General features: G+C 56.1%; 7 protein-coding genes and 1 long non-coding RNA gene across 11 annotated transcripts; 4 read left to right on the forward strand and 4 right to left on the reverse strand.

Annotated features, from left to right (window-relative positions):
- The first annotated feature begins 2,128 nt into the window (after positions 1-2,128).
- Draxin (dorsal inhibitory axon guidance protein) lies at positions 2,129-10,753 on the forward strand. Of its 2 annotated transcripts, XM_048349823.1 has the most exons (7): positions 2,129-2,537; positions 4,068-4,258; positions 4,424-4,426; positions 5,670-5,781; positions 6,306-6,395; positions 8,411-8,500; positions 10,641-10,753. In XM_048349823.1, exons 1-7 carry the CDS (start codon positions 2,129-2,131, stop codon positions 10,751-10,753), a joined length of 1,008 nt encoding a protein of 335 aa, XP_048205780.1. The 2 variants fall into 2 exon arrangements, with proteins under 2 accessions (XP_048205780.1, XP_048205779.1); XM_048349822.1 differs by lacking the exon at positions 4,424-4,426.
- An 11,343-nt stretch (positions 10,754-22,096) lies between these two features.
- Positions 22,097-29,369, forward strand: LOC125354579 (angiotensin II receptor associated protein). Its single transcript, XM_048350243.1, has 5 exons — positions 22,097-22,234; positions 26,206-26,240; positions 27,219-27,324; positions 27,854-28,049; positions 28,751-29,369. Exons 1-5 carry the CDS (start codon positions 22,208-22,210, stop codon positions 28,867-28,869), a joined length of 483 nt encoding a protein of 160 aa, XP_048206200.1. The 5' UTR covers positions 22,097-22,207; the 3' UTR covers positions 28,870-29,369.
- A 3,743-nt stretch (positions 29,370-33,112) lies between these two features.
- Positions 33,113-50,837, forward strand: C7H1orf167 (chromosome 7 C1orf167 homolog). The gene is given in 18 exon segments (XM_048352071.1): positions 33,113-34,240; positions 34,347-34,390; positions 34,703-34,910; positions 35,807-35,940; positions 38,064-38,090; positions 38,093-38,157; positions 38,477-38,636; positions 39,492-39,667; positions 40,368-40,542; positions 41,167-41,329; positions 41,453-41,517; positions 42,351-42,547; positions 44,533-44,632; positions 46,796-46,940; positions 49,254-49,642; positions 49,732-49,867; positions 49,995-50,105; positions 50,561-50,837. Coding segments are annotated over 18 exon segments (3,549 nt in total). The 3' UTR covers positions 50,687-50,837.
- Mthfr (methylenetetrahydrofolate reductase) lies at positions 50,834-64,214 on the reverse strand. Of its 3 annotated transcripts, none has more exons than XM_048350241.1 (12): positions 64,137-64,214; positions 60,946-61,191; positions 59,475-59,713; positions 58,614-58,724; positions 56,903-57,096; positions 55,339-55,589; positions 55,021-55,155; positions 54,732-54,912; positions 54,332-54,514; positions 53,623-53,724; positions 52,309-52,428; positions 50,834-52,035 (listed from the first exon to the last, which is right to left on the reverse strand). In XM_048350241.1, exons 2-12 carry the CDS (start codon positions 61,176-61,178, stop codon positions 51,817-51,819), a joined length of 1,968 nt encoding a protein of 655 aa, XP_048206198.1. In that variant the 5' UTR covers positions 61,179-61,191; positions 64,137-64,214; the 3' UTR covers positions 50,834-51,816. The 3 variants fall into 3 exon arrangements, with proteins under 3 accessions (XP_048206198.1, XP_048206199.1, XP_048206197.1); XM_048350242.1 differs by lacking the exon at positions 64,137-64,214 and adding an exon at positions 63,731-64,049; XM_048350240.1 differs by lacking the exon at positions 64,137-64,214 and adding an exon at positions 61,480-62,010.
- A 171-nt stretch (positions 64,215-64,385) lies between these two features.
- On the forward strand, positions 64,386-96,220 carry Clcn6 (chloride voltage-gated channel 6). Its single transcript, XM_048350239.1, has 23 exons — positions 64,386-64,611; positions 65,341-65,400; positions 72,640-72,705; positions 72,998-73,063; positions 76,528-76,594; positions 80,033-80,139; positions 80,958-81,084; positions 82,817-82,884; positions 83,853-83,911; positions 84,752-84,884; positions 85,362-85,475; positions 85,767-85,933; positions 86,484-86,610; positions 89,816-89,942; positions 90,165-90,318; positions 90,815-90,974; positions 91,057-91,163; positions 91,923-92,109; positions 93,696-93,853; positions 93,937-94,093; positions 94,970-95,077; positions 95,167-95,292; positions 95,561-96,220. The coding sequence occupies exons 1-23, from the start codon at positions 64,525-64,527 to the stop codon at positions 95,639-95,641; spliced, it is 2,613 nt and encodes an 870-aa protein (XP_048206196.1). The 5' UTR covers positions 64,386-64,524; the 3' UTR covers positions 95,642-96,220.
- Positions 78,437-93,538, reverse strand: LOC125354580. The gene is made up of 4 exons (XR_007211507.1): positions 93,527-93,538; positions 91,451-91,455; positions 85,993-85,998; positions 78,437-78,565 (listed from the first exon to the last, which is right to left on the reverse strand). It is a non-coding gene; the product is annotated as an uncharacterized LOC125354580 (long non-coding RNA).
- Positions 96,221-99,731: 3,511 nt separating the features above from the next.
- Positions 99,732-101,976, reverse strand: Nppa (natriuretic peptide A). Its single transcript, XM_048352072.1, has 3 exons — positions 101,857-101,976; positions 101,399-101,725; positions 99,732-99,812 (listed from the first exon to the last, which is right to left on the reverse strand). Exons 1-3 carry the CDS (start codon positions 101,974-101,976, stop codon positions 99,732-99,734), a joined length of 528 nt encoding a protein of 175 aa, XP_048208029.1.
- A 7,111-nt stretch (positions 101,977-109,087) lies between these two features.
- Nppb (natriuretic peptide B) lies at positions 109,088-110,139 on the reverse strand. Its single transcript, XM_048352073.1, has 3 exons — positions 110,026-110,139; positions 109,653-109,896; positions 109,088-109,104 (listed from the first exon to the last, which is right to left on the reverse strand). The coding sequence occupies exons 1-3, from the start codon at positions 110,137-110,139 to the stop codon at positions 109,088-109,090; spliced, it is 375 nt and encodes a 124-aa protein (XP_048208030.1).
- Between the last annotated feature and the right edge of the window lie 18,450 nt (positions 110,140-128,589).

Consider the following 128,589-nt stretch of genomic DNA (forward strand, 5'->3'; position numbering starts at 1 on the left):
CGCCGGTCCCGCTGCAGTCAGGCTGAATGCCAGCCTGGACGGCAGCCCTGCTCAGAGCGGAACAAAGCCTGACTGACAGGCATTCAGTGGCCCCTGCACCCCGCCGCACTGCCTCAGGAACAGGGAGCACCAGCCTCAGGCCCTGGGCGGGGGGGGGGGGGGGAGGAGGGAGCACTGCCGTTTATAACCTCTGGGCGGGATGGACACCTTCAGGCGGTCCCCCGAGAGGGGAACAAAATGGAAAAGGATGGAGGATGTGTTCACTTGTGGCCCCAGGAGGAGCAGAGCTGTGCACAGTGCAGGCCGGACGTACACGGAGGCCCCCTCCCCGCCCCGCCTCCTGCCCGCCCTCCCCTCCTGCCCTTCCCTCCTGGTCCTCTGAATTGGGTACCTCGAGCCTTCAGACGGGGCAGTGAGGGCTTAGGAGCAGAGAAGGCTGGGGCGGGGGGAGGGGCGAAGGGAATGCCAGGAATTGGGGAACCTTCCCAGGCCCGCCAATCTTTCTTCAGCCCTGGGCAATTTTCTGGCCACAAATCACAAAGAAACCACGGCGTAAGCACCTCGGGGAGCCTAATGGAGTTCTGGGAAGGCCATAAAAATTCAATCAGCCGGCCTGGGGCCATCTGAAGATGGAGCGGGGCTGGCATGGGGGCGGGGCCCTAAGGTCAGACAGACACCCACCAACCAGCCACCGCCTTCTGAGCCTCGCGCCCCAGAGGTCAGCATGGGGGTGGGGGCAGACACCCACCCACCCCCCATCCCGAAACCCCAGCACTCCTCAGCGTGACGGGGACAGTGTCAGAAGTTCCGGGGACATCAAAGCTCATGGTGGAAGGAGAAGACCTGGGCTGGGCATTGGCTCACCCCCCCCCCCCACTCCCTGTAATCCGAGCTACTCAGGCTGAGATCTGAGAATGAAGGTTCAAAGCCAGCCCAAGCAGGAAAGGTCCATGAGACTCTTCAAGTAGCCACTAAAAAAGCCAGAAGTGAAGCTGTGGCTCAAGTGACAAGAGCACTAGCCTTGAGCAAAAAAGCAAAGAGACAGCGCCCCAGGCCCTTAGTTCAAGCCCTAGGACCAGCATGTGCACACACACACACACACACACACACACACACACACACACAATGAGCTCACGAAGTGTGACTTACCCACTCAGCCTTAATTGCCACTTCAGAAAAGCAGAGAAATCACAGGAGCCTTTTCAGAGAGCTGCTGAAAGACTCAGTGACACAGACCTGCACGGGGCCCTTAGCTGGGGTGTGCCATTATTCTGTTTGTTTGCATTCACACTCTCACTCAAGCCTCAGGGGCTCGAAGGGCATTCTGGAGCTCTGCGGGGCTCCGCTTGGCTCCTGAGGTCGGTGCAGATAAAGGAACCGCTGACTGGGCTGGAGCTTGGCTGCTGCAGGACAGGATGTAGGCCAGGGCTGCTCAGTCTGGGAGCCACCAATTTCCTGGGCCGGATGAGTGGTTCTTGGGGGACTCTTCTGTGCATTGCAGGGGTACAAACCCCTTCACTTCCTAGACACCATTAGCCTGGAGAGTCCTGACAACCCCAAATGTCTTCTGCCCTGGTCAACTGTTCCTAGGGGGCATGGTCCCCCAACATCCCTCTTAAGAACCCAGTTAAGCCAGGCGCTAGTGGTTCCTGCCACTCAGGAGGCTGAGATCTAAGGAAATGTAGCTGTGGCTCAAATGGCAAGAATGGTAGCCCTGAGCACAAAAGGGACAGAGCCCTGTGTTCGAGCCCCAGGACCAGAACAACAAAAAGAACCAAGTGTAACTGAGCACGGGTGGCTCCCACCTGTAATCCTAGCTGATTGGGAAGCTGAGATCTGAGCATCCAGGTTCCAAGGCGGCCTGGACACACCAATTGGAGAGACTCCGATCCGTAATTAAACAGCAAAAAGCCATACGTTGGAGGTGTGGCTCAGGTGGCAGAGCACCAGCCTTGAGTGAAAAAGCCCAGCAAGAATGTGAGGCTTTGAGTTCAAGCCACAGTGTAGTTACAGAACAGAAAAAGCAGAGGGGAGCGAGGGGAGCCATCACAGCAGGTGAGGGGGTTGGGAGCTGAAGGAGGGGCGGGGGTCCACCCTAGAGAACTGCTTTCCTTGCAGGGCACAGCCAATGGCGGGGCCCTCCCTCGGCAGGACCCCCACGCTGCTCCTGGGCCTCCTGGTGCTGCTGGAGGTAGGCCTGGCGGGCTCCCTCACCCCTGCCCGGAACCTGCCTGAGGCTCACAGGGACTCGAGCGCTGCCCTATGGACACAGGCCGGCCATCACCGCCGGCGGGGCTCGGGCAAGAAGGAGCGGGGCCCCAGCGTGCCCGGCCGGGCCCAGGATGGAGTTGTGGTCACCACAGGGCAGGCCTCCAGGCTCCCTGGGGGGCAGCTGCCTGGACAGACTCCTGCTAGCCTGCTGCTGGGACTGGCATTGCCCTACCCCGAGAAGGAGCCCCAGCCTGCAGGATGGGAGAGGATGAAGAAACGTGGCAGGGAGCACAAGAGACGCAGAGACAGGCTGAAACCGCACCGAGGTAGCTGGGGACCTGGGAGGGTTGGGAGAGGCCGTGGTCCAGGGCAGGAGGGGAAGGCCAACCGTGACCCCAGGTCTCCGGGGTAGCACCAGACAATGAGCACCCTGAAGAGTGGAGGGATCTCACCGCAGTGGGAGGGGTGCAGTAGGTAGTAGAGGAGGCAGGAGAGCACATCGTCCTCGGTGTCAGGAAGTTCTACCTTGTATCTGACCTAAATCTATCCTACTCTAAGTGCTGGGTTTGGACAGAACAGCTCGTCATTGTCCCAGCCTCTCCTTCAATCAACACTAGAAGAGAGTAGAGGCTCTGAAGCCAGGTCCACCAAGATCAGCCCCCACCCCCACCCCAAAGCCTGAGAGAGAAATGAATTAAAGAAGGAAACACTGTCCTCTGGCAGGTGGTTTCAGAGGTCTCAGCCCATGGTCCTGGGCCCCGCGGCTTTGGGCCTGGATTGAGGTCATGGTGGGAGTTCAAGCTGCTCGCCTCCTGGCGGCCAGAAAGCAGAGAGCAGAAGGGAAGAGCGGGGATCCTGAGAGCCCTTTGGAGGCCACGCCCCCAAGGACCTCACCTCCTGCCAGGCCCCGCCCCTAAAGACAGGAGGGGTTGGGGGGGTCACAGGCTGGGCCTTTGGGATGCATTTCAGACCTACACCCTAGCACCCTGGGGCAGACGTGACACCCCCCCTTTCCCCTGTGTTGCCCCATGTGTGTCAGAAGGGCTTATCCACCCCGGGCCTTCCTTCCCTCCTTGGGCCCTGTTCAGTCTCTGGGAAAAACAAAAACAAAAACAAAAACAAAAACCAACCCTGGGCAGCTAGCTCCAGGCAGTACTTCCCGGTCTCCCAAGCCCCAGCAGGCCGCCTGGAGCTTCTGTCTCTTCATGGGACAAGACTGCCCCTAGGGGCCAGGAAGTGAAGTGCTATGGACATGCTGAGGTATCCGCCTCCCTCCTCTGGGTTGGGGTGGGGGGAGAGTTGCTCCTGCAGCCAGGCCTGGTGAGACCCCAACCACCCAAGAAGTGGGCAAACCTAGACCGGGTCCCAGCCTGGGATGCTGGCACCTTGAGGAGGATGAGCGGGAGGGCACCTGCAGGGCCCCAGAATGCACCTGCTCCCACTTGCTTTCCGGCTTCCATTGAGTTGTCACCGGCAAGGGGTAGGGGAACCTGTAGGCTCAGCCCAGCCCTGTGAAGCCGCTAAGCCGCCGGCTGTTTCCTTATTGGGGCAGGGTGGGGGAGGGGAAGGATGGTTCCCAAGTCTCCCTCTGGGATTCATGCCAGGTGCCATGGCCGCCACAGACCCACCAACAGCGCCTCCTGCAGGAAGCCTTCCCTTGTGACACCCGCTCCCCTGCCAGCGCTGGGTGGACTAGCCAGAACGCTGGGAGGAAGGCTTCCCCTGCCCCGGTGCCTGGGGAGGGCAGGTGGCTGGGATGGGGCCTTGCCACCCTGTGGACAGCAGCAGAAGGTGGGCTGGGTCAGGGTGGCAGCAGGTGGCCAGCAGATCAACCTGTGCTTGCTGCCGTGTCTCAGGCCGAGCGCTGGTCCGAGGCCCCAGCTCCCTGATGAAGAAGGCGGCGCCGTCTGAAGACCAGATCCTGGAGGCGGCCATGGAGGAGTCCTCCACTAGCCTGGCCCCCACCATGCTCTTCCTAAGCACGCTGGAGGCCACGCCTGCCACGGAAGAGTCCCCGATCCTGCCGGTCACCTCCCTGCGGCCCCAGGTAAGGGCCCCCCAGCAGCCTCAGGGCCAGGAGGACCCTTGAGACAGTAGTGCAGGGCCATGGGGAGGCCTCCGATCTCAGGGCAGTTGAGCTCCTGCCCCGCTGGGCAACAGTCTATCCTGAGGAAAGGGACCCCTGAGCCCACTCTGGGCACGGCCCAGAAAGCAGGTGCCAGCCTAGCATTCAGGTCTCTACACAGAGAGGGCGGTGACACTTGGGAAAGCACTTCACATTGAAAAGAGGTCTCAGAACAGTCACAGTCATTTCTGAAACCATGTCCCAGCCTAGAGCCGTGGCTTACACCTGTAATCCCAATGACTCAAGAGGCTGAGATCAGGAGGATCGGAATTCGAGGCCAACACGAGCAAAACATTTGTGAGACTCCCTGTCTCGATGCATTAAAACAGAAGGAAAGGGCTGGACACCTTGGTGCACACCTGTCACTCCGGTTACACGAGAAGTGTTCATGGGGGAGGGGGCGGTCATGGTCTAGGCTGGCCCGGGGAAGAAAGCAAACTCCTGTTAGAGGAAAATGACAAAAAAAAAAAACTGGGGGCGTGGCTCAAGTAGCAGAGCACCTACCTAGCAGAAATAAGGCTTTGATTTCAGACCCAGTATCACTCAAAATCCCCATACACTCATGACCTCGGCTTAACTGGTGTGAGTCCACACTTGCCCTACCCTCACGCAAATGCCACTGCTGGTGATTGTAGAAGGTTGTGTAGGAGTTCACCAGATCACTCCTGACTCTTCTGTGGCTCTGGGACCTCTCAAAATAAATCCATTTAAAGGCATCAGTAATGGAATAGACCCTACAACTCAGTAGAGAGAGGTACTACAGTTGTACTTTCTGTCATTTCAATCACCCCCGGTTGAAAGACATTTGCTTTCCCAAATAACCCTTACTTCACTCGATGACCCCAAACACAAGAATGAGAAAAAGTATTTTCTTTGGGAATTATTTATGTGGTTCCAAGAATACAAAGAACAAGTATAATAAAACAACTAGAGAGAGGCCATAGCCATATAGTTTGTATTATTGTGCCAGCCCTGGGGCTTGAACTCAGGTCCTAGGCACTGTCCCTTAGCTTTTTTGCTCTAGATTGGTGCTCTCTACCCCTTGAGCCACAGCTCCACTTCTGGCTTTTTGGTGGTTCATGGGAGATAAGAGTCTCACGGGCTTTCCTGCCTGGGCTGGCTTCGAACCACAGTCCTCAGATCTCGGCCTCCTGAGTAGCGAGGATTTCAGGCGTGCGCCACCAGCTGCGGGCTTCACTTGGCTGCCGCTCTGAGAGGCTCAGGGATGCACAGGTGGAGGAGCAGCCTCTCCTCTGCGGCCTGAGGACCCCGGGCCCCGCCCCGTTCCTGCTCTCAGGGGAACGATTCAGGCCCCCTCCGTCTTCCGCTGCAGGCCCAGCCCAGGCCCGATGGGGAGGTGATGCCCACCCTGGACATGGCCTTGTTCGACTGGACCGATTACGAAGACTTAAAACCCGAGGTCTGGCCCTCTGCCAAGAAGAAAGGTAGGCCCATCCCACCACACCCCACACACACACCTGGGACCCAGTTGGCCTCCCCCTCCCCCTCCTGGGTCTGGGTCCCATTGAGGGTGATGTGACCTGCAGATAGCCCAAAGTGGGCCGGGACATATCAGCCTAAGCTGCAGCCAGCACTGAGGAAGAAAATGCTACCGAGTGCCTACCCCATGCCAAACCCTCGGGGAGGCATTCCACAGGGCCTGGGGCGGTCCCCGAGCTTTCACGCTCAAGGCTAGCGCTCTACCGCTTGAGCCTCAGCTCCACTTCCAGCTTTTTTGGTGGTTCACTGGAGATCAGCGTCTCCTAAGACTTTCTTGTCCAGGTTGGCTTCAAACCGTGATCCTCAGATCTCAGCCTCCTGAATGAGCCGCTGGCACCCAGCTGGCCCCATTTTAGAGAAGCGAGGCAGAGAGCGGTGGTGTCTTGTCTGAGCCACACCAGAGTTGTGCACTTAGTCCCTCTGCTCTCCTTGCTGCACCTCAACTTCTGATGACCCATCTTGTCCCCAGACAAACAGTGGGGCCACCTCTCCAGTGACGGCAACGAGACATCGCCAGCCGAAGGGGACCCGTGTGACCACCACCAGGACTGCCTGCCAGGTAGCCAGCCCCCTCCTCACTCAGGGTACCAGATGGGGTCGGGCGGAGTGGGGCAGGGATTCCCAGGCTGGAGAGCAGGGCCTGAGCGTCCCTGAATCTTTATAGACAATACACCTGGAGGTGGCCGTTGTACATCATTAGTTCATCTAATACCTTACAGCAACCCGAGGGGTGGAGAGAGACAGAAACACAGACACAGAGACAGAGAGAGACAGAGAGAGAGACAAATATACAGAGAGACCCTGTCATCCTGTTTTCTACTAAGGCCACTGGGCCCTAGAAAGACAGGGACTAAGTATCTTACTCAAGGCCTCCCAACTTGGTTTGGTTGCTGTTGATTTTTTTGTCAGTCATGCAGCTTGTACTCAGGGCCTGGATGCTGTCCCTGAGTTCGTCCTTCTTTCCTTCCTTCCTTCCTTCCTTCCTTCCTTCCTTCCTTCCTTCCTTCCTTCCTTTCTTCTTCTTTTCTCTTTCCTTCTCTTTTCATCTTCTTCCTTCCTTCCTTCCTCTTCCTCCTCCTTCTCCTCCTCCTCCTCCTTCTTCTTTTTTAAAAATCAGTCTTGGGGTTTGAACTCAGGGCCTGGACACTGTCTTAAGCTCTTTTGCTCAAGGCTAGCACTCCATCACTTTGAGCCACAGAGCCACTGCCAGTTTTCTGGTGTTTAATTGGAGCTAAGAGTCTCAGGGAAGTTCCTTGCCCAGCCTGGCATTGAACCTTGGTCTTAGCTTCCTGAGTAGCTAGGATTGCAGGCGTGAGCCACAGGCGCTTGGCTAAGGCCACCCAACTTGGAAGTGGCTCAGACCTGGGTCCGCCTGGCCCTCAAGCCCCTTAATCACAGCCCACATTGCCTTGAGAGGACATGGGCCTCTCTTGACCTCTTCCTCCAGACACCCTGCAATGGTCAGGGCTGTCATTGTCCTGTCAAGTCACTGCCTGGCTTTCCGGAAATGCTTTCCATGACGTCCTCACTTATTCACCTGTCTCCATCCGGACTGTCAGTCTCTGTGGGAGCAGACAGGCCCTCCAGAAGTTGACACTAAGGCAGAGTTGGGAAGGGCCCGGCTTGGCAGTACATTCCTGTAATCCCATACCGAGACCCTGTCTGAACTCCTCCCCTCTAAAGAGAAGTGCAGGAGGTTTATTTGAAGGTGTGTGTGTGTGTGTGTGTGTGTGTGTGTGTGAAGGAATAACACCTGTGAAAGACAGTAGAAGAGGAAGTAGATGGGTTTTTTTGGTGTGTGTGTGTGTGTGTGCCAGTACTAGGGCTCACTTGAACTCATGACTTAGGATTCTCACTTAGCATTTTCGCTCAAGGCTGGTGCTCTACCACTTGAGCCACAGTTCCAATTCTGGCTTTTTGCTGGTTAAATGGAGATAAAAAACAATCTCAAGGAGTTTTCTGCCCTGGCTGACTTTGAACTGCAGTGCTCAGATCTCAGCCTCCTGTGTAGCCAGGGTGACAGGGGTGAGCCACTGGGGCCCGGCCTGCAGAGAGCAAGCGGGGTGAGCGGAGTAACCTGCCGTCTCAGCCCAGGAAACGGGAGCCCTGGAGCGAGGCGTGGCCCGGAAGATGAGGCCGGCCCTGGCCCTCGCTGCTGCGTCCTCTGCGTCCGTCCTCGGCTGGGGCTGGCCGTGGGGGGAGGCGGCTTCTGACGCAGCCAGCGCTGGAGGCCATCGGCCATTTGTCCTTATTGTCACTGGGGAAAAAAAACGAACACAGAGGACTGGCGTCCATGAGCCCTGAGGGCCCCCACGTCCACGCCGACTCCACACCTGGCCCCCCCCAGCTCCCTGGGAGGTGACCCCACCTTCACTCCGCCCATGGCTGCTCAGTAGCTGGGGGTCTCTGCCAGTGGCCCCCGGGGGGTGTCAGCCATGACACGCAGTGGCCCAGCCTGCTGGGGCAGGGCCCACCTCCGAGGTGACGGGCACTCCTGTCCAATGGGGCCGTGCGCAGGGCGGGGCGGGAGGGGGGAGCCCCAGGGCTGACCGTGCGTACGGGGTGTGTCACCAGGGGCCTGCTGCGACCTGCGGGGACACCTGTGCACGCCCCACAACCGGGGCCTCAACAACAAGTGCTTCGACGACTGCATGTGCATGGAAGGTGAGAGACCCGGGGGTGCGGGGGGGGGGGCAGTGGGGGCGGGGGGAGCATCCCCTGGGAACGGAACCTGGGAACTTAGATCAGCTTTGCTTGGAGCCCCCCCAACCCCCACCCCACCCCCGGGGCTGGGCTCCCGCTGTCGCCACTGCTGGCGCTGTTTCTCAGATTTGTTTTTCTCACCCCTTGAAATACAAGCTGGCGCGATGGCCGGAGCCGTTTCCATCCGATCCTGAGAGGCCTTGGCTGGCACAGAGGCGCTCTGTTCTGGGGGGGGGGGACCGGGGGGGGGGATGCGCCCCGGGGCCTCTCGGGCCCTTGAACTCCCTGAGCTCCACCTCGAGCTGTCCATGTGTCTGCCTGCACACGCGTGCCCTGTGTGCCCCGCGTGCCAGGCTTTGGGGGGGTCCTCACAGCCAGCCCCATTTTACCCTGATCCACTCAAACCTGCCGTGGAGGACTGGGGCTGGGGCTGAGGCCCCGCGGGAGAGGATGGACTGGGTGTTGATGCCCTGAAAGGGGAGGAGGGAGGGAGGGAGGGAGGGACGGAGGGACGGAGGAAGGAAGGAAGGAAGGAAGGAAGGAAGGAAGGAAGGAAGGAAGGAAGGAAGGAAGGAAGGAAGGAAGGAAGGAAGGAAGGGGGGGGGGGCAAAAACTAAAGTAGTATAGGAGTATTCCTGAAATTTTCCAAGCATGCACGAGCCTGCATAGGATACGGAGCCCCGTTCTCCAGTCAGCTTCAGTGAAGGCAGCCTGAGCTGAGCTGAACCCGAGCTGTCTCTCGCTGCCCAGTCCCTCCTTCCACCATGGTCTTAGAGCAACTCCTGAGAATTGACAGATGTCTCCTCTGGAATGATTTCCGCACACTCTGTGTGCATGCGCACATGCACGCGGGCCCCATACTAAGGCTTAAAAAAAACCTCAGGGCTTTGTGCTTTCTCTTGGCTTTTTTGTTTTTGTTTTTGTTTTTGTTTTTTTGGCCAGTCCTGGGCCTTGGACTCAGGGCCTGAGCACTGTCCCTGGCTTCTTCCCGCTCAAGGCTAGCACTCTGCCACGTGAGCCACAGCGCCGCTTCTGGCCGTTTTTTTCTGTATATGTGGTGCTGGGGAATCGAACCTAGGGCCTCGTGTATCCAAGGCAGGCACTCTTGCCACTAGGCTATATCCCCAGCCCCTCTCTTGGCTTTTTTGCTTGAGGCGCTCTATGACTTAAGCCACCTCTGGCTTTTTGGTGGTGCTTTATTGGAGATAATTGGAGATAGAAGTCTCATGTCATGGACTTTGCTGCCTGGGCTGGCTTTGAACTATGATTCTAGGAGTACAGGTGTGGGCCACCAGCACCTAGCTGCAGTTTACACACACACACACACACACACGTGACATATATATATATATATATATATATATATATATATATATATATAGTCAGCCATGGGGTTTGAACTCAAGGTCTGGGCACTCTCCCTGAGCTCTTTTGCTCATGGCTAGTGCTCTACCACAGTTCCACTTCTGCTTTTCTGGTGATTAATTGGAGATAAGACCCTTAGATCTCGGCCTCCAGAGTACCTAGGATGACAGGTGTGAACCACCAGCACCCAGCTGCAGTTTCCCTATTTTTATTGTCTTGTTTTATGTTCATTACTGTGGGGCAAAATTGATACAGGTACATTATTATTATTATTATTATTATTATTATTATTATTATTATTATTGCCAGTCCTGGGGCTTGGACTCAGGGCCTGAGCACTATTCCCTGGCTTCTTTTTGCTCAAGGCTAGCACTCTGCCACTTGAGCCACAGCGCCACTTCTGGCCGTTTTCTGTATATGTGGTGCTGGGGAATCGAACCCAGGGCTTCACGTATACAAGGCAAGCACTCTTGCCACTAGGCCATCTTCCCAGCCCACGGGTACATTATTAACTGTAGGCTATTATCCTCACTGCTCTAAATATCCCCCGTCCACCCCTCACCCCATATCCCTCACCCCACCCTGTCCCCCAGTCTTCCTTTCAAACCCATCCAGGCTCTGCTGTGCCCAGGGGCCTTAGGGCAGAGTAGAGAAGGACCCCGGGTGGAGGGGGGACGGGGTGGAGGGAGGAAGGAAAGCAGGCCCCAGGCCTGATCCCCAGCTCCTCTCTGCACAGGGCTGCGCTGCTATGCCAGATTCCACCGAAACCGCAGGGTCACGAGGAGGAAGGGGCGCTGCGTGGAGCCCGAGTCGGCCGATGGTGACCAGGGGTCCTTCATCAATGTCTAGCGCCGCAGAGCCACCTCCCCACTGGCCTGTGCCTGAGCCCCGGAGGTCTGGAGAAGCCAGGCCTGGGGTTTGTAGCTAGCAGCGGGAGATCAAGTAGGGGACAGGCGGTGGAGGAGGCCGCAGGCTGGGCCCCAGGCCCGGGGCTGCAGGGTGGCTCTCCTGCCCCGTCCTCTGGACCACGGGGCCCACACCCCCCTCGATAGCCGCATCCACAGCGCCCTCTGCTGCCCAGCGGCAGCACTGCCACAGGTTCAAGATGAGAAGCTGGAGGCGATTTGGAGGCCCTGGCCAGGCGGGTGGGCAGTTGATCTGGAACTTGGTCTGTCCAGTGCCTCGTGCCTCGCATGCATCGTCTCACCCAATGGCCCAGTGGCCTTTTCAAGTTGGCATGGTGGCCGTGCTGCAGGGCAGGACCCAGAGGCACACTGGAGCCCCCTGATTGTCCGGCGTCCCCTGGATGAAGTTGTGACACAGTAGAGGAGTCGCTTGAGACCTGAAGAGCAGAAATGCCCTTGGCCGAATGCGGTTGGGGGGGGATATCTGAACCTGGGGGAGGGGAAGCTATGGACCACCGGGGCCCCCCTTGTTCTGCCTCTCCACAGCTTTCAACAACAGAGGCATACTCCTTGGCAATTCCTTTCACTGTGGCTAGAATACTGTGGCTGCCTCAGTCTTCCGTGGACATAAGTGTATTTGTGTGTGTGTGTGTGTGTGTGTGTGTGTGTGTGTGTGAGATGAGCCCTGAACTCAGGGCCCTGGGTGTTTTCCCTGCGCTCTTGTGTTCAAGGCTAGCACTCTGCCACTTGTGCCATAGCTTCACTCTAGCTTTTTGGGGGTGATTCATTGGAGGTAAGAGTCTCATAGACTTTCCTGCCCAGTCTGGCTTTGAACTACGATCCTCAGATCGCAGCCTCTGGAGTGACTAGGATTACAGGCGTGAGCCATGGGCAGCCGGTACATATGGCATCTTTAAACACATTGCAAGCACTTGTGTGACACACGCGAGACCCAGGGTTCCACCGCAGGACGTTTCTTCTCAAATTCACTCAATTAAGCACGACTTACACCCCTTAAGGGGTGATGTGGGGGCTGAGGGGTCCCCGTCCCCCGGAAGTTAATATTCAGAGTCACAAAGTGATTGGGAAATAGTGGTGTTCATTATGATCCCATGGTCCTACTCCTCCAGCTCTGGGGTCCGCACTCCCCACCTGTCCTGTCCCCAGGCCTTTGACCCCAACAGTCTGACACCAGCGTGGAGATGCATGTGCACACACACACACACACACACTTTGCACACCATGTTAGTGATTCTCAGCACCCTCAGAGACCTTCCTAGATTCCATTCCATGTTTCAGTGGGGTCACCTAGGCCAGACTCAGGATGCCCACCCAGAATATCTGTCTCCATCCCAGCAGATCTGGCTCCAAGGGTCACTTCAGGAGAGCTGTATACCACCCCCACCATCTCCCTCATGGTCAGCTGTCTGGACCAGAAAACCTGGTTCATCTAAGTCCCTTGTCCCCCCCCCACCCCCACCCCGTTCCCGTTGCCATGCCCGCGGGGTGCCAAGGCTGCTTACTACTTTAGATCAGCCAGGGCCAGGGGTCAGACACCAAGGAGAACAGGCAGATCTAGAAGAAATCAAATATGCTTGTTCTTGCCTCCCTCCTCAAGTGTGCCAGGCGGGCGTGGGAGTCTGAGGGCAGAGCTGGGGCAGGGGCACTGGGGGTTCGGAGCCGGCTTCTGGAAGGGGAGCGGGACCTTGGCTTTTGTGTGTGAGACAGAGGAGCCACAAGCCGCGGGTGACCGGGGCTCATGGTGGGAAGCGCATGCACAGGCAGTGGTAGCCGTGGTCCGGGGACATCAACCATGGGAAACAGTCCAAACAAAGCCGAAGGCACAAAGAACTCCGGGGATTCCAGACCCAGCTCTTTGCCCTTGCTTGCTGCCTCCATTTTAATGTGTGTATGTGTGTGTGTGTGGGGGGGGAAATCCTTTTAACTCCAGAGTTGAGGATTCACTTCCCCTCCAAATATTCTCTCCATTGCTCTGCCAGGAAGTTCTTTCTTAGGTCTATCTTAAATTTCTTTTGCTGATAAACCAGCATCATCTATGCCAGGTTCTGTAAACTTTTCCCATGAAAGGTCAAATAAAGGTCCTAGGCTTTACAGACCATACAGTGTCACATGATTCCAGTCTCGTGGCACTTGAGGCGCCCGTGGACACCAGCAGAAATGAAGTTTACGGGCACCTGTGTGTGCCCATAAAACTGCTTGTGGGTTGAGTGCAGTGCCTCATGCCTGTCTCCTAGTTACTCAGGAGGCTGAGATTTGAGGATTGTGATTTGAAGGCAGCCCAGACAGAAAAGTCTGCGAGGTCCATACCTCCAACTAACTACTCAAGAGCCGGAAGCAGAATCTGGGAATGTGGCTTAGTGGTAGAGTGCTTGCCTAGCATGTAGGAAGCCCTGGGTTTGATTCCTCAGTACCATATAAGCAGAAAAGGCTGGACATGGTACTGTGGCTCAAGTGGTATCGTGTGAGCCTTGAGAAAAATGCCAAGTGATAATGCCCAGGCCATAGCAAGACTATAAAGCAATCAAATGGCCTATTTATTCCACCTCTCACTCCTTGCTGACCTTAGGAAAATTATTGAAAGTTGTGGTGTGGTGTAGTGTGTGTGTGTGTGTGTGTGTGTGTGTGTGTGTGTGTGTGTGTGTGGTGATGGTTCTGGGCCTGAACTAAGGGCCTCACATGCTTGCTTGGCTTTTCACCTCAAGACTGGTATTCTACCACTTGAACCATAGCTCTACTTCTGGCTTTGTTTCTGGGGCTTTTCTGCCCAGGCTGGCTTTGAATCTGGATCCTCAGATCTCAGCTTCCTGAGTAGCAAAGACTACAGTACAGGCGTGAGCCACAGGTGGCCAGCCAACAACTCCTCCATCTTACAGATGTCAGGACCAGTAAGTACACGATCCTTATAAGATGCCGGGCACACAGTGCACTGGGACCCAGTATTGATTATTTAGACTTTTTTATTTTTAGCAGCTCTTCTGTTCTTCTCCAAAGTTCCATCACATGCTCAAAGGTACTGGTTGTCACCATGCAGGCTGGGAAGGACGCTCTGTCGAGCCCTGGGCTGGGAGTCGCTCCCTTAGGACAGACGACCAGGGCTCCTGTGCTCAGTGAGACGGGAGAGCCTCCTGGACGCTGCCCTGGGGAGCACGTTCAGATTCCGGGTGCTGAAGCAGAGATGGAGGAGGCGGCGGCTTTGTCATCATCGGGTCATGAGTGTCCAGATGTCCCCCAGGGGAAGGGGTGCTGGGCAGGGGGCCAGGAGGAAGCCCGGGGCTGCTGAGCCCCGGAAGCGGATCGCCATGGCCATGGGGCTGCCTTTCTGTGCTCCGGCGATGCCCGACGCCGCTGCTGGGAACCGGCCAGGGACCTGACGACAAGAGGATCATCCGAGAAAGCACGGAGAGGCCGCACGTGGGTCTCGACCACGCCACGCTCCACCCAGCCCGTCCTGAGGTGAAGGCCCACGCTCCGCTCCCAGCAACGCGGTGACTCCGCAGCTGGAAAGGATGGGGAACAGCAGCCTGGTGGCCTGGGTGCTGGGGGAGGCCGAGAGAGGCCCCTCAGTGGGGCTGGATTAGGGGCTGTCTCTGCACAGTGACATCCGCACCCCCAGATGCGCCAGGGAGCGGTGGGCAGGGGCGGCAGTGCGCACCTCACGGGGTTATGCCATAGGAAGTGCCTTTGGGGTGCTAAAGCAGAGGAGGTACCCCACCCCAGGGTCCTCTCGCCGTCTCCGGGACCTGGAGCACTATCTGGGAGCCCCGTGGAACGATAGAATCCTGGGGCGCACTCCACACTGTTAACCCACAAATTCTGGGAGTGGACCCAGCCACCTGGCCACCACTCCCTGTTCTCCAGATCTTTCTCAGGGTGAGAAAGCCTGAGGGTCATGGGTCAAGGGTCAGGGGTCAGAGGGGGAGATGGAAATGCCGACCACTGGAGGACATTGGCATGGTTTGGGGGAGTGGAGTCCACGCACGTGCTGGGCGATGCGAGGTTGTTTCTGGGCCGCCTGTGGGCGGTGATGCATTGGCAGGGCCGGAGGCACTGCGTGGTGAGCTGGCATCCGTTGGCAGGTTTGCAATGGGGCGCCAGGCCTCCGGCACTCCGCCATAGGGTGCTCTGATTTTTAGGAAGTTTCCCTGGGGGGGGGGTGTCTTTAAAATGTGGGCACACAGCAATGCTATGCCTTGTAGCCCCACATTGCACGTGTTCTCCTGAGCTGTAAAGAAAGAGCTGGTCGGTAACCCTGCTTCGCTCTCTGCTCCCCCATGGGACGGTCTGTCTGCACAGTCAGGGTCTCCCCACCCCACTTCCGGTTCATTCTTTCCATACATTTGATTGACATGGGCTCTGAGCTGGGCTGCAGGCCAGGCAGACGGGGCTCCTCCCCACCTTGCCTGGACCCCCATGGTCTAGCCTCCCTGTGAGATCGGTGGGGAGCGGGGTGAGGGCTTCATCTCACGCTCCACTTGGGGGTTGGGGGTCACTGGCAGATCATGAAGCTGGTCACCGCTGGATGTCATCCAGAAGCTTCACACCTCAGGAGTAGCCAAGCATTGAGACAATCAGATGTCCCCAGGAGTGAGAGGCTCAGGACTGTAATCCTAGCTACTCAAGAGCCTTAGATCTGAGTGAGGATCAGGGTTCAAAGCCAGAAAGGCTCTGATCTCCAATGAACCATAAAAACTGAAAGAGGAGCTGTCGGCTCCAGTGGCAGAGAGCCAGCTTTGAGTGGAAAAAGCTAAGACCCAGGCCTAGAGTTTATGCCCCAGTACTTCCATGTGCGTGCACACACACACACACACACACACACACACACACACACACAACTTATTTATTTATTTATTTAGGGCCAGTTCTGGGGCTTGGATTCAGGGCCTGAGCACTGTCCCTGGCTTCTTTTTTTTTTTTTTTTTTTGCCAGTCCTGGGGCTTGGACTTGGACTCAGGGCCTGAGCACTGTCCCTGGCTTCTTTTTTTTTTTGCTCAAGGCTAGCACTCTGCCACTTGAGCCACAGCGCCACTTCTGGCCATTTTCTGTATATGTGGTGCTGGGGAATCAAACCCAGGGCCTCATGTATATGAGGCAGGCACTCTTGCCACTAGGCCATATCCCCAGCCCTGTCCCTGGCTTCTTTTTTGCTCAAGGCTAGCACTCTGCCACTTGAGCCACAGCGCCACTTCCGGCCATTTTCTATGTGGTGCTGAGGAATCAAACCCAGGGCTTCATGTACAGGAGGCAAGCACTCTTGCCACTAGGCCATATTCCCAGCCCACACATACACTTTAGATGCCAGTTTCCATGGGGAGGAGGAGGAGATAGCTCAGTGCTGAGGCCAAGTCTGGGCAGGCTCAGATGCCATCTTGGGGCAGCGTGTGAACTGCCGGGCAGTGCAGAGCTTGTCACAGGAGGGCCGTCTCTTACTTCAGTGGCTGCACTGCCCCCACGCTGCTGCCCGGGCCCTTGGAGACCCTGGTGTCAGAGTGGGCTGTGTTCTGGCCCCCTGGTGGCATTGCATCCTGGTACCCTGGTGGGAGCCCGTGACTGGGAGGCAAAGGGCAGAGCTGCCCCTTTTCTCTGTGTACAGTGGTTGCCGGGGAGACCAGAGGCAGGAAATCTGGGTTTCCTCCACCCTGGGGACTGGTGGATGCCGTTCTGCACTGTGTGGTCCTGAACTGTCTGCGTGTCCTCGACCTTGACCTTGGATCAGAGCCTGGCACGGAGTACAGTGTAGAGAAGAGATGCATTGGTGCACACCCATCTTCAGCCACAACTTATTGCAGGAGGCACCCATTCTTGTGTGTAACGGGAAGCTGAGAGACTCTTTTGGTTTTGGGGGTTTTTTTGGTTGGGTTTTTTTTTAACTGTATTTTTTTTTGTCTTTTCTTTTTTGGTACTGGGGATCGAACCCAGGACATTGCACTTGCTAGGCAAGCGCTTTGCCACTGAGCTCCATCCCAGCCCTCATTTTTATTTACTTATTTTTTTGTGAGTGTTTTTGCGCTGGCACTAGAGCTCGAACTCAGGGCCTCATGCTCCCATTTGGCTTTTTCACCCAAGGCTGGTGCTCTACCACTTGAGCCACACCTCTACTGGCTTTTTGGTGGTTAGTTGGAGATTAGCAGCTCATGGCCGTTTCTTCCTGGGCTGGGTTTAAATCACGATCCTCAGATCTTAGCCTCCTAGAATTAAAGACAGCAAGACCCTTTTGTGATAAGGAAGAAAACCAAAGCATGGAGTAACAAAGGCCACAGGCCAGTTGGTAGCAGTGCCAAAGACTATCTATCTATCTGACACCCAATCCTGAGATTATATGTCCATGACCCTAAGGCAGAAGGTTAAGGTAAAGTGACAGAGAAATTCGAAAATGGGCCAGGCACTAGTGGCTTATGCCCGGAATCCTAGCTACTCAGGAAGCTGAGATCTGAAGATCATGGTTTAAAGCCAGCCCGGGCAGAAAAGTCCATGAGACTCTTATCTCCAGTTAATTATCAGAAAACCCAAAGTAGCGCTGTGGCTGAAGTGGTTGAGCACTAGCCTTGAGCTGAAGAGCCCAGGGACAGTGCACAGGTCCAGAGTTCAAGCCCCACAACCGAAAGAAAGAAAGAAGAGAGAGAGAGAGAGAGAGAGAGAGAGAGAGAGAAATTAAGAAAGAGGGAGGGAGGGAGGGAGGGAAGGAGGGAGGGAGGGAAGGAAGGAAGGAAGGAAGGAAGGAAGGAAGGAAGGAAGGAAGGAAGGAAGGAAGGAAGGAAGGAAGGAAGGAGAAAATAGATCAGAATAATAGTAAAAATGTCATGGGTCCAGAAGCTAAGGCTAAACAATCACTGGACCAGTAAGGAATCTAATCAACTGGCTCAAGAATGTCCATTGCTGCATTCCGTCCTCCCTCTCCCCCTCCCTCTTAGATGCTAAATGAGATATAGTGCCCTAGATAAGTAATGGAGTTCCAGGGTACAAAATGCCTGGCTTGTTTTATATGTCTGTGATCACAAAGAATACAAAAATAAAAAGCCACCAAGAAAAGACACCATGTTCCCATACCCTTTGATTGTAAGGCCAACTCACAACCCATTGTCCTCAGGCTTGGATAAATGACCAAACTGGGATCATTCGCAAGTTGGGTCACATGTCCAGGCTGTTGGGGACCAATGATCTCCTAAGCAGGGCTGTAGGCACCCTTGTCTATGTGCAACAGGCACCGTGCCAGGGATGCCTACGTGGCAAGACTCACAAGGAGAATGCAGAGGCAGGCCCAAGAAAACAGTGCTCTGCCCCTGTCCCTGCCCTTTCGCCCGAACCAAGATAAGAACGTAGCTAGTTTACTCAGGATGTCAGCTTACAAGCTTATGTTCAGCTCGGAGTTACTTTTCAACCAAAACCATGTCTGCTTTGTGTGGGAAAACTTATTTACTTATTGCTAGTTATGTACAAAGTTACCTGCCTTTCCTACTACATCACACTGATAAAATAACAACTGCCTAGCCTGGCGCTGGTGGCTCAAACCTATAATCCTAGCTACTTAGGAGGCTGAGACCTGAGGATTGAGGTTCGAAGCCAGCCTGGGCAGGGAAGCCTATAAGACTCTTATCACCTATTTACCACCAGAAGAATCAGAAGTGTTGCTATGGCTCAAAGTGGTAGAGTGATAGCCTTGAGCAAAAGAGCTCAGGGATAGGGGCTGGGAATATGGCCTAGTGGCAAGAGTGCTTGCCTCGTATACATGAAGCCCTGGGTTCGAATCCTCAGTACCACATATATGGAAAAAGGCCAGAAGTGGCTCAAGTGGCAGAGTGCAAGCCTTGAGCAAAAAGAAGCCAGGGACAGTGCTCAGGCCCTGAGTTCAAGTCCCATGACCAACAACAAAGAGAACACTGTCTGGGAGATGAACTAGGGGCCTTTGTCTTCCAGGATAGAGTGGGCCCTGGTTCCCTGCTTTGGTCCTGAGATTGCCTTTGTGTTTTTCTTCCTTTCTCATGGGGCACAGTCTCTTTCTAGTTACCTAGTCACTCTGCAACACTGGATTTAACACCTGATGACCAATTTCAAACCAGAAACCCCTCAGCCCACTAAGGGACACGTATACCCTTTACTGAAGGTTTCCCACTGAGCTTTTATCCCCCATTCCTGAGGGCCTGGCACAAGCTGCCAAGCTATTCCCTCCTTCCTTTCTCCCCGCTTGGTGACCTGTGTTAACCCTGCTAGCTTCAGAATTCATTGTATCAGGGGCTGCAAATATGGCCTAGTGGCAAGAATGCTTGTCTCATATACATGAAGCCCTGGGTTCGATTCCTTAGCACCACATATATAGAAAAAGCTGAAAGTGATGCTATGGCACAAGTGGCAGTGTGCTAGCCTTGAGCAAAAAGAAGCCAAGGACAGTGCTCAGGCCCTGAGTTCAAGCCCCAGAACTGGCCAAAAAAAAACAAAAACAAAAACAGAATTCATTGTCTCATTAGTCCAAGATCCTGGGGTCTTGGTGAATAATTGGAAATCTGAGTAGAAAGTTGGGCTGGGAAGATAGCTTAGTGGTAGAGTGCTTGCCTAGCATGCACGAGGCCCTGGGTTCAATTCCTTGGTACCACATAAATAAATAAAATAAATAAGTTAATAAAATCAATAATTTTTTTTTTTTTTTGGCCAGTCCTGGGCTTGGACTCAGGGCCTGAGCACTGTCCCTGGCTTCTTTTTGCTCAAGGCTAGCACTCTGCCACTTGAGCCACAGCGCCACTTCTGGCCATTTTCTGTATATGTGGTGCTGGGGAATTGAACCAGGGCCTCATGTATACGAGGCAAGCACTCTTGCCACTAGGCCATATCCCCAGCCCCAAAATCAATAAAATTTAAAAGTAAGTTCCCCTCTTCTAGCTGGGCACTGTCATCCTACTTACTCAGGAGGCTGAGATCTGAGGGTGATGGTTCAAAGCCAGCAGAAAAGCCTGAGAGATTCATATCTTCAACTAACCAGCAAAAAGCTGGGAGTGGAGATATGGCTCAAGTGGTAGAGCACCAGCCTGGAGCAAGAAAGCTAAGGGAGGGCTGGGGATATGGCCTAGTGGCGAGAGAACTTGCCTCGTATACATGAGGCCCTGGGTTCGATTCCCCAGCACCACATATACAGAAAATGGCCAGAAGTGGCGCTGTGGCTCAAGTGGCAGAGTGCTAGCCTTGAGCAAAAAGAAGCTGGGGACAGTGCTCAGGCCCTGAGTCCAAGGCCCAGGACTGGCAAAAAAGAAAAAAAAAAAGAAAAAAAGAAAAGAAAGCTAAGGGAAGGGAAAGAATAGGGAAAGAACCCCTCTTCTAAGGGGAAGTCTGATTTCTGATATGGTCCTCGTGACAACCCTTGTGACCACCCAAATGTCACAGTGTCCCTGAGCATCTACTAGGAGCTGTTAGTGGTCCCCTCCCCCTCAGTGTCCTCCCGCTGTGTGACTCATCCGGGACCCTCCAGCCCCCCCAGGCTGGCAGTCAATCAGGGAGGCAGGACTTTCTGTTGGGCCACAGAGACGCTGCCCCTCCCCTTCCTCATTCTTCTCTTATCTAGGCTGCTTGGGGACCTGAGGCTCAGTTATGCCCCTGCAAGCCAGGGAAGCAGCCCAGAGCGGGCCCCAGTCAGACATGAAAGCCATGGGAATGAAAGCAGACACCCAGATAAGCCCAGGGCAGACTGTGGACACCTTGGGGGCTACAGGACCAGGTTGTGCGTACACCCGAGCTTCTGTAGGGTCAGATAGAGCCTTCAGATGCCTCCTTTGAAATTCTAGTCCCATCCACGTGGAAAGATGGGAGGCCTGACAAAGGCAAGATGGCACTCCTTGCAGTGGGCAAATCAGACCAGGCCTCAGCAGGAGCCACAAGTCTGCTGGGAGCCTGGCCTGACCCAGAGACTGGAGAACACAGCCTAAACAAGGGGCTTGGAGTCAGGAGAGTGTGTGAGCACACCCACACACGCACATACATGAGGATGTACACATATGAACAGATACTCACACACATATGATCAAACACACAGATACACATATGGGTGTAACACGCAGGTACTCACAGGCACAGGCATTCACACAGGTGTATGTCTATACACATGCACACGCATGAACTCACGCGCACAGGCATTCAAACACACATTCACCCACATTTCAATGCACATGTGTTCAATGCACCAGCACACACATGTGCTCTGGAAGACATGTTCACACGCACACAGGAGCACACAGGCACACACATGGACAGTCCTACGTGCACGGAATGGAATAAAGGGTTGCTGCTGTGAGGATGTTTGAAGGGAATGCCACAGAATGAAACCTGGGGAGGTCCTTCCTCTTAGGTAACATTAAGCTTTCCGCCTGGTTTCCTGCAATCCATCACAGCACAGCACAGGCAATGTCCTTTTCTGCCTTTTCCTCCATCACCAAGGTTCCGTGGACTTCTGGCTGGCTGCTCCGATAACTTTCTTGGGTACTCGGGTCTCTGCAGGGACAGAGCCATGTTCCTGGCTTGGCCAGGGTGTGGTGAAGTGACAAAGCGCCTTTTGAGACAAGGTCTTACTGTGTTGCTCAGACTGTCTTGGAACTCCTATTGCAGCGTCTGGAATGGCTGGGATTACAAGCACTGAGGAGTCCTCTTCTGAGCTATGGCCTTGGCCTTCCGACTCCCCGTCCTTGCTCAGCCTACATAACCAAGTTTAGCAAGAAGTCTGCTAAATTTGGCAGGAATCCCCATTGCCTGGGTGTCTTCTTTTGGCTATAAATCCTCCCATTGCCTTGATTGGAATTGAACTCTAGCTCTGTCCCTTCCTTCAATTCTATCTGGAATAGTTTCCTTACTGCATTAACAAATGCCAGCTTGTTAATTTATTTAACCAACTCTGGCAGGCCTCCAATTCACAATCCTCCTGGCCCAGCCTCCCCTGCTCCCACCACAGTGCTGGGATGACAGGCGTGGGCCACCAAGGCGAGGCTTCATTTCTCTCTTGCTCAGGCGGATCCTCGGGGCTCTGGGCTTGCGGGCAGTCCCAGGGCGGTCCCGCCAGGCAGGACACTGCCCGCGTCCAGGGAGACGGAAATCCTGAGCTCCGTGAGGGCCGGGACGAGGTCGGGAGTCTGGGGTCTGGGGTTCGGGGCCGGGGCGGCGAAGCCAGGGGCCGGGCACCCAGGCGCGGGGCAGGGAGCCTCCCGGAAGGCGCGAGCCGCAGGACGCCGTCTCCTAGCAACCGGCGGCGACGGTCACGCGCGCGCGCGCGGCGCCTCACGTGGCCCGGGGCCGAGCTGGGATTGGAGGAGACGCCACGGGAGGGGCGGGGCCTGGCAAGTTTGTGCCCCGAGTTGGGAGCCCAGGAGCCCCCGCGGCCGTGGCGCAGGTGCCCTCCGCCGGGGTCGGGATGGAGCTGCCGGCTGTGAACCTGAAGGTGGCCGCGGCGGGCGGGCGGGCGGGCGGCCGGTGGGGCGGCTGGCGGGCGGCCGGTGGGGCGGGGCGGGGCGGGGCTCCTCGGCCGGCGGGGCGGGCGGGGAGCGGGGAGCGGGGCGGGGAGGAGGCCCCGGGGGTTCCGCGCCGGTCTGGCAGCGGGGCCGCCGGAGCCTCCGCCCGGACACGCGGGTCTCGCGTGCGCAGGTCCGCGTCCTGCGCGCCCAGAGTCTCCCGGGCGCAGGGCGGGGCGCGCGCGGGGGTGGCGGGGACCAGGGCCGGACCCTCCGGGTGGGGAGGACCCCGGGGGTCCCCGCGGCCCCCCGCACGTGCCTGCTCCCACGGAGGAAGTCAGACGCCCCTGGCTCGTGGTTTCCAGAGTTTCCCAACGCGGCGCCCGCCTGTCGCAACCGGGGCGCGCGAGCGGCCGAAGTTGCCTAAAAGTGAGCCAGCAGCGGGGCGCCTTCGCTCCCCGAGCTCGGTCGGCCCGGGGCGCCGTCCTCCCCTCCCTCCCCGCCCGCCCCGTGCGCGGCCCGGGGGCGTGAACCTTGGACGACACCGGCCATTTTGGGCCTCGGTGCAGTTTCCTTTAGGACCCCAGGAGTGGGAGGACGGCGCGCCCGAGGGTGCCACTCACCCACTGCAGCCCGCGGCAGGATGGTCATCACGCGTGCTCCGGGCTGTGCTGGCCCCCGGTCAGCCACCGAGGGAGACAGACTGCAGTTAAAGGATGATGGACTTGCGGGTAGCCTCGGGCCGGGGAGACGTTGCCCCGCGGGCAGCAGAGGTTTCCTGAGAGCAGTCCTCCCTCCCCGTTGCAGGCAACACGAGCCTAGTGCTTTTTTCTGCCGCTAGAAACGTGCCCAAAGTAGTTGCTAAGAAGGGCCCAGGTGAGGGGCCGAAGGAAGAGGGAGAGGGCACGTGGGATCAGTGGGAGATGAGTGTTGTTTGTTAATCACAGCTGCCATCTGGGCAAACTGACACTGTCGTTTTTCCCACCAGAGAGGCACCTTTATAGTTTTTTATTGTGCCAGTCCTGGGGCTTGAACTGAGGGCCCCAGGTTCTCGTTTGGCTTTTTGCTCAAGGCTGGCACTCTTAGCATTTGAGTCACACCTCCACCTCTGGCATTTTGCTAGTTAATTAGAGATAAGAGTCTGATGGACCTTCCTGCTGGGGCAGGCTTTGAACCACAATCCCCAGCTATCAGCCTCCTGAGTAGGGTGAAAGATGTGAGCCACCAGCACTTGTCTTAAGAGTCAACTTTCGCTTAGATCAGTAAGTTGCCAAGGTCCTCAGGGGACAAGCAGCAGGGTCAGGATGGTATTTCCTGGTGCCAGGTTAGTGAAGAATGACCTCACCTTGAGGATTTCTCATTTATTTGTGATCTGCAGTGCAGAGTGAACACGGCTTTGTGTAGTGAGCTCCTGTTGTCAAGCCTGCAGACTGAAGGCCAGCTTTTAACACTGCTCTGGGGCTGGGGAGACCACCTGAAGCCCGTGCTCCCTCCCCGAGCCCTCCCCTCCATCCCATCAGTATTGGCTGAGGGCCTGCTGTGCCGTGGGCCCCCAGAAACGTCTGCCCCAGGCCCTTTGCACCAAGGGTCCCACCCATGCTTGTCTTGAAGCAGGCCCTGAGCTGGAAGAGGGGCTTGGTGACTAGCTCAGAAAGGGCTGGTCTTGGGGTCCTAGGGTGCTGGGGCGGAACAGCATCTGGGAAGCCTGTTTCCTGGCCGGGGCCAAAAGGCCTGCGGGGTCTGAGGGCCGGCCTGGCAGGCTCTATGCTGAGTGCTCCGTGGGCCTCTCCACTGCCCTGCCCCCACCCCCACCCCCAGGGCAGACAGCAGCTCTGAGAGGTCAGGTGACTTACTGGAGGTCACACAGCCGGGATCAGATCTACAAATTCTGTGTGTCCTGCTCCAGTTAGACATTGCCAGCCCTGCCAGCTCTCCAGGGGAGCCCTGCCTGCTCTTACCTTCACCTCAGTATTCTGGGCATCTCACAGTCTCATGTAACTGGTCACCAGATGTTGGCACCGGACCATGTATGCAGGGTGCTGACATGCCAAGTCACCTGAGATCTCTGCTACACCCACTTGCTCCCCGCCTGGGTCCTCTAGGGGCAAGCAAAGGGTTTAAGTCTTGGAGGAATGGCCTCCTGGATTCTCCTGGGCACTCCCTTCTCCAGGGTAAACCTCCTGTTTCCATCTGCCTGTCCCTTGCTCTTCCAGAGAGCACAGTGGCCACAGAGACCCACATCCAAGGCCAGGCTTTGCTTCTTGAGCTGTGTGACCTTGAATGGGCATCTCCACCTCTGAGTATCTGCGTCTGCAGTAATAATAGGGTAAAAACAGCCTACTTCTTAGTGTGATAAGAGGAGGAACTGATGACTCAGGAAGTGGCCTAGCAATAGGGTGAAAAGCTCAGGCCAAATAGATATGGAGCAGGCAGGGCCTTGGCATTGGTCTGCAAAACCTGGTCTTACCTGGAAATTTGTGGTTACTGCATGAATAGGTGCAGAGACTGGCCAGGTACCTGTTGCCCTGGTGATCAAGGCCCCCTTGGGACAGATAGGTCCTGCTGACAGGAACAGAGGGGGCCAGCATCTGGGCCTTCCCATCCGCCCTGTGACCTCTGCTGCTTTGACCTTTGACCTCACCTGGTGAAGATCAGGACCACCTGGCCTGGGTGGTCTAATGAGAGTCAGGGTCTGGGGCCTTGTCCTGCTGCCCCTCAGGACCACCCAGGCTCTTTGCTTCCCTTTCTGAGAACTTGCTAGATCTACCCAGAGTAACACTTTTTTTTAGTGGCCATCTTGGGGCTTGACCTTGGGGCCTGCATGCTGTCCCTGAGCTGTTTAGCTCAAGGCAAGCACTCTCCCACTTGAGCCACAGCTCCACATCCAGTTGGTTTTTTTTTTTTTTTGGTGGTTCACTGGAAATAAGTCTCTCGGACTTTGCTGCTAGTGTAGACTTTGAACTTCGATCCTTAGATCTCAGCCTCCTGAGTAGCTAGGCTGACCACAGCCAGTCACCGGCCTCTCCTGTAGGCATCAGAAAGGACAGGGCAAGATAGTTCTACTTCCTCCTGGAGCTCTCTTAGACTTAGAGCTCTCCAGGAAAACAGGCAGGAGAGCCAACCCTGGGTGCACTTTCTGGGGAAGGCACTCCAGCTTCTTAAATATTTATGAAGCAGCAGGGACAGTGACAGGTGTCTGCAGGGTGTCACATGTCTGGTGTGGATGGATCTGCAGAATTTCCAGGGTGATTTTCCTCCCTTCCAGCTTGGCCTTGGGGGTCACGGGCCCTTCCAGATGGAGGTAGGAGTCTCCCACAGTTAATTCCGGGACCTGCCAAAGGTGGATGATGGTCAGCTGCCTGCTGAACCTCAGCTTTGTTCCACCCATCCTCCTGCCCCCATAATAAGCAGGACCTGCAGGCCTGTGTGAGGCCCCGAGTTCCATCTCCAGCACCAAACAATAATAAGTAAATAAATATCCGCCAGGACTCTCAGGGCCACCTGTCCTAGAACCAGCATGTGTGCAGTTGAGGTGTGGGAGGTCAGAGCCTTCGGAACTGGAAGTGGCTTGTTTGTAAAACAGCCCCAAATGGGAAGGGTCTGAGTGCTCACACCTGCAATCCTACCTGGGAGAATGGAGGTTCAAAGCCAACCCCCAGCAGAAAAGTTCCTGAGACTCCATCTCCTCTATGGCCAGCCAAAAGCGGGACTTGGCCCACGGCCCCCCAGCCCCAGGGTCCCCAGAAGTACCCATCATCTGAGCCTTGCTCCATCCTCTTACTCCAGTGCCCCCTGGAGGAGCCTCCTGCTGGCAGGTGGAGGCGCCAGGCTCCGGCTCCCTGGCAGCCTCCGGGCCCCTGGCCGTAGCCTGCATTTGCTTGAGAGACTCATGAAGCCCTTGTAGGCTCTGTTTCTGGCCGCCATGTCACACTCATTCACATCTCCCTGCTCTGCACCACAGGTGATTCTCCTGGTTCACTGGCTGCTGACCACCTGGTGAGTGACAGCAACTCAGGGGCTCCGTGAGTCTCTCCCTCCCCTCCCCTCCTTCCCCCCCCCCCCATGCCCTGGTCCTGCCCCAAGGTGGGCCCCAGCAGACATCTTGTCCTTCGCTCTTGCTTTCTGCTGCGTCTCCAGAGTTTCTGGGGAGGATTTCTTTGCTAACCATCGAGCCTGTGCGTTTTGCCAACTTGAAAGCGCTGCGCACAGCTGCGCACGCATACAGCTGAGTGAGAGCAGGTGGAATGCAGGTTGGGCGTGAGTGACCCTGCTTGCTTTCTAAGCCAGCTCTTTGGGGTGTCTCCTGAGGCTGTGCGAGCCCCACGTGTGCTCTGAAGACACCTGCTTTACTCACATTTTCTGCCTGTTATGCTTTGTAAATATTATTTAAACTTAGGAAATAGCCGGGCATCTGTGGCTCACGCCTGTAATCCTAGCTATTGGGGAATCCTAGCTACTTGAGGATTCTGGGTGGAAGGCCAGCCCAAGAAGACAAATCCAAAAGATATTTTTATTCCCCCCCCCCCTTTTTTATTGGAAACTCGGGGCCTTGCACTCTTGCTTAAGTTTTTCTGCTCTAGGCTGGTGCTCTACCACTATAGCTACAGCCCTACTTCCAGCTTCTTGGTAATTAATTGGAGATGAGTCTTATGGACTTTCCTGAGTAGCGTATTACCTTGGTCCTCAATTCTTAGCCTCCTGACCAGCTAGGATGACAGGTATGAGCCCCTGGCACCCAAGAGATTATCTTCAATTAACCTGTAAAAAGCCTGAAGCGGTGTAGCACCAGCCTTGAGCAGAAAAATCTAAGTAAGACTACAAGGCCCTGCACTTAAGCCCTAGTAGAGGGCGCTAGTTAGGTGGATGGATGGACAGATGGGTGATTAATGTGATTTATCGGCCTGAGCCCATGGAGAGGGAGACCTGTGGTCAGCTAGATGGCCTCCTGTCTGATGGAGTCGCATCTCCCTGCAGGGGCTGCATCGTGTTCTCCGGCCCGTATGCCTGGGCCAACTTCACCATCCTAGCCCTGGGGGTGTGGGCTGTGGCCCAGCGGGATTCCATCGATGCCATAGGCATGGTGAGTGAGGAGCTGGCTCTGGGCAGGGGCGGCAGGGGCCGCTGTGGTCCCCGCCTGCCCTCCCAAACCTTGCTTCTAAAGCCTGGCCCACACGTAAGCCTCTGCAACTTCCCAAGCTGAGCCTGTTGCCCGGCTCGCCTGGCTCCCGGTCCAAATCGCCTTCCCTAAGCCGGGCATGGGGTGAGGGCCCGACACTGCCCCCAGGATTGCCCATTCCCCAGGGCAGCCCGATCCGCCTCAGGGCCTGCCTCTGGAGGGATGCAGCTGGGAGAAGGGACCGAGACAGGGCTCTTCTCGCCCAGGGGCCCTTCCTTTCTTGGAGGTTCCGGAGCCAAGTCTTGGGCCCTGTGTTGCCCTTGGCGGGAGGGGGCTCCGGTGGAATGCAGGCCCGGCTGAGCCCTCCGGCGCCCATCAGGAGGCCCATCCACCATCTTGCTGCTTGCTGGGAATGCTAAGGCCTCAGGAGGGGAAGAGCCCTGGACGGGACGAGGCGTCCATGCGCATGAGCTGCTGCTGGTGTTTCTTGCAGTTTCTGGGAGGTTTGCTGACTACCATTTTCCTGGACATCATCCACATCAGCATCTTCTACCCGCAGACCGTCCTCTCGGACACTGGCCGCTTCAGCGCGGGCATGGCCATCCTCAGCCTGCTGCTCAAGCCCTTCTCGTGCTGCCTGGTCTACCACATGCACCGTGAGCGCGGGGGCGTGCTCCCCTTCCAGAGCGGTGAGCTCCCCCCCGCCCAGCCGGCTGCGGCACACTGTGGCGCATCACAGAGCACAGACGTGGACAGGGTGGGGTCCCCCAGCCCACGCCCTGCAGGCAGCTGTGGGGGCAGCTCCTCCCGCCTTGCACCTGCCCAGCTCTCCTGCCGCCCCCGCCACCGCTGCCAGTTGTCCTGACGTTGGCCGCCCACTGGGGCAGTACTGGGCAAGGAGTGGCCTGTGGCCACCCCCCCCCACCCCCCGACTGACCTCAGTACCCCTTGACCTGTCTGTCCTGTGTTGAGGAGAACCAGGGACAGTCTGATCATAAGACAACTAGGAAACTGAGGCCTACCGCCCTTGAGACTGGCTCAGATACGCAGAGGGGATGCAAAGTGGGGTGTGGGGTTCTCGGAGCCTTTTGCTCTGCCCTGCACCCCAAGCCTTACTCTCTGGGAACAGTAACTGTGCTGGGCTGTGGGGCTTCTTGGTACAGAGCCCTCATTCTGGGAGGGGAGCAGAAGAGAAGTCTGTGGCACTGGGCTGTGTGTCTGGGCATCAGGAGGCCCAGACAGGCCTGGGGTGGGAGTGGGCCTGGGGTGGGGGTGGGTCTGGGGTGGGGGTGGGTCTGGGGTGGGGGTGGGTCTGGGGTGGGGGTGGGACTTGGGTGGTCCTCAGCAGTCTTCACTCTCCCTTTTCCCTCCCTACCTCCTTGCCCACCAGATGGCCTTGGGCCTTCTCTGGAGCGTAGTGCCTACCAGACGATTGACTCCACCGAAGTGCCAGCAGATCCCTTTGCAGGCCTAGAGGGCAGAGGCCAAGCCGCCCCCCGAGGGTACTGAAGCCTCCCTGGGCCCGGCCTGGCCCCAGCTGTGTCACCTTTGGAGGCTCCTCACCTCCTCTTCTTGCACCTGAGGTGGACTGCCCACCCCCCCTCTCCAACTGCCTGGATCATGTGCTGCAAGAGGCCCGGAGTCCCCCCACCCCTCTTCCCTTCGTGGGACCCCACTGTCACCAGAGTAGAACTACAGCCTCTCTCTCCACCTCCCACTCCCTAGCTGCACTGTGTCGGCCCTGGCCAAGTCGTGCCTGAGCAAGGTCGGGTCAGGCCTCGAAGGGTCAGGGATGACCCCACCCCCACATCGCCCCACCGCAGACCTCCCCCAGGCTACGGGACCCCTCTGCTGGAGCCCACCCAGCATGGGGACGAGGCCCCTCTGCCCGGTTGCTTGGTGCCTGGGGACCGAGGCCTGGAGGGAGGAGGTGTCTGCCATCTCCAAGGCCCCCCACAGCCCGCAGCTGCCCCCTCTCAGAGCCCTGGATTAAACTCAGGCGATCTGTGGCTGAGCCACGTCTCCTCTCCCAGCGGGGCCCACCTGGCCATTCCTGCATGGTTTCTCTGAACCCTGAGTGGAGCCTGGACTGTCACCAGAGAAAGGGGGGGCCCTCGCTGGGCCTGCTGGGGGACACTGTGCTCTGGTCAACGTGGCTCCAGGCCAGATGACCTGGGCGTTGCACTGAAACCTGCTCTGCCACTTAGCTGTATGCCTTCACAGTCTTCTAGAAAGGGCAGCGGCCCCTCAGAGCCGGTTGTGAAGTTCAGTGCCAAGCGTCAGGGGCCCTGAGTGGCGCAGCTGTTGCTGGAGTCCTCGGGAGCTGGAATGTGGAGGCCGCCTCTCTTGCAACGTCCATGTTCAGGCCACAGAGCTCCTGGGACCCCAGGGTCCAGGTCTTTAACTGGACTGTGCTGGCTTTTCTGTCCTCTCACCCCAGAGGCCCAGCCGTGTGTGTGTGTGTGTGTGTGTGTGTGTGTGTGTGTGAGAGAGAGAGAGAGAGAGAGAGAGAGAGAGAGAGAGAGAGATCTGAAGCTTACTCACAAGGTACACAGGCCACTCTGGATGGGTCAGGGAGACCCAGGGAGGTCAAGTGGCCAAAGTTGAGAAAAACAGAACATCCTGGCTGTCAGGAAGTTACATGGCCCCACCCATTTGTGATGTGAACCCTGGAGCAGCTACAGTAATAAGCAGACCTGTGGATGTGAATGCAGCTGCCTACTCCCAAGTGGACAAAGAAGGTTCTGGAGAAGATTCACGATCTAGAACCTCAGCCATGCCCAGGAGCCCGGGTGGGGGTGGGGGTGAGGGTGGTGCACCAATGCATTAAAGCAGGAGCCAGAGAGACAGGGTGGAGTTCATGATTTCAGTGGCCTTGGGGGATATGGGGGGCATGGGCACAAGCTGAGGTCCCTTCGGTTTTGATGGCTCCTGGTCTGTTGGATACGACCAGTGCTGTTGCGAATAGATCAGACTTGAAGAGGAAACATAGGAGTGCAGAGGGCAGGTCCCTGAGCCCATGCCAGGCAGTGGACTGTGGAGACAGCCCCTTGAGGCTTGGTCCCCCACTCTGGCTCTGCGGCCCGAGCATAGAAGGGCTCTGTCTCTGGAAGATTCCCCCAGAAGCCGACCCAGGAGAGAGGCAGAAGCTCGGCCTGTCAGTCAGTGGCCAAGGGCTGCCCTGGGTGGCTTAAACTACAGAAACGGTGTCGGGAGAGGGCTGCCCTCCCTGCATCAGCCCCCCACAAAGCGACCCCGATGAAATGCTGGGGTGGCAGCGGAGGTGGAACGCCGCTAACTCTAGGAGGTTTCCTGTGGCCAGAGAGGCCTGGCCAGGCCAGGGGCGGCGCTGGGGAGCTGGGGGCCTGCGCGGGGCGGGGCCTGCGCGGGGGCGGGGGCGGGGCCGAGGGCCGAACGTCGTTAGCCGTCTGCGGCCTGGAAGTCGGGACAGGAAAGTAGCCTCCTGATCCTTGGGAGGGAAGAGGAGGGCGGCTTCTTCCCTAGGTGGGCAGGGAGGGGATGACCTGCAGCGGGCCAGGTAGAGGAAGGGGCGGTCAGGGAGAAGTGGAGAGAGGAGCCCCGGCCAGGGCTGAGCCCTGCAGTCAGCCCGGCGGGCGGTCAGCCTGGTTGTGGACCTGCTAAGCTCCGGCATGCTCTTCATTGGTGCCAATCAATACTCAGGCTTGAGGCTCAGGGCCCGGGCACCGCCCTTTGTCCCGTTCCTCCACCACGCTGGTGCTCTACCACTTGAGCCACGACTCCACTTCTGATACTATTGCTGGTTAATTAGAAGTGAGTCTAGCCAGGTGCCGGTGGCTACTCAGGAGGCTGAGAGCTGAGGATCCTGGCTCAAAGCCAGAAAGTCTGTGAAACTCTTATCTCCCAGAAACTATTCAGAAAAGGCCGGAAGTGGCACTGTGGCTCAACCCAGGCCCTGAGTTCAAATTCCAGGACAGGCAAAAGAAAACAAAAGTGAGTCTCATGGACTTTCCTGTGCTGGCTGGCTGGCTTCAATCCATGATCCTCAGATCTCAGCCTCCTGAGCAGCCAGGATTACAGGTGTGAGTCATAGTGCCCAGCTAACATTCTCATTTCTAAAACAGGGAACCTACCTCTTAGTCCTGTGGTGTGGGTTGAGTGGCAGGACACCCGCTGAGGCCTTGGCTGGTGCCTAGTATGGGTCATTCATTTAACACTGGTTTATGAAACTATGATACACTCAGGGCTATTCTACATACTCCAAAGACAGCAGGGAAATGGGACAAAAAAGCCTGTGTTTGTGTGGGTCTTCTCACTAGAGGGGAAGAAAAGCAGTCATTCAGGACATTGGAGGAAAATAATAGGATAGGGAGCAGGAAGTGGATACAATATTACATATGGAGGGGGGTGGTAGGGGAAGGGCTCTTTGGGATATTCAAGGCAAGTTATAAAGGCATGAAGGAGGAGACAGTTCCAGGCAAGAGGAACAAGTGCAAAGGCCCTGGGGCGGAGAAACAGCTGGGCAGCTGGTGGGTTTGGAGTATGTGCCAGGAGGAAAGGTGAGGTTAGTGAAGGAAGCACATGAAGAGCATTACTGTCTCCTCCCTCAGGGCTTGGCCTTCTTAGGAACCTCATGTAGCCAGGAACTTTTGGGGTGAGGTCGAGGCAGGGAAGATCTACTTATGTGTTCATGAGCTCGCTCTGGCCACCATTGGGGAGTGCCCTGGTGGCTCACGCCTGCAATCCTAGCTACTCAGAGGCTAAGATCTGAGGATGGTGGTTTGGAGCCAGCCTGGACAGAAATGTCCATGAAAAGGGAAGGAGGGAAGAAGGAAGGAAGGAAAGAAAGAAAGGGGGCCTGAGATCTGAGGATCTCAGTTTGAAGACACCACAGGCAGAAAACGTATGAGAGACTTCAACTAAGCAGCAAAAGGCTGCTCTGGATGCATGGCTCAAGTGGTGGAGCTTCTGCTAAGCCAGTGTGTTGTCCTAAGTTCAAACCCCAGCACATCCAAAAAAGGAAGGGATGAAAAAGGAAAGGAAAATACTAGGGAAAGGGCAAAATATGTGCAACAGGAAGAAGAGACTGAGGGCCTGGAGTAGTGAGGGGCAGACCCAGGGCCGCCAGGGTGCTCTAAGGGGTGAGGACCAGGACCAGAAGAATGTGACCAGGTCACCCTGGCTTCTCCCTGCAGAGCCTGTCTTGTCCTCCCGTCTCAGTGGGCATGGAGCTGAAGGCCAGCGCTGTGTCCCTGAGCCGCCCCCCAGGCCAGCCCAGCTGGTCACAAAGGCAGGCACACTCGTGCTATGAACCAAGAGCGGTCCCCAGCCAGAAGGAGAATGCGCCCCCAAGGCCTGCGGCCACTCCAAAGCCAGGCAAGAGGCTTAGCAAGGCCCGCGCAGCCCCTTGTCAGTCTGCCAGGGTCGCAAGCGCATGTCCCAGGCGACCAGGCATGGGACTAGTTGTTGTCCGTGGCTGAGCCAGGCCCCCCTCTCCAGGCCGGGCTGGGGGAGGGGCAGGGACCCCTTGCTCAAGCCCCCTGAGATGCTAAGAAGCCATGAAGCAGGTCCACCTCGGGACAGAAGCAGCCCAAGGACCCCAATTCAACTGTGATTCATCCTACCTCTTCCTGTTCTGGCTGTGTGGCGCTGAGCGCCTTGCTTCCCTCTCTGAGCTTTAGTTGCTATCCATAAAGACAGCCACTTTTATGGCCCATGGTATTGGCCAGCCCTGGGCCTAGAGCCCCTCAGACCCCCTCAGCCCTCTGCATACATGGGGGGGGGCCTCAGGGACTGGGAGGTGGGCATCCGCTTCCTCTCCAGACTGCCTCTACTGTCCATAGACCAGAGGCCTGTCCGGAGGAGCCTGGGCTGTGGACTCAGCTGGGGGCCGCCCGCGAGCCGCGTTAAGAACAGAGGGTGCCCGGAGCCCCGGCAGGTCCAGACCAACATGCCCAGCCCGCGCCCCCACCCGGGCCTGGCTCTGGAGGACGCCACCGGCCTGTGGGCCGACTCAGGCTTCCCGCAGCAGAGCAACGTGGGGCCCCCGGGGGCCAGGAGGCCCCGGCAGAAGGCCCGGGTGCCCACCGAGCAGCAGAGCAACCTGGGCCTCGGGGGCACCGCCAGCCCCCGCCTCCAGGATGGCCTTGGGCAGCGGGCTCCCCCGTCCCTCCGCGCAGGGCGGGCGCCCCCCGGCCCAGCTCCCTCCGTGTCTGTCCTCAGGCCCAGCATGGGTTCTGTGCGTCCTGGTGGGCACACAGGGCTGGACGATGGGACCTGGCACGGGCCGGAGAGCCGGGTCCCCGCGCTCCTGGGGGAGCCCCTCACTTTGGAGGATCTGGCTGTCCCGGCCCACAGCCAGGCGGGGACCCCGCCCCCCACCGCCCTCCGCCAGCTGCTGGCCACGGTGCAGCAGCTGGAGCACAGGGCGGTCAGTCTGAGGTGCCAGGCGGCCTGGAAGCTTCCAGATCCTGCACAGCAGGGCCCTGACTCCCGCCGGTCCCTCCCCACCTGTCCCCAGCCCTGCCAGCCCGGCCTCACCTCCCTGCATGAGAAGAAATGGGCCCGGGGCCCCAGGGGCACTGCACGGGTCTCAGAGATGCCAGCCGCCCAGGCTCGACTCCCGGGCTGTCCAGTGCACACGCCAGGGTCCCCCAAGACCGCCTTGGGCATGGCGCCCCATGGTTTCCTTGGCTCTGAGCAGGGGCCGGGATGGAAGTGCCCCCAGTGGCCTGCCAGTAGCGGGAGGCACAGGGCACCCCCCAGCCTCCCTGCTCCTACTGGGGGAGTCCTGTGTGAGTGGGAAGGAGAGAAGGCCCAGGGGCTGCTGACCGGCAGGAAGGAGGAGAGGCCGGCTTCCAGCCCACCCAACCCAGCCCTGGCCCGCAGGCGTACCCAGCAGGTAGAGGCCCCAGGAGGCCAGGGTGGGTTCGGTCTCTGTGGGGAAGGCTGGGAGGAGAGGCCCCCTCTGTCTCTTTGGCCTGAGCGTTGTCCCATGGCTTCCCCAGAGCCAGGCGCAAAGCATTGTGGTCCAGAAGCTCCAGGCAGCCAGGTGAGGTCATGGTGTGGGGGAAGGGAAAGCGGGGGTGGGGGGGAGGGGGCTGTGGGGACAAGGGTCTGCTGGAGAGATGCCCTCCACACTGCCCCCTGCTGGACAGGGCTAGGAATGTGGGGGCTGCACCTGGGGGGGGGTCCTTGGGGTGGTCAGCTGAGCCACCCAGCACTGTGGTCGTCCATCCTGCCTCGGGCGGCGTCCTGGAGAAGGCTCCCCTGGCCAATACCGGGCACTCAGCCTCATTGCTGGGATGCCGTGTGCCCACCGGAGGACTGGGCCAGGCCTCTGATCAGCCCGGTGTGTCCCCAGCCGGCAGCCGCTGGCCGCGCATTTCAGAGCCTGGAGGTGCTGGGCCCGGAGGCGGCAGGCCCTGGCCAGGGCCGTGGCCCTGAGTCGCCGGCGGCTGCTTCGAAGGGGCCTCCAGGCCCTGCGATGGACGCTGTGGATCCGGGAGGCCCAGCTGGAGGTGGCGTGGGGGCGGCACACCAGGGCCTTGCTGGCCCGCAGCTTCCAAGAGGTCAGTCGGCTGGCTTCCTGTTGGGCCCAGGGGGAGGGAGGAGAAACGGAGCCCAGGGGAGTCTGGGAAGTGTGGTCCACCAAGGAGGACCCGCTGACCTCAGGCTGCCCCTCTCCTGACTGACCAGCCATAGAGCACCGTCAAGTTCCGTCTCCCCACATCCCAGCTCTGGGAGCTTGGGCAAATGACTTCACCTCTCCCTGCCTCAAGTCTCCCTTTAAAATGGGGTGGGAGGCGCTGGGGATGTGGCCTAGTGGTAGAGGGCTTGCCCAGCATGCCTGAAGCCCTGGGTTCACATACACAGAAAAAGCAGGAGGTGGCGCTGTGGCTCAAGTGGTAGAGTGAGGGCCTTGAGCAAAAAGAAGGCCAGGGACAGTGCTCAGGCCCTGAGTTCAAGCCCCAGGACTGGCAAAAAAAAAGGGGATAATAATAGTTGTAGATGAAATGAGTGAATATGGAGGAACACTACTCCAGAAGTAGGTGCTAAACCAGGTCCTTGTAGCTCATGCCTGTAATCCTAGCTACTCCAAAGGCTGAGATCTGAGGATCATGGTTCAAAGCCAGCCTGGGCAGGAAAGTCCATCAGACTTATCTCCAATTAACCACCAGAAAACTGGAAGTGGCGTTCGTTGTGGCTCAAAGCGGTGGAGTGCTAACCTTGAGCAAGAAAGCTCAGGGACAGCACCCAGGCCCTGAACCACATCCCCCCCCCAAAAAAACAAAAAAAAAACAACAAAAAAAAAAACAAGGTGCTGCGGTCATGCTGCTTGTCCTCCCTGTCCCTCCCTCTCCCCCTTAATCATTCATGGCAGGGAAGTGGATGGGTTAAGACTAGAGCAGCAGGCCCTGTGGCTCACGCCTGTAATCCCAGACCCGGTACCCCTGTTTTGACCCAGTGGAGGCGACTGGCTCTACGGCAGTCCCCCAGCCAGGCTGCATCGGGACCTCCTACATCCAGGAGAAGCTGGAGCCAGGGCCCAGGCCCCGCCTTGGGAGGAAAGGCAATGGAGGACCCTGCCTGGAGGAACAGGTTGGTCAATGGGACCGGCACCGCCCCCCACCCAGCTCACTGCCCCCCACCCCAGCCCCAGCAGAGAATGAGTAGGATGCAGGCAGATGTGAGCAAAGATCTGGGCAAAGGCCTATGGCAGTGTCCTTTATAACTCGGGGGAGGGAGGGGAGAAGAGTAGGAATTACTCAAGGGTTGAACCACACAGTACACAGCTGTCAGTATGATGTATGAAGATTTAAAATTCTCCTTTAATTTTTCTTTTTAATATTATTAGTTTCCTTCCTCCATTCCTCCCTCCCTTTTCCTCCCTCCCTCCCTACCCCCTTCTTCCCTCTCCCTCCCTTCCCCCCTCCCTCCCTTCCTCCTTCCCCCATCCTTGTGCCAGTCCTAGGGCTTGAATTCAAGCCCTAGGTTCAAGCCCTTGTTTCCTGGTCCCTGAGCTTTTTGACTCCAGCTACTGTTCTACCTCTTGAACCACAGATCCACTTCCAGCTTTTTTTTTTTTTTTTTTTTTGCCAGTCCTGGGGTTTGGACTCAGGGCCTGAGCACTATCCCTGGTTTCTTTTTGCTCAAGGCTAGCACTCTACCACTTGAGCCACTTCTGGCCTTTTCTATATATGTGGTGCTGAGGAATCGAACCCAGGGCTTCATGTATATGAGGCAAGCACTCTTGCCACTATTCCCAGCCCCCAACTTCCAGCTTTTTGCTGGTTAATTGGAGATAAAGAGTTTCACAGACTTTCCTACCCCCAGCTGGTTTCAACTCTTGATTGTTAAGTCTCAGTCTCCTGAATAGCTAGGATAACAGGTGTGAGCCTTAGCGCCAAGCTTTGTTTTGTTGTTTTTTTTCCCCATATCCCCCATTTCCATTACATCTGTATGTTCTTGGTCTTTTTTTTTTTTTTTTGTCGGTTGTGGGGCTTGAACTCAGAGCCTGGGCACTGTCCCTGGGCTCTTCTTTTTTTTTTTTTCTTGGTGCTAACATTCTACCGCTTTGAACCACAGCTCCATTTCTGGTTTTCTGGTGGTTCATTGGAGATCAGAGCTTTATGGACTTTCCTGCCTGGGCTGGCTTTGAACTGTGATCCTCAGATCTCAGCTTCTTGAGTAGCTAGAATTACAGGCATGAGCCGTTGGCACCCTGCATGTTCTTGGTCTTATTTGTAAATTTTATTTAAATGATACTTATTTACATATACCTTTATTTTTTTTTAATTTAATTGAACACAAAATTTTTTGACAAGGTGTTGTGCAAAAAGGGTACAGTTACATAGTAGGGCGGTGTGTACATTTCTTGTGATATCTTACGCCCTGTTTTTCTATCCCTTCTCTAGGTCAGGTAGACATATATACAATATACAATGTATCAAGAACATATACAAGTAGCCACGTGGCCACGCCCAAGAAAGTTCGCCTAGGGCTTTAAATGCAATGTCGATATTAGACAATATGTCGACAGTAGTCTTATCTGAATGTACATACATAGCTTTTGAGCTATTGTATTCCCCTGAGAGGTCAATTTTTGACCTTTATATGTTGAGTAATTGTTTGGTTTTAGTTACATACTGTTGGGTCGCTGCCCCAATCCTGTGGGGAATACTATTTGACAAGCAGTTTTTGGTTTCACAGACTTATATACCTTTATTTTTAAAAAAAAATCGGGGCTGGGAATATGGCCTAGTGGTAGAATACTCATCTTGTATACATGAAGCCCTGGGTTCGATTCCTCAGCACCACATATATGTAGAAAAAGCCGGAAGTGGCGCTGTGGCTCAAGTGGCAGAGTGCTAGCCTTGAGCAAAAAGAAGCCAGGGACAGTGCTCCGGCCCTGAGTTCAAGCCCCAGGACTGGCAAAAAAAAAGGAAAAAGAAAATCTTCAGTAGGAGCTGGCGGTGGTGGAGTGCATGCCTGGCCCACGCGGGGCCCTGGGTTCCATCAACACCACAAGAAATTAAAACATCTGAATAATACTGGAGGAAATAAAGCAAAAGCAGATGTTTCTGCCCCCCCCTCCCGCAGTGCCTCTGAGAATCAGGAACATAATGAGTTGTCTGGAACAGAGCAGGAGCTCCAGATGCTGGGGGGGGGGAGGGCGTGGGGGGAGCAGCCCTCAGTGGGGAGACCGGCACCTTCCCCCTCAGTCCCGGGGAGCGGCAGCCAGCGGAGGGGCCTGGCCAGAGACCAGATGGCGGAGACCGAAACGTCCAGGTCTTGCGGGCCTGCATCATCTGGCAGGTGAGATGGCGGGGCTCTGAGGGAAGGGGTGTTGGGGGCAGAGCCCCACAGGCCGGGCCGGGTGGGGTGGGGTGGGGGGAGCAGGTCCCCAGCTCCTGCTTTGGAAATACAAGTCGGAGCATCTTGATGGTCTTCCTGCAGTCAACTGAGGCCCGGAGAAGTTAAATGGTGAGCCTGAGGACGCACAGCATGAGAGTGGCCGGAGGCCTGAGGGTGGGACACTCGGGCTCGGGGGTCCAGAGCCGAGGGCGCCCAGAGAGGGGGCTGTGGCCGGCCGGGAGGACCCGGCGCTCCCTCCCTCTCCTCCCTCCCTCCACAGCTTTCCTCCTGTGGTGCTATCAGCAGGACCGGGCCAGGCGGGAGAAGGGGACCCTGGGGGAGGCCCCCGGGGCCACGCCACGGACTCAGAGGACAGGGGGCTCCCCCCGGGCCTCCGAAGTCCCAGCGGCCCCTGCCCCCCAGACAGCCTGGCTGCGCAGGTAGGAGGACGTGGAGGGCTCCGCTCCTGGGACAAGGGTGCCCGTCAGTGCCAAGCTCAGAGCAGGCCTGAGACGAAGCCTCCCCCCCCCCCCCGGGGCCCACGTCCTGGGGGGCAGCCGGCGCTGAGGGAACCGACGGGGCGAGAGTGGATGTCACCGAGTGCGAGCCGGGCAGGGAGGGCACGGGTCTACGAGTTCCTTTGTTGTTTTGTCGGTTGTGGGGCTTGAACTCAGGCCCTGGGCGCTGTCCCTGACCCCTTCGGCTCAAGGCTAGCGAGCTACCACATTGAGCCACAGCGCCACTTCTGGTGTTCTGGTGGTGAACTGGAGATAAGAGTCTCACAGACTTTCCTGCCAGGGATGGCGAGCCTCAGATCTCAGCCCCCTGCGTAGCCAGGAAGGATCACAGGCGTGAGCCATGGGGCGCTGGGTTCCAGCTTAAGCTGTAAGTTTTCCTAGATAAGCGGTGAGCCTGTCTCTCAAGACAGAGGGGACAGGGAAACTCCGCAAGCAGCACAGTCCTGCGGGACTTTTGCTGGTCCAGGGAGGGGGCCAGGTGTTTTGAGATCGGGGGTGGGGGGGGCAGTTCCCCAGGGCCATTGTTATCACAAGAGCCAGGAGGCTGGGGCATAGAGGAGCGAGCGATGATTGATTTGAGGTTACCAATGCAGCCCTGTGGTCTCTGGTCACCGGGTGGGAACTGACCAGAGCGGTCCAGGGGGCTGTGGAAGGCCGGGCGGCCATCTGCGGGGCCCTCTGGGCACCCGAAGGCCATGGCGTCGTGGGCTGGGCAGGTAGCATTCTCAGGACGGCTCTGGCTCCGCCGTTTCACAGCTGGGGACGCTTCCTCTCCAGGTGCTTCGGGGCCTGGCGTCAGGTCCCGTGGAGAAGGGCTCGGTGCCAGGAGCACCTGGCCAGCCGCAGGCTGAGGACGTTGGGGCTGTGTCTGAAGCAGTGGGTCCGCATGCAGCAGCTCCGGGCCTCCGATGGGGCCAAGGTGACGCAGCTGGCTCTGCGCTGGCGGAGGGCAGGTGAGCGGGTCGGGCCAGGGCGTCCCCTTCCCTCCCAGGTGCCACCCAGCAAATGCTGCCACTTAAACTCCTCCTAGGGGGTTGCAGTGCAGTGAGTGGGCATGTGTGTGTGTGTGTGTGTGTGTGTGTGTGTGTGTGTGTGTGTGTGTGTGTGTGGTGGGGTACTGGGGCTTGAACTCGGGCCCTGGGCGCTGCTCCGGAGCTCTTCAGTTGGCCACAGCGCCACTTCTAGTTTTCTGGTGGTGAATTGGAGGTAAGAGTCTCACGGACTTCCCAGTGCCTGCTGGCTTTGAACTGTGCTCTTCAGATCTGCGCCCCCTGAGTCGCTGGGATGACAGGTGTGAGCCACAGGTGCCCGGCTTGTGCGTGGATTCTTGTGGCGGCCTCCATGGGAGTCCCCGTTGTGTCCCCTCTCATGGCGGCTGCCCGGTGCGAGAGAGGCTGTCCCCCCTGGTCCCCAGCTCGCTCAGTGCCCGGTTACCTCGCTCCCACTCAGCGATCGGAGCTCCTGGCGTGATGGGGGACACACAGCGCCCCACTGCTGGGCAAGCTGGCTGTTAGAGGTGCCCCGGAGGGGAGGGTTTGAAGATGGCTGGAAGGGGCCGCGTCCGCCAGGGGAAAGGCCTGTGAGGGGCAGAGGCCCTGGTGTGGGGTAGCGGGAGGCCCTGGCGATGGCTCACTGTCTGGTGACCGCTTTCAGGGAGCATGGCGGGCGGTGACTCAGCCTCAGGACCCTCCAGCGCCCTCGGCCTGGGGCCGGTGGCCCAGGCCCAGCCTTGGAAGCAGGGATCCCTGCGGGAAGCCTGCCGGAGCCTGGCCCTGCGGCGGACGCTGCTGCTCTGGAGGACGCGGCTCTGCCAGCACCGGCAAGCCACGTGGGTATCGGGAGCTCGGGCTGGCCTGCGCCACAGGGTGGGCACCGGGAAGATGGCACCTTGGAGGAGCCACGCCAGTGCGTGCAGGGCTAAGAGGCCCGTCCCGAGGCTGGGTGTCCCCGGCCCTTGGCTCAGGCCTGTGATCCTAGCGACTCAGGAGGCTGAGATCCAAAGATCATGGTTGGCAGGAAGCAGGGTGGGCAGGAAAGTCTTATGTCCAAGGAACCACCGAAAGCTGGAAGTGGAGTCAAGAAGCTGAGCACAAGCCTTGTGTAAACATCTTAAGGGACAGTGACCAGGCCCTGAGTTCAAGCTCTAGGACCCGCACATGTGCATATGCACACACACACACACACACACACACACACACGCACGCACGCACGTCTGAATCTCTGGGGCTGAGACTAGACTGGACATCCATATTTCCTTCTGTTTTTTTTTCTGGGCGGATGGTGCTGGGGTTGGAAGCTGGGGTTCCCCCCCCCCCCCGCCAAGTGAGGCAAGTACGCACCCTCTGAGCTAGCCCATGTACATGGGTTGGGGTGTAGGACCCCAGCCTGTGGCTGGGCTGAGGCAAGGAGGGCTGAGACTCACCCGTCCCTTCCTCCCTTCCTCCCTCCCCAGCTGTTTCTCGCAGGGCGTTCAGCATCGCCTGCTGCGGGGCGTCCTGAGCTGGTGGCGCTGGAGGGCGAGGGGCCGGGACACTGGCTGGGTTCCGGAGCCATGGGGCCGCCCAGGCGAAGGGGCTTGGCTGGGCTGCAGCCCACCCCAAGGCGCTCTGGACGAGGTGAGGGGCTGGGGGGGATGGGGACCCAGGGGGGATGGAGACCCAGGACTCCCCCCCGCCCCCGCCCTCCCTACCCTGTGGGCCCTGACTGGCGCTCGTGAGGTGGGTGTCTTCTGCTGGCAGGTGCAGGCCCAGCGTTCTCGTTCTCGGGGTGCAGTGATACGGTGCCAGCCGGCCCTCCACAGGCGGTAGGGACCCCCAGCAGGGACAGCCACACTGCCCACTGTGAGGGGGCATTTGCTCCTTCCCAGAGCTTTTCCCATCAGCCCTTGCGTTCCAGCAATGCTCCCTGGGAGTTTGCATTCCTTGGGCTCCCCTGCCCCTCTCCAGGGAGCCTTGGCCCCAGGCTCAGGGCTCAGGTTCCCCCCATCCTTCTCCCTGTGAGGGGCCGGATGGGGGGCTGCTCTGAAGGGGCCTCTCACCTAATCATTCCTCTTTTAGTGTACGTGTGTGTGTGCGTGCGCTCCAGTCCTGGGGCTTGAACTCAGGGCTGGGTCCTGTCCCTGAGCTTTTGTGCTCAAGGCTAGTGCTCTACCACTTCAGGCACAGCTCCACTTTTGACTTTTTTGGTGGTTCATTGGAGATATCACGGACTTCCCTGCCCAGGCTGGCTTTGAACTGTGATCCTCACATCTCAGCCTCCTGAATCGCTAGGATGACAGGCATGAGCCACCAGTACCGGGCTTCTCACTTCCTCCCTCTTAGCACGGTGTTGACAGTGTTGACGGTGTTCTGCCTGGGTTCTCAGCGCCTCACTGGCTGTGTGATGTTGGACAAGGTGCTTGGCTTCTCTGGGCCTCCTCTTTGCTGTCTGTAAAAGGGAGGCCATACGACTGGGCTAGCAACAGGGTAGCACGCAAGCATCCCCTGCCACAGGACATGGCTCACACCGAGGACGACAGCTGGGCCCAGGGCGGCATGGTCCCCTCCTGTCCCCACCCAGCCCCTCCCTGCCACCCAGGGGAGGCCGGGGGAGGCTGAGAGGACATGGCCGTCCTCAGGGTGGACACTCCCCTTCCAGCGTCTCCCGCGGCTGGAGCCACTGGATGGCAGCACAGGGCGCCTGGAGAGAGCTGGCCGCCCGCCAGGCCTGGGATTGCGGCTGCCGGGCTGCCCTGGGCCCGTGGCGGCCGTGGCTGGCACCGTGGCAGGAAGCAGAGCGACGGAACCAGGGACGGGCCTGGGCGGCCCTGCACCACTGCCGCTCCTGCTGGCAGAGTGAGCCGGGGACTGGGTGAAGGGCACGGGAGGGGGGTCACGGTGACAGCGTGGCTGGGGCGTGGCCCCGTGGATCTGGGGGCCCCAGCTCTCCTACCCCCTGGCTGCCCGCCCTCTCTGAATCTCAGCCTGTGCATCTGAGCTGAGATGGCGTTGCTCCCAGGGTGGCGGGGAGGCCCTGAGCCTCGTTCTTGGGGGGGGGGGCCTCTGCACGGCCCCCTCGCCTGCATCCTCACCCTGGCCTGGTCACTGAGTCCTGGGGTGGGTGGCAGAATCATGGTTCTCTGAGGGCCCAGCTGAATTAGTTCCAGAGCAGAGGAGAGGAGGCAGAGGAGGTAGGGTGTGTGTGTGTGTGTGTGTGTGTGTGTGTGGTGTGTGTGTGTGTGTGTGTGTGTCCAAGGTGGGGAGGTGGCACTCAGTTTGACCCCAGCTGTTAAAGACAGGGCTCCAGGGGCCTGGGTGGTACTGCTCAGCTGCTGCCCCCGCCCCCCGCGCCCCCAGCCCCTATGGGGCTCCTTCGGTTTGAACCACAGTCTTTGGGTGTGTCACAGGGGTGCTCCTGGCTGGGGTGGAAGGTTGGCCAGGGCTGCAGCTGTGTGTGATTTCTGTTGTTTAGAAGCAATGCAGTGAATACAGCCCACAACCTTTGCCCAGTGGGGGCAAGGGACACGAGACACGGGTACCACAAGAGGGTACCACAAGGGGTCAGTACTGGGGTTTGAACTCTGGGCCTCACACTGGATGTGCTTGTTTACTGGCTGGCACCCTACCCCCCCCCCCCCGAGCCATGCCTCCAGCCCTGCTTTTTGCCGGTTGTTTTGGAAGTGGCATCTTGTGAACTTTTCTGCCCAGGTTGACTTTGAACTTCAATCTGGTGGACCACTGAAGAGGCTGTCCACCGCATAGATATATTGTGTTTATTAGTAGGCAGAACTTGACTGTTCTGGAAAGCTCATGGCCTGTCCCTGGGGAACAGCTGCTTCTCCTGCTCTGTTATTGCCCGTCAGGTTGTTGGCTGGGGTTTTCAGACACTGCTGGTGTTTATGGGAATCCTGATTTTATTTATTTTTTGGTGGGTTGTAGGCTTGAACTCAGGGCCTGGGTGCCGTCCCTGAGTTTTTTCACTCAAGGCTAGCGCTCTACCACTTTGAGCCACAGCTCCACTTCTGGTTTTCTGGTGGTAAATTTTTTTTTTCTGGTGGTAAATTTTTGTTTGTTTGGTTTTGTTTTTGTTGCCAGTCCTGGGCCTTGAACTCAGGGCCTGAGCACTGTCCCTGGCTTCTTTTTGCTCAAGGCTAGCACTCTACCACTTGAGCCACAGCACCACTTCTGGCTTTTTCTATATATGTGGTGCTGAGGAATCGAACCCAGGGCTTCATGTATACAAGGCGAGTACGTTACCACTAGGCCATATTCCCAGCCCAGCCTGGTGGTAAGTTTTGTGGTGCTAAGTCTCGTTGACTTTCCTGCCCGGGCTGGCTTTGAAGCGCAGCCCTCAGGTCTCAGCCTCCTGAGTAGCGAGGGTTACAGGTGCGAGCCCCGCACGCCTGGCGGAAATCTTGACTTTTTTTTTTTTTTTTGGCCAGTCCTGGGCCTTGGACTCAGGGCCTGAGCACTGTCCCTGGCTTCTTCCCGCTCAAGGCTAGCACTCTGCCACTTGAGCCACAGCGCCGCTTCTGGCCGTTTTCTGTATATGTGGTGCTGGGGAATCGAACCTAGGGCCTCGTGTATCCGAGGCAGGCACTCTTGCCACTAGGCTATATCCCCAGCCCGAAATCTTGACTTTTTAAGATCGTAATTCTCCTGATGTCTGGACATAAAGCAAAGCCAATGACTCCATGAGCTGGGCGGCAGATTTCTACCCAGCCAGGCGGGGAGCAGCCCGTGTCCCCACGTGGGTGGGGGACGGATGCTGCGCTGGGCAGGGCCTGAGGGGGGGGGTCCCCCGAAGCGCTGAGGGACCCTCTGCCGCTCCCGGGCCCCAGGGCGGCGCTTCCTGCAGGAACGGCGGCAGCGGTGGGGACGAGTCCACGCCCAGATCCCACGGAGGCCGCAGGCTGCAGCCGGGGGAAGACACCTGAAGAGGTGGGTGAGGCCCGTGAGCCCCACTGTGGGAAAGACAGGGAGGGCGGCCAGGGAGTGGGGAGCTCAGGGGCCTGCCCAGGATGGAGGCCTGGAGGTTCAGAAAAGGAGGCTGACAGGATGAGAGACCCCAGTGGGAGACAGGACCATGGCTGCCGCGGGGGCCTTGGGGGGAGGGTGGCAGCCTGGTGCCCTCGTCCGTGCCCCTGATGGGGTCAGTGGGAGCAAGATGGCAGAAATGAACCCTCGGACAGGCGCAGCAGTGGCCAGAAGAGAAGAGAATTATCATTTAGAAATTTGGAGAGGGGGTTGGAGACTCACACCTGGAAGCCTAGCTGCTCAGGAGGCTGAGATCTGAGGATCGCAGCTCGAAGCCTTTATCTCCAGTGAACCCCCATGAAAGCTGGAAGTGGGGGCTGGGAATATGGCCTAGTGGTAGAGCGCTCGCCTCGTATACATGAAGCCCTGGGTTCGACTCCCCAGCACCACATATATAGAAAACGGCCAGAAGTGGCGTTGTGGCTCAAGTGGCAGAGTGCTAGCCTTGAGCAAAAAGAAGCCAGGGACAGTGCTCAGGCCTGCAAGAGCACAAGGCCCTGAGTTCAAGCCCCAGGACTGGCATGGAAAGAAAAAAAGTGTGTGCGTGTGTGTGTGTGTGTGTGTGTGTATGAGAGAGAGGAGGGGAGGGGAGGGGAGGGGAGGGAGGGGAGGGAGGGGAGGGAGGGAGAGAGGGAGGGAAGGGAGGGAAGGGATGGAGCGAAGGGAGGGAGGGAAGGGAGGGAGGGAGGGAGGGAAGAGAGGGAGGGAGGGAGCGAAGGGAGGGAGGGAGGGAGGAGGGAAGGGAGGGAGGGAGGAAGGGATGCTGACCAAACACAGGGCCTCCTACAGCACTGAATTTGAAAGCTGTGGTTCATTAAAGAATGTCGTAAAACTATGCGGTGCGGACATAGGGGCTCGTCCCAGATCACAAACGTGGAGAGCCACAGGGCGGCTCACCCCTTTGGCACCCAAGGGGTCTGGATGCTTTCTTGGCCCCTTGGAGAGGTGAACTTCCTTTCCCTTGCCAAAGGGCGGGCCGGCAGGCAGGGGTGAGCGGCCCATGGGGGTGAACCCACAGCACAGGTCCCCCACCCCCCCCCCCCCACCCGAGCAGCGTCTGCTTCTTGAGCTTCAGGTTTGAGGTTCAGGTTCATATTCCAAGCACTTTCCTATAGCTCCTTGTAGCTCCTTGTTAGAAATATAATTTTATTATTAAGATGATATACAGAGGGGCTATCATTCCATAAGTCAGGTAATGAATACAGATCTTTTTGGACACTGTCACCCCTTCCTTTGCTCCTCTCCCCCCACCCCATTTCCCCTGCGGTTCCTGCCCATAAGTTGCATAGATCATTTTCCACACAGCGTCTACCGAATAACGTGATTGTATTTCTTCACCCTTCCTGGTCCCTTTCTGTGTCCCTCCTTTGCACCCCTAAAAAGAAGAAAAACCCAGAAGCTAAAATAAATACCACCACCACCACCAAAAATCCATGTGTCCATATCCTGGTGTAACACACATTTAAGTCCCAAGGCTGCTTGTGCAAACCACATGCAAACTGAGCTCCGTTGTGGGGGAACGGAAGGTGTCATTTTGAATAAGTGTGACTTTTCTTTTGTGATAGTCCTGGGGCTGGAACTCAGGGTTCTGGGTGAGCCAAGCCCACACCGTCCAGCAGCCGAGGGCCTGCTACGCATTGTCCATGCTGGGCTCCAGCTCACGCCTCGAGCTCGTGTTAAGCAGGAGTAGAGCGTCCTGGGTGGGCTGGGTGGCAGAAAGAAGCCATCGTGGCCCCCACCACGGGTCCTAGGGCCGGGCCCTTGCCCTCCCCCTTTCTAGCCTCACTCCTCCTGGTCAGTGTGGCAGGTGTGAGCAGGCACTGGGCTCAGGGCCAGCCCCACAGCAGGGGGGCAGGGCACCCGTGTTCCTGCTAGGCAAGGGGAGGGAAAAGATAGCTGGCAGAACTGTCCAGTCTGCCCCCGAAGCAGGATGCTGGTGCCATTCACTGTGGACATTCAGCCCTGCCATGCCCACTTAAGAGTTCCAGAAGAGGAGCCCCCAGACTGGCAAAAATAAGAACGCGCCTGGTGCCGGTAGCCTAAGCGTGATGTTTCCTTCCTCACCAGGGCTCCAGAGGCCTCCGCCCAGGACCATGTCCAGCCCCCAGCCATTGTCTGGCGCCAGGGCCCCGGAGCTGGCCCCATGCACTGGCCCAGGCTGGCCAGCAGAGGGCGCCTTCTGCCGCTGGACACCCCTGGCCCCTGGAAGCAGGTGAGGTGGTGTGTGGTGGGTGATTTCGGCCCAGGGGAGCCACGTGGCTAGGCGCGCCTCCAGGACCCTTTCTGGGACGCCCTTCTGGCTGTGGACAACACAGGAACCATCAACAAACATGACCGGGCCTCTCCTGGCTGCCAGCTCCGTGCGGACCTGTCCTCCCCACGGCCCCAGTCTGTTAGAGACAGAGGTGACACTGGGCGTTTGAACTCTGGGTGCTTTGTTCCTATCTGGCTGGCCCTCTACTGCTTGAGCCACACCTCCAGCCCTGCTTTGTGTGCCGGGCCTGGGGCTGAACATGGGGCCTGGCTGCTATCGCTGAACTTCTTTGCTCAAAGCTAGCCCTCTATCATTTGTGCCACAGCACCGCCTCTGGCTTTTTGGGTGACTAATTAGACATGAGAGTCTGGTGGACTTTTCCTGCCTGGGCTGGCTTCAAACTGCAATTCTTAGATCTCAGCTTCCTGAGTAGCAGGGACTATAGGCGTGAGCCTCCGGCAGCCAGCCTTCAGCCATGCTTTATCATGGGGCAGTTTAGGGACAAGAGGGGTACATGAAGACACTTTAAAAAAATCTTTATTGGAAAAATTACAAAATACAGAGTAGAAACAACTGTTTTTTCATAATTTTCTCGACTCCAAGGTAAACTGGTCAGTCTCTCCCCAGATGAGAATTCATTAGTTCTGACGGGGCAAGTAGTGACAACAGGCTGAGGCCTAGGAGGAGGGAAAGGCACAAGAAATGACACTGCACAGAAGTCTGGGGACATTGTGCTGAGGGGAACCAGGTCCCCAGAGACCCTGACTGGCAAGGTAGTGTTCCTAAAGATCACCTGGCACCATCAGGAACTGGGTTTCAGAATGCCAGGAAGAATCCAATAGCTACAGACAGATAAACGTGAGCGGCTCTTGCTTCCTTTAAATAGAATGGAGACAATTCTGGTGGTTTGCAAAGTTCACATGTATAGCAGCACAGTAGTGGCTGACTCTGCAGGCTCACGGTGTTTCATTTCTAGGTATTTTACAGGGCAAGCTTTTTGCTGTTGTTGTTGATTGTGGGGCTTGAACTCAGGACCTAGACACTTTCCCTGGGCTCTTTCTGCTCAAGGCTAGTGCTCTACCACTTTGAGCTATAGCTCCACTTCTGGTTTTCTGGAGATCAACGTCTCATGGACTTTCCACCCCAGGCTGGCTTTGAACTTCATTCTTCAGATCTCAGCCTGAATATCTAGGATTACAGCTGTGAGCCACCAGTGCCCAGCTTCAAGGCAATCTCTGTGAGTGTGTGTGCACACGCGCGTGTACATGTGCATGCTGGTATGGGGCTTGACCTCAAGGCCTTGCGTTCTCACTGGGCATATTCACTTCTATCACCTGAACCATGCCTGCATGCCTGGCTTTTTGCTGGCTAACTGGAGATGGAGTCATGTAAACGTTCCTCGTTGCTAGGATTATAGGTATGAACCACCAGGGCCCAGCTTTTTTTTTTTTTTTAAGAATGACTGTGTAGGGGCTGGGGATATAGCCTAGTGGCAAGAGTGCCTGCCTCGGATACACGAGGCCCTAGGTTCGATTCCCCAGCACCACATATACAGAAAACGGCCAGAAGCGGCGCTGTGGCTCAAGTGGCAGAGTGCTAGCCTTGAGCGGGAAGAAGCCAGGGACAGTGCTCAGGCCCTGAGTCCAAGGCCCAGGACTGGCCAAAAAAAAAATATATTAAAAAAAAAAAAAAGAATGACTGTGTAGCCCAAGTTGGCCTCAATACTCACAAACTTTCTGTTTCAGCCTTGTCAGTGCCAGGATTACAGCTCTATATTGCTATGCCTGGAAATATATTTATCTATGTATATATATGCACACATATACATATATACACATACTTAATACACACATACATGACATAATATCTGTTAGATTGCATAATTTTTGTTTCCCTTCTGTCGCTGAAGACAAGACTCCCATACATAGATGGACAGATTGAGGCTACCTAGGTGCTTAATTCTAGCTCCTGCCCTCCCGTAGGCACCACGCGTGCCCAGGCCCTCGGCCGGTGCTTGGTGTCTCAGAGCCCCCTGGAGCCCCTGGCCTGCGTACTGTAGGCGCCCGGGGCTGGTTTAGCTCTCTGGGTGTCACCAGCCAGGAAGGAGGAGGAGGAAGCACTGGTGTCCCGCCGGCCAGAGGCCTTGGTGCCCACAGGAGGGGCGAGGCAGGGCGAAGCCGGGCACGCGTGCTCTGAGTGGGGTCTGCAGGACCCCGGAGGTCCAGGCCTACCACATCCAGATTCCCCCCCCCCCCCCGGCTCTCCCCTCAGACCCACGGAGACGGGGCGCGGGCCACAGGGCCTGCGCGGGCCTGGCCAACACGGCAGCCTGGCTGCGCTGGACAGCGGCCACCGAGGGACAGGTCCTGGGCTGAGCGCGAGGACACCGTGAGCCCCGCCCACTTCCTCTCACATCTGCCTGCCGCTTTCCAGCACTTCCCCGATCCTTTACTATCTCTCTGGGCAGCGGCAGCCTGGAGCCTGGAGCGACAGGAGGGACAGGCAGGCGAGGCTGAGCGCCTGCACCGGTGGGTCTCCTTTCCAGGAGACGGCGAGCTACCCCTCGGCCCCGCCTCCCCTGGGCACGGCAGGACGGCCCCTGAGCAGCCCCCTTCAGGCCCAGGCAGGCTCAGTGACTCAGAGACCAGGGCAGGGCTGGGGTAAGAACCGGGTGTGGGGGAGGGGGCGGCCCCCCTGGCCGGTGGCTCCTCACCCCCCGGGTTCTGGAGCAGGCTCCCCTCGCCCCCAGGAGGAAGGCCCTCCGGCGCTGGCGTCTGGTGACTCTGCTGCACAGGTTCCAGGCTTCCCGGCGGGCCAGGTGCCTGGCGCGCACCTGGCAGTGCTGGGCAGATGCTACAGGCGTGGAGCAGCTGTCCCGGGCCCTGGTGAGCGGGCTTGGAGAGGCCCTGGGCACATCACCCCTCTGATCCCAACCTTGCGGACAGTGCCCCCCCCTCCAAGGGCGGGGACAGGCTGCAGGAGAGTGAGGCCTTCTGTCACCTGTGCCCATAGCTCAGGCAGTGGCACCTGGGGCAGGCCTGGAGGACGTGGCGGAGGAGCGCCGTGCGCCTGCGCATGGCTCAGCGGCTGCGGCGGGAGGAGGAGCGCCGGGTCCTTTCCCAGGTACCCGTGAGGCAGCCCCACCTTGTCCTGGGTCTCCTGGGGTCTGTGCGGTGGCCACGCCAGGGTCTCAGGGAGGGGTCGGGTGGACTACAGCGCACACAGCCAGGCGTGGAGCCCTGGCTGTGACAGGTGGCAGGAGTCCCGCCCCGCACCACTGCTGCTCCACCCAGGAGCAAAGAGGCTGGGCCCGCACCTGTGGCCACTCACCCCAGCCCCGGGGGCCCTGGGCCCCCAGGACCCGCTCTCTTGTTGGTGGCTCTGCAAGCACAGCTGCCGGTTCACGTCAAGGCTATTCTGGGACTGTGTGTTTACCCTCGGGGAGGGCGGGCGGGCTGCCCGGGCAGCGGAGGGGCCTCTGGGGAGGACACGAGCGGGCACAGGTGGCGCCCTGGCAGGCCACAGCACATGCCTTGAAGGGAGCCAAAGAGCTTGTTTCTGTCCCTCCCCGGTCCCAGGCCTTTCAAAAGTGGCACCAGCGTGTGACAGCCAGGAGCCCCAGAGAGGAGCCAGCCGCAAGCCCCCCCTCCCCGGGGGGCCGCCGGGAACTGCCCAGGCCCCCAGCTGTGGTGCACGCGCGCTAGCTCTCGTGGGGCAGGACAAGGGGCCGGCTGCAGCTGTGAGTGGGCCCCGGGGGGCAGTGCGCAGAGCTGAGGCCCGGCTCCCTCGGCGGCCCCCGCCCCCACCCTGCGAGCGCAGCTCCAGAGGGACGCTCGGGGGACAATAAAAGGCCTGCTCCGCCCTGGTTGCGTCTGGGGTCTCGTCTGAAGGCCGCCCTCGGCTATTCTTCCCACACCTACATCCAGGTGCACGCTTCCTTCCTGCCCGGCCAGCCCCGCCCCGCAGGCCAGGAGCCAGGAAAGCGCAGCCAGCTGCACCTGCTGGCCCCTGCCCCGGGCCAGAGCTGTGGGCTGACTCCTGGGAGGGGTGCCAGGCTGAGCAGAGGGCCGTGGCTGGCACGAGGAACGCCAGCCAGGGCACGGCTGTGCCCAGCCATCGGCAGACGTGGGCCCCTGCTCGGGTGGGCCCTGACTTGGCCTCTGACCGTCAGTGGGCAGAAGGAAGGAGAGCCCACCGCGCACAAGGGCTAGGAGTGCCTTTAGCCACGGGGGTGCTTTTCCTTCCGGCCATCCGGGCGGAGACAGCCACGTAAAGGCGCAGGCCTGGGGCCGGGGGAGAACCCAGTTGAGGTTGGAGGTGGCAAGAAACGTGTGTGTTATTGGGCCTGTCCCCGGGCACGGCGCCTGGCCAGCCAAGCATGGAGGCGGGTAGCAGCATGCCCCTTCCATCGCAGTGGCATCTACAAAGTGGACGAGGCGGTACCTTCACTCTGCCATGTCCTCGTTGGCGCCGCGAGTGCCTGCTGAGTTCACTTGAGTTCACAGCCCGTCCCACGCAGGCTCCGCGTGCAAGTCCACTGGGTGCTCTGTTAGTTCCAGAGGCCGCCCTGGTGTGAGGCAAGCACCCACCCCCCCACCTCTCAGGAAGGGGGGTGTGCTGACCCCCGCAGTGCCCCCTACCCGGAGCATGCACTCCCAGCGAGTGTGCCAGGCCCCACGTGGTGCTGACTCTGTTCCAGCCAGAGCCTAGCTGCCTCCTGCAGGCCTCGCTGCCATAAGTCCGTGAGTAGTGGAGGCTGGGGCCTCCCAAGAGGAGCAGTTCTGAAGGTCATGGGGACGTAAGTGGGCCCAGCGAAGGATGCCAGGCCCTGGGCTCAGGGGGCCTCCACCTCCCGGCTGCGCTCGGGGGGCCTGGTGAGCAGCTCGAATGTGTCTTCCACCACCTGCCACAGGCAGTTGTCCAGTGGGAACTCATTGTCCACCAGGTTGACCAGGAAGTAGTTGTCATGGATGTACTGGATGATGGCACGGGACGGGGACTCCTCGTCATACAACTTGCCCCACTGCTCAATCCACAAGGCAAAGGCCTCATCCTGCAGACACACACACACAAGTGTGTGTGTGTGTGTGTATGCACACACATGCAGGCCAAGGCACCAGGGCTGCCTCTGGTCAGGCTTCTACTGTGCCCTCCAGGAACAGCACGGGTCCCAAGGCCACTGCCATCCTGCCCAGACCTGGAGGAACCACAGGACCATGTGGCTCTGCAGGCCAAGTCTGTGGCTCACAGCGCAGGGGGGGACGGCAGCTGCACTTTTCCTGCAGTCCTGAAGGTGGCAGGGCAGGCTCCTTCCCGGCTCCCTTACCTTCCAGAACATGAAGCTCACGGGGTCCACCACGGTGGGCTGGATGATCTCCCGGCCAGGGAAGATGCCCCACGTGACGGCATTGGGTTGCAGTTCAGGGGCATTGGTTATGTTCTCACCCTGAGGTGGGAGAGGGGCATGGGTGGGATTAAACCAGAGATACCCACAGTCTTTCAGTCACCTCCAGCTAACTCACCGCTTCCTGCCCCTGACAATGGCATTGTGTGTGAAAACCCCAGACCTAAACTGGGTGTCAGTGACTCACACCTGTCATCCTAGCTACTCAGGAGGCTGAGATCTGAGGGTCACAGTTCAAAGCCAACCTGGACAGAAAAATCTAAAAATCTTAGTTCCAATTATCCACCAGAAAACTAGAAGTGGCGCTGTGGCTCCAAGTGGAAGAGCACTAGCCTTGAGAGAAAAAGCTTAAGGACAGTGCTTAGGGCCTGAGTTCAGGCCCCATGACGGCCACCCAAAACCCGAAACCCAGACTTACCTAGTCTGGTCAGCCCCTCATCTAGCCCACAGCAGGCCTGGTTTTTGCCTGGATCATAAGGGCCTCCCTCCACTGGCCTCCCTGGCTCTGGCCCTCTCCTGCCTTTACCTATGGCTACCCGTAGGTGATCTGCCTAAAATGAAACAAAGCCAAGCTACTCCACCAGAGCTAAGCTACTCTACCGCTAGAACCGCAAACTTTAGGCAGGGCAATTAGGTCCCCTGGCACCCACTGGAGGTTAACATCTCCTGTTCCCAGTGTCCCCAGAGACACTGCGGTGCCTCGGCATGTCCTGTGCCCTTGCCCCAATGCCTTTCTCCCCTTCCCTTAGAAGGTCCTGTCTACACAGGACCCTTCGGGAAAGCCTCCCCAACCTCTTAGGTAGATGTCGTTCCTCTGGATTCCACAGCGAGCACCCTTTACTGAATTCAACTTTCCCACTCACACTGACCGGTCTCTCTCACTAGGCTGGGAGCTCCTGGAGAGCAGGGGCCTGGTTTTGTTTTTGTCATACGGCTTGATCTCCAGGCCCGAGCTCTACCACTTTGAGCCACACTGCCACTTCCAGTTGTCTGGCTAAATGGAGGTAAGAGTCTTCACTGACTTTGCTGCCAAGGGTGGCTTTGAACCGCAATCCTCAGATCTAAGCCTCTTGTGTAGCTAGGATTATAGGCATGAGCCACAAGTGCCTGGCCTCAGGCCTGGCTTTATCTGTACGTCTGGCTGTTCTACCTGGCCGAGGAAGGTTTGGTGGCCTGAAGGAATGAATGTGGGTGTGCTCCCACTGAGTCCTGCCGGAATGGTGGGAGCCCGCTCACCTTCACATCCACGATGTGGTAATTGACCCGGAGCTCATACTTCTTCAGCACCTGCAGAAGCGCCTCCACAGTCTCGGGGGAAGTGAAGAACTCTAGGTAGGCCTGGGGGAGACAGGCACTTGTCACATCCACCCAGCTTCTTCCCCAGGGCACCGCCCCCCCCCAAGAGACCCCACAGGTAGAGGACCCCGAGGGCAGCAGGATAGGGAGCAGCCTGAGCTGGTGAATGTACAAGGGGCGGTTTATGTCTGGGGGAGAGGGCATGTGGGGAGCTGAACACAGCCACATGGGGCTGACAGGCTGAGCGAGGCCTGGGGCAACTCAGCATCCCAGCCACTGGGCGACAGCAACCCAGACGTTGCCTCTAGCACCGTGGCCATCAGGACGGAGCTGGGTTTATATACATTTGGCTGCTAGAATGTTCACAGCATGGCAGGGCAGGCGCTCAATACACAGAGGAGGCGACTGGGCTGGGAGCCAGCTAGGAAACACAGATCTTTCTATAGCCAGGACCCAGAGGCTTCGGTTCTGAAAACAGTCCACCGCTGGCAGCTCTGCGGAGCCCATCCAGACACTGCTTCCTACATCCTTCATGCTTCCCCCCCATTTTACAGAAGACAAAACTGAGGCTCAGGCCAAGTCTATGTCACTTAAAGTGCCAGCCCCCGTTCATTCTACTCTCGTGTCACTCCCACGAGTCCCCCCACACCTTCTGGAAGACGTAGCCGCCGCTGGGGCCCCAGCCCACGATGGGGTCAGAGGATGGCTTTCCATTGACATTGGGCTGGGAGTTGATGGTGAGGACGCCATGCTGGTTCACGCGCAGCAGCTCCTCCTTCATCAGGCCAGTCTCAGCAGCCAGGGGCTCGTCATTCCAGGGCAGACATGTCACCTTGGGGGATGGGGGGAGCGGGGAAGGCAGTGGGCCACGGGAGCCATGGGTTCAGACTGGGGTCCCAGCCTGGCTGCCTCCATGGGCTCCTTTGCAGAGAAGCCCAGGCAGCTCAGGGGAGGGGGGAATGGGAACAGGCACACACCCCCCCCCCCCTGCAAGACCCACAGCTAGACACCGGGTAGGGGGCCCAGAGAACACGGCCAGCCGCCCTCACCCTGTAGCCCTGCTGGTTGGGCTCTCCTGACAGGTAGTGTGCGAAGACCTGGAAGACGCTCTCCTCGCTGGTGAGCTCCTGGCCCCACATCTTCAGCAGCTCCTCGGCGGGCGACTTGCTTTTCAGGTAGAAGAGGTAGTAGTCCTTCAGCTCCCCGAAGGCTGGCGAGGAGGAGTTGCCCCTGGCAAGGAGCGTGGAAGGGGGGGGGAGTTGTCGGGGCACACTCCGGAGCCCGGGCTCCCGCGGGAGTCGTTCCTGCACCCCCTTCCCCAGACGCCGGGTTCCTCACCAGCGGCCATTGGGAAACTCGTCCCAGTCCTGGGTGCGGTAGATGTAGCTCTTGGGTCTGGAGGCCCAGAAGATGGGGCGCACATCCTCCTCCCGGCGCTTAGGGTGGGCACTGACGGCCCAGGGCAGGGGGCGCCTGGAGACAGCCGGGAGACAGGACCACGGCGTGGTGGGGGGAGCTGGGCCCTGACAGCACCCCAGGTCCTCAGGGGGGACCCAGCTCACCATGGCACGGGACAGCCACCTCACCAGTGCCAGCCAGTGCCACCCCTTGGCCGCACTGTCTTCCCTGGGGGGCTCCCCAAGCCTCTGCCCTCACCTGGGGTCCTCGATCCACATGCCCAGGCGCCTCAGCACCTCTGTGGTGGCCATCTCACGGTTGAGGGTGTAGAAGTGGAGGCCCGGCACCAGGCCACTGGCCAGAAGCTCCTGGCACAGGCTCACTGCTAGCTCAATGCCGTAGTTGCGGATGGCAGCGTCGTTGTCCTTGATGGGCTCGATCACGTCCTTGATCTTCTGTGGCACTTGCAGCTTGGACAGCTTCACAAGCTGTCGAAGGGAGGAGTATCCCTACCAAGACCGGGGGGGGGGGGCGGGGGGTCATCTGGGGTCATCTGGCCCGTCTCCCACCCCGAATGCCTAGCCTGCTTTTGTGCCCAGCCTGCCCTGCCCTGTCTCCAGGCCAAATGCAGTGTCACACTGTGAGGCGGGGAAAGTCAGGGACCAGGAGCTGCCCGCAGCACCCGCCATCAGCCTTGTGGCCCTTTGCTGTTCCCAGACCACCAGGCTCACCTGTCAATCCTTTTCTTCTTTGCTGGTTCTTGGGCTTGAACTAGAGGCCTGGGTGCTGTTCCTGAGCTTTTTTTGCTACCACTTGAGCCACAGCTCAGCTTTTACTTTTGGTGGTTGGGTAAGAGTCTTACCAACTTTCCTGCCTGGGCTGGCTTCAAACTGAGTCTCAGATCTCAGCTGCCTGAGTAGCCAGGATTATAGGTGTGAACCACGAGCACTTGGCTCATTTCTTGCTTTTTGGTTAACTGGAGATGAGTCTCATAGACTTTCCTGCCTGAGCTGGCTTCGAACCTCAATCCTCAGATCTCAGCCTTCCTGAGTAGTTAGGATTACAGATGTGAGCCATGGTGCCTGGCTAGTCCTGCCAATCTTTTGTGTTTTTTTTTTGTCAGTCATGGGGCTTGAACTCAGGGCCTGGGTTCTGTCCCTTAGCTCTTCAGCTCAAGTCTAGTACTCTACCACTTGAGCCACAGGGCCACTTCTGGTGATGAGTCTCACAGACTTTCTTGCCCGGGCTGGCTTTGAACTAGCCTCCTAAGTAGCTAGGATTACAGGTGGAAGCCATCAGTACCCAGAAGTCCTGTCAATCTTAAGAGTAAAATACAGGCTGGGCATGTGGCTTAGTGGTAGAGTGCTTGCCATGCATGCACAAAGCCCTCAATACCACATAAATAGGGAAGCCGGAAGTGGACCTGTGGCTCAAGTGATAGAATGCTAGCCTTGAGCTCCAGCAGCTCAGGGACAGTGCTCAGGCCCCCCGGGTCTGCAAGAGCCCGGATGCATCAGAATTTCTGGAAGTGGGCCTGGAAATCCAGCCTTGGGACGAGCTTAATTAACAGTTCTGATGACAGCTAAGTTTGGGAAATACTGACTTTAACTACAACTTGTTGTGATAAGAGTCCCTTTTGGTGACACTTGTCAATAGGCCAATGTACACTACTCTGAGCAAACACAGTTGCTATTTTAGGAGGTTAGAGGCGGCCTGTCTGTCTGATGGAAGCGCTTTGAGCTCAGCACTTCTGCTGAGCGCCGGCCTGGGCTGGGACGGTGGGTTGGGAGTTGGGGGAGGCCTCAGTCATGCTGCCCCTCACCTGGATGGGAAAGATCCCGGGGAGAACGGGGCAGGTGATGCCCATGTCTGCGCAGGCCTTGACGAAGTGGAGGAAGGTGTCAGCCTCGAAGAAGAGCTGCGTGATGATGAAGTCGGCGCCCGCAGACACCTTCTCCTTCAGGTGCTTCAGGTCGTCCTCAAAGCTCGCTGCCTCGGGGTGGCCTTTGGGATAGCCTGTCAGTAGGGAGCACAGAGGGGGGAGGATGGCCTCCTCCGGGCTCTGGGTGGCAGGGCAGCTCCTAGCCGTGGGCCCCACGATCACACCCCCAGGAGCATGGAGCAGACAGGTGAAATGTGGGAGCCTCTGGGCGGATTGCTCCAGATGCCCCACCCTGTCCTGCCTCAACCAGCCAGGCAGATCAAGCTGCACTTGGGGACCACCGAGTGGAACACGCACGCTCGGGCCCAGTCGGGCAGCTCCTGGGGTACTGTGGAATGTATTTATTTACCGAACCCTTGCTGGGGCTTGAACTCAGGGCCTGGGCACCTTTAGCCTTTTCTCTTAAGGCTGGTATTCATCTGAGCCATAGCTCTACTTCCAGCTTTTTAGTGATTAATGGGTGGTAAGAGTCTTCAGGATTTGTCTGCCCAGGCTGGCTTCAAACTGTGATCCTCGGATCTCAGCCTGCTGAGTAGCTAGGACTGTAGTCGTCATAAGCCACTGGTGCCTGGCTTTTATTATTATTTGCCAGTCCTGGGGCTCAAACTCAGGGCCAGAGCACTGTCCCTGGCTTCTTTTTGCTCCACTTGAGCCACAGAGCTACTTCCAGCATTTTCTGTTTATGTGGTGCTGAGGAATTGAACCCAGGGCTTCATGCATGCTAGGCAAGCTCTCTACCACTAGGCCATATTCCCAGCCCCTTTATACTACAGTTTTAATTCTGTCCCAAGCTTGCTAGGCCAGTGCTCTAACACTTGAACCACCCGCTCCCCAAAACCCTTTTTGCTTATTTTTCAGAGAAAGTTTTGTGTTTTTGCCATGATTCTTCTGACCTCCGCTTCCTCTGCAGCTAGGATTACAGGAGTACAACTGAATCCAGCTTAAATACTATTTTTGTGTGTGTGTGTTCTGGTACTGGGGCTTGAACTCAAGGCCTAGGCACTGTTCTGTAGTCTTTTCTGTTCAAGGCTGGCACTCTACCACTTGAGCCACACCTCTACTTCTGGCCTTTTGCTGGTTAATTGGAAATCAGTATCTCATGGACTTTTCTGCCTGGGCTGGCTTTGAACCTCGATCCTCAGATCTCCTGAATAACTAGGATTATAACTAGGATTATAGGCATGAGCCACCAGCACCCAGTAGTTAAATATTTTTAATGGGAGTCCAGGACTGAAAAGCTAGGATCTACATTACATAGGAAAATTAGAACAAGGCGGAGCTCTGCTTCAAGAAAGGGATGGAGATAATAAAATGACTACTTTCAAGCATCAGTCTGTCATGGAGTAAAAAAAGATTCACCCTGGTCAAGAAGAGGGCTGGGAAGCTGCTGGCAGCGTGTGAAGCAGCGGCACCACTGGGGGGCGGCGGGCGGGTGCAAGGACAGCGTGTAATTCACCTGGAATGTACTCCAGGGCCACAGGTGTGGCTCCGATTGTCATGTCCTGAACAATACCGGCAGGTCTTCCCAGGCCTCTTCTCCCCCTTCCTCTGCTCATCCCCATCCATCCAGATGGACACATGGGCCACTCACCTGCCACGCAGATGTCAAAGTAGTCCCCAAACTCGCTTCGGATGTGCCTCACCAGGTCTGCAGCACAGTTGAAACCTCCTTCCTCCGCCTCCCACTGGTCACCTATGGGGTCTGCAGGGCCGCTAGAGGTCATGGTTACAGGGTCTCACCTGACCTCCAGTCCTTTTGTTCTCTCTGCCTACCCCTAGACTCGGGGCTGTGGGAGCCTCAAAAAGGCTGAGGCTTCACACTGTGTAAGTCTGACCTTGCCACTGGCACGTAGTGGGAAGCAGCCAGCTGCCAAATGTGTACTGGGGGCACACGTGTACACATTTGCACATGTGTACATGTACGTGTGTACTGGCAGGCACAGTGCTAATGGTGGAGGCCAGAGGGGTCTCCAGTGAACCTGCAGGAGCTAGGGCCCCTGGCTGGGCCCTGGTACCCCAGGAGTGCTCAGCAGCCCTGTTCCTGCCCTCCTGGGGGCTCCCCAACTCTCTCTAGTTCCTGCCTCCTGGGAGTTTTCCACTCGTCTTGAGAGAAGTGGTTCTGCAGAAGGCCACAGACCCCCTCCTCCCCCTTCAGCCTCCCTCAGCCCACTTGTGCGTTGCCTGATGGTCACAGGCATGGGAGAGGCTCCTGGGTGAACCCAGGCTGCGCTCTGCGATCCGTCAGGCCAGGCTCAGTCTGCCATGTACACATCTGTGCCACTGGGACGGGGGTTACCAAGCACCGGCTGCATCCTGGCTGAAGTCCTATGTGAGGTGACGGAGGCAGCCCCACCTGGGTAGCGCCTCCCACGATGCCGACTGACTGCAGGCCGGGAGAGGACCCTGAGCCTGCTCAGTGTGGAGCCTCCGGCCAGGAAAGCGGGAGCCATACCTCCCCTCAGCGCCATGATGTTCTTCAGGCCCAGCTGCTTGGCTTTGTGCAGGTGGCTGGTGATCTCCTCCGGGCTCTGCCGGCAGCAGGTCATGTGCAGGATGGTCTCCAGGCCGCAGTAGTTGGCAGCCGTGCTGGCGATCATCATGGAGGAGGTCTCCTTGTCTGAGCCGGGGTCGCCTGCAGGGTGCCAGGTCACATCGATGAAGAGGGGGCCACCTGTGGCCATCCGGTCAAACCTGTAGGGGGTTTCTTTCTGATGACAGGCCCCTGCGGGGGACGCTACCCTTCACCCTTCTCAGGGGAGAGGAGTGGGAGACTAGAAAAGTACGCATGTAAAATTGTGTCATCTTCAGGTTTCCCGGAATAGCTGTGGGATCTCAGGAAAATTCAAGAAACTCTCCGAGACTCAGTGTCTTATCTATTCCATATCAACCAAGTGGAGGAGGTCTGAAATGGCCCACAGCACTTAGAACTGAGCCTGGGGCACACATACACATTACCGAGATCACAGAGATAACCTACCTGGGAGGTGCCACTTTGTTTGTGACCAGGGTCCACACCTCCCTAGCGTCTCACAAGGAGAGTGAGAAGCCTCTGGGACAGGCAGAGCCTCATTCTGGGCCCAGGCAAAGGTCAGTAGACGCTCGTTTCCTTTGAGCAGCCTCCGATGCCCAACAGTCCTGCAGAGCCAGGCCAGTTCCTGACTTAGTCTCCAAAGCCTGCGTGGGCATGAGCGTGTGTGTTCAGGGTTGTGACCATTTATTTAAATGTCCTGTGCCTTTCAACTTCAGAGCAACTTGAGAGTAACGTGTGAGGACTACAGACAGCAAAATGCATAAGCTTTCCTTTCTTTAAAGAAAAGGAACTGAAATTCACCAAGTGGTAACCTAACACAGTTGGCATTTCTAGATTTCGGGAAGCATAACCCCAATTCCCAATTTGCTCAACACGTACCCTAAGCTGCTGCTTGCTCTGTGGCTTCCTACGCTACCCACGATCTGTGCCTCAAATTCTGCCAAGGAATGTTAGAATCAACATCTCTAAGCCTTTCAAGTGTTGGTCTAGAAATATCTGACACTAAAGAAGTCATAAACGGCCTCTCTGGCCTCTGCTCCTTCCTACTTCGGGTGGCTGTGTTTTCTTACTGGGTTAAAGTGCAGCCCTTGGAGCCAGCATTGGTAGCTCGGGTCTGCAATTCTAGCTACTCAGAAAGCTGGGATCTGAGGATCACAGTTCAAATCCAGCCCAGGCAGAAAGTCTGTGACACACTCCAATTAAGCATCCAAAGGCTGGAAGTGAGGTGTGGCTCAAGGGTGGCTTAACTGGTAGAGCACCAGCCTTGAGTGAAAAAGCTAAGGGACAGAGGCCAGGCCCTAAGTTCAAGCCCTAGGACCAACACACACACACACACACACACAACATGCAGCCTGGGGTGCCCAGCTCACCCCTCCTTAACCACGTGGCTCACCTTGAGATCAGGTTGACAGCTCCCTGGGCAGTTCGGGGAGGGAAGAACTCCAGGGAGAACCACTTGTCACCAGACTCCATCCTCCGCTTCATCTTGTCCCGGAGCTTCTCGTAGCGCTCGGGGTCCAGGCCCGGCGTGGAACATCGTGAACTGCTTTTGGAGCTCTCGCTGCCACTGCTGCTGCCCTCAGAGCGGGGGTGGGCGCCCCCACTCCTGCCCGCCTCATTCACCATGGCTGCGCTCCGGCTGCACAGGGTGGGGAGGGGGGGAGGGGGGCATCAGAGAGCAGGCTGCTAAGCCCCAGGCACAGCTAAGTAGCCGGCTCCGGCGAGGGACGCTGTGTTTAACAGGAAGAAAGCCGCATCGCTCACCCGGCCCCTGCACCGCGGCTCCCAGCGACACAGCTGCGATGACGACAGTGTGCGCGGTCTGCGCGGCCTCAAGCTTTGTGCCTGCAGCCTGGCTCCCTGCAGGACAACCCCGCCCGGCCCTGACACATGCGCCTTCCGCCCACAGATCCTCGGCGACGGCTACCTGATGCCGGCTGGCACAGAGAGCCCCACACTGCCTGCCTGCGAGGCCCACTCTTGTAGGGAGGGGCAGCAGTGGCCAGCGGAGAGGACCCTGGCTTTCCGGTGGTCCATCTCTGCCAGCTTAGGCCCAGGAGGAGGATAAGACAGAGGAACCTTCCCCGGCGGGTGGGGGCAACTGGGCGGAGCTGAAACAAAGAGCCCCAAGCTAGGGCTCAGCGGTGGCGAGGGGCGGGAGCAAGGCTTCCAGGCCAGAGGGAAGTAGGAGGAGGAGGGGGACGCGGGCGGGGCGCTGCAGCAGTGGGAGGAGATAAGGCCACCAGCCCTTCAGGGTCACCGGATTCCCTAGCCAGCCCAGCCGGGGACGTCTCCTATTACTGTGTCTATGCTGTGGAGTGGTGGGTTAGAACTTAACATGGCATGGGCTTCCAGAACCAGGCAGATTCAAGTCCAAGGAGGGCATGGGTTCATGTCTAATCAGAACAAAGTCAAGAAGTCCAAGTCATCTCAGCAAGTGCAGTTACCCCCAGAGGAGGCCTGCGGGGCATGGTGCCATATGCCTGTCATACCAGCTAATCGGTGATTCTGACTTCCAAGCTAGCCTGGGCCAAAAAGGTACCAAGACTCCAGCCTCAAAATAAAAACAAAAGGTGGGGGGAGGGGCGGGGGAACACAGCTCAAGTGGTAGGCTAGCAAGTAGAAGGTCCTAGATTTAATCGCTAGGACTAAATTGGAGAAAGAAAAAAGAGCCCTGGCCATAATAACTAATAACTACAGGCTGGACAATTGGGCAAGACACCATCTGGCAGTTTAGTGAAGGTATTAAGACAAATATGAATTAAGACAAAAAAAATGGAACAAAACACAGCTCTTAGCCAGATGCTGGTGGCTCATGCCTGTAATCCTATGTAATCCTAGCTACTCAGGAGGCTAAAGTCTGAGAATAGAGGTTCAAATTGAAGGTTCACTGGAAAGAAAACCCACCACCATGGTTCAGGAGAAAGGAGTTTATTTGGGGGAGAGCAAACTGCCTGCCCACACAAGATGGAGGCCTGGGGAGACAGAAGGGAAGGAAGACAAGAACAAGAGAGAAAAGGAGAGAGAGAAAAGGGAACAAGAGAAAGAGAAAAAAGGAAAGGGAGCCGGGAGGAGGATTGAGCCAGATTAGGGAAAGGCAGGAGGTGTGGCCAGGTGGATTGGAACTGCCTCCAGGTGTGCCAGTTACCTAGGTAACACAGATACTGGGTGCAGACTTAAAAGAGGTAGGGGGCATCTGCAAGGAGCCCTACGGGGAGAGGGCGGTGGACCTTACACAAAGCCTGCCTAGGCAGGGAAGTCCATGAGACTCATATCTGCAATTAACCACCAGAAAACTGGAAGTGCACCCAGAGTACTAGCTGTGAGTGGAAGAGATCAGGGACAGCTCCCAGGCCCTGAGTTCAAGCCCCGTGACAAAAAAAAAAAAAAAAAAAAAAAGCTCTTGCAAGCAGGTAGCAGGGAAACACACAGTAGTGAGAAATCATGTGGTGATGAAGACAATAACAGGCAACAACCAGGAAACACCAGCCTGGTTCCAGATGTGTAATTAAACATCTGGGGGCCAGGACTTTCCAGGAACCTGGTGAAACCCAGCGCTCCACTCCTCTACGACACTTGCAATTGCAGAATACACCTGGATGCATCCCAAGTCAAGCTGATTCACACTAAGAAGTTTTGTGCCCAGGCTGCCTCTCCCTAACATGTCTGACCTATTATAGCTCCAGATTCCTAGTGAGGGGAGAGGAAGGGGAAAAAAAAGGCCCAGCAGCCAGGACCCCCTCCTGCATTCCAGGGAATGTCAGTCACATTAGTCACCTACCGGAGTGCAGGAGACTGAATCTCTGGCAAACTAGCCTGTGCCATAGTTCAAGCAACACCCACCATTTAGCCACTTTAGGCTGAGCCGCCACAGAAACCAGGGCTGTAACTGTGAGTTAAAGAGATTTGTCTTCCCTCCCTCCCCCGAGTTTTGCAGACCCAGGTATCCTGGCTGTGGCATCCCCTGTGCTGGTTCTTGTGGTAATGGTCAACACCCCCGGTTGGCCAGGCGGTGTCAAAATACCCCCCAGGCGAGTATTGGCCCAGCTCGGGGCGTTGTCCGGTTGGGAGGCCCCAAGCCCACCACTCCCAGAAGGGTCCCGGAGGACGACGGTGTGCAGCAGCCGCTGGCGTGGCAGGGCGGGGGTGTGGGGGCCCACCTCAGGGCGGAGGCCCACCTCTTCTCCGGGCAGGCGTGGAGGCCGGTGTAAGATCGGGACAGGAAGTCGCCCCGGGCGCCCGGTGGCAGGAGGGACGGGAATCCGGTCACCGGGTCACCGGGTCACGGAGGGGGGGGCATGCGGGCCCAGGCCCCTAGGTTCGCCGGGGGCGGGGGGAGGTCTCTCCTCCGGGCAGGGATCCTCGGAAGCCAGTCCACACCTCAGGACGGGGGATCCCCGGGCGGCGGCGGCGGGGGGGGGGTCACCCTAGGCCCGCTGGGGGGGCGCAGGGGGGCGGAGGGCCCGACTAGAAGGCGGCCGGACCTCGGGCGCTCCTCGCCGCCAAGGAGGTCCCCGCGCTCAGTGGGCAACCTCCGGCTCCGGGGACTCCCTCCCCGGTGACCCCACACTCGCCGCCACTCACCCGCCTCGGGTCCCCGGTGACTCGGAAGGCTCGCCTGCCCACGCGCCGCACCTGGGTGGCCGCCGGGGTCGTGCGCGGAGGGGCGGGGCGCGCGGAGGGGCGGGGCGCGCGGGCGGGGGGCGGGGCGGGGGTTGCCAAGGGAGGCGGGACAGCCGTGTGGACGACCGGAAGCCCCGCCTCCAACATGGCCGCGCCCAGAGGTCCTGTGGGAAGCTGTCTTCTCGTCATGTGACGCGGGCCCTCGCCCCACCCGTCGGCAGCCACTCCCGGTCTCCGTCGCAGGGCTGGAGAGGGGCACGTGGTCCTTCAGGGGCCAGTCACGTGAGGGACGCATCTTAGGGAGGCGGGGTTTGACCGAGGGGTCCTAAGTGGCAGTAAAAAGAGGAAGATGGCGGGGTGCAGGGGGTCCCCGTGCTGCTGCTGCCGGTGGTGCTGCTGTTGCGGCGAGCGCGAGACCCGCACCCCGGAGGAGCTGGTGAGGAGCGGGTGGGGCCGGGCGGGGAGGGGGCGGTTGCTAAGAGACGGGGGAGGCGTCGCCGGGGGGTGGGGCCGGGCGCCGGCAGGTGGCTGGGGTGGGGCCTGGGGGCCGCGCGGCGCGGATCCGGGCGCCTCCGCCCCGCTCCCCGGGCCCAGTCCCCCATTCGAATCCGGGAGCTGACTCCCGCCGTCTGTCTACCCGTTCGTCCCCATCCCGAAAGAGTGGTGCAGGGGACGGGCGTTTTCTTCAGTCTGAGTCCTTGTGGTGCTCCGTGCCTCCCTGGCTGGCCTCATCCTTTCTGGGTCACTGACAATCCAGCCTCCTCCTGCAAAGCAACCTGGGAAAACTTGAGTTGTGGTGACCCCAGAGTTGACTTTTAGATGTGTGTGGCGCGTCAGATGGAACCTGGATTTCCTCCCTCCCGAAGCTGGTGTTGGGCATCTCGGAAGTGTCACGGAGATGAGAGTGGTTATTTGGAGAACGTGTCATTTTATAGAAATGAATAGCTCGGCTGGGTGCCGAGATCTCCACCCATATTCCCCATCCCCACCCCCAAAAGGTTGGGTGGGTTTTTTGTTGTTTTTTTTTTGAGGTCTTGTTCCCCTTTGGTGATGGCTCCAGCTTAATTAGAAGCTAGCTAATAACTGATTTCAATAAATACCTCTGCATCCTTCGCACTCCTCACTAGTAAAAAGGTCTTCCTTCTGTGGATCTGTTTTTTTCTAGACCATCCTTGGGGAGACCCAAGAAGAGGAAGATGAGATCCTTCCAAGGAAAGACTATGAGGTGAGACCCTTAGATGCTTTAATGGGTAACTAAAGTACTAAGTGACCTGGTCTCTTCAGACTGAAACAGTTGATTCCAGCCAGCCAGAGATGCTCTTTGACCTTCTGTCCCAGAGAGTGAGTGGGAAACAATATGGCCTACCCAGAAAGGGTCTGCTTAACAAATAAATACTTTTGTCATCTTAATCTCCCAAATCTGGTGTTTTTTGATTGTTTGTTTTTTAATGCTTAAAAAACGCTTTGGGGCTTAAACTAAGATCCTGGACTCTGTCCCTTTCTTCTTTTTCTTTCAAGGTTGATGTTCTTCCACTGGTAGAATACTTGCCCAGCAAGTAAGAGGCACAGAGTGCAAACCCCAGTACTGTGGGGCTGGATGGAGTGGTGCAACCTTATAGTCCCAGCACTCCAGGGGTTGAGACAGGAGGATCCCTTGAGCCCAGGAGTTCCAGATCAGCCTGGCCAAAGATAACTCAAACAAAAGGATGCATGTGTGTTCAGTAAGGCTGCCAGAGTGAAACTGACTTATCATTTAATTAGTTCATGATGGAACTTCTTTTCTTGTTTTGGTGACACTTTATCACACACACCCCTCCCCCAGCCATGATGAGTTTTTATTTGACTTTTGAAATGACACAAACAAGGCCTGATTATATAGAGAATTATTAAACTACTTTTGAAAAGAAGATACAGAATAATCTAATTCTACTCCAACTTGTTAACAATACAATGTCTTTTTGTTTTTGTTTTTGAAATTATCACTGTGTAGCTCAGGCTGGCCTCAAACTCTCAATCCTCCCACCTCTGCTTACCATCTGATTTATTATAGGTATGTGCTACAAGATCTTAAAGAATAGTATTTCATTGTGCCATAATTTACTTGATCCTTCTTTAGTTTTGTTTGGCTTTTCTGAAATGAACTGCATCGTAGTGAATATCCATTCCTTGTCCATCCTCAAGTATTTCCTTATGGTGAATTTTGAATTCTGAAAAGAGGATTTTTTTTTTAATCAGTCCTGGGGCTTGAACTCAGGGCCTGAGCACTGTCCCTGGCTTCTTTTTGCTCAAGGCCAGCACTCTTATCTCCTGAGCCACAGTGCCACTTCTGGCTTTTTCTGTTATGTGGTGCTGAGGAATCGAACCCAGGGCTTGAACTCAAGGCCTAGGCACTGTCTCTGAGCTCCTTTGCTCATGGCTAAGCTGAGCCAAGCTCCACTTCCAGCTTTTTGGTGATTAATTGGAGATGAGTCTCAATTAGATTTTCCCTGGCTTTGAACTACGATCCTCAGGTCTCAATCTCCTGAATAGCTAGTATTACAGGCATAAACCACTGGCTCCTGGCTTTCACCCTTCTTTTCTTTTTCCCTAGAGCTGAGGACTGAATTCAGGGCCTGCTCTTCCGCTGAGTTAAATCCCCAGCCCCTCGCCTTTCTTTTTTGTTTGTTTGTTTGTTTTGCCATTCCTGGGGCTTGAACACAGGACCTGAGCACTGTCCCTGGCTTCACCATTTCTGGCTTTTTCTATATATGTGGTGCTGAGGAATCAAACCCAGGGCTTCATATATACGAGGCAGGCACTCTACCACTAGGTCATATTCCCAGCCCTCATCCTTCTTTTGGTGTAGAATTTAGTATGAACATTTGGATTTGTAGCATACTGTGGGATTTTCAACCTTTTTAACATGAAGGTACACAAAATGGACAGAATAATATATGGAACCCTCCTGTCCTGTAGCTTCTGCAGCCTTTATGCTCCCGCAGAAATGATTTTATCTGGGTTTTTATCTACTCCCTTCCCTTGGGGCTTTGAGGGAAATTCTACACATTGGGTCTTGTCACCCATAAGTAATTCAGTGTGTATCTCCAGAAGGCGAAGACTTTTCCTTTAGCAACACATTGTACCACAGTGGTATCTGAAAAGTAGTTCTCGGGCTGGGAATGTGGCTTAGTGGTAGAGTACTTGTCTAGCATGCAGGATGCCCTGGTTTCCTTTCCTATCAAATGTTTGGTCTACAGATCTTCCAAGTCTCTTCTAGAAGGGGGAGAGGGGCACGGCTCATGCAGTAGAGCCCTTGGCGAGCAAGTGCAGGCCTCGAGTTCAAACCTAGCTACTGCCAAGAACATTTCCCCAATAAACTCATGTATTTCTTAAGTATGTTTTAATTAGATTCTAAATATGATTCTCACATTGCTTTTGAGATACTTAAAAAAAAAAAATTGTGTGTGTGTTCTTGAACTCTAGGCCTGGGCACCGTCCCCTGAGTTCTTCAGCTCAAGGCTAGTACTCTACCACTTTGAGCCACAATGCTACTTCTAGTTTTCTGGTGATAATTGGAAATATGAGTCTCATGGACTTTCCTGCTGGCTTTGAAATGTGATCCTCAGATCTCAGCCTCCTGAGTAGCTAGGATTACAGGTGTGAGCCATTGGTACCTGGATGATATATTCTTTAAGTTTATTTAAATCTATAGTTGTTGTTTTTTTATCCTTTGGTTTCCTTGTAATTTGTTTGATAGAATAATTAGGATTCTTGAATATTCTACTGTCTGTATTTTTCCAGTTGTGGTACCATGGTACAGTTTAGTATTTGACTTCAAGGGAATTGCTCTTTATTTTTTGTCAGTTGTGGGACTTGAACTCAGGGCCTGGGCAAGGTCTTGAACTCAAACTCAGGGCCTGGGTGCGGTCTCTGAGCTTTTTTTTTTTTTTTTTTTTTTTTTTGCCAGTCCTAGGCCTTGAACTCAGGGCCTGAGCACTGTCCCTGGCTTCTTTTTGCTCAAGGCTAGCACTCTGCCACTTGAGCCACAGCGCCACTTCTGGCCATTTTCTGTATATGTGGTGCTGCTTCATGTATACGAGGTGAGCACTCTTGCCACTAGACCATATTCCCAGCCCCGGTCTCTGAGCTTTTTCACTCAAGGTTACACTCTACCACTTTGAGCCCCAGTACCATTTCTGGTTTTCTGGTGGTTAATTAGAGATAAAAGTCTCACAGATTTTCCTGCCTGGGCTGCCTTTGAACCTTGATCCTCAATTCTCAGCCTCCTGAGTAGCTAGGGTTACAGGTGTGAGCCACAGGTGCCGGTTGAAAATTGCTTTTAATGAATCAAAAGCACTTGCTGTTCCTGGTACTAAGGCTTTAACTCAGGGCCTCACACTCCTTCTCTTGACCTTTCTAGGCATAGCTGGTGCTCTACCACCTGAACCAAGCCTCCAGTTTGGGCTTTTTGCTGGTTAATTGCAGATAAGTCTCTTGGATTTTTCTGCTTAGGCTGGCTTGTCTGCCTGTGCTGGCTTTGAACCTCGAACCTCAGCTCTCAGTCTCCTGAGTAACTGGGATTACAGGCATGAGCCACCAGGAACCCAGCTTCGTTTTTCCTGAGTGTGTGGTTCCTTGTATCGAGTTGAGATGTTCGCATGAAATTTAGTGTAAGGGGATTCATGTGGCACAGTATTCCTCTACCCTCAGTTGGGCCCTGTCAGTCATCCTGAGTGTCTTACCAGGGCTGATTGCCAGATTGACTAAAGACTTCTGGTTGTTCACCAAGGCTTCTCCAGAGCCTTACCCCTCCCACCACATTACACTGTGTGTGCAGTGCACTTGCTTTAGGCTGACATGCATATTGATGTCAATTTCATGGGTGACTGTACCTTCATTCGAGTCATTCGTATTTTCCAATTAACCATCTCTGCCTGAGAGCTTCTCGAGAGCATTTGCTTTGTTTAAGAGCCTGTTAGAAAATGCTGCGCAGGTTTTCTTTAGTGTCAACTAGAAAACCCTCTGTGGAGCCAGGCGCTGGTGGCTCACTCCAGTAACCCTAGCTACACAGGAGGCTGAGAGCAGCCCCCACAGTGCAGGGATGTCAGTGAGACTCCAGCCAGCAACAAAGCTGCAAGTGGAGCTGGGCCTCAAGTGGTGAAGCACTAGCTTTGAGGGGGAAAAGGTCAGGTCCTGAGTTCAAGCCCCAGAACCAGCACGCACGTGCACACACACACACACACACACACACACACACACACACACACTCTCTCACCCTCTCTGTTGAGAGAATGGATGAAGTGACATATACCTACAATTTTGTGTGGCACTGGACCTTTCTTTGATAAGACGGGTGTTATCTGAGGCTAGAGACCTTACCTTGACCTCCTTTGTCTTGGGTGGTTCCAATTGTTATGTCCCCACCTATCACTCTGGCTGGTAGCAGCAGTAAGATCTTTTTGCAGAATCTAGAACCTGGAATTGCTCTTTTTTTTTTTTTTTTGCCAGTCCTGGGGCTTGAACTCAGGGCCTGAGCACTGTCCCTGGCTTCTTTTTGCTCAAGGCTAGCACTCTGCCACTTGAGCCACAGCGCCGCTTCTGGCCGTTTTCTGTATATGTGGTGCTGGGGAATTGAATCCAGGGCCTCATGTATACGAGGCAAGCACTCTTGCCACTAGGCCATATCCCCAGCCCCTGGAATTGCTCTTTTACAAATACATTGTATTTTGGGGTTTTTTGTTTGTTTGTTTTTTGCCAGTCCTGGGGCTTGGACTCATGGCCTGAGCACTGTCCCTGGCTTCTTTTTGCTCAAGGCTAGCACTCTACCACTGGAGCCATAGTGCCACTTCTGGCCACTTATGTCATGCTGGGGAGACAAACCCAGGGCTTCATGTGTACGAGGCAAGCACTCTACCACTAGGCCATATTCCCAGCCCCTGAATTGCTGTTTTGACTTAGAAAAAAGACTCCCTAGGATAGAAGACTTAGACTTGAAGTCCCCCCTCCCCCTGGCAGTTCTAGCTACCCTAGCTTACCCTATCCCCTGTGGTGCTTCTTGTTTGGGCTCTGAGGTGCCCTTTCTTGGTGGAAATTGGGCTGCCTTCCAACCCCCACATATCCCTGGCCAGGTACTAGTTTGCCCACAATTAGGAGCAGCAGCTCTGCAGGATATCTACAGATTTTGTATAAAGAAAAAAAAGTTGTTCATTTCCGCAAGCTAAAAAGCAACACATTCAGCAAGCAGACCTTAGAGCAGTGGAGAGGCCCAGGCCCTGTTCTGGCCAGATCGCATAGTGCTTGGTAAGGATTTATAGTGCTATGCTCAAATGGCTCACAGCACACCCTTTAAAAATTGTCTTTTATTGGCAGGGGGCTGCTGGTGGCTCACACCTATAATCCTAGCTACTCAAGAGGCTGAGATCTGAGGATCGTGGTTCAAAGCCAGCCCAGGCAGGAAAGTTCATGAGACTCTTATCTCCAGTGAATCACCAGAAAATCGGAAGTGGCCCTGAGGCTCAAGTGGTAGAGCACTAGCCTTGAGCTGAAGAGCTCAGGTGACAGTGCCCAGGCCCAGAGTTCAAGCCCCACAAGGACACATACACACACACAGATAATTTTTTTTAATATTTATTTTCTTGTTGGTCCTGGGGCTTGAACTCAGAGCCTAGGTGCTGTCCCTGAGCTTCTTTTGCTCCAGCTAGCACCCTACCACTTGAGCCATAGCTCTACTTGCTACTTTTTTTGGTAAATTATTGGAGATAATAATAATCTCACTTTCCTACCTAGGCTGGCTTTGAACCAGGATCCTCAGATCTCAACCTCCTGAGTAGCTAGGATTATAGGCGTGAGCCACCAGCCCCCTGCCAATAAAAGACAAATTTTTAAAGAGTGTGCTGTGAGCCATTTTGATACTCAAATGTTTCTTTGTTATGTACACTGACATACAAATCCTAATTACATTTAATCAGAATGGGATTGTATTATACATTCTGCTTGGTCTTGCTTTTTTGTTTGATACATTGGGACCATTTTCCGTATCTGTCTAGACTTACCATAATTATTTTATTGCTAGCAATAAAGTGTTTGATCATTGACTTCACTTATCAACCTGTTCTACTTGAGGACTCTTATCAAGGATTAATTTGGATCTGCTCCTAGTCATTATAGATAGATAGATAGATAGATAGATAGATAGATGTGCTGAGTGTCACACATCACAGCTGTGTTTGTCTGACTTAGACGATTGCCTGGGACTGTGGCCACCAGGCCAATGTCCAGCTTGTTCACGAGCAGCGTGGCAGAGAGGAGCTGCTTATGGGAAGGAGAGAGCAAGAGGCAGACCATCTGTCCTCATTGACAGACTGCTGTTCTCTTACAATACACAGAAATACAAACATTCCCTCTGAATTATTTCTCAAAATGGCCAGATGGCTCACAGGATGCCTGAGTTCTGTGAAGCATGGCCTGAAGCAGCTGTACAAGTCGGAGGGTCAGTCTAGACTTCTGGGTGTTTTTTTTTTTTTGGGAGGGGGGGGCCAATCCTGGGCCTTGGACTCAGGGCCTGAGCACTGTCCCTGGCTTCTTTTTGCTCAAGGTTAGCACTCTGCCACTTGAGCCATAGCGCCACTTCTGGCTGTTTTCTACATATGTGGTGCTGGGGAATTGAACCCAGGGCTTCATGTATAGGAGGCAAGCACTCTTGCCACTAGGCCATATTCCCAGTCTAGACTTCTGAACGTAAACCGGAAGTTTACATCTGCTGGGTGGGCGTGGTGGCCCACACCTGTAATCCTAGCTACTCAGGAGGCTGAGATCTGATCCCAATTCAAAGCCAACCCAGGCAGGAAAACCCTTAATCTTCAGCTAGCCACCAGAAAAACTGGAAATGGCTCTGTGGTTCTCAGTGGTAGAGCACTAGCATTGAACAAAAGAGCTCAGGGACGATGCTCAGGCCCTGAGGTCAAGCTCCAAGCCTCACACACACACACACAAAAACTTAAATATAAATAGTCTCCTTGTGCTGGGTGCCACTGGTTCAAGCCTATAATGCTAGCTACTGGGGAAGCAGAAATCTGAGATTAACAGTTCAAAGCCAGCCACTGCAGCAGCAAAGTCCATGAGCCTCATCTCAAACTATCAGCAAAAAGCTGGAAGTGGAGTTGTGGCTCAGATGGTAGAGGACTATCCTTGAGAAAAATGCTCAGGGACAGTACCTGATCCCTGAGCTTAGGCCCCAGTACCGACATCAAAACAGGCCTTGTAGAGCATGTAGAGTTAGCCTACCTCCTGGCTGCTGAACTCTTCAGGCTAATCTCAGGGGTCACACTTCTCTCAGGATAGGGTGCTGCCGGCCTGAGGGGCCTCAGGGTGCCTCTGTACCACGGTGGCCCCTGGAGTGCAGCAGGAGCCTGCAGCCTTGTCCCCTTTGGGTTTGCTTCGTTCTTCCTCCATGCGGTGACGCTTCTCCTCGCGTGTCTGCTTTCAGAGCCTCGACTATGACCGCTGTATCAACGACCCTTACCTGGAGGTGCTGGAGACCATGGATCACAAGGTGAGGCCCAGCCAGCTGACCTTGGGACCGTGGGGTCCCCACGCAGCCCCTGCTGTCACCTCATCCCTGACCCTGTAAACCTTCTCATGAGATTAGTGCTTTCCCAGACCTTCCTGCCCACCAGGGCGCCCACTGTCAGGGCACCTGGCCCAGTGCCCGGGTCCTCATCTTGTATTGTGAGCTCCCTGTGGTCAGGCATCATCCTCCGTGCTTGCCAGAGGCTGACCACGAGCGCCCTGTGTGTCTGTTCCTTCCTCATGACCACGGATGCGGTCCTTCCCCGCGTGAACAGAAGGGGCGCAGGTACGAGGCGGTGAAGTGGATGACCGTATTCGCCATCGGAGTCTGCACGGGGCTGGTGAGCAGAGGGACATGGGGAGAGGGGAGTGGAGGTTGGGGGTCGGGAAGGGCCTGGCCTGGGTGTTGGGTGTTGGCGGCTCAGTCTTCATGCTAATAGAGTTGCCATAACACTGCCATTACTTCTTTCCTTGTTCTTTTTTTTTTTTTTTTTGGCCAGTGCTGGGCTTGGACTCAGGGCCTGAGCACTGTCCCTGGCTTCTTTTTGCTCAAGGCTAGCACTCTGCCATTTGAGCCACAGTGCCACTTCTGGCCGTTTTCTGTATATGTGGTGCTGGGGAATTGAACCCAGGGCCTCATGTATACGAGGCAAGCACTCTTGCCACTAGGCCATATCCCCAGCCCTCCTTGTTCTTTTAAAACTGGTCATCTTGGCCTTTCGTTTCTTTTTGAAATTTTACTTATTTATTTATTCTTTGTAAAGTTACTAGGGATTAAGCCCAGGGCCTGGAATTTGTTGAGTTAGCTCTCTGCTCTTGAGCCACACCCCCAGCCCTGACCCAGCGTTTCATGCTGCTGTTCAGCTTTTTTGCTTTTGCTTTGTGAAATGAACGTAACTCATTCAACTCTGGGCTCTTACAGTGCCTAACAGCCTGCTCCACACTTCCGTCTTACCATATGACTAAGCTGGGGATGGTAGCATGTGACTCATTCCAGCTACCCAGGAGGCTGAGACCAGGAGGACCACAGTTCCAGGCCAGTCTGGAAAAAAGCTCACAAGGCCTCCATCTCAACCAATAAAAACATGGGTGTAGTGGTGCTTGTTTGTCATCCCAACTACGTGAGAAGTGTAAATAGGATGCTTACAGGCCTGGCTAGCCCTGTGTAGAAAGTAAGACCCTGTGCAAAAAGTAACAAAAGCAGAGCTGGGAATGTGGCTTAGTGGTAGAGTGCTTGCCTAGCATGCATGAACCTCTGAGTTCAATTTCTCAGCACCCCATAAACAGAAAAAGCCAGAAGTGGCTCAAGTGGTAGAGTGCTAACCTTGAGCAAAAGAAACTGGGGTGTTGGAGGGGGATGAGGGAAGAAGTAATATGTTGAACAGGAAGTGTACTCACTGTCTTACATATGAAACTATAACCCCTCTATACTTCACTTTGACAATAAAAGGGGAAAAAAAAAAAAAAAACAAAAAGAACCTCAGGGACAGTGCCCATGCCCTGAGTTCAAGCCCCAGGACTGGCAGGAAAAAAAAAAGGGGGGGCGGGGGGGAGGCTAAAAGCATGGTTCAGGTTATAGAATGCCTGCCTAGCAGGCACAAGACCCTGAGTTCCTCAGAATTGAAAAAAAAATTAATGTACCTGTTAAGTGAGACAGCATATGTTCCAGTAGGTAACCTAATGAGTAGAGTCCACTGCAGATGAGGTCAGGCTGTCCTGGCCCCTCCCAGCTCCCTGCTAACTTGTCTGTGAGGCTGTGGTGGGCTGAAGGGTGTGCCAGCATGCCCAGGGGTCCTGCAGGCTCCCAGGTGAACCACCGAGAGGGAAAGCTGGAAGTGTCACCCAAGGCAGTGGTCGCAGAAGGTCTGGGAGCATCACTGCAGCCTGAACTTCTTAACCCTGAAAAGGGAAGTGGACAAAGCCACGGTCAAGTGGGTCGCTGGGATTCCATCAGCTCAGGGTTCGAAAGGGGCAGCCGCTAGCCTGAGCTGCAGTCTGCCTAGCACCTTCCTCTAGGACCGTCCATAGTCTGGTACTTAAATTCTATGATCTGCCTGGTGTGTCTGGGTGTAAATAGGTAGCTAATACAGGGCCGCCCAGGGGTCTACCACAGTTTCTATTTTCATGGCACACATCAGGTTCCTACTCCAGAAATCTACAGGTCACTTGTGATGGGTGAGGCCAAGGAAATTCAGAAGTTGCTTTTGCTGACATTCTGCCACACCAGCCTACAGGGGAGGAGGCAAGCTGGGATTAGCAAGGTTGTAAGAGCACTTGCCTAGCACACACAAGGTCTTGTTGGGTTCTATTCCCAGCACCGCAAAACAAAACCCAAACACCCTAAAAATGGAAGTGCCTATTTTTCTGTGTGTGTGTGTTTTGTTGTTGTTGTTTGCCTGTAGTGCAGCTTGAACTCAGGGCCTGAGCACTGTCCCTGGCTTCTTTTTGCTCGTGGCTAGCACTCTACCACCTGAGCTACAGCACCACTTCTGGCTTTTTCCATATACGTGGTACTGAGTACTTGAACCTAGGGCTTCATGTATACAAGGCAAGCACTCTACCACTAAGCCATATTCCCAGCCCCTTCTGTGTGTGTTTCTTGTTACGAATTTCTCTGTAAAGACCATAGTCCTTATTAGCCCAGCTGTGTACAAGTGAGTCTTTCTGAGATGGTCACATCCGCTCCTTAGAACTGCTGTTACTTGTGTTGGCAGCTTGTCTCCCATCTTGTCCTCAAAGCTGGGAAGGCAGACCTTTATCATGGAGCAGCCAGCAGCCTTACTGACCTCTGATCTGCCCTCAGATCAGCTTTAGCTGCTGACTCTAACTTTGATCTGCTACCACCTCCTCCTCTGAGTTAAAAAGCCTCAGGCATTGGCTTGAGGAGGGCCAGAGTCAAAGGCTAGAAGTCTTTGATCCTGCCTCCACAGAATGGGAAGGTTCTCTGGCTCTCTTTATCCCGTAGTACTAGTGGAGGAATGGAACGGAAGTTGTTTGCTCCACACAGGAGGAACTGTGTGATGATGGTTCCAAATCACAGGAGCAGCATGGAAAATACAAAACGCTAACCCCTAACATGCAAAAACTCATGCCTCAGTAAATAGTCTTCGTTTTCAATTTCATCTTGTTTTGTGCTGGAACTAGGGCTTGGACTAAGGGCCTGGGCACTAATCCCTTAGCTTTTTCTCTCGATGCTGGTGCTCTACCACTTGAGCCACAACTCCACTTCTGTCTTTTTGGTGGCTAATTGGAGGTTAGAGTTTCACAGACTTTGTCCCTGGGCTGGCTGGAACTGCAATCCTCAGATCTCAGCCTTCTGAGTTGCTAGGATTACAGGTGTGTGCTACTAGCGCCTGGCAATGATGTCCTTTAGTATTCTAAGCTACATGCTTACACAGCTAAGCATCACTAGGGACATTTCCACTATTCTTTTGAAACCGTCTTTGCAAATGGCCTAGTGGCTCCCCCACAATTCAGTGGTACTACTGCTTCTCTCTCTCTCTCTCTCTCTCTCTCTCTCTCTCTCTCTCTCTCTCTCTCTCTCTCTCTCTGTGTGTGTTCTTTCCCCTCTGTTTCCTCTTGCTTAGCTGCACCTTGCTGTGCCCCTGCTCTTTATTGTGGTGGGCCCATAGGGCCAGGGTGCGGCAGAATCTCATGGAAGCCACAGTAGCTTAACAGAAAGTTCAGCCACCCATGAGTTGCTGGAGTGTAGCTTAAGCAGCCACCGCAGTGCACTGGGCTAAGGCTGCGGGCTCAGGGCTGCGCTCAGCGAAGCTGATGGCTCCTTGCTCTTCGCCCTTTGCAGGTGGGTCTCTTTGTGGACTTCTTTGTGCGACTCTTCACCCAGCTCAAGTTCGGAGTGGTCCAGTCGTGTATCCTTTTCATGGCTCCTGCTGCAGGTTGCAGAGGTTCTTTTTTTTTTTTGTCTAACAATAATGGCATATATTTGGAGGAAGAAGTAAGGAAACATACATTAAGTTTAGATATATTTGATTGGTAAAATTAATCATTTAGATTTTATTCACCTGTATTAATTTCTTTTTTTTTATTAATTGAACATAAATTTTTTTACAAGGTGTTGTGCAAAGAGGGTGCAGTTACATAGTAGGGCAGTGTGTACATTTCTTGTGATATCTTACAACCTGTTTTTCCATCCCTTGTCTAGGTCAGGTAGACACATATGCAATATACAATGTATCAAGCACATATACAGTGTTCACAGACTTGGTCTCTACAGTCTCTCCGTCTCCCTTTGTTAACAGTCATATATCAGGGAGATCATGCCCCTTTGTTTTCTGTGTACTAGGCTTGTCTCACTCAACATTATTTGTTCGAGTTCTGACCATTTCCTGCGAATAACAATATTTCGCCATTCCTAATTGCTATGTAGTATTCCATTGTGTATAAGTACCATATTTTTTGGATCCATTTGTCTGTGGAGGGGCATCTGGGTTGTTTCCATATTTTGGCTATTGTGAATTGTGCCGCGATAAACATGGAAGTACAAATGTCTTTTTGATATCTTGGGTTTTGCTGTTTAGGGTAGATGCCTAGGAGTGGTATGGCTGGGTCATAGGGTAGGTCTATATTGAGCTTTTTGTTGCAGAGGTTCTTACTTGTCTGTAAGTGAATTTGACAGTATGCATGGTATTTGAAGGCCTCCTAATTAACTACTCAGCTTTGATTTTCAAGGAAGAACACAGGAGGAAGACTTTCATAGATGCACTCATGTTCATGGAGGCTAAGCTGCAACACAGCACCGTGTCTTCTCTCCATCACTTTATAAATTCAGCCCTGCAGTAAGAATAGAATTTGTCTTGGAACTCAGAACTGCTCATTCTTAACAGTTTAGAATGTGCAGGCTATAAAGGGGAGAAACAAACAAACAACTATATCAAAGTAAACACTCCACTTATAAAGACAAACCCAAACCCAAACAACCACAGAGAAACAACATAGACAAAATGAAAACAAGCCCACAGCCTGGAAGAGATGTGTGTGTTTGTGTGTGTGTATGTGTGTATGCATGTGTGTATGTGCGTATGTGCGTGTTGGGGGGGGGGCCCTGGTCCAAGGCTTGAACTCAGGGCCCAAGCAATGTCCTTGAGCTATTTTGCTCAAGGCTACTGCTCTACTGCTTGAGCCACAGCTCTGTCTTCTTTTTTTGGTGGTTAATTGGAGATAAAAGTCTCCCAGGAAAAAAATTAAGTCTCAGAGATTCTTCTGCTCAGGCTGGCATTGAACCACAGTTCTCAGACATCAGCCTTCTGAGTAGCTAGGATTACAAACATGAGCCATCAGTACCTGGCTTTATTTGTTATGTGTTTAACAGGTAAATAATTAGTCTCCAAAATGTAATATGAAAGAATACCAACAACAACAGCAACAACGTAAGAATACTATAAGCTGGTCTGCAGCAGCTTTTGTACCAGTGTACCAGTGTAATCCCAGCTACTCAGAAGGCTGAGATCTGAGGATCATGGTTCAAAGCCAGCCAGGGCAGAAAAGTCCCTGAGACTCTTATCCCCAATTAACTACCAAAAAACCAAAAGCGATGCTGTGGCTCAAAGTGGTAGAGCACTAGCCTTGAACGAAAAAGCAAGCATAGGGACAGTGCCCATGACCAACAAAAAATAAAATAAAATAATAATACTATAGTAATAAAAACTTCAACAGGAGAATCAGCACAGCAGGTGTCAGTGCCTCCTGCCTGTAATCCTAGCTCTTCCCAATGCTGAGATCTGGAGGGTTGCTATTCAAGGCCAGTCTCAGCAGAAAAGTCTATGAGACTCCTCCAAAATAACCAGCAAGATGCGGGGCTAGTGGTGGGGCCTGAGTGACAGCTGAGCAAGTGAGAGGCCGAGACTTCAAACCCTAGTTCCAGCCAGAAAAAAGAAAAGCAAGCAGAGCTGCCTGAACATGCAAGTCTCAGGGGAGGAAGCGGAATGGCGGGTAGGATGCAGGCAGAAGAACTCAGGAGGGTGCCCATTCACCTGACTTAGAGATTCTCGCAGAAGTGGGCCCTGTACATGCCTGCATGCCTAGAGCTATTCTTGGAGGCTTTGTGGCAGCAGAAAGTTGAAATGATGAAGTCAGGGAAAGGGAAAATTATGGTGTGTTCATACTCTGTAATTTTATAGAGGTTAAAATAAAAAAGGCAAGCCGCGCGGTGGTGGCTCACGCCTGTAATCCTACCTGAGATCTGAGAATTGTGGTTCATTGCCAACCCAGGTAGAAAAGTCTGTGAGACTCTTATCTCCAATTAACCACCAGAAAATTGGAAGTGGTGCTGTGGCTCAAAGTGGTAGAGCACTAGCCTTGAGCTGAAGAGCTCAGTGACAGCACCCAGGCCCAGAGTTCAAGCCCCAGGACTAACTATAACTAAATAAGTGAGGCATCACTGTGGATACTAGCATGGTGACTTTCTTGTTGAGAAAGAGGGAAAGAGCAAGTCTGAGGATTACGTATGATCAGTGCAGACAGATGGAGGCACACAGTCATTTCAGGCTGGTGGGAAGATGACTGAGGGACTTGGGTTTGATTCTTTCACACTTTTTTTGTTTGGTTGGTTTTTGTTTGTTGCTGGTCCTGGGGACTGAACTCAGGGCCTAGGCGCTGTCCCTGAGCTTTTTCACTCAAGGCTAGCACTCTACCACTTTGAGCCACAACTCTACTTCCAGCCTTTTTAGTAGTTAATTGGAGATAAGAGTCTCAGGACTTTCCTGTCCAGACTGGCTTTGAACTGTGATCCTCAGATTTCAGTCTCCTGAGTAACTAGGATTATAGGTGTGAACCACCAGTTTTGTGGCTTAAGTGTTTTTGTTTATTTGTTTTGTTTTTTGTTGCCAGTCCTGGGGCGTGGACTCGGCCTGAGCACTGTCCCTGGCTTCTTCTTGCTCAAGGCTAGCACTCTGCCACTTGAGCCACAGCACCACTTCTGGCTTTTATCTATATATATGGTGCTGAGGAATCAAACCCAGGGCTTCGTGTATACGAGGCGAGCACTCTACCACTAGGCCATATTCCTATCCCCATGTTTTTGTTTTTGCTGTTGTTGTTAGCTATCTGGAGCATACAGGCGTGATGTTGAGGTTTGGTAAGCCCAGGTTGTACCCCATGTTCATTATTTCGTGTGATGTTTGTGGTGTTCCACAATTTTGAAGTATCTCTTGTGATCCGCAGCATCTTAGGCACCTTTTCAACGTGTTTATGACTGGAGGCGAGGACTTAGGAAAGGGGCAGCCACACCGCTCCCAGCCTTGGGGGTGCGTGTGCTTGAGAACCCAGTTTCCTTAACCCAGCTTCTGCAGCGGTGGAGGAATGTAGCCAGAAAGGCTGCCTTGCCCTGTCCCTCCTCGAGCTCTTGGGCTTTAACTTGACCTTTGTCTTCTTGGCGAGCCTTCTTGTCCTGATTGAGGTGAGGGGGGCGGGGGGGGGGCTGCTGCTTTCTGGTGAGATTCTGGGTCCTGCACTTAGGCTCTCCCAATGCAGGAAGTAGTGGCTTCTTTTTTTTTTTTTTTTGGCCAGTCCTGGGCCTTGGACTCAGGGCCTGAGCACTGTCCCTGGCTTCTTCCCGCTCAAGGCTAGCACTCTGCCACTTGAGCCACAGCACCACTTCTGGCCGTTTTCTGTATATGTGGTGCTGGGGAATCGAACCCAGGGCCTCATGTATACGAGGCAAGCTCTCTTGCCACTAGGCCATATCCCCAGCCCCGGAAGCAGTGGCTTCTGTACACATGCCCCCTTGTTCACGCAGACACATATTTGGAAGTTAAAACCCTAAACTCTGCTGAGGTTCAGGATTGGGGTGGCGGCTCTCAACTGCAGCAACACCTTGGAGCCAGCCAGGAAACCTTTTAAAAAATGGGCATAAGTCAGGACTGGGGTCTGGCTCAGCAGTACAGCACCTGCCTAGCAAATAGTAGCCATCCCCCCCCCCAGGTTCCCCAACATTCAAATCCCAGCACCACCAGCAGCAAATAAGATGACAGTCTCTGGAGGTGGGTGCCACGGGGATGATCGGAACGCTCCCAGGGGATGCCAGGCTGCCAGACTCGCCAGGGAAACGTTCCTGCCCCCCTCTGGCCCACGGTGGCCTGTGGGTGAGCAGGCCTCAGGTGAGGTGACGCCAGTGCAGGTGGAGGGCCCTCCCTGGGCAGCCGTCCAGCTCCCTGAGGGCAGGCAAAGCGAAGCCCCGCTGGCGTGTGAACTGACACTGTGCCCCCGTCCCGGCAGCCAGTGGCAGCAGGTTCAGGGATACCTGAGATCAAGTGCTACCTGAACGGCGTGAAGGTGCCAGGAATCGTGCGGCTCCGGACCCTGCTCTGCAAAGTCCTGGGAGTGTTGTTCAGCGTGGCTGGAGGTGCGTGAGGCCTTCTCCTCTTACTGCCGCGTGGCCCGGGGGGAGGAAGGTACGGCATTTTGTGTGTAAGCTGGCTCCATCTGGATGGAAGGGCCAGCCCTAAGTAGCTGTTCACACTTTGGGCCAATAGGATTTTTGTTTTGTCAGTTGCAGGACTTGAATTCAGGGTCTGGTTACTGTCCCTGAGCTTTTTTGCTCAGGGCTAGCACTCTACCACTTTGAGCCACAGTATGACTTCTGGTTTTCTGGTGGTTGATTGGAGAGAAGAGTCTCATAAACTTTCCTGCCTGGGCTAGCTTCAAACTGTGATCCTCACATCTCAGCCTCTTGGGTATTTAGGCGTGAGCTACCGGTGCCTGGCTGGGCTGTAGTTTTTTGTTGTTGTTGCTGTTGTTTTGCCAGTCCTGGGCCTTGGACTTGGGGCCTGAGCACTGTCCCTGGCTTCTTTTTACTCAAGGCTAGCACTCTACCACTTGAGCCACACTGCCACTTCTGGCTGCTTTCTATATATGTGGTGCTGGGGAATCGAACCCAGGGCTTCATGTATATGAGGCAAGCACTCTTGCCACTAGGGCATATTCCCAGCCCCCTGGCTATAGGTTTTTAAATGCAGATACTGTCAGTGTGTTGCCATTAGACATACCTGAAATAGAATGATCATTTGGTTTTTGGCAAAATCTGCCAGCTTTTTGTTCAAACAGCTAGATGGTAAATAATATAGGCCTGGAGCAAGAGGCCAAACTTAGGGAATAGTGAAGGAACTTGCCCATTTTAAGATGTATGGACTGAAGAATGTGAGGAGCCGCGTGACAGTGGCTCATGAGCGCTCGCCTGTCATCCCAGCGACTCAGGAGGCTGAGATCTGAGGATCCCAGTTTGAAATCAGCCTGTGCAGAAAAGTCTTAAGGCTTTTATCTCCACCATCCAAAAGCTGGAAGTGGAGCTATGGCTCAGATGATAGAGTGCTAGCTTTGAGCACAAAAGCTCAGGGAGAGTCTGGTGCCAGTGGCTCATGCCTGTAATACCAGCTACTCAGGAGGCTAAGATCTGAAGAATGTGGTTTGAAGTCAGCCTGGGCAGAGAGTCCCGTGAGACTCTTACCTCCTCCAGTAAACTACTCAAAAATGCCAGAAGAGGGCTGGGGATATAGCCTAGTGGCAAGAGTGCCTGCCTCGGATACACGAGGCCCTAGGTTCGATTCCCCAGCACCACATATACGGAAAACGGCCAGAAGCGGCGCTGTGGCTCAAGTGGCGGAGTGCTAGCCTTGAGCGGGAAGAAGCCAGGGACGGTGCTCAGGCCCCTGAGTCCAAGGCCCAGGACTGGCAAAAAAAAAAGCCAGAAGTGAAATTGTGGCTTAAAACTGCTAGCTTTAAGCATAAAAAGGCTCAGGGACAGCACCCAGGCCCTGAGTTCAAGCCCAGGACCAGCATATATATCATATATCTACACACACACACACACACACACACACACACACACACACACACACACGGGAGCCATTCTTAGCTCTCAGATTGCAAAGACAGGCAGAGAGCAGCTGTGGTCCAGGTGTGTTTTGCTGGCCTGGGATTTCAAGAATAAAGAGTATTTTCTCACAGAAAGCTTTAAAGGGAGTTTGACGTTGTAGAAAGTCATCTGCCTGTCTGTTTTACAGTGGCAGTGTTTTGAAGCAAGGGTCTCCCGAGCCTCAGTTGCTCCGTGCTGACTGCTTTTCTCTCCCCTTCCCCAGGGCTCTTTGTGGGGAAGGAAGGCCCCATGATCCACAGCGGAGCCGTGGTGGGAGCTGGCCTTCCTCAGGTAAGGGCTGCCGGCCTCCAGGGCCAGCTGGAAAGTCCATCAGGGGAGGCCCAGTGTAACTTCACTCCACAGATGTCACTTGGGATGCATGTGAAAACTGGGGTGCCAAGGCCCTGCCAAGTCCTAAGAGGGAAAAGCCGTGACGTAGAAACGAAAGCCTCCCTGTATGTCTGTGGCTGCGGCCAAGGCCTTGTGCAGGTGGCTTGATGGGTCGTCCCCACAGTGCCACGGGCCAGGAGGCGGGAGCTGCAGAGGTCCAGGCCCTGTTCCAGGCTCATTGCACTTGGTGTAGTGCCTGCATGGGACAGCCGCCCCCCCCCCCCCCCCATGCTGCCTGTGTGCCAGGTCCTGTGCAGATCAGACCCTCCTCTCACACCCTCTCCGGCCATCCTCAGAGAGCTTGAGGAACCTGCTTGGGGCCTCACAGCTTCCATTCGGAAAGGCTTTTCTGGGTTTCTGGGCTGCAGGCTCAAGTCCTGTGCACTGTGAGTTGCTGAGGCACAGGAGAAGGTTCTTCCAGGGGAAAGCTCTCCTCTCCCGATACCACCTCAAGTCAAGTGCCAGGGCTCCCCAAGGCACAAGGAAGGAAAGAGACATGGGGCAAGGATGCATGGAGCTGTTTGGGGAGTGGCCCCTGGGGGCAGAGCTAACCCTGTCTTGGGGCCTTCCCTTCCGACACCCCTGAACAGAGCTCACCCCATCTTCCGTAGCACCTTCTGGCTCCTCCAAGTCCTTTGCTCAGCTCTTTCCCCTTTTTCTTTCCAATATGTTGACTCTGCACAAAATGCAATTTCTGCAAGGCCTAGACATTGGAGGGCAGGAAACGTGAGTTCCTCCCACAGGAGGTGACTTCCTTCTCTGCAGGTTGCTGTTCTGGGTGCTTTGTTATGGCAGCACCCTACCCTGTGGGTGCCCCCAGATTCCACCCCCAGAGAGCCCACTCTGATTTTGTTTTGTTTTTGTTTTAGTTTCAGAGCATCTCCTTGCGGAAGATCCAGTTTAACTTCCCCTATTTCCGAAGTGACAGGTATGGAAACATGCGGAATTGGGGTTTTCTTTTTGTTTTTTGTTTTGCCAGTCCTGGGACTTGAACTCCGGGCCTGCACACTGTCCCTAAGCTTCTTTTTGCTCAAGGCTAGCACTCTACCACTTGAGCCACAGCGCCACTTCTGCCTTTTTCTGTGTATGTGGTACTGAGGAATCGAACCCAGGGCTTCATGCATGCTAGGCAAGCACTCTACCACTGAGCCACATTCCCAGCCGAGGAATTGGTTTTTCTGCAAAAGATGTTCGTGTCCAGCCAGACTTAGTGCTTGCTCTAGCCTGGCTCAGAGCAGCCCCTGCAGCAGGTAGCATTCATACCCACTGGCAGGTGAACAAAAATACTGAGCTGGCATCCTGGCTCTGTGTGTGTGTGCGCGCACGCGTGTGTGCTCACATGCACGTGGCAGTGCCAGTCCTAGGGCTTGAACTCGGGGCCTAAGTTCTGTCCCTTAGCTTTTTTGTTCAGGGCTATCACTCTACCTCTTGAAACACAGCTGTACGTCTGGGTTTTTGCTGGTTAATTGGAGATAAGAGTCACATTTTTCTGCCCAAGCTGGCTTTGCACACAATTCTCAGATCTCATCTTCTGAATAGTTAGGTACAGGTGTGAGCCACCAGTACCCAGCGCATCAGGGCTTTCTTAAGGCCTGGGAGCATCTCAGAACATGAAGCTGGTCCAAGATTGATAACCAACCAGGAAAGGACATGTGCAGACGTGTCTGTGTTACTCAGATGGGGAAAAGTGAGAAGGTGCTTGCAGCAGAGGGCTCTTCCATAGATACGCCATTCCCAACCCCCACCCACCCCTCTCTTCTTTCCTCAGAGACAAGCGAGACTTTGTCTCAGCTGGGGCAGCCGCTGGGGTAGCTGCAGCCTTTGGGGCACCCATTGGAGGCACCTTGTTTAGTCTGGAAGAGGGCTCGTCCTTCTGGAACCAAGGGCTCACGTGGAAAGTGGTAAGTAGACGCTAGAGGAAACCACACCCAAAACTCACCTGGGCATCTCAGGACCTTGAAACATCATTCTGGTGATGTCGGAGGGCGGTTCCTCAGTGGTCACGGCCTGGGCCTCCACACTGCCCACCCCACAGCAAACAGCCACCGTCCTCTGTGAGCCATCTATGAAAGCACAAAGTGGGCATCATCCCGGGTTAGGACTTGAACCTATCTCCCTTGAGCAGTGTTCTCCTTTGTGCCTCTCCTTCCTCTTGGCACAGTATCTGCTTGGCAGAGGGTGTTCCTGGAAGGCTGTTGGGAGGAGGCGGTCTTAGGCCCCGTTTCCACGTGTCTCCCGAGGTCCACCCCGGGGGTGGGGGGGCACATCCCCGTCTCAGCCCCGTGCCCACACGCCTCGGATGGGGCTGTGGGACTGAGCTTCGAGGGAGAGAGGAGGACCTGTCACAGTTGTGCCCCTGTTTTTGTCACTGTCTCCAGCTCTTTTGCTCCATGTCTGCCACCTTCACCCTCAACTTCTTCCGTTCTGGGATTCAGTTCGGAAGTTGGGGCTCCTTCCAGCTCCCGGGACTGCTGAGCTTTGGCGAGTTTAAGGTATGCTCGTCTTTTCTCCCAGGATTCCTTGCCTGACCCTTGGAATTGGCTCCTACGGAGGAACCAGAGGCCAGGTGCAGCTTCCAGTGAAGCCACTGCCCCTCTAGCGAGGCCATCTGCCCCTCTAGTGTCGCCACGCGTGCCAGGCTTGGCGTGGGTAGGATTCCAGTGAGGCCTCGGCTCTCTGAGAAGGGCAGGCAGCACCACTCTTGTTTCTGTCTTCTCTCTGTCCCTGCCTGTTCTCATGGCCACTCTGGTTTTTCTCTCTCCCTCCCTTCCCCCTTCTCTCAGTGCTCTGACTCTGATAAAAAATGTCATCTCTGGACAGCTATGGATTTGGGGTTCTTCGTCGTGATGGGGGTCATTGGGGGCCTCCTGGGAGCCACATTCAACTGTCTGAACAAGAGGCTTGCAAAGTACCGGATGCGAAATGTGCACCCGAAACCTAAGCTCGTCAGGTATCTGCACAGTTGCCTCCCCTGTGAACGAGCCTGTTGTGGCTCCCTGAGCCCCATACGGGGCCCTCTCTTCCTGGGAGACAGCTCCTGCCTCCCCCAACAATGAAAGAGGCTCCCAAATCTACCCTGCTGGCGGCACCGGCCACGAGGCCTAGCCTGCGCTTCATGTGTGTCCAGGTGGCTGGTTGACTCCCAGCTCTTGTGACCTCCTGTTACTATAAGACCAAGTTGGGAGGGCCAGCGTGGCCCTGCTGAGGCCATTCCTGCCCAGATGCACCGTGGAGGCCGGGCAGTCCCCTGGGGAGAGGATGTGGCTGTGGTCACCACTTGATTGCCTGCCCATTTGGAACTGCAGATTGCTGGGATGCAGCAGTAATGCAGCCAGTGTGGACTGAGCTGTGCACGTGTGTGCGCGCGCGCGCGCGTGTGTGTGTGTGTGTGTGTGTGTATAGACTGAGCAGGGGCTGTGGGGAGGGGGGGTGCAGGGTGTATGTCCTGTCTTCATACCAAGTGTCATTGTGGATTGTGACAGCTGTGCTCTGCTTCCTAGAGTCTTGGAGAGCCTCTTGGTGTCCCTGGTAACCACCGCGGTGGTGTTCGTGGCCTCCATGGTATTAGGGGAATGCCGAGAAATGTCCTCTGCGAGTCAAGTCGGCAATGGCTCCATCCAGCTCCAGGTATCCCTCACATGCCTGCCGCCTTCTCCCTCCACCAGAACCCGCTGTTCCGAGGTGCAGGGTAGCAGGGGGCTGAGAGTCGGGAATGTGCGCCATTGCTCTACCTGAGAGAATGCACATAGGCGCCTTCTGCCTGGTCCACTTTGTGAACGAGTCTGGCTGTCTAGTTCACCTTTGTGAGTGAGTCTGGCTGTCTCATGTGCTTTGTGAACCAGTCTGGCTGTCTGGTCCACATTGTAAATGAGTCTGGCTTTTTGGGAAGGGAGCTGTTTTCTAGGGAGTACTTGTCAGAAACAAGCTTGGGGTTCTTGACTACTCCTTCTCCAAGTGTGTGTTATACTTCTACCTCTCCAGGCTTACAGGGACCCCTGAGCAGGCCTCATCACCCATGACCTTGCCTTTGATATCCTGGGGGTCGCACTTAGGACTGGGCAAAACAAGCCTGTGATCCTAGCTACCCAGGAGGCTGAGAGCTGAGGATCAAGGTTCAAAGCCAGCCTGGACCACAAAAACGTCCATGAGATTATCTCCAGCTAGCCATCAAAAGGCCAGAAGTGGAGATGTGGCTCACGTAGTAGAACACCAGCCTCGAGCACAAAAGCCAAACTAGACCCCCAAGTGCTGAGTTCAAGCTCTAGTACTGGTGTGTGCATACACACTTGCACACATGACGCGCATGCACACACACACACAAAGGGTTGTTTGTGTCAGGGTGAACCACGAATCTCTTTTCCCAGCATCTCCTGGCTCTTACTGAAGTGTCCTTTGCGCCTGTCTCCCTCTCCCTCTCCCTTCCTGAGGGCCTTTCCTTGGGAAGCAGAGGGGCTGACTCCACCATGCTGCTTTGGTCCCCTCCGGTGGGTCTGAGAAACAACCGTGTGCTCAGCCTCTGGGGTGGTGGCTGCTGAGCCTTCCCTACATTCTTTGGGTTGCTTTTAACTGGTCATGTGAGTCCTTCAGAGACATCATCCCCCCTTCTCCCCCACCCCTCGCCTTGGAGAGCCGCCTCATCAGCATCGCGGGAACAGAGCGCACAGCCCTAGACACGTTCCACCGGGGGTCAGCCGGCCACGGCCACACCTGCTCCTCAGAGCTGCTCACTCGTGCCGCCCCGAGCTGAGGGCTGCTCGCACTTGGAGATGGCCATACCATGTGTGATGGCAGAACACGCAGGATACTTCCTTGCTCTCTAAGGACGTTTGCCGGCTCCCGTCTCGGTTATTCCCTAGGTCACGCGTCTTAAGATCGGTAGTTTTCCAAGAGTGTCCTGTTCTGGAACATTCGAAAACAACCATAAAAGCATTCTGTGCCAGGCCCAGTGGCTCATGCCAGTAATCCCAGCACGCGTGAGGCTAAAGCATAGGGTCACGACACAGCTAGCCTAGGTTACAGAGCGAAACCCCTGACTCCAAAAGCAGACAGGAAAAAAGAAAACCAAGCTTCGTTCTGTGCCTGTGGGCTTGTGGGTTGATCTAGACCCAGGGGCCGCCTTAGTAGTTGTCCCGGGAAGGGTGGCTGTGTGCCATACCTCAGTCTCCACACGTGGATTCACTCTCCCACGGGCTCCTCCAGCTATCCCCACCTTACATAGTAGGAAACGGAGGCAAGGAGAGGCCTTGGCCCAGATCCCTTAGCTAACGGCATGTGGCGTGAGGGTAGCTTTGCTGCCACCATGTAGATGAGACATGAAGTGCTGTCCCTGGCACAGTTGGCGACAAAGCCGCCTCATTTTGGAGTCTGCTCTGCTTTTCCAGAAGTGCTGTGTTGCTGCCCAGTGCAGCTGACACGGGCCTTTTCCAGAGGCCTTCGGGACCAGGCTCCTCCAGATGTACTCTGGGAAATCCAGCCTGCCACAGCCATGATGCTGGGGCCCAGCCGCCCACCATTGGCTTTGCTCCGCTCCGTGATGCTGGGGCACGGCACACATTTCTCCTTTGCCAGCCTCTGCCAGCAGGGCTCCGCTCTGTCCCTGGCAGCCTGCTGTGTGGCCCATGGGGTTGTGATATAAACCATCACCCAGTGTCACAGCGCCCACACTGAGCGCTTCATCTGTGTCATCGGTGCAGTCAGATGCAGAACCCCTATCCTTCATCTTTATAACACCGTTCTGTATAGACAGCCCTGGCTGTGACTCATGTCCCTGAGCACTGTCTGCTAGAAAACCAGACGCCCTTCCCTCCACCCTTGGGTGAACCATGGTGAGAGCCAGAGGCTCGGTGGTGGGGAGCAGGTCCTTTTTCCTCTTTGGATTCTGACCTCCAGATGGGGTTAGAGGAGGGGCACAGCCACCAAGCCTCAGGCCAAGGTGGGTTTCTTTCCCAGAAAGTCCAGGACAAAGGCTGTTAGCATTCATAACCAAAGGTGAGGCCCTGGGTCAGGTAGCGGCCTGGACACCTGTCTCACCTGCCAAACTCCCCACGGCGTCCAGCTGTCAGAGAGAACTGTGATCAAAGGTTTTTGTAGTGATTCTTTCACTCAGCATCAAAATGCAGAGATCAACACCACAGTTGGCTGCTGTTGGTTTTGAGGGTTTTTCTTGCTGGTCTTGGTGCTTGTACTCAAGGCGTGGGCGCTGTCCCTGAGCCTCTCTGTGCTCAAGGCTAGTGCTCTACCACTTGATCTACAGCAGCACTTCCGACTTGCGGCTTTTTCTGAGTTGTTTATTAAGTTGTACAGAGGGGTTACAGTGCAATAGTCAGATGAGTATAATGCTTCTTGGACAATGTCACCCCTTCCTTTACTTTTCCACATTCCCCCTCCCCCGTCCCTGCCCACAAGTTGCATAGTTCATTTCTTACGCAGTGTATATTGAATACAGTGGGTGCATTCCTCCATTGGTTTGCTCAATTTCTGCTGCCAGTGTAAGTGGAGGCAAAGCTGTGCAGGCAGACTTCTGACCTTGCTAGAGACCCGTGTGTCCTGGTTGGGTATCCTTATGATGCCTTTTTTTCTTTTCTGGTTCTGGGGCTTGGACTCAGGGTCTGGGCGCTGTCCCTGAGCCTCTGTGTTCTAAGCTAGCGCTTGAGCCACAGTGCCACTTCTAGCCTTCTCTGAATAGTTGATTGGAGATAAGAGTCTCACAGACTTAACTGCCTGGGCTGGCTTTAACCCTCCCTCCTCAGATCTGAGCTTCCTGAGTAGCGAGGGTGACAAGCGTGAGCCACGAGCGCCCCCTTAGGCTGACTTCTTTACTCCTGCTTCCTAGGTCACATCAGAAGGTGTGAATTCCAGTATCAAGACATTTTTTTGTCCCAATGATACGTACAATGACATGGCCACGCTCTTCTTCAACCCTCAGGAGTCGGCCATCCTCCAGCTTTTCCACCAGGACGGTGAGTCTGCACTGCCCCAGCCCAGCGGGGCGCTGGCTTTGGCTCTGCTGCTCAGCCCCCCTTCCCTCCAAGCCAGCCCAGGGCTCCTCCCGCATCACCCCAGCCGCACAGCCGTGCCGGCAGGGGGCCCGGGGCAGGCCGTGGAAGGGCCAGCGAGGAGGACGGCCCGCTGGGTCTTGGGGCAGTGAAGGCCGGCATCTCAGCCTGGTCTTTCCCTTGCAGGGACCTTCAGCCCCATCACCCTGGCCTTGTTCTTCGTCCTCTATTTCCTGCTTGCCTGTTGGACTTACGGCATTTCTGTGCCAAGTGGTCTGTTTGTGCCCTCTCTGCTGTGTGGGGCAGCTTTTGGGCGCCTCGTGGCCAATGTCCTCAAAAGGTACAGTATATAAGTGTGCGAGTGAGCATGTGCATATGTTTCAAGAGTGTGAGTATGAGTGTACGTGTGAATGGGTGTGTGTATCTGTGCAAATGGGTGCATGTGAGTGTAAGTATACGTGTGAGGACCAGGTGCTGGCAGCGCATGCCTTAACCCCACCTATTGAGGAGGCTGAGATTTGAGGCTCCAGGTTTGAAGCCAGCCCAAGCAGGAAAGTCTGTGAGACTCTCCTCCAATTAACTTCCAAAAGCTGCAAGTGGCGCTGTGGCTCAAGTGGTAGAGCACTAGTCTTGAGCAAAAGAAGCTCAGGGACAGCGCCTAGGCCCTGAGTTCAAGCCCCAGGGCCAGCACCAAAATATATATGTGTGTGTGTGAGAGCATATACATGTAAGTAGATGTGAGTACGCACACTCGTGCACATAGGCACAGCACGGGGATGTGGATACACAGATACCCACTATGACTCTCAGCGCGTCTCCATGCATTTCTTCACCAGCTACATCGGGCTGGGCCACATCTACTCGGGGACCTTTGCCCTGATTGGCGCAGCGGCCTTCTTAGGCGGGGTGGTCCGCATGAGCATCAGCCTCACAGTCATCCTGATCGAGTCAACCAACGAGATCACCTATGGGCTCCCCATCATGATCACCCTGATGGTGAGCACCCCCCCACGCCCCGCAGGCTGGGGCCAAGCTCATCCCACAGGGATGGTCTCCAGGCCACTGCTTTGTGTTCCAGGTAGCCAAATGGACAGGGGACTTCTTCAACAAGGGCATCTACGACATCCACGTGGGCCTGCGGGGCGTGCCGCTCCTGGAGTGGGAGACCGAGGTGGAGATGGACAAGTAAGGTCTGAGGCTGGGGTGGTAAGGCTGGCTTGGAGCAAGAAGAAGGGACGGTGTTCCCCAGCATGGCAGCTGCGTGGTGGGGGCAGGGGGGGCAGTGGGGACCAGAGGGGCTGAGAGGCTTGCCGAGGCCGAGGGCAGGCCGGTTCCTGGCTACATGTACAGCCACGTGTCACAGGTCACACGTCTGGATCCCGTCGGGATAGGACTGAGACTGAGGCAGGGAGTGAGGCCAGCCTGCTGCGTGCGCACCTGACGCGTGCCCCAGTTGGCCTAAGTGATCCCACAGACCCTGCGGCCTCCTGTCCAGATAGCAGGCAGGCCCTGATGGACTAGCGCAGCGCCATGAAGCAGCTGCGGTCAACTTGGAGCATCTCTGTCGCTACTGAGCACTGCTGTTAGAGCAGGGAAGCACTGTGGATGAGTGAGCAAGGCTAGATTTGATCTGTGAGCTGGGATGTGCCATTCCCTGATCCAAACGAGACCCCAAGATTACATTTTCAGTTTCAATGTAATGAGCAGCCTAATGATGATACCTAGCAGGTACCTGCCGTGTACAGGGAGCTGCCAGCCCTCCATCAGGCCTCTGGGGCTCATGAAGAGGGGAGGCACGGGTAAAAGCATGAAGGGTGTTCCAGGCACAGGGAACAGCATGTGAGAAGGGATGCTGCAGAAGAGAGGGAGAACTGGCACGGGCCCCTGAGCTTGTTTCCAGGGCCCTGGGCTTGCTCGTGAGGCTGGGTGGTTCCCCTCCCCCAGGCTGAGAGCTAGCGACATCATGGAGCCCAACCTGACCTACGTCTACCCGCACACCCGCATCCAGTCTCTGGTCAGCATCCTGCGCACCACGGTCCACCACGCCTTCCCAGTGGTCACAGAGAACCGGGGCAACGAGAGGGAGTTCATGAAGGGCAACCAGCTCATCAGCAACAACATCAAGTTCAAGGTAGAGAAAACAGTCTTGGTGCTTCTGTTCACGGCCGCCACACCCTCCTGGGTAACCCTGACTGGCTGTGGGTCACCCTGCCATGGAACAGCTGAGATCCACAGCCCCGATGGGCTTCGTCAGGTGTACACATGCCCCCGGATCTTTTTATTTTTGTTGGTCATGGGGCTTGAACTCAGGTCCTGCGTGCTATCCCTGAGCTTTCTTGCTCAAGGCTCTACCTCTTGAGCCACTGCGCCACTTCTGGTTTTCAGGTGATTAACTAGAAATAAGAATCTCAGACTTTCCTGCCCTGGCTGGCTTCAAACTGCCGATTGTCAGATCTTGGTCTCGTGAGGAGCTTGGATTACAGGCGTGAGCCATTCATTGGTGCCTGGCCTGGTCTTTTTTGTTTTGTTTTTTTCTTTTTTGGTACTGGGGATTGAACCTAGGACGTTGATCTTCCTAGGCAAGTGCTTTGCCACTAAGCTACATCCCGGCCCCAGCCGTATCTTTTTTAAGTCTAGGTTTTAGAATTTACCATGTGCAACTATCTAGGGTGTTGACAAATGCGGTAGCCTTTGACCTACGTAGAGGAAGGAGAATCCTTCATGGTGGTGAGAACCTGTAATTCCAGCTACTCAGGAGGTGGAGGTGGAGGATCATGGATTGACGCTAGCCTGGGCAAAAAGCCAAGACTCTATCTTTAAAACAAACTAAATGCAAAATGACTGAAGGTGTGGCTCTAATAGTAGAGAATCTACCTAGCAAACACAAGGTCCTGAGTTCAAACCCCAGTAAGGGGGGATATGAGGGTGGTCTGGGAGCTTCAGGAATAACAGTGTGGAGACTGCAAAGCTAGCTGGTGGGATGCACCACATCCTTGGGGTCCCAGGAGGAAGATTATTTCCTGATCCCCATCTTCTGGAGAGCAGGGCCAGCCTCTCAGCCTCACTTGGGCCTGGCGTCCACCCCTGGGCTTGATGGCTTTGATGGGGGCAGCGATGGACTGACAGCCCCACAAGACAATGTAGGGCACTCAGATGTTCCTTCCCAAGTCAGGAGGAGGGACAGTGGCCAACAGAAAGCAGCCAGCTGGGGCTGGGGCTGGGTTTAGGGTTGGGGTTGGGGTTCGCGTTGGGACTGGGGTTGGGGTTGGGGTTTGCGCTGGGGCTGGGGTTGGAGTTGGGGCTGGGGTTTGCACTGGGGCTGGGGTTGGGGTTGGGGTTTGCGCTCTGGCTGGGGTTGGAGTTGGGGTTGGGTTTGCGCTGGGGCTGGGGTTTACACTGGGGTTGGGGTTGGGGTACTCAGTGGTAAAGCGCTTGCCTGGGGTATGTGAGGGCCTGGGTTCAGGTTTGGTCACCAATATCAGAAAGAAAGTCCTCTCTCCATATAGAGGTGAGGAGGCCTTTGAACCTTGTGATGTTACGTACGAAACAGAAGACAAGCCACGGGGCCCCGTGAGCCCTTCCCCTCGCCCCGCATGGTTCTGCCATTAGGCCCTGGTTCTCCGATCCCTGGGCGGGGCAGTGGCCGCGGGAGGGTGTGTTAGGCCGAGGCCTGCGGCCTCCCTGTGACGCCTGCCATTGTGCCCACCCTGTCCTCAGAAGTCCAGCATCCTGACGCGCGCCGGGGAGCAGCGCCGGCGGAGCCAGTCCATGAAGTCCTACCCGTCGAGCGAGCTGCGCAACATGTGCGAGGAGCACGCGGCCCCCGAGGAGCCGGCCGAGAAGGAGGACCTGCTGCAGCAGATGCTGGAGCGCAGGTGCGGCCCGCGCCCGCCGCCCGCCGCCCCTCGGGCCGCCCAGCCCAGGGTGTGCTAGGCAGTGTCTGGTTTTTGTGTAACAGATACACTCCCTACCCCAACCTGTACCCCGACCAGTCCCCGAGCGAAGACTGGACGATGGAGGAGCGCTTCCGCCCGCTCACCTTCCACGGCCTCGTCCTGCGCTCCCAGCTCGTCACCCTGCTCGTCCGCGGCGTGTGCTACTCGGAGAGCCAGTCGGTGAGTGCCCGGCGCCTCCGCCCACCTCGCTGCACTTCCAGAAAAGGGGGACCCCGGCACCCCCCACCTGCTCTCTCCTCTCACAGGTGGTGGACGGTCAAGTATCCCTGGGCCACCTGGGACCACTGCACATGCATATGCACGCATCTGTGCCACCCAGGAACACACGCACACACATCTGTGCCACTCAGGAACACACACACCTGTGCCACTCAAGAACACACACCTGTGCCACCCGGGAACACACACACACCTGTGCCACTCAGGAACACACACCTGTGCCACCCGGGAACACATACACACCTGTGCCACTCAAGAACACATCTGTGCCACCCAGGAACACATACACACACACCTGTGCCACTCAAGAACACACACCTGTGCCACCCGGGAACACACACACACCTGTGCCACCCAGGAACACACACACACACCTGTGCCACCCAGGAACACACACACACACACCTGTGCCACCCAGGAACATACACACACACACCTGTGCCACCCGGGAACACACACACACCTGTGCCACTCGGGAACACACCCACACCTGTGCCACCCAGGAAAATACACACACACACCTGTGCCACCCAGGAACACACAGACACACACACCTGTGCCGCCCGGGGCACCTCGCGCTGTCTGTAGTAGGAGGCCAGGCAAGTTGCCCACGGGCTGCAGCCTGAGGCCCCTGCGGTCCAGCCGGCCTGCACAGCAGTGACTGGGGTGGCACAGGAAGAGCCCCACGTGGAGGGGCGCAGCCCAGCTGGGGAGGGGAGGAGGATGTGCAGCAGGCTGGTAGATTGGGAGGCGAGTAGGGAGCCTCTGCGCCCCCCCACCCCCCGGCAAGGACCCTTGTCTTGGTTGGGATTGCAGAGCGCCAGCCAGCCGCGCCTTTCCTACGCCGAGATGGCCGAGGACTACCCGCGGTACCCTGACATCCACGACCTGGACCTGACGCTGCTGAACCCTCGGATGATCGTGGTGAGGGGGCTGCCCCGTGGGCCATCTGGGGCGACCGTGGCGAGGGCTGCTCTGTGGGCTGCGGCTGACCCCTGCCATCTCTTCTGCAGGATGTCACCCCGTATATGAACCCCTCACCATTCACCGTCTCTCCCAACACCCACGTCTCCCAAGTCTTCAACCTGTTCAGAACCATGGGCCTGCGCCACCTGCCCGTGGTGAACGCCGTGGGAGAGGTGAGCCTGAGCCCGGCCCGGCCCCTGCCCCCCCCCCCCCCCCCCGCCTGTGCCGCCTCTGTCCCGGGAGGCCGCCAGGTGGCGCCAGGGCGCTGCGCTGCCTCCCCCCACCGGCCTGGGGCGGGCGGTCTCTGAGACCCTGCCCTGTTGTTTCCCTGCTTTTGCCCCCCCACCCCCCAAGTGCTGGGTTACAGGCATGTGCCACCGTGCCCGGTGCCTCACACCTCGGTGAAGTCACTGTGGACTCTGGACCTTTCTCCTGTTCCAGATCGTGGGGATCGTTACCCGGCACAACCTGACGTACGAGTTTCTGCAGGCCCGGCTGCGGCAGCACTACCAGACTCTGTGAGGGTCTGCGGGCCCCTCCCCGAGCCGCCCGGCAGGCACAGGCCCCCTCGCAGGCCCCCACAGCTGGCCGGGCTGGTCCAGCCTCGAGGTCCCCAGTCACGCTCTCGCCCAGAGAGCCTGGAATCACCAAGCACCTCTCTGGCAGAGACCCTGCACCTAGGTGCCCGAGCTGGCGCCTCCCTGTGCTTCTGCATCACCGTGGGCGCAGGCCCCGCCAGCCAGGGCCGGGGTGGAAGGCAGGCTGGGCCCTGGGTATCTTTCCTGCTCCGCCCAGCTGCTGCCTTAGCCATTCTGGTTGGCCTGGGCCCCTGCGAACAGTGGGGGGCCGCTTTCAGTGAAGTCCATTGCTGAGTTGGGAAATCGGGCTTGGAGAAAGCCCCCGTGTGCAGGGAGGCCTTCCCTGAACTCCTCCCCCCTCCTCCCCCCCTCCTCCCCCTCCTCCTGCTCCATGGTTCTGGGGCTCAAGCCCAGGGCCTCCTGCACTCTGGGCCTCTTAGCATTGTCTCTGGCACGTCTGAAGGGAGGCGATGCACCTCCCTTCGCAGTGCCGGGCTTCCCCGTGGCCCGAGTCCCCTAGAGCCACCACCGGCCAGAAGCACAGAGCACCGCGATCCCACTCGCAGTCTCCACACTCCAGTCCGATCCGGGGTCCCGCCGCGCCCCCCATTCCCCCACTGGTCCCATTCGCAAACAGCCGTGGTCTCCCCAGCCCTCCTCCCCCCTCCCCCCACTTCTGGGCCTTCTGAGTTCCCAGTTCCTCCCTGGCAGACAGCCAAGGCTTAACCTCCATCTCACTCCCCAAGTTAACCAGAGCCGGGCACCCCAGCAAAACTGCTGAGCCCTGGGGCCGTCGGGAGCCAAGGCCACTCAAAGGTAGGTGACAGGGCGAGCGGCCACGGGGCTGGGAGGGACGGAAGGTCCCCTCTGGTCAGCAGAGCCTGGAGGGCCAGCGTGCTGCCCACTTGGACAGGCCAGCCCCGGCTCCGGCTGGGGGTCCCTCGTGGGCATGGCCTCTAGGGGCGCTGTCGCTCATCTTCCTCCCCCTCCCTTCCACACGTGGGTGAGCCTCTCCCACCCCTTCCCCTGTGCCGACCATTGTCTGGGACTCATGGTAGCTTTTGTTTGCATTTCATGTTGGCGGGGGTTGTTATCTTGTGGGTTTTGCCAGCCCTGGGGCTTGAACTTAGGGCCTGGGCACTGTCCTTGGGCTTTTGTTCTCAAGGCCAGTGCTCTACCACTGGAGCTACAGCTCCACTTCTGGTTTTTTATGAGTAGTTTATTGAGATAAGAGTCTCACGGGCTTTCCTATTTCCTACCCGGGCTGGCTTTGAACCTTGATCCTCAGATCTCAGCCTCCTGAGCCTGGGCTGAGGCCCAGTGGGTCTTGTGCTCGCTGCCCCCCTGGGAGGCTCCCGGGGCCCCTGGGGACCTTGCAGCTGGCCGTGCGTCACCTCCTGTTCTCCCCACCTGCTGGTCTTTGGCCATAATGTTGACGTCTCCGTTTCCAGCCTGTTTGGGCTAGTCCTTCCAACAAAGCTCAGAAATGGAACCTTCTAGCTGGTGTGTTCGCCTCACTGCTGTTGCTTTTTCTGGCAGCGTTCAGAGCTTGACCACATTGTTCTTGATGCTCTTAAGAAGGGCCCAGCCAAGCACTGGGGCTTAGGCCTGTAATCCCAGCTGAGCTCTGAGGACTGAGCGTCAAAGCCAGCTCAGGCAGAAGAGCACGTGAGACTCCTACCTCTAATGAACCAGTAAAAAGCTGGAAGCAAAGGTGTGGCTCACGTGGCAGAGCACCAGCCTTGAGTGGAAAAGCCAAGCAAGAGCATGAAGCCCTGAGTTCAAGCCCCAGGGCTCGCCCCCCAACAAAGTCCCCATTTGTTTGAGCGGCATGCCTGGCCACAGGAGCTTCACACACACATCCCCGGTCTCCTGGGCCCCAAGAGCCCTCGGCGGGGGGGGGGCGGGGGGTAGGGGCCAGCCTTCCTGTGAGACCACACAGGGAGGTGGGTCCCCCCCTCCCGTCCCTCCCCACCCAGCTCTGTGACCATGTCACATTAGCCCAGAAATAGACCCACGCCAGCCCTCCCCATCCCGGCGTCCCGTCCTCCTCCCCCCTGCCCGTCGCTGGAGGCCACGGCTCGTCGCCCGTCTCCCAGTGCTGTCCTGCGGCCCCCAGCGCTCTGTGTGTGGGTTCTGTGCCTTGAGGGGAGGGGGCTTCTCGTGACTTGTGGCGCTGACGGTTCCAGCCAGAGTGGACGCGTGTCCATGCGGCGGGCCTGGTGCGGCGTGGCGCTGGCCGCCCCTGAGGGCCGAGCTCGGGGCCCCGGGCGGCCTCCGGGGCCTGGCAGTATTGACCTACAGTGTTGGCCCCCTGCCCGCTGCCTCTCCCCCACGGCCGCGGCTTCTTTCCGTTTGCACTGTTCGTTTGAATTGTAACGTCGGCTAATTCCGCTGTGTGTGTAAGTCGTATTTTTTAATTTGTAAAGTTCTATTTTTATTTGAACTTGGGAGGTTCTCATGGTAGCCATATGTGGAATAAAAGGTCCGCATCTGTCTCCTTCAGCCTCTGCCTCCCGGTTCTTTCCCCGGGTCCTGATGTGCACCCCACCGCCGTGCTGGGAGGTGACAGGGCCTCGCCCCTCCTGTCTGCCCAGCAGGCCTGTGCCGCCTCAGGCTCCACTTGCCTGTGGCCATCAGTTGCCTTCGTCAGAACAAATTTAGAAAGCCGGTGCTGGTGCTCTCGCCTGTCATCCTAGCTACTCAGGAGGCTGAGATCTGAGGACTGAAGTTCGAAGCCAGCCTGGGCAGGAAAGTCTGTGAGACTCTTATCTCCAAATTAACCACCAGAAAATCAGAACTGGCACTGTGGCTCAAAATGCTAGAGCACTAGCCTTGAGCAACAGAGCTGAGAGGTAGCACCCAGGCCCTGAGTTCAAGCCCCACAATTGACAAAAATGTAGGGGCCTGGGTGAAAGTGGCTTCACACCTGCAGTTTGTTACTTGAAAGGCATCTTGGAGAAATGAAGTTTAAAGGAAGCTTCGGCAAAAAGCTGGTGAGACCCTCCCTGTCTCAACGAACAAGTGTGCGTGGTCATGTCGCTAATCTCAAGTTTTGTAGGAGACGTAAGTACAAGAATTTCCATCTGTGCTCACGCTTGGACAAAAACACAAGTTCCTATCCAAAAAGATACCTAAAGCCAAAAGGTGTGGCTCAGGGTAAAACACCTGCCTAGCAAAGGCAAGGCACTGAGTCCAGATCCTAGTGTACCCCCCAAACAACCCCAAAATTAAGATTGGGTCTAGCCCTGTGGACCTCAGGCCAGAACCATCAGGTCACACCACTACTTGTTTCTCCTTTGAAATGAACACTCGTCTAGTCAGCTTCCTTCCTGCAGAATTCCCTCTTCCTACTGTGGGCAGCTTCCCAGAGCCAACCACAGGGCGAGAAGCTACTTGCTTTCCTGACAGGTTTGATGTTTCCTGACCGGGTGTGATGTGCCCATCCACCCAGCAGCTGGGTGCCTCCCCGTCCCTGCACACGGGGGTGTGGCCTGCCAGCACTGCCACTCCCAGTCCAACATTCTCCCCAGGGCTGGATAATGGCCATGGGGGGTGGGGGGGGGACCCACAAGGTGGCTCACACATGTAATCAGCTGAGATTTGAGGATCTTGTTTTGAAACCAGCTCAAGCAGGAAAGTCCTTGAGACTCTCCTCTCCAATTAACCACCAAAAAGCCAGACGTGGAGCCGGAGCCCCGGCCTTGAGTGAAAAAAGCTAAGGAGCAGCACTCAGGCCCTAAATTCAAGCACTGGTGTGGACATACACACATGCACACACACATACACACAGGCTCAGCACAATACCCTTTTCAGAAGTAAGTAAGCCATGCAGTCGAATCCACAGCTGGGCACCAGGGCCCTGCAAAGGGAGAGACCGTGACTCTCTCGATGGGTCTGGCTTGATCCACAGCACCCCAAAACAAATGAATAGCTGCCCTGCCCATGGGGGTTGTGAAAGACCCATGAGCCGGCAACTTCTCAGCCCAGCAAACCTTTCTTCATCTTGCTCGGCCGTGAAGCCCAGGCATCCTTCACTGAGCAGACCCGGAGGTTCCAGAGGTCGCGGTGAGCGGGTGCCCGCACTTGGGGAGGGTGCCCCTCAGCCCACCATACTGGTAGCCCAAAGTCATCTAAGTCAGTAGCTGTTGGCAGGAAGAGAGTTTTTTCTCCAGTAAGCAAGGACCGTACGTGTTGCCATCTGGAGGAAACTAAATGCTCTTTGGGACCCCGGAGCCCTCTGTGGTTTAGGTTGGGTGAAAGCAGGTTGAGAACTGGAGCTTGAGACCCCCCATCCCCCCCTGCTCCAACCAAGAAGAGAAAGGGAGGAAGAAATGATGGGAAGAAAGAAACTTGAGGGGGACCAAATGTGATCGCGCACAACTATTACCCCAGCACTCGGGAGGATTAGGAGTTCTAGGCCAGGCTGGGCTACACAGCAAGACCTTGTCTCAAGGAAAGAAGGAAAGGGAGAGAAACTAGCAGTCTTTTACTCTCTGAAAAAGGATATGTGGCTTTGATTGTCTTCCCCCCAGGAAGGAAAGAAATCACACCAAATCAGGCCTTTGGCTCTGTCCGTGGTGCTGAAGTTTAATTCACTTTCCAAACGTTTTCAGTAACAGGTGAGGGAGCTACCTTAATGCATGGGGGTGGGAGACGGGGGTGGGAAGCCACAATGAAACCCCTTTCTCCATATTGAGCATAGAACGACGGTGCTGATGAGAAGCTGCGGCCTCTTTGGGGTTCATACGGAGCTGAGGCCGGGCTGTGAGGGGCGCCAGGGCTGTGGGTCTTGCCGGCGGCCCCGGTCTGGCCGCCTTTGTCTCTCTGGCTGTTATCTTCGATACTACAAAGAGAAAGCCATACTTGGTGACTTTATCCTATTGGAGGGGTCGGCTTCCTTAGGCTGCACTACAGCCAGCTACTTCCCCCAGCCCCGAATCCAGCCCGCGGACCCTCAGTTTCCTAAGCTGGGAGAGGAGTTACTTCTTAGTGCTGAAGAGGGAAGTCTTTGTGCATTTCATTTCCATCTGCCAGGATCTTGAATTGAAAGAAGCATGGACTACCAGTCAGCAAAGCAAAAGTGACTTAAACCCTGCATTTTAAACACCCACTAAGGGCACTCTTTTTTTCTTCCTTCCTTGCTTGCTTATTTGCATTCTCCACCCCCCCCCACACACACACACACTCTTTCTTTTTTGTGCCAATCCTGAGGCTTGAGCTCAAGGCCAAGGCATTGTCCTGAGCTTTCTTTTTCTTTTTTGCTTGAGTCCAGCACTCTGTCACTTGAGCCGCAGCTCCACTTCTGGCTTTTTGCTCGTTAATTGGAGATAAGAATCTCACGGACTTTCCTGCCCAAGTTGGCTTCAAACTTCAATCCTCACATTTCAGCCTCCTAGAAGTAGCTATGATTGCAGGTAGGAGCCACCAGCCCTGGCTGCAATATCTTTGCCTGCTTTCTTTCTTTCTTTCTCTCTCTTCTTTCTTTTTCTCCTCTCTCTCTCTCTCATTTTATGTCATATTTCTCAGCAGGCTAGAGCTGAGGATGGTGGAATTATCCTAGGATCTGGGGGACAGCATCAAGCTTCTATGCTGAACCCTTTCTTGAGAAGACCCCACCCCCACCCCCACCCCCTGGCAAAGTCAGATTCTCCACAAACCCACAATTTTCTCCCTCCCGTGCCCCTCCCCCTCCCCTTACCCGGAAGTTGTTGCAGCCCAGCCCGCTCTGGGCCCCGATCCTGTCGATCCGGCCTCCGAAGCAGCTGGATCTCCGCAGGCTCCGCGGGGCCGTCAGCAGTGCCCTCAGCTTGCTCTTCAGGAGGGCAGAGCGATCGGAGGAGTCCCAGGGGCTCCGCCCAAGAGCACCCCCGTCTCTCTGCACTGGGCCCACCTCCCCGGTCCAGGGAGGGACCTCGGGGAGCGTGCTGAGCGCGGCCCCCACTTCTTCATTCTGCTCGCTGAGGACTTGTGGGGCCGCAGCCTCCTCTTCCAACGGCATTTTCTCCTCCAGCTGGTCCAGTAAATTCTTTTTTAAAAAGAAAAAGAATACAGGCAAAGGAAGAGACCTCATTGATCTGGAGGAGACGGAGAGGAAGAGACCCAGAACCAGGACCAGGACCCGATTGCTGCCAGGGTGTCCCCCCTTTCTGGCCCTACCTTGAACTCCATCAGATCTGCGCTGGGCACGGTATTGTACACAGGGTTGGCGCCTGATTGTGGAAGCTGAAGGACCAGGAAGAGGAGGAGGCTCACGGTGATGGTGGAGAAGGAGCCCATGCTGGCTTCGATCGGGGAGCCGTCTGGCGCTGGCTGCCTCTTCTCGCGTCTCTCTGCTTTCTCTCGCTCTGTGTCTTTGCCCGTCACTGTCCCCAGCTGCCCAGTGTCTCCGTTTTTATAGCCCCCCAGCTCTCCGAGAGCGCCCGAGTGCTCGAACCCTCCCCATTCTGTCACTTGCGGCGATAAAGCCCGCCAAGTGAGAGCCAGTAGATGTCCTTTTAAAGTTATCAGTCCAGCAGAGCCTGCCCCAGCCCCTCTGCCTTGAGCAGCCCCCCTGGACCCTCGGTGGCAAGAGCCACATTCTTGCTGATGTCTCTCAAGAGGCCCCCACTTCAAAGGTGTGAGCAGAGCAAAAAAGAGTCCTTGATTATCAGCCCACCGGGCCCTCGGGATTCTTTCTCCTTGGCAACGGGCGACCCACGCAGGGAGGCAGAGGGTGACTGCTGGCCGGCGCCCAGCTCCCCCAGTCTGATTGCGGCTCAGCTGTCAGGGGTTCCAAATAAGGGCGGGGAGAGGAGGAAACGGCAGGAAGCCCGCGAGGGAGCGTGCCGTGCTCCAGCTGGCTTCACACCTGATTCATCAGCCTCGTGGGAGGACCTCGGCCCCAGACAGACGCCCTCAAATGCCTGGCCACCCTGTGCTGACCCCAGGTCAGGTGCAAGGCCCTCATCTCTGAGAGCATGAAGTCAGCCACTGGTGAGGAGCCCAGGAATGCAGCTCCCAAATAGAAACGGCAAGGAAAGTGCTTCTCAGAGCTCTTCCGGCCTCCCCTGCCCCTCCACGCCCCCCAAAGTGCTGAGGAGATGGGCGGGGCCCAAGCAGCCATTGTTATCTCTTGGCCTGCATGCCTAACAGCCCTGATAGAGGCAGGGAAGCAGGGAGGGGACAGGAGGCACGCACAGTTTACCTTAATGTCTGTGTGTGTGTGTCACGCGCGCCCCTGCCCCCCCCCCCCCCCCGCCAGTCCTGGGGCTTGAACTTTGAACTCAGGGCCTCACACTCTCACTTGGCTTTTTTGCTCGGCACTTCCACCACTTGAGCCACAGCTCCACTTCCAGCTTTTCGATGGTTAATTCGAGTTAAAGAGTATCACGGGCTTTCCTGCCTGGGCTGGCTTTGAACAGAGATCCTCAGATCTCAGCTTCCTTAGTAGCTAGGATGACAGGGATGAACCACCGGTACCTGACCACATTATTTTTTGCCACTCCTGGGGACTGAACTCAGGGCCTGGGCACTGTCCCTGGCTTCTTTTTGCTCAAGGCTAACACTCTGCCACTTGAGCCACAGCGCCACTTCTGGCCATTTTCTATATATGTGGGGCTGGAGAATGGAACCCAGGGCTTCATGTATACGAGGGGAGCACTCTACCACTAGGCCATATTCTCAGCCCCCAGATGTATATATATATATATTTTATTTTTTTTATTTTTTTTTTTGCCAGTCCTGGGCCTTGGACTCAGGGCCTGAGCACTGTCCCTGGCTTCTTTTTGCTCAAGGCTAGCACTCTGCCACCTGAGCCACAGCGCCACTTCTGGCCGTTTTCCATATATGTGGTGCTGGGGAATTGAACTGAGGGCTTCATGTATACGAGGCAAGCGCTCTACCACTAGGCCATATCCCCAGCCCCCAGATGTATATTCTTTTTTTTTTTTTCTTTTGGCCAGTCCTGGGGCTTGGACTCAGGGCCTGAGCACTGTCCCTGGCTTCTTTTTGCTCAAGGCTAGCACTCTGCCACTTGAGCCACAGTGCCACTTCTGGCCGTTTTCTGTATATGTGGTGCTGGGGAATCGAACCGAGGGCTTCATGTATACGAGGCAAGCGCTCTTGCCACTAGGCCATATCCCCAGCCCCCAGATGTATATTCTTAACCCTCTCCATGCATACTACTACCTCTGTGCCCTGTGGTGCACCCTCGTTTAGAAACGCCATCTCTTAGATGCTGCCCCCTGCCCTGCACCTGTAGCTCTGCATTCTGGACAAGTCTGTGTGTGTTTGTCTCTCCTTTGAATCTCCAGAAAAGTCCTACATCTACTCTCCATGATCTGCTTCCACACCAGCCCCATGGTAATCTAGGCTGGGAAGGCTCAGATGTGTGCTGAAAGGCTATTTATTTGATCCTGGCTAGCTCTGCTTCTCAATGGGCTGGCCCTGTTTACCAGCTGGAGAACACGTGACACATAGCCACAGGCAGAAAACCGGGCTGTCAGAAAAGCTGTCCTGGGGGAGATATGCTAAGATGGAAGGAAGCTGGGCCCTGCTGGTTCATGCTTGAAATTCTAGCTACCCAGGAGGCTAAGATCACAGTTCAAAGCCAGCCCAGGCAAGAAAGTTCACGAGAGTCTTAGCTCCAATCAACCACCAAATTGCCAGAAAGTGGAGCTGGGGTCCAAGTGGTAGAGTGCCAAAATCTCAAGGACAGTACCCAGGCCTTGAGTTCAAGCCTCAGGACCGGTGTGCATGTGCACACACACACACACACACACACACACACACACACACACTAGGAGGAAAAGAGAGCCCTCATCAAGCTTAGCCAAACTGAACTGGGAATCAGAAATTGATGAATTCTAAGTAGGAACTATGGGGCCCCAACTCCATCCTAGCGGATGAGCCTCTGGGATGTGCGCACAGCTTAATTGTCAGCTTCAGGGTTATTATTAGCCGAGATGATTGGGCTTGCAGCTCGCCGGGGCCACTGAGCTCCTCGCTGCGTGCGTGCGTCACACAAGCTGTCTCCTGGAGATGGCCTTTGGGACCTGCCTTTGATGCAAAGACTTCCTTCCGGAAAGGCATGGGCCAGGCGGCCACCGGCTGGGGCTCAGCGCTGCCCGGTCCTAACCCGCATCTGAAGTCCACAGGTGGTGCCCTGGCAGGGCGGAAGCCCCACCCAAGTTTCCAGAAACACGATCCCAGAACCCACCCCACTTTCTCTTATTAATTAAAGTCAACTTTGAGCCGGGTGCCAGTGGCTCACACTGGTAATCCTAGCTACTTCAGGAGGCTGAGATCTGAGAACCGCAATTGGAAGCAAGCTAGGGCAGACAAATCGAAGCTAATTGGAGAATCTTCAATTACCCAGCAAAATGCCCAACTAGAGGTTTTGCTCAAGCAGTAGAGCACCAGTTGTGAGCAAGCAAACCAAGCAAGTTCAAACCCTGGCACAGTCACACACACACACACACACACACACACACACACACACTATCAAGGATCATCAGTGGGTCTTCCTCCTTAGCCTCCTCTGCCCCCCCCTCCACTCCCCCCCCTCCTTCTCAAGTGTCCCCTGCTGTGCTTTGCTGCTGGGGACCTCACAGGAATGACTAGTGAACTAGTGCCCTTCTGGGCCGGAAGCCTTCCCGGAGTGGGAAGTGCAGGGCCAGGGGTGGGAGCCAGCGTTGGGGGGGGGGCAGGGTGACGTGGTACCAGCCTGGGTGGTCCAGCCCAGGAGGACTGGAGGCCTGAGTCACGAAGGGAGGGGAGGCCCGGAGAAGTTTAATCACTCGGGAGTGGCTTTGTTTAGGTTTTCTTGTGCCTGAGACAGAAACGCCAGGAGCAATGGTTTCTTTTGGAGACCATCCCAGGAAATGTCAGGGTGAGTGGAGAAGGGGATACAGGGCAAGGAGAAATGAGGGGCTGCCGTGGGCACCCCAGGAGGGGGAAGCCAGGGCCACCGGTGACCCCGGGCACCTGGGACATTCACACCCGCTCCTGCCAGGTGCTGGGTGGTGTCGGCCCCCACCCAGCACTTCCGGCCTGCTAGGGGAGGGCGTGTGGACAGGTGAGCAGGCCCCAGACCAAGGCTGGGGGCACTGAAGACGTGAGGTGAGAGCCCACAAACCCGGCAATGTCCAAGACAGGAGAGCGGGGAGCAGGAGAGCAGAAACCCGAGTTCGAGAACAGCTAGGAAGCCAAGGACTGCTGTCTCTCCCTGTAGTGGCAGCTACGAGACGCATCTCTGATTAACCGGCAAACAAAAGCTCAACGTGGAGGTGCACCTCAAGTGGTAGAGCTCCAGCCTTGAAGGAAAAAGCTGAGGGAGAGCACACAGGCCCTGAGTTCAAGTCCCATTCAAGCCCCTCCCCACCCCAACAGACTTGTGACACGTTTGCTGTTTGGAGATGGGAGGGGCACTGTCTTCGTCACCCCGAAACGTTGAGCTGAATGACATCGCTCGCAAATCTAATTTCCCAACTTGAAAAAGGCCGTGTCTATCCAGGCTCCGCCTCGCGCTAACCACTGGCAAACCCCTCTTCGTCTCTGCTTCATCTCTGTTACCTTGGCTTCCCCGTGTGGACGAGCAATGAGATTTGTTGATGTTGTTGTTTTGTTTTTGTGCCAGCACTGGGGCTTGAACTCAGGGCCTGAGCACTGTTCCTCTTAGTTTTTTCACTCAAGGCTAGCACTCTACCACTTGAGCCACACAGCTCCTCTCCCAACTTTTTTGGCGGTTAATGGGAAATAAGAGTCTCGCGAACTTTCCTGCCTGGTTGGCTTTGAACCCCAATCCTCGGATCTCAGCCTCCTGGGTAGCTGGGATTCCAGGCGCGAGCACTGGCGCCTGGTTTATGACGAGGTTCTTATTAGATTTGTTATAAGGACTATCACGGCTGTTGGAACTGAGCCTCTACATTCTTCCTCATTCACTGTTCTAACTGCACATTGCCTTCCCAGGTCAGAAACATGAAGCAAAGATGACTCACAATCTCTTGGAAAATAAACTGCTCCTAAAATCTCATTTTAAAAAACAAATCTTTCCAGGCGTGGCAGCTCCTGTCTGTAATCCTAAGTATTCAGGAGGTGGAGATGGGAACGGACAGGGTCAGGGTTTAAGGCCAGGAGGGCAGAAACCCAACCCTCCATTCTGCCTCAACCGCTGGAGGCGACACGACCCACCTGTCCTAAGGGGAGCGCGGACCTAGGCCGCTAGCAGTCCAGGCTGGCCTGGCGTGCACCCACGCAGACCTGATTTGAAGAGCTGGGCTGCGGTTCAAGAGGCAGAATGCCTGCCTGACAGGGGTCCTGAGTTCAAACCCTGGGACCAACAATACACACACAAGCCCATGTGCACGCGTGCACACACACACACACACACACTCCTATATATCTTAATTAACCTGATTGGCTAGCCACGATCTCTGGCACACACTGGGTCAGAATGAGGACGACCACAACATGATCTTGGTTCTCTCTCAAACAAATACAGGCTGAGCACAACTGGAAGGCGCTGGGTGCTGGATTCGAGGGGAGGCGCGGGGGGCTCTCTGCTCTTGGTGCAACGCCAGCATGGCATGGCCATCACCACTTGCCTGGCAGAATGGTTCATCTTTCTGGGTCTCCATTTCCTTCCTTCCTTCCTTCCTTCCTTCCTTCCTTCCTTCCTTCCTTCCTTCCTTCTTCTCACTTGATGTTTTTTTGCCCAAGGCTTAGCGCACTACCACTTGAGCCACAGCTCCACTTCTGGCTTTTTAGTGGTTCATTGGAGAGAAGAAGGCCATAGACTTTTCTGCCCGGGCTGGCTTTGAACCACGATCTTCAGATCTCAGCCTCCTGAGTAGCTGGGATTACAGGTGGGAGCCACTGGTCTGGGTTCTGAAGGCTCCTTTCCCAGACGGAGGAAAGAGGAGGGACTGAGGTTTGAAGCTGGGATTCGGAGCAGGATGGAGAACCAAGGCCCAGAGGAGGGCAAGGGACTGGGGTGGCCCCTCCTCCCACGACATCAAGGCCCATGAACTCACACACACATGCACACACAGCATGCACACTCGCACACGCATGAACGCATGCACACGGCCCGGCCCTGGTCTCCGGCGTTCAAGTTCATCCTTCAGGAATCCAGCCCCAGGGATCATGCCCTCTGGTGTAATTCCAGGCAAGGGAGGACAAGCCGGGGAAAACACCCTAGCTTTCCCTCTGGGGAGAAAGGTGCTGCCTGAGGAAAAGCCTGGCGGGGCCGTGGACCCGCCCTGCAGCCCCGCCCTGCAGCCCCGCCCTCCCCACCGGGCCGTGGACCCGCCCTGCAGCCCCGCCCTCCCCGCCACTACGGTTCCTGAAAATCTTCCAGAAAGCAAACAAAAACCCACAGGTCGTGTGGCTTTCCTTTTTTTTTTTTTTCCTGCTTATTTTTTGTTTCTTTTGTTTACTTTTTGTTCAGGTCCTGAGACTTGAACTCAGGGCCTGGACAGTCCCTGAGCTAGTTTTGCTCAAAACTAACGTTCTACCACTTGAGCCACTGCTCCATTTCCAGCTTTTTTTTTTTTTGGCCAGTCCTGGGGCTTGAACTCAGGGCCTGAGCACTGTCCCTGAGCTCCTTTTGCTCAAGGCTAGCGCTCTACTTCTTAAGCCACAGCGCCACTTCTGGCTTTTTCTGTTTATGTGGTAATGGAGGAATCGAATCGAACCCAGGGCTTCATGCATGCCAGGCAGGCACTCCACCACGAAGCCACGTTCCCAGCCCCTCACTTCCGGCTTTCTGTGGTTCATTGGAGATGAGTCTCACGGGCTTTCCTGCCCAGGCTGGCTTTAAACCACCACTCAGATCTCAGCCTCCTGAGTAGCTAGGATTGCGGGTGTGAGCCACCGGTGCCTCATTTTTTTTCTTTTTCATTTTTAAAATAACAACTCTTTTTGTATGCACAGAGACAGAGCCATTTCAGGAAAAAGAAAGGTTGTGATGCTGACTTTATTTCACTGTGGAAAAGCAATCATCCAGTAGAAAACAGCCGCATAAATACATAAATAAATAAAAATAAATAAATAGGGGGCTGGGGATATAGCCTAGTGGCAAGAGTGCCTGCCTCGGATACACGAGGCCCTAGGTTCGATTCCCCAGCACCACATATACAGAAAACGGCCAGAAGCGGCGCTGTGGCTCAAGTGGCAGAGTGCTAGCCTTGAGCGGGAAGAAGCCAGGGACAGTGCTCAGGCCCTGAGTCCAAGGCCCAGGACTGGCCAAAAAAAAAAAATAAATAAAAAAATAAAAAAAAAAAATAAAAATAAATAAATAGGAAGTCGACTGGGAGGGCAGGGTGTGTGGCCTGGCTCCAGCATGTCAGGAGACGGGGAAGGAGCCTCTCCCGGAGCCGGAAGCCCACGAGTACAGCCACGACGTTGCCTAAGTTGGCTTCAGCACTGTGGAGGGAAAAGAGAGGGGTGAGAAGAGCCTCCGGGGGGAAACTGAGGCAGAAGCTGAGATTCTCATACATCCTTCACCCCAAGCCAAAGGAGGACCTAGGTGTGTGTAAGTGTGTGTGTGTGAGTCCTGGGTCTTGAACTCGGGGCCTTGTGCTCTCCATTCGCTTTTTTCCTCCACTGACACCACACTTCCACTGCTGGTTTGTTTGGTGGTGGTTGTTTCTAGCTCATTGGAGATAAGAGTCCCATGGACTTTCCTGCCTGGGCTGGCTTTGAACCTTGATCCTCAGGTCTCAGCCTCCTGAGTAGCTGGGATGCCAGGCGTGAGCCGCCAGCCTGGGGCCTCAGCCGACCTCGGTGCTCGAGGCTCTGGGATGATGCACTCCCAGGACTTGGGTTTCCTCCTCTGTGAAATGGGATAGGCCACTCCTCAGAGCCCGGGTCCCGGCTGAGGACAGGAAGCTGGGGGGGTGGGGGGGCCTGCTCACTGTTTTCTCCAGGTCTCCCCACCCACAGAGAGGCCTAGGCCTGGCTCCCAGCCTCACCATTGCAGCCCAGGCCTCTGACAGAGCTGATCCGGTCTATCCTCTGCCCGAAGCAGCCTCTTCTGAACACCTTCCGGGAGACTTGCCCCCTCGGGGCCTGGTAGGTGCTTCCGCTGTGCCCCAAGTCGCCGTCCACGGCCTCCCCAGATCCCGACGGGCTTTGGTAGTGTGGAAGCGATTCCGCGGCCGTGGGCTCTGCCTCCATCCCGGAGGACACCTGGCCCCTCACACGATCGAGCAGCTCCTGTGGTAGGTCAGGAAGCTGGGGTCTCAGCCACACACCCTGGGGCTCCCCCCCGCCCGGCGCCCAGTCCTTCAGCTTTTCCCAGTCTCCCCCCAGGCCAGCAGCCCCGCACCGTCCCTCTGGGCTCACCTGGATTTCCCCTGCCTCTGAACCCTGGCCCGAGGCTGCCAGCGGGTGGGGCCGGCCTCCCAGGGGCCACCAGGACCAGAGAAGGAGCAGCAGGATGGCGACGGAGGGCGCCATGGCGGGAGACCTGTGTGTCTGGAGGGCCCTGCCGCGGGAGTCGGGGCCCCGGCTGCTCTCCTGACTTCCCGGGGCGAGCCGTGGCCCTTTTATTGCGGGTCTGGGTGTCGGCCAGCCCTTCCCCGGAGGGGAGGGGGAGTTATCTCTGATTTATCAGCCACATTCCCGCAGGCTGAGCTCAGGCCCTGAGAATGCACCCCTCCAGGCCCGACTGACTGGAGAGGAGCACTGTGGGCCGGGGTGGCGGCTGGGGCGTCAGGCCATGTATAGAAGTGGGCTGGGCTGGGCTGGGGGGGGCCCCACCGACAGGGCTCCTCCATCTCTTGCTGCTTCCCTTCTGGCAGAAATCTGGAGGCCTTTCTGTGGCACGGTTCCCCTGTCCTCACCCCAACTGTAGTTGGAGGTGGCAGGGAGCACCCCGGGGTTCCCCAGACCCAACGTGGGGTGCAAGGGGGTTACTCATCCACAACAGCCCCAGCCAGTGACCCCCATCTTCCATCTGTCTCCCCTCCCAGGGACTTTTGTTTTGTTGTTTTCTTTTCGGTTGGCCATGGGGCTTGAACTCAGGGCCTGGGCACAGTCCCTGAGTTCTTTAGGCTCAAGGCTAGCGCTCTACCAACTGGGAGCCACGGTGCCGTTTCCAGTTTTCTGGTGGTTAATTGAAGGTAAGAGTCTCACCGACTTTCCTGCCCGAGCTGGCATTGAACCACAGTCCTCAGATCTCAGCCTCCTGAGTAGCCACTGGCACCAGGCCCCTGGAGAGTTTCCCAGAGCCCCCCTCACTCAGCCTGGGCCTGGTTACCTTGTACCCCGCGTGGCGCTGTCCGCGGTGCTGACCACCCCAGGAGACCTTGGCATGAACTCTCAAGACGGCCAGAGAGACCCACGTGCGGCCAGGGGCGCAACACCACGGGGACCCCACCTTGCCGCCCGTGACCCCCAACCTTGTGAGCCTCTCCTTGTGAGGCTCCTTCTCCAAGGTCAACCGATTACCGCCCGAGAATGACAAAGGACGTGTGGAACGCTGCCCCTTACTGATTTGACTGGAATTCTGCCTGCACGGCCTGGAGATGAGGTCATTCCAGAGGCCTTCCATGGCCTCTCTGGTGCCAGCCTCTCTCCTCCCTCCCCTAACCCCCCCCAGCCAAAAAACACTCCGGGGGGGAAAAAGAAGAGATGGCTCTCTACCGCGGGGAGCCAGTGACCCTTCTTCTCCTGATCACCAGGCTCACACTTGGGTCTGAGATGCCCATCTGTGATGATAAATGAGGCTGTGAGTGGTGGAGGGACGCCTACCTGTAATCCCAGCACTTGGGAGGCTGAGGCAGGAGGGGGGGGGGTTGGGGGCCAAGCCAGGGCTACATGAAGATATAGTCATCATTGAAAAAGTACAGGGCTAGGAATGTGGCCTAGTGGTAGAGTGCTTGCCTCGTATACATGAAGCCCTGGGTTCGATTCCTCAGCACCACATAGACAGAAACAGAAGACGGCCAGAAGTAGCGCTGTGGCTCAAGTGGTAGAGCACTAGCTTTGAGTAACAAAAGCTCAGGAACAATACCCAGGACCTGAGTTCAAAGCCCAGAACTGGTGCACATGCATGCATGTGTGAGCACACACACACACACACACACACACACACACGCATCTGACAGGTATGGAGTGAAAAAAGAACCACTATTAATCCTCATTTTTCAGGCAAAGAAACCGAGTTCACATGACTTAATCTACGTGGGGGGGGAGGTGCGCACACGCACGTGCCAGTACTCTACCACATGAGCCATACCTTCTTGTCCAGTTTTTTTCTAGTTAACTGGAGATAAGAGTCTCACAGATATCCCTGGGCCTGGGCTGGCTTTGAACTGTGATTCTCAGATCTCAGATTTCTGAGTAGCTAGGATGACAGGAATGAGCCACTGGCGCCTGGCTGTGAATGAAAGCCTGGGGCAGGGAAGAGAAAGCCAAAGAATGATCTCTCTCTCTCTCTCTCCCTATCTCTCTCCGCCCCCCTCCTCATTCTCCCTCCCATTGCTACAATCTCCTAAGAAGGGATTCTGCCCCTATTGTCCTCATACCTGACATTCTGATGGCGTGGCGGAAGCTCCTGGAGCCAGCAGTCCTTGAAGCTAGATTACTTTGGACTTTCAGATTGTGTGACTAAATCTGCCTCTGCTGAGCTGACCAAGCCAACTCACGTTAGCTTTCTGCCACTTCCACTTCCCGCATTTTTCACCGACAGCTCCCTGGAGATGCTGCCTGCCATCTTCTTGTCACCGCCTGTCTTGTTTGGGGGAAGCTGCGCCATCTCTGCCCTTGGTGGCATCCCGGGCTCCCAGAATGTTCTGCACACTTTCTCATTTAGCTCCCGCCTCTTGCCATGCCCGCTAATCCCCTGAATGCTGACAAGAAATAGGAAATGTTCTTAATTACTAGCTTTCCAAAAGCGTTACGAGAGCAGGACAGAAAGACCGGAAGCCTGGTTTTGTCGTTGGTTTCCTCTGGTTTTTTCTCTCAGTCATGTCTGCAGGAGGGGAGGCAGGGGCAGAGGGACAGGCCCAGGAAGCAGCGGGCCTGACGTTTGCCTTCCAGTTGCATCTGCCCACATTGGGCACGCAGACGTCTCCCCACGAGGCCCAAGAGGAGTTTATTATTAAGAGGTTCGTCCCAGTGTGTCTGAAATCTCTGCGTTGGGGGACGCAGGGAGCGGTACCGGGGCTTGAACTCGGGGCCTCAAGCCTTGCTTAGCTTTTGCACGTCGCCTCGTCCGGCTCTCTGACCGTCCGCTGGAGATGAGTCTGTAGCTCTGTCTGCCTGGACTGACTTCACACCCAGGTCCCCGGGTCTCAGCCTCCCGAGCGGCTGGGATCACTTGGTGACCCTCCAGCCTCTGGGTGGACATCTGATATCTTCAAGGACTGGAAGGAATCTTCAAGGGGCCCTGGAGGGGTGGCTGCCGGTGGGGGGGGGGAGTATGGGGGGGGTCTCGCGGGCGCCCCCGTCTGGCCAGGGCAGGCACTCACTGCCCATCTGCAGACATGGCAGCCCTCCCCCCCCCCCACTCCCCCACCCCTTGGCTGATCACAGGAGTTCCACCACTGGGCCCCGCCCCACCTCAGGGAAGAGAACGAGGCTCCTACCCCCCATCCTGGCATCCTGGCTCTGCTCTGAGCCACCCACCTCACTGGCCTGTCTCCCCACCTGTGCCGCCTGACAAGGTGGGCAGCCCCCCTGCGCTGCTGCTCCCCGTGAGGGAACAGGAACTGTGTCTATGGGCTGGGAAGATGGCCTCATGGTAGAGCGCTTGCCTCATATACATGAAGCCCTGGGTTCGATTCCCCAGCACCACATATATAGAAAATGACCAGAAGAGCTGTGGCTCAAGTGGCAGAGTGCTAGCCTTGAGCAAAAAGACCAGGGACAGTGCTCAGGCTCTGAGTTCAAGCCCCAGGACTGGCCAAAAATACAAATAAAAAATAATAATAATAAACAGGAACTGTGTCTAGACAGCAGCTCGTTCCGGGCCAGCGGGGGGGGGGGGGGGGGGACGGGGCCACGCCTGTCTCCAACAACAAACTAGAGAGCAGGAAAGGAGGAAAAAGAAGGGGGGGGAGGGAGATCCATGAGACTCTCATCTCCAATGAATCACCCAAAAGCCAGAAGGGGAGCGGTGGCTGAAGTGGTAGAGCGCCAGCCTTGAATGGAAAAACAAAAGAAAAAAAAAACAAAATAAATGTAAAAAAACCCAGCCCCCCCCCCCATGAAACCTCCCAAGTGACCTTCCTTTGAAGGACCACCTGCCTTCCGTGAGGACCCTGGCTGATGCCGTCCGCCATCGTCATCCCCTTCGTCAGTGTCAGCTCCATCATCCTCCCTCTGAGTCGGCCGCCTCCTCCTCCCCCCGCGGCTGCAGCTGCACCTGCTCTTCACACAGCTTCCTGGCCATGACCAGGGCAGAGAGGCCGAGCCAGGCTGTCAGGATGGGGACAGAGGGAGCCCTCGGGCCTGCCCAGGCGGCAGGAAAGAGCCAGGCTGTCATTGACTAAGGCAGGCCTCTGGCTGGGGGCCTCCCACTCTCCGCTGCTGCGTCTCCCCGGGGGTCCCCAGACCAGCGGGGCTGGTGGGGAAGGGGTGATTCACACGTGACTGTCGTCCCAGCTCTCCCGCCTGGCCTGGCTCCGGCCGCTGGGACAGCTGGGCCTGGGCGGAGGGGCCGGGAGGCCTCCCGGTGGGCAGCTTCCCAACGGGATGTGGAGGGGGCAGCGGCGGACCCTCAGAGGAAGGTTCTGGACAGGCTGGACTCTCGGAGGAAGGTTCTGGACAGGCTCTTGTGGTGCAGCCACCTCATTTGAAATAGGCCACGCTTTCTTCCAGTAAGCAGGTACCACTGGGTTCCCGAGGCTCGCACCTGTCATTCCAGCTACTCAGGAGACTGAGAGCTGAGGATCACAGTTCAAAGCCAGCCCAGGCAAGGAAGTCCCTGGGACTCTTCAATAAACCACTAGAAAACCAAGTGGTAGCCTTGAGTCAAAGAGCTCAGGGACAGTACACACACACACACACACACACACACACACACACACACTGGGGCTTGTTCCTAGGGGAGTTGTTGAGTCCGGGAAGGTGATGTTGGAGACAAGACTTGGAGGAGGCAAGGAGGGAATGATGTTCCAGACAGAGGGAACCGCCAGTGCAAAGGCCCTGTGGCAGGGATCCACAATGAAGGTGCTAGCCAGGCTCACTGCCTGTGGTGCTCTAGAGAGTGCTGGCCCGTGTCTTCCCGTTTCCAGTGGCTCCTGAGGGTCTTTGGCTCGGAGACGCTGCCTCTCTGCCACACCCCCCCCACTGCCGACACTCGGGTTCTCTTTGTCTGGGTCCCCTTTCCCTGGGTCTCCATGTTGTTCTTAAGGAGAGCTGTGATAGGATGTAGAGACACCCATTCAGAACCCTTAAGGACAGGTGCAGACTTCCTTTTAATAGGGCTTAGGGTGTGACCATTCCAGCTTCTAACCTGACAATTGTTGATTTCACGCTGTCAGTCGTGTGTGTGCGCGTGCGTGCGCACACGCGCACACACAGGTGTGCACACACACACACAGGCTGGTGCTGGACTTGAACTCAGAACCTAGGCACTGTCCTTTAGCTTTTTTGCACAAGGCTGCCATCTACCACGTGACCCGCAGCTCCACTTCCAGCTTTTTGCTGGATCATTGGAGATAATATATATATATCACAGATTTGCCTTCCGGGCTGCTGGGCCTCGATCCTCCGCGCTCAGCCTCCTGAGCCGCTAGGCTGGCAGACGGGAGCCGCGGGGGGCCCGGCCTCTCCGGATGGTTCCTGGTGCCAGCACCCCGTGTGCAGGGCGAGGGGGAGGCGGGCGGCCCGAGGTCAGGGTCAGCTCATGAATGGCCGGGCCGTCGTGAATGGCTGTCCCGGAACCTACACAGCGGGTATTAATAGCGTGGCCTCCCAGGAGGACAGGCTGTACGGGAAGAGGCCTCGTGACGGCCCCACCCGGGAGCCCAGCGCCAGCCAAGGGGCCGCCTCGCCATTTCAGGAGAGAACTTTCTGCCCATTCTTCCAACAGCAGCCAGCCTCCCCCCCCATACCATCGCCTCCAGACCTGGCACGCGGGGGGGGGGGGGGGTCTGATCACGTGCCAGCTCCAAGGGGCGGCTGGGCTTCCTGGTGCCTGCCACACCCCGGGACCGCCCTGCACCCCACATCTGAACCGACCTGGCCTCCTGCAAGGGCCTTCCAGCTCAGGGCTGGCTTCCTGCCTGTGTTCACGAGGGAAGGCCTCTCTCTCTCTCTCTCTGTCCTCTCTTCCCCTTGGAGGTAGAAGAGGAAGTGAGGGGAAAGCACTTCATGGAGTACAAAATCCCTGGTTGTTGGGGGGTGGGGGGCACAAAGCTGAAGTCAGATTGGAGGGACCCCAAGCTCTAAGAATGGAAGATCCTGAGCTCCTTGTGCTGACTCTGGCTCCAGTGCCCAGGCCCTGCCTGGCATACAGCAGGCGCTCAGCAAAGCGCTGTGGAATGGGTAAACGAGCACCTGACACGCCCGTTTAGAAAAGAGGTGATGGAGCCAGGCACGGTGGCTCGTGCCTGTAACCCTGGCTACCCTGGAAGCAGAGCTCTGAGGGTTATGGTTTGAAGCCAGTCTGGGAAGATAAATCCATGAGACCCTATACTGCCACTGAACCAGCAAAAAGCTGGCAGTGGAAGTGTGGCTCAAGTGGTACAGCACCAGCATTGAGCAAAAACAATTGAAGCAAGAGTGTGAGACCCCTGAGTTCAAGCCCTAGTACCAGCACAAATTAAAGTAATAGTAATAATACTTGTCTGTATTTGTTAGCTATTGCTGTGTAACATAATCTGCCCAAAATTTGGTATCTTAAAACAACAATCACTTCATTTTTTTTCTTTTTTTGGCCAGTCCTGGGGCTTGGACTCTGGACCTGAGCACTGTCCCTGGCTTTTCTTTGCTCAAGGCTAGCACTCTGCCACCTGAGCCACAGCGCCCCTTCTGGCCATTTTCTATATATGTGGTGCTGGGGAATCGAACTGAGAGCTTCATGTATATGAGGCAGGCACTCTTGCCACTAGGCCATATCCCCAGCCCACAAAGGGACATTATTTCATGTAGTAAAAGACTTCTTTCTTTCCGTGTGTGTGTGTGTGTGTGTGTGTGTGTGTGCACGCACGCACGTGCTGGTACCAAGACTTGAGCTCAGGGCCTTGCACTCATGCTTGGCTTTTTCAATCAAGGCTAAGAGCTCCAATCCAGATTCCTGGTGATTCATTCCCTTGAAGCACATAGGGGTCTCACAGACGTTCCTGCCTAGGCTGGCTTCAAACCGCCATCCTCAGACCTCAGTCTCCCAAGTGGCCAGGTATGATTACAAGTATGAGCCCCTGGCGTCTGAGTTTCCTGTTTCCTACACTGGCCACATTGCATCTGAAATGTCACCAGATGCCAGTATTCTAGGAAAGAGCATTCCAGGCAGAGGACAGGAAGATGGCCTGAGGGGCGGGAGGAAGCGCAGGGCTAGCTCCTCGCTGCCCAAGGCTGGTTGCCTAATGCAGACTGGAAAATCTTCACCAGCAATGCCTCTGACAAAGGCTTAATATCCAAAATATGCCAGGAGCTCAAGAAACGGACCCCTTCCCAAACGAATCAACCAATCACTAAGTGGGCAAGGCAGCTATGGAGAGACTTCTCTGAAGAAGAGGTAAGAAAGGCAAAGAAACGCGTGAGGAAATGTGCCTCGTCCCTGGCTATAAAGGAAATGCAAATCAAAACAGCTCTGAGATCCATCGCACCCCAGTTAGACCAGCCAACATCAGGAAATCAAACAACAAATGTTGGCAGGGATGTGGGGAAAAGGAGCCCTGTTGTGCTGCTGGTAGGAATGTAAGCTCGCACTATTAAGGGGTTTGAAATGTTACAGGGTTCAAGGGAGGGGAGTTCCCATCCCTCCAAGAGCCCACCACTCAGAGACAGTCTCAAGCAAAAGGATGGATTTATTGGGGAAGCAAAAAGCAAACTGACCGGCCAGGGACCCAGTGCAGACTCGGGAGCTGCCACCGTGACCCCAGCAGTCCTCAAATTGGGGTTTATAAAAGTAAAAGCATAGATAGCACAGATGTCGGGGCTTGACGCAGGGGGTAGAGCACGCAATAAGTTCACTGATGTAGGAGGCTGACGCAGGGGGTAGAGAAAATAACAAACAAGTTAAGCAAGCCATTTACAGAAGCAGAATTTTGGGGTCAGGTTGACCTAATCTACTCCCAACATTTCCTACCATGTTTCCCTACTCAAGATGGAGTCAGCTGTACTCCCTACAAGAGTACAACCACTCTGGACAGCAATCTGGAGGTAGACCTTCCCTACAACCCAGCCATACCAATCCTGGCATCTCCCCTGAGTATCACGAGGCAGGATGCCATAAAGACACCCGCGCACCCATGTTCATTGCTGCACTGTTCACAACAGACATGCCATGGAAACAGCCCAGATGCCCCACAATAGATGTGAGGATCCAAAACACGTGGTACCTGTACACAATGGAATTTTACTCATCCATTAGAAGGAGTAAGATTATGTCATTTGCAGGGAAATGGATGGGCCTAGAACAAATCATGTTAAGTGAGGTAAACCAAGCTCAGAGAAGCAATTAGCGTGTGTTTTCTCTCATATATGAAAGCTAGACCTAAGATATACCAAATCATGATAAATTATACAGAACTCTAAGCGTTCACACACAGTGAGTGAGACTAAAGGAGGATGCTCTTAGGGGAGGAACACAAAGGTGTAACTTCTCTGAATATTTAAAATACTATTTACCAAATGAATTTCAGGAAATGGAAATAGGATTTCGCTGTTGTTGTATTAGTGTTTGCTTTTGTTTTCTCTTTAGGGGCAAAAGTGGGACACAGAAATGGAGGGAGGGAGGGTGAACAAATGCAGGCCTGGTATTCAGTAGACATCACGTAAAAAATGAGCTATGCAACTTGTGGGCAGGGACGGGAGGGGGAAGCTGGGCAAAGAGAAGGAAAGGGCGAGGGCAGGGAATGTGGCCTAGTGGTAAAAGGGCTTGCCTTGTATACATGAAGCCCTGGGTTCGAGTCCTCAGCACCACATACATAGAAAAAGCCAGAAGTGGCGCTGTGGCTCAAGTGATAGAGCCAAAAGAAGGGACAGTGCTCAGGCCCTGAGTTCAAGCCCCAGGACTGGCAAAAAAAAAAAAAAAAAGCACTTGCTTGTAGAGAAGAAAGGGGCGGCAGTGTCCAAGAAAAAATGGACTCATTACTTGACTTGTGAAATCATAACAACAAAATTGTTTAAAACAAAATCTTTAGGCCAAGTCCTGGTGGCTATAATCCTAGCTACTCAGGAAGCTGAGATCTGAGGATCACAGTTCAAGGCCAGCCTGAGCAAGAAGACTATGAGACTCTTATCTCCAATTAAACCACCAGAGTGCTGTAAGTGGAGCTGTGGCTCTAGTGGTAGAATGCTAGCCTTGAGCACAAAAGCTCAGGGGCAGGACCCAGGCCCAGAGTTCAAGCCGCAAGACCAGCATGCGGACACACACATACACACACACACTTGTGTAAAGTGTCAGTGCTGGAGCCCAGGCAGAGAAAGGAGATTGAATCAGCTCACCCCTGCCCCCCGCCGGAAGAGGACGGACAGAAGCAATTTATTGACTCCACATTGCCGTCAAGGTACTGACGTGAACTTCCAGATGGTGCGAGAAGAGCTTTGAACGCCGCATTAATAACTGGTCTTGGGGGAACTGTGGTCTGGTGGGTTTTTCCTGCAGGATTGTCGGGTGCGGCCTTGTCCTAGGACCTTATCATGATAAGAAAGTCTTTCTGGAAGGAGGGGTGGGGGCTGGATAAGTGAATTTTCTCTCCCGACATGTGGGTGATAAAAGTCCTGATGACTTCCGGAGAGAAAAGCTGGAAGAAGTGAAAACTGTGCCAGCTGGGGACAACAACAAAAAAGTGTTTGAGGAGAAGGAAAAGGAAAAGCTACCCCTGGGGCTCGGCGCCTCCTCTCTGAGGTCCTGCCTGGCCGCCCCTCCTCGTGGCCGGGACCTGGGAAGCATCCATGAGGAGACACTCTCTCCCCCAGCTCCGAGCTGTCAGCGCCCTCGGTGGCGTCCGGATGGAGCTCTGTCACTCCACAGCTGATAAAGCCCCAGCTCCCGGCCCGGGCCTCCAGGCCCGGATAAGCCGGGGCTGTCAGCAGGTGCCCGGCCGGCGCCTGCCGCCCATCCTCGCCCCGTGCACCCGCTCTGAGCTTCCTGCTGTCTGTTTACAGCCCAGACGGCCACCTTGATGTGACCCACCCGCCGGGCCCACCCTCGCCTCGGCAGGACCGGGAAGACGCATGTATCCACTCGCTTCCCGGTCCCCGCCGTGTCCGCATGTGTGGCCGCCGGAGAGGGGTGAACCCCGCTTGCTGCTTGTTGTGGGGGCGCTCCCTAAGGTGTCGGGCAAAGCCGGAGAGCGTGGGCAACGTCCGACGTATCATCCCATCACCGTCGTGGCACAGAACGGCGAACGGCAGAGAAACAAACGGCAGGCCGGGCTTCCGTGGCTCGCGCCTGTCATCCTGGCTCCTCGGGAGGCTGAGATCTGAAGATGGCGGTTCAAAGCCAGCCCGGGCAGGAAAGTCCGTGAGACTCTTATCTCCAGTGAAGCACCAGAAAACTGGAATTGGAGCTGCGGCTCAAGGGTAAGAGTGCCAGCCTTGAGGAGACAGAAGAAAACCACAAGGTTCAAGCACTTTCAAGTCGTAGCATCCAAATTAAAAAACAAAAGTTGATTCAAGGCCTAGCTGGAGCCTGGGCTGGGCGGGGACCACAGATGGGCTCTCCTTCCGCTGGACAGCCAGCCTGGCCCCGGGCGGGCTCCCGGTGGGCCTGGCCCACCCTGCCGCCATCTTGACTAAGTTCTGACCTCGAGACCCCAGGCACGCTCCTTCCAGAAAGGACACAGGTAGCCACGGTGCTCATTTCCTCAGCACCAATTCCGACCTGGGCTCCGAGCTTCCTCCTCACCATATTCCTACGGTCTGACTGGCCGAGGGAGGACGAGAGCATGACCAGCCCCACTGTCCAGATCCGGAAACCCAGGCATGCCCCAGGTCCCTGTTACCGGTTACACTGGGTCTCCAAGCTGGTGCTGGAGACTCACGCCTGTGATCCTCGCTGCTCAGGATGCAGAGATCTGGAGAATCGTGGTTCTAAGCCAGCCTGTGCAGAAAAGTCCAGAGTAGAGCACCATCCATGAGCAAGAAAGTCAAGGGAGAGTGTGCAAGACTGAGTCCAAGCTCTAGAAGCAGAAAAATAGCAATAATATTATAGATAATATACTATATTATAGTATATAATAATATAATATCTATCATATTATATAACATAACATATGTATAATACACTATATATTATGCATAATAGATATTGTATATTATACAATACAATATTATACGTATTAATTAATAATATGTTATATATTATATCATATAGTGTATATAATCGTAATAATTATTATTGCTATTATTATTTAGCCAGGCCCAGTGGCTCAGGCCTGTAAGCCTCACTACTCAGGAGGCTGAGATCTGAAGATCTCAGTTTGAAGCCAGCCCAGGCAGGAACGTCCAGGAGACTCTTATCTCCAATTAATCACTGGAAAGGCCAGAAATGGCGCTGTGGCTCAGGTGGTAGAGGGCTGTTCTTGAGCAAAAGAGAAACTCGGGGAGCCGCCGCCACGACCATCTCGGTGCCCGGCTCGACCTGCCGCGAGGTCATGAGCTGGGCCTGGAGCTACGGCCGCCTCTGCATCCTGGACCTGCGCCTCGGGGAGCCACCGGGGTCTCGCCCTCCTCCTCTGGGGAACGCAGGCAGTCAGCGCCCCACTGAGCTCAGGGTGAGACTGGGGCGTGGGGAACCAGCCTGCCTGCAACGCGGTGACTACAGGAACGTGGCCTAGTGGTAGAGCGCTCGCCTAGCATGCACGAAGCCCTGGGTTCGATTCCCCAGCACCACATATATAGAAAAAGGCAGAAGTGGCGCTGTGGCTCAAGTGGCAGAGTGCTAGCCTTGAGCAAAAAAGAAGCCAGGAACAGTGCTCAGGCCCTGAGTCCAAGCCCCAGGACTGGGAGAAAAAAACAACAACAAAAGAAGCAGCAGCTCAGGGACAAGGATTGGGCCCTGAGTTCAAGCCCCAGGATGGGCTTGTAACAAACATAGTAACAAATATAATAATAATAAATAATGTGGGCCCCATGGGCAGGAGGAGCTGGCAGGGGAGTTGTTAGAAGCAGGGTTCAGGCTTGCATTCGAATCCCACCGCTTCCACGCAGCCCCGGTGCGACCCGGGCCCGCCTGGCCTCGGTTTCCTGAACCTGTGGAGAGGGAGTTGTAGGGCGCACGGCCGTCTGGCCGTAAGCCGGCGGGTATCAGGCACGTGGCTGTGGGGAGGAGCCGGTCCCGGGTGGGCTGCTCCCCGGGCCCGGGGCCGGGGGCTGCGCAGGCCTGGGGGAAGGGGGGCTCGGGAGGCGGGGCGGGGCCGCTGGCGCCCCCCACGCGCTCGCGCTCACGCCGCCTCCACTCAGGTGGCCCGCGGAGGGGGAAGTCACGGGGAAGTCACGCTTGCTGCCTCAAGTGCCGTCAGCAAGCTGCGGCGCATTCCTGGGATTCTGTCCGCGTGCCGTGATCCAGGGGCAGCGGCGTGCGTGCGTGCGTGCGTGCGTGCGTGCGTGCGCGCGCGCGCGCATGCGTGTTCACAGCCCGCGAGGCAGGCCGCCGGGCTAGACCGCCTGGAGCGCGCGCTGACTCCACGCACGTACGCACGCGGCTCCCAGGCCGGCGGTGCCGGGCCGGCCCGGGGCTTCTCCCCCGACGCGTGCTCGCCAGCCAGCCCTCCTAGGAGGCCCGGAGCGCTGGGGGGGGGAAGCGGCCAGGGCCCCCGGGAGAGGCTGCCGGGCCTCCCCTCGGCCCTCCGTGCGCCCTGGCAAGCCCCGGATTCTCTTGCACAAGGGGAACCCGTCCCTAAGTCCAGAAAGAGAGGAAGCGGGGGTGCCCGAGGCTCACGCTTACCATCCAAGCCGCTCACCGGACCGCGAGCTGAGGATCCCGGTTCCAAGCCAGCCCAGGCGGGACAGTCTGCGTGTGAGACGCCCGAGCTGCAGTGAGCCACCCCAAAACATCCAGAAGTGGGGCCCACAGCTCACGTGGTAGAGCGGGGGGACGGCGGCCAGGCCCCGAGGTCGCGCCCCGGGGCTGGCACACAAAAAAGAAAAGACTAACACCTTCTCTTTTTGTGTTGCTTTGCTATTTTATTCATGGCAAAGACTGGCTCTCACACTTTTGTTTTGGTTTTGGCCAGATGAGCACCATCCCTGGCTTCCTTTTGCTCAGGGCTAGCACTCTGCCATCTGAGCCACAGCGCCACTTCTGGCCGTTTTCTATGTATGTGGTGCTGGGGAATCGAACCCAGGGCTTCCTGTATAGGAGGCAAGCGCTCTACCACTAGGCCGCATCCCCAGCCCTGGCTCTCTCACTTAATTGCCAGTGGTGGGAGCAGGGCGGGGGGGGGGGGGGGGGGGCTCTGCGGGCCGCCCGGGGCTTGGCCGGGGTGAGGCCGGACGCTGCGGGTCCCGCGGGCGGAGCCGGCCGGCGCAGGGCGTGACCAGGGCGGCCAGGCTGAGCTCACTGGGCAGGCTCGCCCGCTTCCCCGGGTCACATTCCCAGCTGAAGAGCCCGCGCCTTCGCCCGCGCTGCGCGCTGCAAGGTCTTTTTAGGAACCAAGACTCTAATTTTAGTGCTCTGGCCTTCAACACCTTCTCGAAATAGCTCCGGTGGCCTCCATGTCCCTGCTCCCCCGCGAGAAGGGGAACCCCTGCCTCCCCGCGGCCCAAGGCGGGAGCCCAGGCCCAGGGCCTTGTATGGCTTTCGGCAGAGGCCCCAGGAGTCCATGTGCTCCTGGAGCTGCATCCAGGGCTGCTGCCCTCCTCCTCCTCCCCCTCCCCCTCCCCCTCCCCTCTTTCTCCTCCTCCCCCTCCCTCCTCCTCCTCCTCTGCCTCCTCCTCTTCCTCCTCCTTCTCCCCCTTCCTCCTCCTCCCATCCTCCTCCCCCTCCCCTATCCTCCTCCCTCCTCCTCCCCCTCCTCCTCTTTCCCCACCTTCTCTTCCTCCCTCCCCCTCTTCTTCCTTCTCCTCCCCCTCCTCCTCTTCCTCCTCCTCCCCCTCCTCCCTCTCCTCCTCCCCCTCCCCTCCCCATCTTCCTCCTCCTCCTCCCCTCCTCCTCTCTTCTCCTCTCCCCTCCCCTCCCCCTCTTCTTCCTCCTCCTCCCCCTCCCACTCCTCCCTCTTCTCTTCCTCTTCCCCTCCCCCTCCCCCTCCTCCCTCTTTTCCTCCTCCCCCTCCTCCTCTACTTCCTCCTTCTCCTCCCCCCTCCTCCTCCCCCACCCCTTCTTCCTTCTCCCTGGGTGGGGGGCACACAAGGAATGTAGCTTAGTTGTAGAAATGCTTTCCTAGCATGCATGAGACCATGAGTTCGATTCCTTAGTACCACATAAACACAGAAAATAAATTAAAAATATTTTTAAAACAAACCAGCTAGGCACCAGTGGTTCACACCTATAATCCTAGCTATTTAGGAAGCTGAAATCTGAAGTTCACAGTTCAAAGCCAGCCTGAGCAGGAAAGTCTATAAGACTCTCTTCTCCAATAAACTACTCAGAAAAGGCCGGAATTGGTGCTGCAGCTCGAGTGGTAGAGTGCTAGCCTTGAGCACAAAGAGGCTCAAGGACAGCACCCAGACCCCAAGTTCAGGGCCCAGGACTGGCAAAAGAAAAACCCAAGGGGCTGGACACTGGGGCTCAGCCACTAATCCTGGCGATTCAGGAGGCTGAGATCTGAGAATTTACAGTTGGGAGCCAGCCCAGGCAGGAAGGTCGGTGAGACTGGTATCACCCACTGAGCAAGCACCAAAGAAGCCAGAAGTGACTCTAGTGCTACAGTCCTGGCCTTGAGAACAAGGAAAAAAGAAAAGGCTAAGGGACAGCACCCAGGTCCTGAGTTCCAGCTCCAGGTCTGGGACACACACACACACACACACACACACACACGAGTAGCGTAGGGTAGTGGGTTTGAACCACTGATTCCACATCAGAGGGGACTAGCCCACAACCAAGCTCTCCTAGGAAGAGTCTCCCTGCCTCCATTACTTGCTGGGGCGGAGGAGGAGGAGGAGCCGGCCTGGCCATTCCATGACTGCGGCTGCTCTTTCCTGAAGCCAGCCCCCAGCCTGGGCGCCACCGGGTGAGGAGCGAGTCCGCCGCACCCCCTGCTGGACACACGGCGTCCTGCAGGTGACCCTGCATTTCCCCAGCTAGCTAGGTCCTGTGAGCCGGGGGCTGAGCATTCCTCCTGCCCAGAACCCCACAGAGTTTCAGGAACAAGAACCAAAGCAGGGCCTTGTGTTCACAGAAATAAAGGGTGGATGAACGGGGGCACAGGTACATGTATGTGCACGTGCATGCAGGTATGTGTATGCATGTGTGGTGGATGGATGGGTGGATGGATGGAGGGTAGGTGGGTGGGTGCATGTGCAACTCACTAGCTGGAGTAGGGATGTATTGGTGTAGGGGAGTGGATGGGTGATAGGATGATGGATGGATGGAGGCACAAACACATGGATGAGCAGGGGAGTGGGTACGTGGATGGACGGATGAATTAATAGATATACAGATGGATGTGTGTTGGGGTACAGGGATAGATGGATGGATGGATGGATGGGTGGATGGATGGGTGGGTGGATGGATGGATGGGTGGGTGGATGGATGGATGGGTGGGTGGGTGGATGGATGGATGGGTGGATGGATGGATGGAAGGAAGGAAGGAAAGAAGGATGATGGATGGACTAACAGATATATAGTTGGATGCACGGATGGTAGTGATGGAGTGGAGGCTTGAGCAGAGGATATTTCTCTCCCCAGGGCCAGGCTAGGAGGAAGGCTGGCAAATTGCCAAAGCATGGAGACTTTTTTTTTTTTTTGCCAGTCCTGGGCCTTGAACTCAGGCCTGAGCACTGTCCCTGGCTTCCTTTTTGCTCAAGGCTAGCACTCTGCCACTTGAGCCACAGCGCCTCTTCTGGCCGTTTTCCGTATATGTGGTGCAGGAGAATCGAACCCAGGGCTTCATGTATACGAGGCAAGCTCTCTTGCCACTAGGCCATATTCCCAGCCCGCATGGAGACTTTTTGTAACATGGCACAATGTCCTGTTTGTTTGGGTCTGGTGGGGATGAAGTCCAGCATGGTCTGTTGGGGTCTCGGGTCCCCCCGTGTCTGATGAGCCTGGAGGTTTTCCTATCATGATGTGGGTGACTGTAACCCCTCCTTCCGCTGTCTCCCAGGCTGCTGGCGTTGTGTTTGGGATGCAGGCAGGACTGGGTGGCGCAGGCCTGGGGGAGCTGGAGAAGCAGCAGGCTGGGCCGGAGGAGGAAGATGGTGGCCCAGAATTCCTCCCACCGCGAGCACGCGCCACCCATCCTCCATGCTGACCCCCAGGCCCAGCGCAGCGTGAACACACGGGGTCCCATTGATTGTGGCTCCGACCACGAGGCCAACAGCAGAGCCCGGTCCTCTCCCACTGACGTGGCCAGGACCCTGTCCTCTTGCTGTTTTGAATGAGAGAAGAGGCGTCACGGGCTGGCTAAGCTGCCTGGCCGGGTTGCCATGCCGCAGAGCGCCATCGTAAGCAAGCTCCTCAGCCCTCCGGGGGTGTGGTAACCTCCCTGACCCGGGCTCCTGGATCCCAGCCAGCACAGGCAGGATAATACTCAGAGTCAGGACTGGGGATATGGCCTAGTGGCAAGAGTGCCTGCCTTATATACATGAGGCCCTGGGTTCGATTCCCCAGCACCACATATACAGAAAATGGCCAGAAGTGGCGCTGTGGCTCAGGTGGCAGAGTGCTAGCCTTGAGCAAGAAGAAGCCAGGGACAGTGCTCAGGCCCTGAGTCCAAGCCCCAGGACTGGCCAAAAATAAAAAAATACTCAGAGTCAATTCTGACTCGGTTACAACTGGGACACATAGTTCTAGTAGTAAAAAAAAAAAAATCTATTGAAAATATTACGCTGGGCACAAGTGGCTCATGGCTGTAATTCCAGCTACTCAGGAGGCTAAGCTATAAGGATCCTGGTTCTAAGCCAGCCCAGTAATTAAAGTGTGTGAGATACTTATCTCCAGTGCAAATAGTTTCATTTTTATTCAAAATGGGAAAAAAAATCAAGCTAAAAAAAAAAAAAAAGAATCACCAGCTAGGTGCTGGTGGCTCACGCCTATAATCCTATCTACACAGGAGACTGAGATCTGAGGATCACGGTTCAAAGCTAGCCTGGGCAGGAAAGTCCGTGAGACTCTTATCTCCCATTAACTACCAGAAAACCAGAAGTGGAGCTGTGGCTCAAGTGGTAGAGCACCAGCCTTGAGCAAAAAGGTCAGGCCCAGGGTTTAAGCCCCAGGACCGACCAAGAAACAAAACAAAACAAAAAAAAACACCTCTCTTGAAGAGTGATGACAGGAGGAAATTTCTTAGCCAGGCACGGTGGCTCACGCCTGTAACACCAGCCGGGCTGACGTCCAGGCGAGGCCTGGCTGATGTCTTCTGACAACTTGTCAGGCAGGGGTGAGCCATGGCGTTCCTCAGCCCTGCCATCACCAAAGCCAGAAACCACAGAGATTGATTGCCCATGGCTTTAGAGGCTGGGGAGCCCGCAATCCAGGCACAGGGGTGTCGGGGGACCCTGTTTCTCTCAGATGGCCACTCCCCCCCCCCCCCCCCCCGCCCCGCATGGCCGAGGGTAGAGAGGAACCAAGTTCCTCATGCAGGCCTTAGAAAGGGCACTAATCCTACCCCACAAGGCCCATCACTCACGTGTGTGTGTGTGTGTGTGTGCGTGTGTGACAGAGAGAGAGAGTGTGTACTGGACTTTAAACTCAACTCAAGGCTTCAAACTCTTGACTGGCATTGTCCACGCATAGCTGTGCTCAGCGACTTGAGCCACAGCTCTACTTCCAGCCTTTTGCTGGTTCATTACAGACAAGGGTGTCGCCGTCCACTGTCTGCCCAGGCTCCCTTCCAGCCTCCCCTCTCAGCTCTCCGTCTCCCCAGCAGTGAGGACTACAGGCCGGTGCTGGGGTTTGAACTACGGGGGCCTTGTGCTCTTGCTTGGCTTTCTGTTGTTCTTTCTGTCTTTCTGGCTGGGGCTCTGTGTCCTGTTTTTGAGGTAGGCCCTCCTGACTTTGCCAGTGTGGACCTGGAGGTGGACCTCCTCTGCCTCCCGAGGTGCTGGGATTACAGGCATGGGCCACCCTGCCCACTGCTCTGCCTCTTAACCCCCGCCACTCCTGGGGGTTAGGCTCCAAAGCGGGGGCCTGGAGAGAGGGAAGGGGGGCTCCCAGGGCAGGTGAGACCCCCTTTGAGGGAGGGAGCCTGGGGCTGCAGACCTGAGGGCACAAGACCGTCGCCCCTTACATGAGATTTCTTGGGGGGGGGGGGGTTGAAGGCAGGACCAAGGCAAGAGAAGGGGTTCAACCGCTGTGTCACAGTGAGAAATGGAGTCCTCTGGGCTTCGGGGCTTTTGTAGACACTCATCCAAGGTTTGCCCAGTGGTTTGTTCTCGGCCCCCCCCCCCGCCCCCCGCCCCCCCAGTTCAAAGAGCTGAGGAGACAGGGACCGGGTGGACCCGGGTGGTAAGAGGAGGCGCTACCAGGGAGTAGCAGCGTGGGGATGAGACTGGGACACGAGTGGGCTTTGCCTCGGTCAGTGTCTGCTCCCTCCCGGCAATGTCTCGCCTGCCCCCCACCCCCACCTCCTGTCTCTCCCAGGCGCCCCACCTTTTGCTGGAGGAATGGGTGCCAGGAGGCTCAGG

The sequence above is a fragment of the Perognathus longimembris genome, chromosome 7, assembly GCF_023159225.1.
Source record: "Perognathus longimembris pacificus isolate PPM17 chromosome 7, ASM2315922v1, whole genome shotgun sequence".
In the NCBI taxonomy this organism is placed as follows: domain Eukaryota; kingdom Metazoa; phylum Chordata; class Mammalia; order Rodentia; family Heteromyidae; genus Perognathus; species Perognathus longimembris.

Excerpts from the sequence above, each read along its gene's own strand:
- Mthfr (XM_048350240.1), bottom strand. The coding sequence starts at position 61,589 with ATGGACCACCGGAAAGCCAGGGTCCTCTCCGCTGGCCACTGCTGCCCC. Across the intron at positions 57,097-58,613 it reads CTTTGACATCTGCGTGGCAG|GCTATCCCAAAGGCCACCCC; the intron begins GTGAGTGGCCCA and ends CCCTACTGACAG. Across the intron at positions 52,036-52,308 it reads TGAGCTTCATGTTCTGGAAG|GATGAGGCCTTTGCCTTGTG; the intron begins GTAAGGGAGCCG and ends GTGTGTCTGCAG.
- Clcn6 (XM_048350239.1), top strand. The coding sequence starts at position 64,525 with ATGGCGGGGTGCAGGGGGTCCCCGTGCTGCTGCTGCCGGTGGTGCTGC. Across the intron at positions 90,319-90,814 it reads GTGGCCAATGTCCTCAAAAG|CTACATCGGGCTGGGCCACA; the intron begins GTACAGTATATA and ends TTTCTTCACCAG. Across the intron at positions 94,094-94,969 it reads GCTACTCGGAGAGCCAGTCG|AGCGCCAGCCAGCCGCGCCT; the intron begins GTGAGTGCCCGG and ends TTGGGATTGCAG.
- Draxin (XM_048349823.1), top strand. The coding sequence starts at position 2,129 with ATGGCGGGGCCCTCCCTCGGCAGGACCCCCACGCTGCTCCTGGGCCTC. Across the intron at positions 2,538-4,067 it reads CAGGCTGAAACCGCACCGAG|GCCGAGCGCTGGTCCGAGGC; the intron begins GTAGCTGGGGAC and ends GCCGTGTCTCAG. Across the intron at positions 6,396-8,410 it reads CCACCAGGACTGCCTGCCAG|GGGCCTGCTGCGACCTGCGG; the intron begins GTAGCCAGCCCC and ends GTGTGTCACCAG.
- Nppa (XM_048352072.1), bottom strand. The coding sequence starts at position 101,976 with ATGGGCTCCTTCTCCACCATCACCGTGAGCCTCCTCCTCTTCCTGGTC. Across the intron at positions 101,726-101,856 it reads CAGATCTGATGGAGTTCAAG|AATTTACTGGACCAGCTGGA; the intron begins GTAGGGCCAGAA and ends TTTTTAAAAAAG. Across the intron at positions 99,813-101,398 it reads TGGGCTGCAACAACTTCCGG|TATGGTGGGCTGAGGGGCAC; the intron begins GTAAGGGGAGGG and ends TTGGGCTACCAG.
- Nppb (XM_048352073.1), bottom strand. The coding sequence starts at position 110,139 with ATGGCGCCCTCCGTCGCCATCCTGCTGCTCCTTCTCTGGTCCTGGTGG. Across the intron at positions 109,897-110,025 it reads CAGAGGCAGGGGAAATCCAG|GAGCTGCTCGATCGTGTGAG; the intron begins GTGAGCCCAGAG and ends GACCTACCACAG.
- LOC125354579 (XM_048350243.1), top strand. The coding sequence starts at position 22,208 with ATGGAGCTGCCGGCTGTGAACCTGAAG. Across the intron at positions 27,325-27,853 it reads CCATCGATGCCATAGGCATG|TTTCTGGGAGGTTTGCTGAC; the intron begins GTGAGTGAGGAG and ends TGTTTCTTGCAG. Across the intron at positions 28,050-28,750 it reads CGTGCTCCCCTTCCAGAGCG|ATGGCCTTGGGCCTTCTCTG; the intron begins GTGAGCTCCCCC and ends CTTGCCCACCAG.